Source organism: Pipistrellus kuhlii, unplaced genomic scaffold (genome assembly GCF_014108245.1).
Source record: "Pipistrellus kuhlii isolate mPipKuh1 unplaced genomic scaffold, mPipKuh1.p scaffold_m20_p_15, whole genome shotgun sequence".
NCBI lineage: Eukaryota > Metazoa > Chordata > Mammalia > Chiroptera > Vespertilionidae > Pipistrellus > Pipistrellus kuhlii.
In genome coordinates, this window is record NW_023425460.1 from 24,927,938 (window position 1) to 25,072,116 (window position 144,179).

A 144,179-nucleotide genomic window follows, 5' to 3' on the forward strand; every position below is an offset into this window, starting at 1 on the left:
TAAGAAGTTGGGGTTCGGACTGAAGGATCCTTGCTCCATTCTGGTCAAGGGCACATGCCTGGGTTGTGGGTTCGATCCCCAGTATGGGGCATGCAGGAGACAGCTGATCAATGATTCTCTCTCATTATTGATGTTTCTATCTCTCCCTCTCCCTTCCTCACTGAAATGTGTGTGTGTGTGTGTGTGTGTGTGTGTGTGTGTGTGTATATATATATATATATATATATATATATATATATTTTTCCCCCCCAAGTGAATGCTAGGTAGGAGGAAGGAACAAAACAAACAAAAATCAATTAACTAGCCTTGCCAGGAAGTACAGAAAGCCTCCACTGGAACCAGTTCCACAGCTTTGGCCGCCCCTGCAGGGGCCCCCCAAGAAGAGAGCTGCGGGCTGGCCAACCTGCCCAGCTGCCTGCCTTAGGGATCCCGCCCACTGCCCTCTCCTTGATTCTCCCGTGGCCCAGTCGCTTGATTCCTGCTTCCCTGTGCTTGAACGCATATACCAAAATACAGAAATTTTAAAAAGAAAAATGTTTTAAAATATATTTTTGTTGATTTCAGAGAGGAGAGGAGGAGGATAGAGAGATAGAGCCCGCAACCTGGCATGTACCCTGACCGGGAATCGAACTGTGACCTCCTGATTCATAGGTCAGGTCGATGCTCCACCACTGAACCACACGGGCCGGGCAATGTTCTTTTTTGATTGGGGTCCGCGCCCTTCCAGAGGAGGAGAACTGTGTTTGTCTTGCTCCCTGCTTTGTGCCGGGGGAGTCTGTGCCGTCTCTCACATGTCTGTCTCTCTGCTTCTCCCCACAGTGAGGAGGCCACCGAGAACTCCCTGGAGAGCAGCCTGCGGCGGCTGAAATGCCACTTCACCTGGAACTTGTTGGAGGGAGAAAACTCCTTGGATAATTTCGAAGACAGAGTGTGCCACCAGACCGAGCTGCAGAGCGGCGAGTTCAGAGCCACCACGTACAACCTGCTGGCCTTCATAAAGCACCAGCGGGGCCAGGGCGAGGAGGCGCTGCAGTGCCTGCAACGAGCGGAAGACCTGATCCAGCAGCAGTACCCTGGCCAAGCGGAACTCCGAAGCCTGGTCACCTGGGGCAACTACGCCTGGGTCTACCACGGCATGGGCAGGCTCTCCGAAGCCCAGGCCTACGTGGACAAGGTCCGAGAGGCCTGCAAGAAGTTCGCCAGCCCCTACCGAATGGAGAGTCCCGAGCTGGACTGCGAGGAGGGGTGGTCACGGCTCAAGTGCGGGAGGCAGCACGCCGGCAGGGCGAAGGCGTGCTTTGAGAAGTGTCTGGACAAGCGCCCGAAGCACCCGGAGTCCACCTCGGGGCTGGCGATCTGCAGCTTCCGGCTGGACGAGTGGTCACCGCTCAAGAATCCCGTGGAGGCGCTGAGGCGGGCCATTCGGCTCAACCCTGGCAACCAGTATATCAAGGTCCTCCTGGCTCTGAAACTGCAGAAGATGAACGAAGACGAGGAGGCGGAGAGGCTAGTAGAAGAAGCCGTGGGGAAAGCCCCCTGTGCCATCGACGTGCTTCGTGGGGCAGCGATGCTGTATCGGAAGAAAGACGACCTGGACAGCGCCATCGAGCTGCTCACCAGGGCCGTGGAATGCTCGCCGAACAACGCCTACCTGCACTGCCACCTGGGGGTGTGCTACCGGGCCAAAGTCCTCGAGTGCGAGAAGAGAGGCCTGCCGGGCAGGTATGGGGACAGGGAGGACTACCAGGAGCTGATCAGACACGCCGTGAAGCACCTGAAGAGAGCTGATGAGCTCAACGGGACTCTGGTCAACGTGGGCTCCTTCCTGGCCTGCCTCCACCTCCAGGCGGGCCAGTACGAGGATGCAGAGCATTACTTCCAGAGGGAATTCGGCAAAGAGCTCACGGCTGTGGAACGGCAGGTGCTCCACCTTCGATATGGCAACTTTCAGTGGTTCCAGAGGAAGTGTGAGAGCAAGGCCATCCACCACTTCATGGAGGGTGTGAAAATAAACCAGGACCCGAAGGCCACCGGGAAGATGGAGAACAAACTGCGAGGCATCGCCAAAGCCAGGCTTTCCAGGAATAGAGATGATCCCCAGGCTTTGCGCATCTTGGCATGTCTCCAGGAGCTGGAGGGGAAGAGGCAGCCGGCAGGTGAAAACTCTGAGAGGGGTGTGAACGGCCGCCTCAGCCCTTCCGCGTCTTTGGCGGATGAATGAGGAATCAGGATGTGGTACCCACAGGGCTACTCCTGGGAGGGAGGCAATACCCCTCCTCGCAGTTGGTACCAAAATACTTAACTACGAGTATGGCATAGGCATGGACTGAGAGAGTGCCCACAGGACTGGATTGGGTTGACTTGCTCAGGGAGTTCCGGAAGAGGGACTAAATTGATGGTGGTGGTATTGAAGGGGGAGAGGGGAGTAAGGTCTTGTGGCTTGGTAAAGGGGCCATATCCCAGTTGACATCAGAAACACTGGTCCATTTTTGCAATGCTTTTCCATCACTGGTGTCATTTGAGATCCGCTACTGGAATGTTCTATGTTCATCCAAAGGCTGGGGACCAATGCTTTAGATGGATGTTCGTTCTCTCTCTCTCTCTCTCTCTCCCTCTCTCTCTCGCCTTCTTTCTCCACTACCCTAGGTTGTCCTTAATCTAGATTGCCCTTCATGACAGCAGTTCAATCGTCCTATTAGCTGAGGTGGGACCATAGTTTGAGAACTAGAGAGCAGAGAATAAGTCCAATCCAGAAGGGACATGTCTCTGAGAAGTAATGGGGTCAGTCCATCACACTACAGCAGTTCAAGAGGCTCTTGGGGGAGATTTTGCCTTCACTCTGCTCTCTCTGTAATCGAAATACAACATGGGAAGAATTTTTTTTAAAAAAGGATTCTGGCCCTGGTCAGTATGGTATCATCCCATGCACTGAAAGTTGCCGGTTTGATTCCCCATCAGGACACTTGTCCAGGTTTCCAGCTTGATCCCTGGTGGGGGCATGCAAGAGGCAGCCAAATGATGTTACACTCTCACGTCGATGTTTCTCTCTCCCTCTCCATTCTTCTCCAAATAAATAAATAAACTACTCTTTTTTAAAAAGGATTCTTTACAGTATGCTAGAAACCAAAATAATACCTTTCTTTAAAAATAAGTGTCTCACCCATAGGGATAGGAACAGGGTAGGCAAAAGAGAGCACGAGAGAGGAATGCTGGTTTGCCATTGTAGATTATAATCATATGGAGAAATTTTCATTTCCTTAGCCACTATTAGGAAAATTTATTTGCTTTGTTGTTTTTTAAGTGCTTTGATGACCCCCCCCCCCCCCCCAGGAAAGCAGCAGAGCAGGGAATTATTTGGTGGCTAAGGAGTTAGTGAAAGGTCTTGGGAAATTACATCAGCAAAGGAAGGGTTTCCCACCATTAGACATGTAAATTTGGTGATATAAAAGTTTTCTTAACCCTGAAATTCTTTATGAAAACACCCAAATTAATGGTATGTTTGGAGCAATTGGAATTTTCTAGGTAGATACTGAATAGCCTGCAAAGTCAAGGTTTGTGTGACCCAAAACAGAGTCAGCTGACCCAGAACAAGACCATCAGTTATTCTCTCTGTTACAAAATGTTTGTCTCTTGGAATTCCTTCGAACTTAAAAGATGGTTATCTGGGGTTGGGGGGCGGGGATAGAAGAGATGGTGTTTAAGGGTACAAGCTTGCAACTAAAGAAGTTCTGGAAATCTAATGCACAGTGCAGTGAATATAGACAATAACATTGCGTTATAATCATCAGCCTTATTAAGACAGTAGATCTTAATTATTCCCACTGCAAAATATGTCAAACAATTGCAATCAAATTAAAATATAGAAATGTATCAAGTCAACATGCTGTACATCTTAAACTGACACAATGTTATATGTCAAATATGTCTCAATAAAATTAAGTCTATATTAACATGTTTATTCAGCAATTAAAACATTATATGTAAATCAAGGTTCTTTTTCTATTAAAATTTGCAACTACTGTAACAATGGCTTTTGTGTTATTTTCTGTATCAGAAATAATGCTGTGTGCCCTGAGACCATCTGTATGCACAGCATGGATTCCTGAAAAAAAAAAGTCATAGGTTTAATTAATTCGTAATATATATGTGATGGGACATAAAGGGGTGTTCTGGTTTTTCTGAAAGTTTGGTGTACCTTACCACTTCCAGACTTGGCTACAGATAAATGAAATGTCACACTGGGTATGTACTGGCTTCAATACGCTAAGCTGGTCTCACATCACAGCCACTGAAAACAATATTTTTCTACGCATGCATATAAGCATAACCAATGGATACAGGACCCGGGGGGTGGGGGGGAGCAAGTGAGGGCATGTACTGGGGGGTAGGAGAGGCCAGGAGGAGGTCAATGGGGAGAAAAAAAGGAGACATGTGTATCACTATTTGTAATACTTCAAACAATTTAAAAAAAGAACATTTTCCCCCTACAGCTTTCTTAAAAGAGTCCAGGACTTCAGCTTACGCCCTGACACCCATCACCATGCACCCCCGTGCACACAAACACCTGGTCCCACATTGACAGTGGGGGGTGGGGGGGAGTGCTGCCTTGCTCTCTGTTAAATATTTTTTTAAAAAAATATATTTTATTGATTTTTTTTTACGAGAGGAAGAGAGAGGGACAGAGAGTTAGAAACACCGATCAGCTGCCTCCTGCACACCCCCCACTAGGGATGTGCCCGCAACCAAGGTACACGCCCTTGACCAGAATAAAACCTGGGATCCTTCAGGCCTCAGGTCAACGGTCTATCCACTGAGCCACCGGTTTCGGCTCTCTGTTAAATCTTGTTAGCATCTGCTTCTGTCCACATTCTTTCTCCTTGTCTGACTCCATTGTGAGAAATGAGGAGGTGCCCCCGATGCCGTGTTCTGCCCCACTCTGGAGGCAGTCTCAAAGGCATAATAAGTAAAGAGTTTTTCTTGATAAGTAAAGAATACAAAGAAACCCAAAGCCCTGAGTCTCTCCTGTTTTTCAAGAGGTCATTCTGGTGGAAAACACAATTCCTACCAGCTGCCAAGGCAAACTCCTTCCATTGGACGGAATTGGACAGGTGTGTGTCCTAAGGGAAGGGTTAGCTCACTTTGCCTGAGGAACTAATTGCTGGATCTGGTGCCCAGGGAAGGAAACGGCATGTTCTGTTGACCTGGAGGGAAGCCCATTGGCACCTCGTGTGCTGAGGAAGGTACACCGGGTGTATGCATGTGTGCTGCTCAAGGATGTCATACCACCAGGAACAGAACCCTAAAAGGAATGAGGTGGGACGGGTAGGCAAGAGATGTGCGACATATTACACTTAATCTTAACTTGAGGTCTTAAAACTAACAGACACATTTGGAAGACAATAAAGAACATTTTGCATATAACTATGTTTCCTGAAATGTCACTATCCCGGGAGCAAATGGAGCCACGTTAGTTGGAATGGCTTGTAATTCCCTGGCTCTTCACTACATCACCCTCCCCCACCCCCGTGCAGGACCCTCCACTCTCCTCACATGCTCACCCTGGTCAATCACAGGCCCCCAAGAGGTGTCCCCTTAGTGTTGATGAACTAGTCGGTCAGAATCAGCTATTGGCATGCTTCCTTCACCCACAGCCCTCAATGTCTTCTCGAAAAAAGGGGCTCCAACACATCTTGTCATTCCCTGCATTGGATTGCCACCTGGGGAGCACCGATATCCCTGCCAAAGGGCATCACCCCCTCGAGGGAATGAGTAGAACCTCCCTCATCCTCATCTGGGTTCCAAGTCCCACTAATGGTTTCTCAGCCGCAGAGCCCTCAGTGAAAGGTTTGTGGTTCTCTTCCCGCAGAGCTCAGACACAGCCCGTGGAGGCAGCGGACCCGAGTCATCTTCCTTCCCACCTCACGTCAATTTGGTACGGGGGCGCATAATCTGATAGATAGAGCACCGGAGCTCACCTGGAAAATAATCACATTACTCTGAAATTCTAAAATACACATATGTATGGAAGCAGAGGGTTAAGTTGCTTACATGGGAACAGAGAGTTAAAGTTTTTGTTCTAAGTTTCATTTCTCAGGCCAGTGTGCCTGCTCAGTCTCATCCCAAACAAGTGATTGAGATGAGTCAACTGCAGACCATGTACACCGTACCCAGCATGCAAGCACAACTGCTAGGCATGATCAGGCCGACCCTACCAGGAGCCAAGCCATCCTCTCATCGCCTGACAACCAAGAGCAAGGGTTGACGTCTGCTGACCTTCAGGACTGCATGCGTTCGCCTTGTGCTCCCAGCCTCAGCCCAGTCCATTTTTCCTATGTAATCCTGCTGTAAGACAGTTTGGGGAAGTTTATAAGCCCCTTGTCTTCTTGGTTGGCTGGCCTTCTCAATAAACGCCTTCCATGATACAACCCTGCCTTCGTTATTGGACATTACGACAGGCAGCCTGAGCCCACCCAGGAGGTTTCCAGTAACAAACTGGCTTGCACAGTCTGTGTCTGGAAGTGAGACAGCATTAGAGTCCTGAAGATAAACACAAACAAGACTGTGTTAGGATCCAATCAGCCTTGAATTTCAACCTGGGAAATGTGGGTTCCAACTGGAGACAAGAAGCTCCTGTCTCCTCCTGCCCTGCCTCCACCATTTCCCCATCATTTGCTTTGGGGGAAAGGCAGTAAGTTTGTGATAGGCAGTTAGACAGACAGGAGCAGAGCAAGGACAATGGGCCAGGTACAGAAGGTCACCAGGGTAGAAAGACCTGGGTGCCTAGCAAAGGACAATGGGAGGGTGGGACTTTATCCCCAGGGAGATCTTTCCACCCTTAGCATATCGCTGGTCCTGCAGTTTGAACCCCCTGACCTTTCCTCTTCTAGTCCTTAGTCACATTTCAGCTCCAGGCCCAGATAAGCAACAAAACCAGTCACAGCTGACGTCAGGACCAGCTGCATTAAATAATGACCTCCTGCCCTGGTGCCAGCCAACCAATCAGTGGAGAGAGACCACACCCCTGAAAGGACACACGTGGAAAGCTTCTAAATATTCTATTAAGATCTTCCCCTGGGACCTCCCCTAAAATCTCCACCCTTAAAACCCTTAGGAAGGAAAACTCAGCACCCTCTCCCTTCTGGGAGCTGCCAGGAGGCTCTGCCTTGTCTCTTCCCTCTCCCCAGTGCCCCTCTGCTGGAAACCAAAACCGAACATTGTAGTAAAATATAAAGGGAGCTGGCCAACCTTGATGGCTCTGAATGGTCGGAGCTATTAACTCATCCTCTAGTTAAGATAGTGGTAGTTGAGGCAACTTTAATTTGTTAATCATATGTAAATTCTTGTTGATTTTCTGTTGGAATTTTCTGCTTAAGGAATGTCTTTGTCTCAGAATCTCAATAAAGGAAATGGCAAAAGGCCAGAGCAACAGGTAGTCCTCCCCCTAGAGGTGGACTCCCGCCTGGCCCTCATTTTCCCAAATTAACTTTTTCCCATTCTCTCTTCATTTTAGTGTGTGGCCTTCTCCAGAAACCGACCCTGAAGAGGAATCGTGTTAAGGGATCCCACACTCCTCTTCCTAGGTGCATTACCATTACCTCCCTCACTCCCAAGCTCCTAGGGCCCTTCCTTTGCCTCCATAACTCATCTCCTCAGCACACCTCTTCTATGAATTACTTCTTCCATCTCTGTAACTTTCTAAATAGATGTTCTCTTATCGTTGGAGTCTTGTCCAGTACTCAGGTACAGAGGTTGCTGACCTAGGTCCAGTCTGACCCCACGGGTCTACCCCAGTGCCATTCCCACTGTCTATAGCTACTTGGTTAGATGAATTAGAAATTTTCTTTATGATTGACAGGCTACTGTGTTATTGCTGGTAATCTACACCTTATTGGGAGGCTGCAGGGGTGGGGGGGAATCATTAATGACTAAAATCCTTAATGTAAAATGGTGCAGCAATTTTGGAAAACAATTTGGCACTTCCTCAAACTGTTAAACAATGCATCACCGTACAACCCAGCAATTCCATCCCTTGGTACATACCCAAGAGAAATGAAAACATATATTCACATAAACCTGTACCTGAATGCTCATAGCAGCATTATTCATAATAGCCAAGAAGTAGATCTATCAACCAAGGAACTGATAGATTAAAAAGGGATATCCTTATAAGGGAATGGTATTTAGCAATAAAAATAAATTAAATACTTACTGATACATGCTACAACATAGATGGACATTGAAAGCATTATGCTAAGTGAAAGAAGCCAGTCACAAAAGGTCACACACTGTATGATTCTTTTTATTTTAATTAATTAATTAATTAATTATTTTTAATCCTCACCAAGGATATTTTTCCATTGATTTTCAGAAAGAGAGTGGAAGAAAGAGGGAAAGGCAAAGAGAAACATCTATGTGACAGAAACTCATTGATTGGTTGCCTCCTGCATGGCCCTGACCAGGACTCAGGCCAGAGAGGAGCCTGCAATTGAGGTACATGCCCTTCACTGAAGCCAAACCTGGGACCCTTTGGTCCACAAATCCTCTATCCACTGAGCCAAGCCAGCCAGGGCTGTATAATTCTTTTTTTTTTTTTTAATGTATTTTTATTGATTTCAGAGAGTAAGGGAGAGAGAGAGATAGAAACATTAATGATGAAAGAAACTCATCGATTGGCTGCCTCCTGCATGCTCCCTCCTGGGGATTGAGCCCAGAACCCAGGCATGTGCCCTTTTAGACCACAAGCTGACGCACTATCCACTGAACCAAACTAGCTAGGGCTGTATGAATCTTTTTATATGAAATGTCCATAGTAAGCAAATAGAGAACCAGAAAGTAGATTAGTGGTTGCTGAGGACTGGGAGGAGAGTAGGATTGGAGGTAAAACAAATGGGATGTGGAGTTTCTTTGGGATTAATGAGAATATTCTAACATTTACTGTGCCCTGGCTGGGTAGCCCAGTTGGTTTGAATTTTGTCTCCATGCGCCAAGGGTTCTCATTCGATCCCAGGTCAGGTCAATAAAAATCGAACCAATGAATGTATAAGTGGAATAGCAAATCAATGTTTCTCTCTGTGTCTCAAATCAATAAGAAATTAAAAAATAATAAAATTTTTAAATGTATTGTGATAATGGTTGCACAGCACTGTGAAATGCTGAAACTATTGAATTCTATACTTTAAATGGGTGAGTTGAATGGTATGAGGATTACATTTCAATCAAACTTAAAAATGAGTACTCATTACAAATGTGTATAAAGAAAGCCATCTTTCCTTCAATCACCTTCTATTTTTAAGCTCTGGGTTTGCTTGCACTGTCTTGTTTCTTCTATCTAAATTCTTCTAGGGAGTTAAAGGAGAGGCCAAAGCTTTTCTTGAGTTTGCTGGGTCTTCATTGCCTTCAGCTTAAAACAGTCCATAGGCCAAAGCGGCACCTTTTGGGGTGGTTCATTCTGAACCCTTTCAGAAATTTTATAAAAATAAAAGAATATATGTGTCTTTAATATTCCTCCTTCAGAGCTCAAAGAATAAATACAGGCATGTAAATTTATCAGCTAACTAGCCAGCCACTACACACTATTGTGTTACTACTTCCCCATTTCACAACTGGGAAAACTAAACTGTTATCTTAGACTACCCAGAGATCTAAACCGCCCAAGGTTCTCTCCAGGGCGTGGCTTTTTATATTTATCCTGGGGCAAAGCAGATTAGGACGCAGTGGTGTGATTCATGGCTAACCCAAGTGCTAGTCAACTGAACAAACAGAACTAAATCCAGGTCTCCCAGTGCAAATCGTCTGTCACACATAAAGTGGATGAAGCTATGTTTTAGAAAATATTTCTGGAACAATTTTTCACATCATGTGGTCCCAGAAACCCCTGGGGTCTGCATCTCCTACAGACTATTAAAAATGCAGTTCCCTGGGACCCACCCCAGGGAGTGTGAGTGGAATTTAAACAATGTACTTGGACTGAGTCATAGCAGAAATCATCAAACTTGTTTTATTTTCCTCCTCGTGATGTGAAATCACTTTCACTTTCCAGTTCCTCTTCCCTCTCAATCTCTTGGAAAAGGGAAGCTAGCAACTGCTCACGCCTGCCTTCCCCTTTAAATAGCCCTTTCAGCATTTACTTGCCACAGACAAAGAAGATTTCGGAAGAGCCAATCAGCTTGGACCCACCTTTTGAGACGTGCAGAAAAGCGGTTTGCAGTCACGAGGTCAGTGAGATAATAAGACATAGATACTATTTTTTTAAAAATATATATATTTTATTGATTTTTTACAGAGAGGAGAAGAGAGGGATAGAGAGCTAGAAATGTCGATGAGAGAGAAACATCGACCAGCTGCCTCTTGCACACCCCCTACCAGGGATGTGCCCGCAGCCAATGTACATGCCCTTGACCGGAATCGTACCTGGGACCTTTCAGTCCACAGACCGATGCTCTACCACTGAGTCAAACCGGTTTCGGCAAGACATAGATACTATTGATCTTGAATGCAAAACAGCAGTTTCTCGGGTTCAGACCCAGGTTCTGAGTTGTCCTGTTACTTAGCGAATGAATGTGCCTTCATCGCACTTTTTATTTCCGTGGCTTTTTCTGGAAATAGAAAAAAAGTAGGAACTCAGCTCTCAAAACTTCTAGAACTGTTCCCTGGAACAGCTGGTGGAGCTGGGAGCTCGGTGAAAGAGGTTTGGCAGGAGTGGTTAGACCCACTCAGGCACCAAGTTTGCTGATTCAGTGTCAGAGCTAAAGAATTCCTCTTTATGGGGTTTTGTTGTTGTTCTCCTTTGAAGGACCGAAGGCCTTCTTCTTGTCATTTTCTTTTCAGCAGACCTTATTAAAGATGGAATTGGTAGTCCAAACCCAGCTCACATTGAGAGGAATTTCACCCTGAAAGTTTGATCACTTCAAGGTGGGAATTCTTAAAGATGGGCTTTTTTTTTTTTCCATTTCTTATATAAAAACAAACCAAAGGCTTAGAGTTGGTTTTTATTGCTGTGATGAGAGCTGAAAATCATTTCTCTTAAAAACATAATGAATGGTCTAACCTGTGGGATCCCTTAACACAACCCGTGTGGTTCAGGGCCCACTCAGAGTCCGGTTTCTGGAGAAAGCCGCACCCTAAAATGAAGAAGCTAGAAAGTAGTTAATTTGGGAAAATGGAGGCCAGGCGGGAAGTCCACCTCTAGTGGTAGGACTACTCCATTGCTCTGGCCTTTTATCATTCCTTTTATTGAAATTCTGAGACAAAGACATCTCTTAGGCGGGGGAAATTCCAACAACAGAAAATCAACAAGAATTTACATATGATCAACAAATTAAAGTTGCCTCTATCTACCACTATCTCAACTAGATGATGAGTTAATAGCTCCGACCATTCAGAGCCATCCAGGTGGCCAGCTCTTTTTAGATTTTATAATACTACCAGGGAACAATGTTTGGTTTCGGTTAGCTAGTTCTTTTTACATTTCACCACTAGTGACTCAATCTTGACAATGAGTTAATAGCTCTGGCCATTCAGAGCCATCAAGGTTGACCAGCTCCCTTTACATTTTATTACCAGTGACAATGTTAGGTTTCGGTTACTGGCACTAATCCTTGTCTAATACTGACCTAATTTCTAGTGGTAGAAAGCAGAGACATAGCTGCCAGGGCGTGGAGGGGGGTGGGGCTGGAACCCACTAGGAAGGCACATGGGAAACTGATGACCATGCCGATAGTCTACAAGGAGCTACTGCTGGTGGTCACTTGGGTATATCCATTGAGAAAAACACATCAAACTGTCCACTAAAAATGGGTGCATTTTATTGTAGGTAAGCTATAACCTTAGCACACGGTTTCAAAAAGTGCATACAGACCCTTTGGAGCTCTGCCATCACACAGAACTTCAGAAGAGAGCGGACAGAGAAAAAGAAGCCTTTCCCATCAAACAGCTCTGCGAGGGATTGGTTGTCTGGGGAGAAAGGATCCAAGGGACCACTCAGGCAGTGAGGGAAGGAAGACCCAAGGGCTCCCAAATCTTCTGTAGCGGGAGAGGAGTAAGAAGAATTCACTGCCAGGTGCCTCGGGTCACCTTTTTCTATAGAATGGGCTCCTGGCCATGAGTAATATTAACTGTACCTGCATGAGTAAGGATGACCAGAAAACATGGCGCTGCCCAGAGCCTCAGTCTGTCCAAGAGGTTTTGCAGCGGCCTGTGCTTGGGGCTGTCCGGAGCCCTGAACTGAGGAAGTCTGAGGGGGCATGCTGGAGTATGTGGGCCACTGGAGTTAGGCGCTCCTCCCCAGCAGTGCTAAACATTGTCAAAGGGAGAGCCACATGGGGAGCCCAGCACCTTGTTAGCTGGTTCATGGATGCCTCCTCTGTCCCATCCACTGAGAAACTCTGTGGCCCACTTCACCCCCTCAAAATCCACTTAAAACTGTGGCACTAATTTACCAGTAATCACAGTTGTACCAGTTTCCACGCAATCAGTCCTGCTAAGTGCTTTAAATGCATTATCGCCTATCATCTTCTGAAGAACTGTTTTTTTTTTTTATTAGCCTCATTTCCTAGATGAGAAAGACAGGGTTCAGAGGGCAAATTACTTGCCCAAGAATTTACATCCAGTTAGTCCATTACCCAGGTGCCCAAACCCAGTGCCAAGCATTTCGCAACTCTGGGCACCAAGGCCAACAGGGCAAAATGTCTTACTGCTGTCAGTTATGCTCCCGTTAGAGAGAAGGGGCAGGGACTGGGAGGACTAGGCTCTCAGGGTCCCTATTTGGAGGGTGAGGACCACTCTTTGATGGCGACTCACTCCTTAGGGCCACACCTTAGTCACACATGTCAAACACAAGGCCCGCGGGCCAAATCCTTGATAGCATGTGAGTTGGTTAACAGCACTAAGGAAAAGATTGTTCCACTCATTTTAAATTCACATTTCTGGTTAACATTGTCAGTTTATGACTGTTCAGTAAACCATTCGGCCCACGATTTAGGCTGGATTTTAGATTTTGGCCCCTTCTCTGATTGAGTTCGACACCCCTACCTAAGATGAAGGTAAGAATGGGTCTCCCCATGACATAGTTTCCTATAATTTGGGTGGAAGGAAAAAGCCAATTCATTCTAAGCCATTTTAAAAGTAAAGAAATGAGGCTCAAGAAATATCCCAGAGCTGACCAAAGACATAGCCCAAACCCAGGTGTCCCGTGTTTATTTTCCTCTCTTCTAGATTGTCTGCTTCACTACATTAACTGCTGCAAGCAAATCGGAAACTGCTTTTCCAAACACCTCTAGGACAGTGTTTCTGTACATGTGGTACAGGGACTCCTGCAACAGAACAGGAGTTTAATAGCACGGCACTCACAGAGCCAAACGCTGGACTCGGAGAACTGCAGGGGAGAAATGCTGGCTATTTTATGACGAATGGTGCCACCCAGGAGAACAGGAAGCTTTTGAGCAAAAGCCCTAACTCCCAGATGGTGTGTAGGTTACAGGTTATACAGGGCAAAATCACAATGGTTAGGAGCTCCTTGGTCGGAGTGAGGTAAGGGTAATGAATCTTTTCTTCAGGCCTTGAGGACAGTTCTGAGATTCCTGCTGGCATCCCTGTCTGGACTCCTGGGAAAGTAGTCAGAGGGCCATTCCATCTTAGGGCCCAGGAGCTGAAACATAACTAAGGTCAAGATACCAGAGGGCCCTAACCGGTTTGGCTCAGTGGCCTGCAGACTCAAGGGTCCCAGGTTCATTTCCAGTCAAGGGCATGTGCCTTGGTTGAGGGCACATCCCCAGTAGGGAGTGTGCAGGCGGCAGCTGATCGCGTTTCTCTCTCATCAGTGTTTCTAATTCTCTATCCCACTCCTTTCCTCTCTGTAAAAAATCAATAAAATATATATATTTTTAAAAAGGTGCCAGAGGTCCCCACACTGTGACCGTTAGACAGAATCCTGTATTCTGCTATGTCAGGGGATTACCTGGGGGACAGGCTCATTTCTGAGGAGTGTATCTACAAAGAGAGAGGTGATTTCTAGAATTAGGATTTAAATTTCAGCCGAAACCGGTTTGGCTCTGTGAATAGAGTGTCGATCTGCAGACTGAAGGGTCCCGGGTTTGATTCCGGTCAAAGGGCATGTACCTTGGTTGCGGGCACATCCCCGGTGGGGGATGTGCAGGAGGCAGCTGGTTGATGTTTCTAGCTCTCTGTCCCTTCTCTCTCATCGATGTTTCTAGCTCTCTGTCCCTTCTCCCTTCCTCTCTGTGAAAAATCAATAAAATATGTTTTTATTAAAAGTTAACTTTCATCAAAGTCATAAGGACCTGGGTGTCACCTCCTGCCACGCCAGGGGGCGTATAAAAATGCAGATTCCCGAGCCCCAGCCCACCCCCAGGTTGGATCAGGTCTCTGGGAGAAGGACCTGGAACCTGCAAGCCACCTCTATGCCCTTTCCAGTCGCTCACACACAGTTTCGGAACCGGAGAACAGTATTCCCGGGGGGCGAGAGTGAGCTCAGCGCTCAGACCTTAGTTTCATTTCTCCTCACCAGGAGTCCTGACATCAGTTTCAGTTTCCATTTCCTCTCCATAAAAGCACAGACCTCGCCGGGGCTCGGACACCTCATCAGCTCTTGCTTGCGATCCACAAGCAGAACGTGACACCAGCCTGGACTCGGCTTCTGGGAATTCCAGGGACATCGCCATCATGAGGTAAGGATGCCTGGCTCCTCTGCTCGCCGGTGGAGCGTTTCTCGCCAATCCCGCCCTGGCGTGAAGCTCCGAGAACCCTCCCGATTCGGTGTGTGCTTAGCGACGAAAGATGCGCAGCTCTTAACTTGACCAGGACCCTCTCTGGCCAGTTCGTGCCTTTTTATTTCCGTGGCTCGGTCTGTTTCTGAGTCAGGCGGCCGGAGGACACGGAGGGTGGTGCTCGCAGGAGCGCTGGCCGCTGGCAGCAGGTGGAGGACCGGAGTTTCTGGAGAGAGCCCCGGGGGGGGTAGCCTGCTCCCCGCCTTCCAGGCAAAATCTGGGCAACGGGGAGGGACAGCGGAGGTCCTAGTCCCTCTTTGGTGTCTTAGATTTTATCAGACTAAACCAGAGGTCTGTGAGCTCAATGATGGTAGTTTTTAAAGTATGCTTGCTTTTTTTTTTTTTTTTAATTTTTAAAAAAATATATTTTATTGACTTTTTACAGAAAAAAAGAGGGAGGGCTAGAGAGCTAGAAACATCAATAAGAGAAAATCATCAATCAGCTGCCTCCTGCACACCCCTCCCCCCTCCCCCCTCCCCCCTCCCCTCATGCAACTAACAATCTAGTGAGTGAGAGAGACAGTAAAACAAGTCAGTCATACGCTGACGGGGATAGTTCTGAGAGATGCCTGGTTGAGCGGGTTTCATCACCGTGCAAACGTTAGCGTGCACTTTCACAAACCTCGCTGGTAGAGCCTACCACACCTCTATACTATATGGCACAGCCATGGATCCTCGGCTACAAACCTGCACAGCATGATTCTGTACTGAATACTGTAGCAGCTGTAACTCAATGGTAAGTATTTGGATATCAAGACATATCTAAATATGAAAGGGATGCAGTCAAAATACAGAAAAAAAGACATATCTAAATATGAAAGGGATGCAGTCAAAATACAGAAAAAAAGATTAAAATAATATAAGGCCCTTGCCATGAATGGAGTTTGTAGGACTGGAAGTTGTCTGGGTGTGCCAGACAGTGAGTAGTAAACAAATATAAAGGCTTTAGGACATTACTGTATTCTACTGTAGACTTTATAAACACCATACACTTAGAAGACCCTATTTGGAAAAAAAATTTTTTTTTCAATAATAAATAAATCTTAGCTTGCTGCCACCTTTTTTATTTAACTATATAAACTTTTACTTTTTTTTAAACTTTTTGACTCTTGTAAGAAGACTTTGCTTAAAACTCAAACACTATACAAAAATACTCGTTCTTTATATCCTGATTCTATCAGGTTTTGCTATTATTATTATTATTATTTTTACTTTTTAAACTTTTTGTTAAAAACTAAGACACACATTTGCCTAGGACAGTGGTTGGCAAACTATGGCTCACGAGCCACATGCAGATCTTTGGCTCCTTGAGTTTTTAGCAAAAGCCAGCTTCAGAGTACCCTAATTAAGTTAATAACAATGTACCTACCTATATAGTTTAAGTTTAAAAAATTTGGTTCTCAAAAGAAATTTCAATAGTTGTGCTATTGATATTTGGCTCTGTTGACTAATGAGTTTGCCGACCACTGGCCTAGGACTACACAGAGTCATGATCATGAATATCACTGTCTTCTTCCTCCACATCTTGTCCCATTGGAAGGTCTTCACGGACAAGAGCAGGCAAGTTCTTCTGGAATACTTCCCCCAAAAAGGAGGCTCTTCCTGAGGAGATGGCAGCCTTTTCAGAAACATGTTCTCATGGAGGTTTGCTTGGTTTGTTTTTTTCCTTTTCACCACAGATTTGCTTGCAAGCTGATAATGCACCTTGAACATTCCTCTGTACAATAAATACCTTTTAGTGTGTGTGGGGGGTCTATGTTTTCAAACTCTTTTAGGGACTTGTTGAAGTTTGCAAAAGCTTCTGCTCAACCCTCCATTGTAAATTTCCCTGGGGGTTTCTTCTCTTTTCCTGCAGTTTCCTTTACTCTTGCTTCTTCAGCTCTGTGTTCCTCTTCCAGTCCCAACAACTCTTTAGTCCATTGTTCAGGAACCCCTCAATGTCCCTCTCATCCAAGTTGTTTTCCATCTCAACCACAGCCTTTTTGATTTTCCCAAGTTCTTCATCATAAGCAAGTCCATTGAATATATAAACTTTTTTAGTATCTTCTTCAGATGGCAATCATACTCCTTGGTTACCTCATCCCAAGTGTAAGCAGAACTCTTGAAGCGGGCATAGATGTTTTAATTCTTCCAACATTGCATCGGTGTCTTCCTCAATAGCAGCAATAGCTTGAGCAAAGCTCCTCCTGAAGTAGTAGGCCTTAAAAACTGCTATAACTCTTCAATTCATTGGTTGTCTCAAAGAAATGGTGTTTGAAGACAGAAATACTTGATATTGGATGAAGGTAACCAGTAAAGGTGGGTGTTTCAGAACATTATCAACAACAAGCAAAATCTCGAAAGGCCTGTTATTCTTCAAACAGTACTTCTCTACTTAGCCGGCAGAGTAATTCAGGAGGGCATCTTGGAAGAGCAGCTGGGTCATTCATGACTTCTATTGTTCCTGTAGAACACTGGCAGGTGTGCTGATTGATATCTTAAAGGCCCTGGAGTTCTCAATGTCAAATCACAAAGGGTTTCATTATATAACCTGCAACATTGGCCCCCAGCAAGACCATTATCCTGTCCTTAAAATCCTTGAAAGCTAGCATGGACTTGACATTGTCTTGACATTCCCAACTTCTCTTTTACTTTATGCAACTTTTCCTCTCCTACCTGAACTCCATTTGTTACCAGCTGTACTGTGAAAACTAATTTAAAAAAATAGGTATATATAGGGTGCCCCCCAAAATGTATATACTTAATAGTTGATAACCCACTAATTTTCACTCTCTTTCAGGTTTAACTTATTTGAAATAATGGATGAAGCCAGACAAAGCTTTGAACAAAGAAAATTTATTCTAAAGGGCCAGTAGATGTTTTTTTATGGGGATACATAAAAGATAAAGTTTATGGTACCAAATTGGTAACTGTTGACAAATTGAGGGCCCCCAAATTCCAAATGAATGATTCTTTATGCATATGATTCCCTTGCTTCATGCACTGCCTAGACCAGAACAGTCATCATTTTGAAAACAGACACTAACAACAATAACAACAACAACAAATCATTTCTGTAGATTCTTTTAAATATTGAAAATGAACTGTTTGTTAATAAACACTGACTTTATAATCATTCAAAGTGTGTATTCATTTTATTGGGATACCCTGTATATGAGAGTATTATTTGTATATATATATATAATTGATTTTTTACAAAGAGGAAGGGAGAGGGATAGAGAGTTAGAAACATCAATGAGAGAGAAACATCAACCAGTTGCCTCCTGCACACCCCCACTGGGGATGTGCCCGCAACCAAGGTACATGCCCTTGACCGGAATCGAACCTGGGACCCTTGGGGACGCAGGCTGGCGCTCTACCACTGAGCCAAAACAGCTTGGGCAACGCTTTTTTTTTTTTTTTTTTTTTTTAATATATTTTGTTGATTTTTTACAGAGAGGAAGGGAGAGAGAGAGAGAGCTAGAAACGTCGATGAGAGAGAAACAGTCGATGAGAGAGAAACATCGACCAGCTGCCTCTTGCACACCCCCTACCGGGGATGTGCCCGCAACCAAGGTACATGCCCTTGACCGGAATCGAACCCGGGACCTTTCAGTCCGCAGACCGACGCTCTACCACTGAGCCAAACCGGTTTTGGCTTTTTTTTTTTTTTTTTTTTTTTTTTTTAAATACATTCACATTTTAATAAAGAAAATGTTGAGCCAAAAACAAATATATTTTCCAAGTAAGTATATTTTATCTAACAAGCATTAAGTCCAAATAAGCACATTTAATAGGTGCCTAATTTTCTAATCCAAAGTGTGAAAAATACACCCCCCCCCCCCCTTTCCTATTTGTGGTCCTCATTCACACCAGAGCATTCAGAGAAATCATCCCAGTCATGTGAAAACTAAAGAATCTGGTTGGTGGCAAAAGAGCAAAGTATATAGATGTCTCTGCAAGAGAGATTCCGTAAATTTGCTTCACAGTATAGCCTAAACACAGAATATAATTGAAGCTTCTCACTGCCCCACCCCTGTTCTAGAAATCTGAGAATCATAAGATTCTACTTAGGGAGTAAAACTACTTGAGTTCAAACAGTTTAATCTTAAACTCCACTTTAATAATACCTCAGATATATAAGTATTACCTTCCATTACAAGTTATATTTATTATTCTGGAATCCAACTTAGCATTGTTTCATACAAAATTATAAAAATGTATCTAACAAATATAGAACTACAATATTTTTCTTTAAAAACCATCATTAAAAAACATGCATACACATTAAACTAGAACCAAGTAAAGTATTAGCAACCATGAGATGAAGCTTTTTCTTTTCTTTCTTAAATTTGTGGCTTTTTCACAAAAGAAGTTCACACTAGTTCTACAAGTAGGAAATAGTATGTCTTCATTTCTTAGTGTAGTACATATGGAATTAAATATCATTATATTTCAAAGACTCTGGCTTTACACCAATTAGCCAAATACACAGTGTTTTGTACAATCATAACACACTGTGGAAAAAACTAATCTGTTCTCTCCAGTTTATATTCTTTTGGCAAACCATGAATCTACTGCTTCTGTTAAGCATCTGATTGTCAGATTTGAACAAACTGAATATTCATGGTGATGATTAACCATTTAGTGTCTAAAACAGAAAACACAATTTGTCCTAACAATTCTTATAGGTGAGGCATGCATATCTAAAGAGGAACCTTTTTTTTTTTTTTCAATAGTAGTTTTAAAGATATTTTAAAATAAGTAGGGTCAGAAAAATTAACAAAACGTATGATCACATAGACAGATCAGCATTTCCCGGGCATTCAGCTCCTCTCTGCAAATGTGATTAAATTTTCTTTGTTTGCACTTAAATTGTCATCTCAAACAGAAGGCATGCTTTTATTTATTTAAATAAATAAATAGTGCTTAAATCATCTCAGGAAGTCGCATACAGTTATATAGGTCCCCCAGGTTAAACTAAAGGTTTTATGGTTTGGATTGGGAGGGAATTCAAGGAATAAAAAGTCAGGGGGCGAGGAGGGGGGGTTGGGGGAGGAAAGGGGTATGACTGAGGGGTATCAAACAGCAAGCCAAATAACAGGGGGGTTGGGGGGGAGATAGAGATTTACCTTTGTAGGATAATTTCAGCCTTGGCACATTGTTCTTCCCATTTTGGTAGTTGGCTCTGGCTCAAAGCAGCACTCCCCAGAAGAGAGAGGCGATCTCAGTGAGCAGCCCATGCTGCAGGCTCAGTAGGTCTTTATGCTGCTTCAGGCTTCCCTCTTGTATTGAGCAGCCAGAGAAATTCAAACAATCTGAAAACTTTAACAGGGGAGGTACTGAGCAGACTTCAACCTGTTTGTGTGCGTTGATGGATAATGAACAGCTTCTCTGCCTACATCTGTGTAGGGCTCTGTGAGGTCTGCGATAGCCTGCTTCTTCCAAGAAAAAAATTCTCAATATCTGAGGTATATTTGTGCAGTCCAACTGGTTATTTTAAGTATCTGGACACTTTAAGTACCCTCTCTCTGGGCTTTTACTTGGATGGTGACGATGTGGCGCTGGAGAGCGGGGGCACTTCTCACAGGAGTTGGCGGAGGAGAAGCGCGAGGATGCTGAGCATCTTAAAGATGCAAAACCATTGTGGTGGCCGCCTTCTCTTCCAGGACGTGCTGAAGCCTCCCCAAGGTGAGTGGGCAAACTCAGGATGCCATGAGAGCCATCATGGGAGCCACCTGATCTTGGAGAGGAACCTGACCAGGCCCTTGTGGAGATGCAGACCTTCAGTTCTATGACTCCCTGGAGAACCACTTCTGGGGTGAGGAGGTGAAACTCATCAAGAAGATGGGCGACACCTGACTAACATCTGCAGGCTGCCTGCCCCAGGCTGGGCTGGGCCAGTCTAAAGACACTTTTTAAAATATATATATTTTTATTGGTTTCAGAGAGAGGAAGGGAAAGAGAAATATCAATGATGAGAAAGAATCATTAATCAGCTGCCTCCTGCATGCCCCCTCTGGGGATGGAGCTTACAACCCAGGCATGTGCCCTGACTGGGAATTGAATCCTGACCTCCTGATTTATAAGTCAACGCTCAACCTCTGAGCCACCCCAGCCAGACTAAAGACACTATTTTTTGTTGTTGTTGCTTTTTTCAATATATTATTATTGATTTCAGAGCAGAAGAGAGAGGGAGAAAGAAACATCAATGATGAGAGTGAGTATTGAGTCTGCAACCGGGGCATATACCCTGACCAGGAATGGAATCATGACCTCCTGGTTCATAGGTTGACACTCAACCACTGAGCCATGCCGGCCAGGCAGAAAGACACTTTTGACTGTCAAAGAGTGCTGTTGATATCAAGTGGATATACACAGTGATGCTGGGTGAATATACTACAATACATGGAATAGGTTCCTACAACAGAATTATCCAACCCAAATGCCAATGGTACCAAGGGCAAGGAATTCTGATTTACAGCTATCTCCTGGAATAGTTCTTAGAAATAACTTGATGAGTCATACTGATTACTTAAGTTTCAGTTTCCCATGAAGATTTTAATCAGTTGTCATGTTTCACTTTATATTTCCCTTTTTCTCATGTTGACAGGAAGAAATTAAAAAACAATACACTAATGATTTTCCCAAGGATCCACCCAAACCAATAGTCTTTAAAAAAAAGTTTGATATTCAAGTTCCACCTAATAATTTCAGTATGTTCAACACCCACTCAACAGCCAGATCTTTCTTCTCAATCTTGAAAATTTATTTTTCTTTAAAAATTTTTATGGGGTTTTGTTTCTTTGAGTTTCTAAACAATATGCAGAGATATCCAGGAGGGTTTTTTTCTTCTAATTTTATCATTGATTGCTTACTTGTTATCCATTTAAACTTTAATAAGCAAAAACTATCTCTTGAACCAGATACAGATGAGAGAAAGGAAGGGAAAGAAGTAGAAACAAGGAAGAAGAAAAAAAAAAACATAATAAAGGCACTAGAAATGTTTTCAAACATTGGAGCTCTATTAAGTTTTTCTACATCTTTGGTGAGGAGAAAATCTGGATTTATTTTATTTATTTATGTTTATTTTTTAAAATATATTTTCTTTATTGATTTTGTACAGAGAGGAAGGGAGAGAGATAGAGAGTTAGAAACATCGATGAGAGAGAGTCATCGATCAGCTGCCTCTTGCATACCCCCTACTGGGGATATGCCCGCAACCAAGGTACATGCCCTTGACCAGAATCGAACCCGGGACCTTTCAGTCCCCAAGCCGACGCTCTATCCATTGAGCCAAACCGGTTTCAGCTGGATTTATTTTTTTCACCCCGAGTAAACTGTTCAGTACCTTTTCTAAAATGTCAGGGAATTTCAATCACACAGTAGACAACAGGGATCATCATAGGCCCAGTTCCAACCCTCATGTACTTCAAAATTACCTGAGGATTTATCTTTAATTTTAAAGTTGGGGGCCCTTTCCCAGAATCAATATGTCTGGGATGAGGCCTAGTTAGCATTACTCTTTTTAAAAATATACATTTTTTTATTGATTTCAGAGAGAAAGGGAGAGGAGAGAGAGATGGAAACATCAATGTTGAGAAAGAATCATTGATTTGCTGCCTCCTGCATGCCCCCCATCAGGGATCCAGCCTTCCACCCCAGCATGTGGCCCTGACTGGAATCAAACCTGAAACCCTTCAGTCCACAGGCTGACTATCCCCTGAGCCAAACCAGCTAGGGCTAGCAATACTCTTAAAACCTCCCTAGATAATTCTACTGTGCAGTAGGAGGTTGGGATCCAATAAGCTATTCCAAGTCAGCTATTTATCAGATATGAAAGGTGAGGCTCATAGAGGTGAAGTGGCTTATCATTATTAGTCATTATTAGTCAGTCATTCAGGGAGCGGATCCTAGCTAGACTGCTGGGAATGGAATCAGCCCAATGCTGAAAATTCATTTTCTGAAAGTTTCCTTTTCTACACACACACACACACACACACACACACACACACACTCTTCCTTGTCTTTTTCTCTCTCTTTAATACATGTCTGTCTTGCATCATTCATGCGTGTGCTTATGCCCATGTCCACTCCCCCTGGCCAGGCTGGCTGTACCCTACCCATACACAATTCACGCACCGGGCCTCTGATATATATACTGAGTGGCCTGATTATTATGCGTTCAGAGATCATAATAATCTGACCAATCAGTGTATATGTTACAGGCCCAATACTTCCCAATGTCAGCTTTCCAGTGAAGCTGGTCTAATTGTCTCCTCTCAGTAAACACTCCCCCCCATGGTTAAATTAACTGTGGTTAGAGATAAGTCTGCTTTGCCAATCTGCCAGGGAATCACCACTTTTCTCCAGGTATCAGGAGAGTGGAGAAATTTCCAAAGAAAAATCAGGAGAAACAGGTGCTTGGCAGACACCAGTAATGGGAGACTCATCCAGGATCCCAGCCTCCCTATTTTCTTCCACCTCTTTCCACGACACAGCGCAAGTACAGAAAATGACATGGGCCAGGTGCGGTAGACCAAGCCTGAATGCATGGGCACCAAGGGAATGGACAATGCTCTTGCATAGGTGTGACTATCAATGTCTGGTGAATAAGAACACTTTAGGTAATTACCATAGAGAGCATTTAAAATAAGAAAATCCTGTCATTCAGCATTAACAATATTTTTGTTGTTGTTAATCCTCACTGAAGGATATTTTTCCCATTGATTTTTTGAAAGAAAGGGAGGGAGGAGGAGGAAGAGGAGGAGAGAGAGCGAGAGCGAAACGCTGATATGAGGGAGACAGCTTGATTAGTTGCCTCCTACACGCTACAGGGCAGGGAATCAAACTTGCATCCCAGGTACATGTAGTAGGGAATTGAACCCATGGCACTTCAGTCAACAGGCTGACACTCTAACCACTGAACAAAACAGGCCAGGTTAGCATTATTTTGATTTGTTTTAAAGTCTCAAGATCATAGTATAATATATACAATTCCCCTGTTCCTGTGTCTAAAGAAGATGTTATAGGCCTCATACAGTCACTGACCATTCTCCAGAAGGGTATGCAAAGGCATAGAATAATTCGTAAGACAAGCTCTCAGAAAATAGGAGCAAAGTTGGGTTAAGACTCCAGTTTATCCCAGCCAGCTGGTGTGACTCAGTGGTTGAACCTATCAACCAGGAGGTCATGGTTCAATTCCCAGTCAGGGCACATGCCTGGGTTGTGGGCTCCATCCCTAGTAGGGTGGGTGCAATCCATAGATGATGCTCTCTCATCCTTCATGTTTCTCTCTCTCTCTCTCCTTCCTCTCTGAAATATAGGTATATCCATATCCATATCCATATCCATATACATATACCTCCAGTTTAGAGATTTGCAGAAGTGCATACCATAAAATGAGCCATTTCTGTTTCCAGATGAGCAAACAGGCAGCGGTCTGGGGCATGTCTTCGACAAGTTCACGCAGCCAATAGTCATAGGTGTCCCTGGCTCCAGATTCAGTGGACTTGACATAATTGGCATCTCCTGACGCGGCCAGGTTTCCGCAAGGCCAAGTAAAGACTCAGAGAGGAATTCACACATCACTGACTCTGTTCTTCACAACCTTCACCTCAATCCCTTTCCAAAACAAAACAAAGGAAGCACTTACCGTTTTAGTTTCATTTTCACTGGGAGGAACTCTGCTTCAGTTTCACTATCTAGTTTCAGTTTTCTCCTTGGTTTCCAAGTTATTCTTCAACAACACGCCCCACAGTTTACCTCATTAGTCAGCTGTTTATGTCCCTTAAATAGCCCTGCCCTGGGGCTGAAACTTACCTGCAAACCTACAAGGCAGGTTGGTCCGATCTCCGTGGAGCCCATCCAGCTAACCAAATCACTGCAAACTGCTGCCTGAACTCTTAGCAACCATGAGGTAAGGATTTCTCTGCTTCTCTCCCTTTTTGCTTGAAGTTTTTTTGGGAAATGTTAATCATCACTGTCTCGACAGACTTAATTTCAGTGCTGACAGTCTCCTCACTCTTCTGTTTGAGCATCTGCTTGTGGACTGGGTGTGTGAGTGTGTGTGTACATTCGTAGACAGATAAATGGTTTTATTCATTCAGGCATTTTCATTTCTGTTAGCATCGCCTTGGGGAAACTTACTCATGTTAAAAAGCCCAAAAAAGAGGAGGGAAACAGGAAAAGAATTCCACGGGGACAAGATGATCCCATTCTCTGAAACGAATTTCTGCCAAACTCACTTCTGTCTGCCTTAGGGAGGGGATGGACAGTTTGCCTGGATAGAGAGATTGCTTGTAGCGGGCTCCCTCCCGTGGAGGGGTGGAGGGAATGCAGGACCCACACAGCTGTGGGCTCTGTGCTCCTTCATTTCAACTGGATTTGAGATCAGCAGATTACCTCCCTCCTGGGGAAGCCTTGATAGCCTCCTGTCCCCGGGTGGTGGCTGGAGTTCTGCCCTGGAGAACACCCATGTCTTCTTTCAGTAAAGGGCCGAAGGTGAGAATTTATTTATTGTCCCAACAGAATCTAGATTCAAACAATCCCTGATAGTGGCAGATTGAAAGAAGACATAAATCAAAATCGATCTGTACATTTCCCCTCAGAGCTCCAATGGGTAAAATTTTGAAGGGGCAAAAAGTTCCAGAAAATGCACATTTACTGGCCCTGATCAATCTTCCACCCCTCCTTTGGTCCACAGAAAGAGTGGTTTGTCACTGGTGGTGGTTGTTGTTGTCCTTTGGTCCACAGAAAGAGTGGTTTATCACTGGTTGTTGTTGTTGATATTATTATACGTACTTTAAAAGTAGCCATCACTTCCTACATGTTTATTAAATGCCAGCTGGTTTCTAAAATGATTGTGTAAGTTATTGTATTTCACCCTCAAAAGAAACCATGAGGCAAGTACCCATACTGATGGTTCAATAATGGATCTTGGATTTTAAAATGTTGAGATCACACAGGTAGTAAGTGATAGAGCTGAGTCAGGAATCAGTCTCTATTCAATGACACCTTATTTAATCTTTAAACCAATGTTTCTCAAAGGGTACCAATGGGGGTTTATGAGACAGCCTGCTAATTAGTTTTTACATGTTAATGTTTTGGTGTTGGTTTTTTTTTTTTTTTAACATGTACATGTACTAGAAAAATATACATACATAATTTGAAGAATTTCTGTTCAGGTTAGTGATATGGTTTTGTTATTACAATAAAATACATGTAAGGTAAAATCTGCCATTTTAACTAATTTTGAGTATACAATTTTGTGGTGTTTAATACATTTGCAATGTTGTGCAACTATCACCAGTATCTACTTCAAGAAAAGTTTCATGCCCTATCTGGTTTGGCTCAGTGGATAGAGTGTCGGCCTATGGACTGAAGGAGCCCAGGTTAAATTCTGGTGAAGGGCACATACTTTGGATGCAGGCTCGATCCCCATTAGGGGGCATAAGGAGGCAGCCAATCAATGATTCTCTCTCATCATTGATGTTTCTCTCTCTCCCTCTCCCTAATCAATTATACATAAATATATATACAAATAGTGTGTGTGTATGTGTGTGTGTGTGTATATATATATATATATATATTTATATATATATATATATATATATATATATATATATATATATATATATAGAGAGAGAGAGAGAGAGAGAGAGAGAGAGAGAGAGAGAGAGAGAGATGGGGGGAGAAAGAGAGAGAGCGAGAGAGAGGAGAGAATTTTCTTCCTAACCGGTTTGGCTCAGTGGATAGAGCATCAGCCTGTGGACTGAAAGGTCCCAGATTCAATTCCAGTCAAGGGCATGTAGCTTGGTTGCGGGCACATCCCTAGTAGGAGGTGTGCAGGAGGCAGCTGATTGATGTTTCTAACTCTCTATCCCTCTCACTTCCTCTCTATAAAAAAAAATAAATAAAATATACATTTTTTTAAAAAGAAAATTTTCATCACTCTGAGGGGAAACTCCATAGCCATTAAGCAGTCACTCCCCACTCACCCTTTAACCCAGGCCCTGACAACCATTAATCTGCTTTCTGTCTCTATTGATTTGCCTGTTGTGGATATTTCCTATAAATGAAAACACATCATATGTGGTCTTTTGTGACCAGCGTATTTCAATTAGCAAAATGTCTTCAAGATTCATCCATGTTATATAGCATGCATCAGAATGTCTTTCCTTTTTTATTTTATTTTATTTTATTTTATTTTATTTTATTTTATTTTATTTTATTTTATTTTATTTTATTGTTTAAGGTATTACAAATGGTAGTACATATGTCTCTTCCCCCCGTCCCCCCAACCTCCCTCAGTCTCCTCTACTCCCCAGCACTTGCCCTCATCCCTGTCTTTCTTTTTCTTTTTTCTTTTTTTTAATATGTTTTTATTGATTTCAGAGAGGAAGGAAGAGGGAGAGAGAGATAAAAACATAAATGATAAGAGAGAATGATTGATCGGCTGCCTCTTGCATGCCTCCCACTGGGGATCAAGCCCGAAACCCAGACATGTGCCCTTGACTACAATCGAATTTGGGACCCTTCAGTCCCAGGTTGATGCTTTATCCCCTGAGTCAAACCACCTAGGGCTGTATTTCCTTTTTAAGGTGAAATAATATTCCATTGTATGCATGTACCACATTTTGTTTATCCATTCATATCTTGATGGACACTTGATTTGCTTCCACCTTTTGGCTATTGTGAGTAATGCTATGAAGACAAATGTGCAAATATCTGTCCCAGTTCCTGTTTTCACTTATTTTGAGTAGATGCCCAGAAGTGAAATTGCTGAATCATATGGTGATCCATGTGCTTAATTTTTTGAGCAATCATCACCATTTCCCACAGCAGCTGCCCCATTTTACATTTCCACTATACACAAGGGTTCTAATTTCTCCACATCCTCACCAACACTTGTTATTTTCTGGATTTTTAAAAATATAATAGTAATCTTAATAGGTGTCAAGTGGTATCTCATTATGCTTTTGATTTCATTTCACTAATGATTGATGTTGAGCATCTTTTCATGTGTTTATTGGCCATTTGTTTATCTTCTTTGGAGAAATTGCCTACTCTAATCCTTTTCCCATGTTTTAATCAGCTGTTTATTTTTGTTGTTGAATTGTAAGTCTTGTGTATATAATCTGCTTATTAATCCCTTATCAGATACGTGATTAGCAAATATATTTTCCCATTCTGTGAGTTTTCTTTTCACAGTATTGGGAATGTCCCTTGATGCACAAAAGTTTTAAATTTTGATGACATACAACTAACCTATTTTTACTTTTGTTGTCTGTGCTTTTGGTATCCTATCCAAGAAATTATTGCCAAATACAATGTCATGGAGTTTTTTCTCTATTTTTTTTTTCTAAGATCGTCATAGTTTTAAGTCTTACATTTAGGTCTTTGATCCCCTTTGAATTGTTTTTGTTTTTTCTTTTTTGTATAGGCTGTAAAGCAAGCATGTCAAACTCTCGGCCGGCAGGCCATTTAAATAAATGAGACCTGTGGCACACCAGTCACGAGTTTGACATGCTTGTTTTACAGCCCATTCGAAAAAGAAAGGAAGGGTTCAGTTTCATTCTTCTGCATGTGGATAATCAGTTTTCCCAACACATTTATTGAAATGCTGATCTTTCCCCATTAAATGATCTTGGCACATGTGTCAAAAATTATTTGACAATTGTTATGGACTGAATTGTGCCCTCACCCCCTAATTCATGTTTGAAGCCCTAACCCCCAATGTGACTATATTTGGAAATCGGGCCTGTACATGAAACCCCTAATAGGAAAAGCTGACTATATTGAAACAAATCTGGCTGTAACTGGGCCCTGCCAGTTCAAACCTGTGGTGCTCAAGGGTCAACAGTATAGGAACTCTAAAAGTAAATAAATAAACAAATAAATAAATAAAATGTAAGGCAGGTATGTCCTTTGCAAGGCTAAGTTATATAATACATGTGAAGTGTCTTACCTGGCTTCTTTCCATTGGCTGTTTCTCACCTAACAAAGAAAATCTGCTTTTATTTCTATAGTGTGAACGCTGACGAAGATCAGGTCCGAGCTAAGCTGGAACAGTTGAGATGTCACTTTACGTGGAACTTGCTCATTGAAGACACTGTACTGTCTGATTTAGAGAACAGGGTCTTTAATGAAATTGAGTTCCTAGACAACAACTTCAATGTGGGAATACACAACCTCCTGGCCTATGTGAAACACCTGAATGGCCACAATAAGGAAGCCTTGGAGAGCTTGAAAGAAGCTGAAGACTTGATGCAGGCAGAACATGCTGACCAGTCGGATGCGATAGAGCTGGTTACCTGGGGCAACTATGCCTGGCTGTATTACCACATGGACAGACTGGAGGATGCCCAGATTTACCTGGACAAGGTAGAGAACACTTGCAAAAAACGTGCCAGCCCCTCCTGCTACTCAATCGAATGCCCTGAGATGGACTGTAAGGAAGGATGGGCCTTGCTGAAATGTGGAGGAGAGAATTATGAGCGAGCAAAAGCCTGCTTTGAGAAGGCTCTGAAAGTGGACCCTGAAAACCCTGAATTCAGTACTGGGTATGCAATTGTTGTCTATCGTCTGGATGTCATTAACAAAACATCACATGTTGGGGAGGCATTTTGTTTGGAGCCCCTAAAACGGGCCATCAGGCTAAATCCAAAAGATGTGTATGTTAAGTGTCTCCTCGCCGTAAAACTTCAGAAAATACGACAAGAAGCTGAGGGAGAAAAGTACATTGAAGAAGCACTGGCCAACATGTCTTCGCAGGCCTATGTCTATCGATATGCAGCCATGTTTTATCGAAAAAAAGGCTCTATAGATAAAGCTCTTCAGCTGTTAAAAAAAGCTTTGCAGGCAACACCTTCCTCTGCCCTTGTGCATCACCAGATGGGGCTCTGCTACAGATCACAAGTCTATAAACTAAGCAAAGCTACAAAATGGCAGCCTAGAGGACAGGATAGAGAAAATATTGACAGGATAACAAAATTAGCCATATCTCATCTTGAATTTGCTGTGGAACAAAAGCCAACATTTGATATTGCTTATCTACACCTAGCAGAGATGTACATACAGGCAGGCAGCTATAGAAAAGCTGAAGATGCTTATCAAAAACTTCTCCGCGTGAAATCACTTGAAGAAGAAACTATGCAAGAGTTGTATTTTCGCTATGGTCGATTTCAGGAATTTCAAAGGAAATCTGAAGTCGATGCAATTATCTATTATTTAAAAGCGATCAAAATAGAAAAGCCATCATCTGTAAGAGACAGAAGTATCAGTTCCTTGGAGAAAGTGGTTTTAAGGAAACTTCAAAGAAACGCGGTAGACATAGAAAGCTTGAGCATCCTTGGGTTCACCTACAAATTGAAAGGAGAAATGAATAAAGCCCTGGAGTACTATGAGCGGGCCCTGAGGCTGGCTGCTAACTTTGAGAGCCCTGTGGGACATGCTCCTTAGGCGCTGAAATATGGACCACTTGGACATTTCCTTTGATTTTATGTTATGGCGTGTTAATAATCTTTTCTGCTTGCTGCTTTCAGAAACATGTAACTTTTGAACAGTCACTCAAGCCTGATAAAATGTGACTTGTATTCAAAAAAGAGTGAAGTAGAATATTTATGCCTTTGCGTGTGTAAGAGAGGAAGAGAGCCATAAGCCATCTTTCTGTTAATGTTATGTAACAGAAATAACAGTTTGTTAAGTAAATTTGTAGCAAATAAAACACATCACTTACATTAAATAAAATGACTCATTCATTTGATCAACAAATAGTTTTCAGATGCTAAACATACTATGGCAATGTAAGGAAAATTCTTTTCTTCCACCTCTTAGGGTTCTTGACTGGGGCCTCATAATTTAGACTGAGGAAAATAAGAAGAGAAAAACAAACAAAACTTCATAAATATGCGTCTTACATACACATGAGGGTGGTACCTGGTGAGAAGTAACTCAAAGAGGTGGTTAGATCTTGGGCTTAGGTAGCATCTTAACAAAAGAACAAGACATTTTCAGAGAAGTGACCAGACAAAGGAAAAGAACTTTTGAGTTTCTAGGGTGACCAGATGACCCCAAAGAAGCAGGAGCCTGCAACAGTGTAGGTAGCAATTAGCAAAAACCTAGGCTAGGGCCCCTATCACTTTTTTACAATTGTGGCAGGTGCCCTGGCCATCCATGTCTCCGTTCCCATGATACTGCTAGAGGTGAAACTGCATTGGAACTAAGGACCTCTAGCCATATCTTGCCTCAGTTTCGATTACCCACCATCCGTGTGAGTCCCCAGCCAGACCAAATGTGATACAGACACCTCAGCTGGAGTCCTGTGCTCAAGGGAATATGCCTTCTTTGGCATTCCCCTTCATCTCCATCCTTTCACCCATGCCTCTTCCTGAATTCCAACACTGATTAATCTGAATTCAACATTTCTTCTCCTACGTCCACCTCCTATCTCTTGAAGGCTGTACTGTGAAAACTAATTTTTAAGAAATAGGCGTTACTTGAAGCAGTGATTTTCAGCTCAGGTTGGAGAAAGATACTAGAGAAAAGAAGAATTCTACCCCTCAGGGCAAAAAGAATCTGGCCAACTTCTGTAGACAGTTTTGGTTGTCACAACTACAGGGTTTTACTGACATCTAGTGGGTATATACAAAGATGCTGGGTAAACATCCTGCAATGCCTGAGATAGCTTCCTACAACAAAGAATTATCCAGCCCAAATGTCAATAGTACCAGGGCCAAGAAACTGATTTACATTCATCTCTTGGAAAGAGTTATTGAAAATGAGTGTTTATTTTGAAACTTGAGTATTTATCTATTACTTAAGTTTCATTTTCCCAAGCAGATCTTAGATCAGTTGCCAGGTTTCGCTCATCATTTCCTTTTTTCTCTAGTTGCTGTTCTCTACATGTTCATAAGAGGAAATTAATTAAAAAATGCAATATACTATTGATTTTTTTCCTAAGAATCTACCCAATCCAACAGTCTGTGAAAAAAAAATATTGATATTAAAATTCCATCTAGTAATTTCAGCATGTTCAACACCCACTCAACAGTCAGGCTTTTGTTTCTTCTCAATCCTGAAAGTGTATTTTCCTTTAACATTTTTACAGATGGCTTTTGTCTCTCTGAATTTGAATTTCTAAAACATATAAGTAGGTAACCAGGAGGTTTTCTCCTTTGATTTTTACTAGTGGTTGCTTATTATTCATTCAAACCTTAATACGCAGAGACTGTCTCTTTGCCCGGAGACAGCTGAGAGAAAGGAAGGGAAAGAAGTAGGAACAAGGGGGGTGGGGGGTGGGGAAATGCATGATCAAGGCACTGGAAAATTTTCAAACATTGGAGCTTTATTAAATTTTTCTGCATCCTTAGTAAGAAGGAAATTCTAGGTTTATTTTTCTACTGAAACCATTCAGTACCCTTCTAAAATGTGTTTTCCCAGTTAACATAAATATTACAATAGCCTACAAGCCACCACCATACACATTACCTCTCTGATCTCATCATGTCTTAGACCTTTTCCCTGCTCTCTTCACTCCAATCACATCATCCGGGCTAGCCAACTATAGCCCTACCGCCAGGCCTTTATGCTTGCTATCTCCCTGCCCCGCACACACTTCCCCCTACCTGCATATCCACTCATTGCTCCATCGCCACTTTCTGTGAAATTTTCCCTCACCCATGTATCTACAACAGAAAAATACACTGAACTGCAACCCTCTCTATGCTTTTTTGCATAGAACTATCTTATATACAATGTTTTATTTGTTCTTTATCTTAATCTCATGCACTAGAAAATAACTCCATAAAGGATAGATCCTCTGTATATTTAATCCATTGCTGTTATCAATAGTGCCTGAACAACCTGTGGTTCTTAGCAGTTGCCCGATAAAATAAATGAATGAATGAATGAATGCTTGAAGTTGAAGGAGACTAAGATTTCAATGTGTGGATCGTTAGCCTTTTTTTTTTTTTTTGCTTAGATTGGCAGTACCACCCCCATCTTTATTGGGACCTTGGAAGCACTGTTGGCATGGGCACAGAAGGCAAACACTATACAATTGTAAGGTGTGTGTGTGTGTGTGTGCATCAACTTCTCTACAAAGCTATTCAGCAGTACCTACCAAAATTTAGAATACATATACATTTTGACCCCAACGTTTATCTAAATGTACCCAATGGAAATAATGGCACCGATGTGCGCACACCACTGCAATGCTGTGTATTGCTTTCGTTTCAGCTTAGGATGCACAAGGGCTGTCCAGAGTGTCACTGCCACTCTTACAACAAAAATAGCACTGAACTATCTGTCCCTTTATCAATATTAACATTTTTAAAAGGTTCATCTTGTGGCACGGGGACTTCAGGGAGACCAAGGTCCAGAGGCCCAGCTGCAAATTTCACTCCAAATGACTCTGAGCTCCGCAAAGGTCCCCCCCTAGGTTCGCGGGAAGGGGGCGTTGCGGGAGAAGGCGGCCCCCAGCCATCCCGTCCAGAAGTTTCCGTTTCCTAGGCCTGGACTCCGCCTCGTCAGGGATCAGATTCCCTTCCCAGTGGCCTTTTCCCCGCTCAGGCCCGGCCTGTAACAAAGACGAACGCGCCCGGGCCCCCGACCCAGCCCTGCGGACGCCTGGCGGGGAGCGCGCGCCCGCCGCGCACGCGCACAGGCACGCGCACAGGCACGCGCCCGCCCGCCGCCCGGCAGCGCAGCATCCCGGTGCCGCGGAGGGAGAAGCCGAGGCCACCGCCGCCCGCCTGGACGCCCCGCGGAGCCCGGCACCATGAGGTGAGGCTGCCCCGGCCTGTCCCCCTCGCCGTGCGCGGGCCTTTGTGTCTCTGTTCCGTTCCGTGTCCAGCGCAGCGGCCCGCGAAGAGGCCGGACCCCCATCCCCCTCCGGGCCCAGCAGCTCCCCGCGAACCTGGTCCGGGTCCCGGGCCTCTGGGATCGGGCCTGTCGGGGAGGGTGCCCGATCAGACTGGTCTCCTCCGGAGTCCCGATCCCCGCCAGGCGGCCCCGGTGGGGCCGTGCCCAGGCGATGCGCCCCGGAGGTTCGTCCCCTCCCCGCGCCTCCCCGGGGCGGCGCCGGCGGGGCCCGCGCGGGGGACCAGGGCCCTCCGGCCGGACCGCTACGTGGCGCGGGTCCGACCCGCAGGCCCGCCGCCGCCCTCCCCTCCCCCGGGCTGCAGCTGCCGTGCAGTTGTCTCCTCCTGCCTCGTCGCCTTTCTGGATTCGGGGTCTGATGAGGGCTTCCCTGCCCGCCCGTGAGCCGCCTGTGCACCGCGGACACGTTGGTTATTGTTCCGCCCAGTCCGCTATTTGCGGAGGATTCCTTTATCCAGGGCGGATGGATGGGGGCGGCGCCTACCCGTGCCCCTTGGGGCACCCCCAGGCCCTGCACCCCGCCCTGTGCGTGGTCCGGGAACCAGCCCTGTGTATAGGGCCGAGGAGGAAGGAAAGGTTCAGACCCTGGACGCCTGCAGCAGATAACCCTTTGTTCTGCTAGCGGGGTGACCCAAAGCGAAGTGGTGTAAGCTCCGTGAGCCTGTTTCTTATCTGTCGAAAATGAATGGCATCCATCTCATAAGACTCTTCATTAGAAGTAAAATAATAATAATAATAATAATAATAATTAAAAGTCCCCAACTTCTAGCATTTGTAAGGAGGGAGGGAGGGATCTGAAAGGGCCCGTAGGAACCAGGAGGAAAAGGGTGTGCCCTGGACATCTGTAGGGTGGGGTGGGGTAGGGTGGGAGAGGGGAGTACTCCATGGGGAGTGAGATGGGCTCCCAAGGACAGTGAAAGTCTGCTTCTCACTGGGGGGGGGGGGAATGCTGAAAGATAAATGTTGCCTCTTCAGGCACAATAGCCTCTCTTTTCCAGCTTCCCAGAGATAAAATATTAACTTGACACAAAGTTTAAGAAGTAAAACTTCTCATGGCCGGCCTGATGGGCAGAGCACTCAGGGGCAGGCTGAATGCCCCTTTCAGATCTCACACCCACACCCATAAGCCGCCCTCCGCATTGTCTTGGGCTGCGGAGGTAGAACCCTGGGAACAGAGCCAGGGTTCACGTTCCTCTGTGGCTGGGCAGGGAGCTGACAGGCTCCTATCGCAGTGAATCTGGGCAGGCTGGGAAGGCCCTGGCAAAACTTACCCATGATGGTGCAGTTACAGCAGAGAAAGGGACAAGTACTTATGGGGGAATCATACTAGGCTTCCCAGTGAGGACTAGCAGAAACAGTTCAAAACCTGTTTTCAAAACCCAAACATAGAGCCAGACAGGGAACATGCCAAGATATAAAGACAAATGGAGAGGGAAGGCTGAACTGGGAAAAGTTTGGAGCCATTAGCAGAAGGGAAGAATTAGAAGGGATTCCTTCATCTGATATTTAGGTGTTTTTTATGCTAAGCCTACATTTCTGGACGTGCCAGAAGCTGCCAATCTGTAAGTCCATTCACTCATTCATTCATTTATAAGTACTCATTTATTGAACTTCTATTATAGCTGGAATAATAGATGTTAGGGACACAGAAATAAAAAAAAATTAAAATTAAAACCAGGTCTCTATTCTCATGGGTCTTCCATTTAACTGAGGGAAATAGACAAATAGTATATAAATGAGTAGCCAACATAATCCAGAAAGTGGTAAGAGCGATAAGGAAAATAAGGCAGTGTAATGGCCAAAGAAAAGGATCTAGAATGGAGGAGGCTATTTTAGATAGTGAATATTTGAGCTGAGTTATGGGAGAGAGTCACTCAGAGATTTAGGACCAGAGCATTCTAAATGGAGTAAAAACAACAGGTGTAAAAGTCCTTGAACTTGGTATGTCACTACAGGAAGAAGGTCACTGTGAATGAGGAGGGAGAGTAGTAGAAGAGAAGGATGGATAAAACACAGCCAACTCCTCTAAGAACTTGTAGGATATGGCTGGATGAGTATCTAAGGGTGTTGGGAGTCATTTGGAGATTTTAAGACTGACATAATCTGGTTTATATTTCCAAAAGTTTACTACTTATTATATGGGGACCAAGAGTAAAAGCAGAGAGACTAATTTTTTCCCCCCAGCTCAAAGGAAAGGTAATTGTTGTTTATAGTAGATAAATAGCAGTGGGAATGGAGAAAAGTAGGTGGGTTTGAAATGTAGCTGGGTGGTAGAACTAACAGGACTTCCTATTGGATTTGTATGAAGATTGAGAGAAGAGGAACCAAAAATTATTCCTCAGTTTTGACCTGTGGAACTAAGAGGTGCCAAACAAGGTGAGGAAGACAGGGAAGAACAGACTCAGGGATCTAAATTTCTGTATTTTATTTGAACTAAAAATGAGATAAGTCTGGAATTCAGAGGAGAGATCAGAGATAGAGGAAATACTTTGGAAGGGCATCTGCTATACAACAGCAAGTCTCTAATTGGGTTGTGCAGAAAAGTTTTTTAAAAAAATATATATATATTTCTTTATTGATTTCAGAGAGGAAGGTAGGAGAGAGAGATAGAAACATCAATGATGAGAGAGAACCATTGATTGGCTGCCTCCTACATACCCCTCACTGGGGATCGAGCCCACAACCCAGACACGTGCCCTTGGCCGGAATCGAACCTGGGACCCTTCAGTCTGCAGGCCAACACTCTATCCACTGAACCAAACCGGCTAGGGCCGGGAAAGTATTTTAATTCACTTATCTTAACACGTTAGGCGCCCAGTTAGTCACTGGTGACTGATACTGTACTTTCTGTCCGGAAGACAAAACAGGCTGGGTGCTTAACATGTGAATAATGATACTTATATCTTTGTTAGCTAAGATTCTTGCACTTCCTTCAGATCACCTTTAACACATTTTTGCCCAGCTCTCTTGTTTGAGAGAGTCACTAATTGTCTTTAAATAAATATGTATCTCTGCCACTCCCTATCTGAAGCACTCGGTGAAGCACATCCTGGTGAGAAGTAGCCCATCTCAAAACAGTTTCAGCAAAGTAGAATGCTTCGACCTTTAGGGCTTATATATGAAATTGTTGTTTTCTTAGCCTGAGACTTTTATCTGGTCTGTTTTTTCCAATGGTCAGTCACACAAACCTCTTACCTGCTCTTTAAGCTTCTCTGAAATCCCTTCTTGTTTTCTCTTTAGGGACTCCTTCAACAAAGTGAATTTTATATACATTAGATATATCCTGTGTTTTAAAGAAAACTATTTTATGAAAAGCAACCCTCCAATTTGTATATGAGAAGTGGTATAATAATATGGTTGAGCCAAAACTGGTTTGGCTCAGTGGATAGAGCGTCGGCCTGTGAACAAGGTCCCAGGTTCGATTCCAGTCAAGGGCATGTATCTTGGTTGCAGGCACATCCCCAGTAGGGGGTGTGCAAGAGGCAGCTGATCAATGTCTCTCTCTCATCGATGTTTCTGACTCTATCCCTCTCTCTTGCTCTCTGTAAAAAAATCAATAAAATATATATTTTTAAAAATAATATGGTTGAAAGGCATAGCTTTTGGCTCAGCACTTTATAGCGGTATAACTTTAGACATGTAATTTAAACTCTCTGCCAGTACTCATCATAAAATTGTGAAAATATTATTGATATTAATGTGTTTTTATTGAGTTTTAGAGAGAAAAGAAGTGAGAAGGATAGAGAAATAGAAACATCATCAATTGGCTATCTCCTGCATGCCCCCCTCCCTACTGGGGATCAAGCCTGCAACCCAGGATTCGAACCATCAACCTCTTGGTTTATGAGTCGATGCTCAACCATTGAGCCACAACAGCCAGGCAAGAGGTTTTTATAAAAATTAATGTAATTTGCCGAAACCGGTTTGGCTCAGTGGTAGAGCATCGGTCTGCGGACTGAAAGGTCCCAGGTTCGATTCCGGTCAAGGGCATGTACATTGGTTGTGGGCACATCCCTGGTAAGGGGTATGCAAGAGGCAGCTGATCGGTGTTTCTCTCTCATCGACATTTCTAGCTCTCTATCCCTCTCTCCTCTCTGTAAAAAAATCAATAAAATATATTTTTAAAAAATTAATGTAATTTATATAAAATGCTTGGCACACTGGTTGGCATGTAGTAAACCTTCAGTGAATTATAGTTTTAGTTATTTGTTTTTTTGAGTACTCATATGATTTTAGACAGTATATTCTAAGTAGTATATATTTATACTGTTGAATTGAATGTACAGTAAACACGGTGATATGCATAAAGTTTTCAAATATATCCTTGTTTGTATTTGTATTTAATTTAGCTCTTCACCTTCAGTAAAATAGCAGAAATTTAAAGTGAATGAGAGCTCTAACCTGTTAGGCTTGAGGCCTTTTTACCCATTAAGCCCCAAGGTCCACTTTCTTAACTGTCCCAAACCATAGCCACCAGTCCTATGTGACAAGTTAAATAAAGTAAGTAAAACAAAAATCCAGTTTCTTCATTGTACAAGCTGCTGCATTTCAAATGACCAGTGGCCATGTGTGGCTAATGTTTACCATATTGTAGAACACAGATATGAATATTTCCATCAGGGCAAGAAGTTCTGTTGGAAAACTCTAGTCTAGACCGGTAGCCACTGAAATGTGGGACCTGTGTATATGGTATGTGTATATTTATATATACAAACAGAGAGAGAATAAATGTGGAAAATTATAAAAATGGAAATTAATAAGCTAATTTAAATGTCTAGTAGATAAATTCAATTTTAATATTTACATTTAGTATTTATAAAAATTGGAAAACATTTCTTGGAGAAGTATATTAGATTATGTGCCCAGACTGGAATCAACCCCACAACCTTTGGGGATGATACTTGAACAGACTGTGCTACCCATTAAATATTGGTTTTATTTTTTTCATAACTGCTACTAATTTTGCAGTTAATCCAGTTCTCTAATTTTTCTGTCACTTTTGGCTACTAGGATAGCCCCTTTCCAATTCCTACAAGCCAATTCATTTAAATCTCATATTTCCTCCTCTCCAACCCCAGCAAATAGTGTTATAAGTGCCACGAAGAACAGGAAAATGTGATTGACTAGACTTCAGGATGGACTAGCAAGGTGGGGTGTAGCTTTTCTCTAAGGTAGTCAGGTAGCTCTCTTCAGAGAGCTGAGATGTGAGCCAAAGACCAGAATTAACGAGAATAAGTAAGCCCTGAAACTCTCTTAGGAAGAATAAGGGAATAAAAAAGAAGGTACAAATGCCCTGTGATAGTACATATTTGGCATAAGAAATAATAAACAGTAAAGATTTTTTGAAGGCCAGTATGGCTGGAGAGCAGTGTGTGAAAGGAAAGTGGTACAAAATGAGGCTAGAGGAATAGACATGGGCTGGAGATGAAGGGCACAGCAACCAGGGTTAGGAGTTTGGGGCTGGAGATTAAAATTGGAGCATTAATAATTAAATTTAAAAAAATTGAATCACTTCTCTTTGTGGTCCATCTTTCTTGCAATTCAAGTGATAATAGACATCTTCGAATTAACACTGCCAAGTAGTCCTCTTGATTTATCCACTCAGCTCTTAAAGTCAGAAGCATAGCAATCATCCGTGCTTCCCTCATCACCCCATGGCCTTCCCCACACCCAGTTCACCAGAAAGATCTATCAGTTCTGCCTCCAAAATCTAACAATGCAGAGCTCAATAAACCTCTACTACAACCTGAGTGTACGCTTGCATAATCTCTCCTTGGATTACATCAACAGCTGCCTTCGTGTCTCTTTTAGGGAGATTTGCTTTGGCCATGCTACCCATTTCCTGCCAGGCACCCATTTCCTTCTCTTGCTTCATTTTTCTCCTTGGCATTCTTAGCATCTCACATATTCTATATTTTGTCTCTTTATGGCACATCCCATCCCCTGTTAGAATGTAAGCTACATGAAGTCAGAATTATTTTTTTTTCTGTTTTGTTCACTGCTGTATCCCCAACCTGAGCAGTGTCAGGCATATAGTAGGCTCTCGATAACTATTTGTTGAGTAAATAGCTGTTGCACTAGTTTCCCAACTTCCTCTCTTGACTCTCTATGGTCCATTCTCCACAGAGCATCCAGAACTTTTTAAAGCTTAGATCAAACATTTTCCTTTCCCTACTTAATTTTTCTCCAAAGGTTTCCCATTGCAGTTAGAGTACAGTTTAAGTCAGCTGCCCCTGCCTACTACTTCTCATCTACTCTCCTTTTTGTTTATGCTTCAGCCCCACTTCCTTGTGTCCCCTGAACACTGCCAAATTTATTCCCACATCAAGGCCTTTGCACTTGCTGGTACCTCAGCCCAAACCATCTGACACTTTGGACCAGATCATTCTTGGTGGTTGGGGCCGACCATTCCTTCTGTGGTGACAAACAAAATGGTCTCCACACATGACCAAAGGTCCCCTGAGAGTTAAAATCACCCTGGCTTCGAAGCACTGGCTTAGACCATTCTGCCCTCAGATCGTTTATGACAGCCTCCTTTTCATTGTTGAGATCATACTTCAGTTGCTCCTTTTCACAAGGGCTGTTCCTTAACAATCATAACTAAAGTATCCCCCACCAGCAGCAGCACTCAATCCCATTACTCTGATTTTTTTTCTTCTTCTTAGCACTGGTTACTGTCTGTATGTTGTCCACTGATTTGTATGCATGTTTATTTTCTGTCAACACCTTTTGTTCCTTTTCCAGAACAGAGTTACTGTGAAGTAAGGGCCTTTTCTTAGCTCGTAGTTTATGGGAATATAGTAGTTTTCTATCAATGGAAAATAACTGTACACATTAGAGATCTAGTATAAAGTTATAGTAGCCTATGATTTAACTCTAAGACCCAATAAAAGATAAAAGTTGCTATTAAGAATAGTACTGTGGTTTAAAAAGTGTTTCCTTTGTTCAGAAACTAAAACGAATTTTATCTTTGACAGTGAGCTTCCTGAGGACTCCCTGAAGACCGTTCTGTTGGAGTTAGAATGTCACTTCACCTGGAATCTACTCAAGGAGGACATTGATCTGTTTGACGTGGAAGACACAATTGGGCAACAGCTTGAATTTCTGACGACAAAATCCAGACTCACTCTCTATAACTTACTGGCCTACGTGAAACACCTAAAAGGCCAGAACAAGGATGCCCTGGAGTGCTTGGAACAAGCAGAACAGATAATCCAGCGGGAGCACTCTGACCAAGAAGAAGTGCGAAGCCTGGTCACGTGGGGGAATTACGCCTGGGTGTACCATCACATGGGCCAGCTGAAAGAAGCCCAGGAGTACGCAGACAAGGTAGGGGACGTCTGCAAGAAGATGTCCAGCCCTTTCAACTACAGGTTGGAGTGTCCCGAGATTGACTGTGAGAGAGGGTGGGCCCTTCTGAAATTTGGGGGAAAGTATTACCAAAAGGCTAAAGCGGCTTTTGAGAAGGCTCTGGAAGTGGAACCAGACAACCCAGAATTTAACATCGGTTATGCCATCACCGTGTATCGGCTGGATGATTCCGACCGGGAAGGGTCTGTGAAAAGCTTCTCTCTGGGCCCTCTGAGGAAGGCTGTCACCCTGAACCCGGATAACACCTACATCAAGGTCTTCCTGGCACTGAAGCTTCAAGATGTACACGCGGAAGCCGAAGGGGAAAAGTACATTGAAGAGATCCTGGACCAGATATCCTCCGAGCCTTATGTCCTCCGTTACGCGGCCAAATTCTACAGGAGGAAAAACTCCTGGGACAAAGCCCTTGAACTCCTGAAAAAGGCTTTGGAGGTGACCCCGACCTCCTCCTTCCTGCACCACCAGATGGGACTCTGTTACCGGGCCCAGATGATCCAAATCAAGAAAGCCACGCGCAACAGGCCCAAAGGCAAAGACAAACTGAAGGTGGACGGGCTGATTACGTCTGCTATCTCTCACTTCAAGGCAGCCGTGGAACGAGACTCCATGTTCGCCTTCGCCTACACCGACCTGGCCAACATGTATGCCGAGGGAGGCCAGTACAGCAACGCCGAAGACATTTTCCAGAAAGCCCTTCGCCTGGAGAACATCACGGATGACCACAAGCATCAGATCCACTACCACTACGGCCGCTTTCAAGAATTCCACCGTAAGTCAGAAAACACTGCCATCCACCATTACCTGGAAGCCCTCAAGGTCAAAGACCGGTCGTCCCTGCGTCCCAAACTGACGAGCGCGCTGAAGAAACTGGCTACCAAGAGGCTGGGGCACAACGCGGCAGACCTGCAGAGTCTGAGCGCCCTCGGGTTCGTGTACAAGCTGGAAGGGGAAAAAAGGCAGGCTGCCGAGTATTATGAGAGGGCCCAGAAGGTAGATCCAGAAAACGTGGAATTCCTCACGGCCCTCTGTGAGCTTCGGCTTTCCACTTAGCTATATTTTCTAGGAAACCGGTTTTAAAGCTCTTCTCTTTATTTGGGGTTCTTACACTTTGGTTGATTGTTTTTATCCGTTCAGTACAGAGTCAGTTTTTATTGAGTCATTATCGTGTACCAGGCATCCTGCTAAGTACTTTATGTACATGAGGATGAGTCACTTGTTTTCTACTTTGAAAATTAAAATACTATAACTCACTAAGAAACAGCAACGTTCCAGCTGTTTTCACTTAAAAATGACATGGCCATTATGATGACTTTATGCCCTTGATGGCTGCTGTTTATAAGGATATTTCGATTAAATTTTATCAAATTTCCCATATTACTCACTGAGGCGGTGAGTATAATCTTACATAAATCTCTGACACCAAGGTCAGGAACACTGTTTCAGGAGTGCAACATTTTAAGTTCTTAGTTATGTAGCTTACAAAAGGTAGAACCTTCCAGTTATGGATGTCCTGACTTCAATGAGGATATTTAACCATCAACCTAAAGATTCCTCTTCGTTGAAAGAAAAAAGTTCAAAATAAAAAATTGGTCATTTCTGATGACTCAATAAAAAAAAACAAAAAAAAAACTAGAACATGAGAAAAAAGTATTATCTCCTAGTATGTTCATTACGTAGCTAGAAACAGTGATGAGAAAATAATGGATAATGGAAAATCCACTAGTCTCAAGCTTCTCTTGTTCTTTAACTAGAAGAATATGCCTAAACTGAATCTAGATTAAATTAATTTTATTTTTCCCAATTAGAATTGCAGTGTTTTTAGGTTACAATCATTGAAATAGAAAGCAGACCAACAGAAAATTTGAAATAATGATATGCAAATTCCTAAAGAAGAAGTCCCTAACCTATATCTCTAGATTACTAAAATTTCAATGATTTAGTTTTGGGTCTGGACTGGGAAGAATTCTCATACCCCCAGTTTCTGGCTTTTGGTTAATTGTTTTAGAATTTCAACTTCTGTGAAGCTATTTCTTTTATCTGAAGTTTTCAGATTGCCATGCTTTCCTATAGATCATCCAGTAATAGGTAACCCCAGCTTTTAGTTTTAATATCCACCTTGAAGGGTCACTGTTTAAGGGCTCTGATCTCAAGGGATTTAAAAAAATATTGTTATTGTTGAAAGTATTACTGATGTCCCCCTTTTCCCTCCAATGACTTCTTCCCCCCGCCCCCTGCTCCTGCTCCCTCCCTAGGTTGGGATATTGCTAAAAGTGGCTTCTATAGGTATTTCTTTGATTATGTTTACTATCAGTATTAGTGGAAAAGTGTGCCATGTGATATAATTCTCTATACTGCCAATGTATCTTAAAACTAATGTGTATGTGTATGTGTTTTACTTTTTGTTGCTATTTTTATTTTTTATGGTTTTGTTGTAGTGAATTATCATTGTAAAATTTCCAACAATGCAGAAGTATATGACTTTAAGAGCACTCCCCTTACCCTACTCCAATCCTGCACCCTTAAGGTAAACTGTTAGAAATTTGATATGTATTCTTCCAGATGTTTTTTTTTTTTAATGCACATTCAAACATGCATATATACTGCAGTGTATCTCATGAATTAAATTCTTTTTAATGTTTGTTTTACTCAAATCCCTGCTGTTTTTATTTATTTCATTCATTTTGTTTATTCAAAAGGAAGAACAGGGAAGGGAATGATCTTTACTCAAATATTTTAGAAATTCGGGACTAGAATATTTTATTTTGCAGAAATCATTTTCCCTTATTGGGAATAATGTAATTACGTTGTGCTCCCAACTAGGCACTTGACATGTAATAAAATACAGTTATTGTATCATAACAAAGATAACTATAAGCCACTATATTTAAATATTAGGCATTCAGATCTATGAAATGATCTTAAAGCTCATTAGATAGTAAATATTGAAATATATAAGAAGTAATAACATGCTAAGAAAGTATAAAAAACAGTATGAATGAACTAAAATTAATATGTTTATAATAACTAAATTTTGTCAATAATTGTACATTTCTTCCTAAAATGTATAACTGTTTGGAAATTATTTCATAGGTTTAAAAAAGGCCCCAGAGTTCACTTTATTAATTAACCATAAAAACTTCAAGTTTTGATGACGAGTTATCTTCCCAAATGATAACTTCATCTTCAGATAGTCCTTATTCTTAGAAATGTATTCCTTCCGTTTAACTGAAGAGTATGGCCTGAAGTTCACACATTTTAGTCTGTCTTTATGGACTTCAGAGATCTTATCCGTTTTTTTTGTTTGTTTGTTTAGACCAAAAATATGCCCAGGGAAGTGGTTTTAATTGCCCTTTTGGGTGATTTGAGCCTTCGGGAAGAGAGAAGTCCCTCTTTCCAGATCTCCAAGTGATCTTGGAAACTATTTTATTGATCAGTAAAGCTATGCTACCAGTCTCTCAACAGATGAGAAAAAACCCTTCAACAAGAGAATCAGCTGGCAGGAAAACTGGCTTCAGAGTAATGGAGCTCGTAAACCTATTTTCTGTCCTGAGTGCAGAACTAGTCTTAGCAGTTGATCACATGCTATCTGCCAGAGTTTCAAGGACAGTATAAGCAGTCGCTGTTCCTTTCTAGATTGAGTCCTTGAAAATTATCTCAGTTCAAGAAGAACTGCATAGACCCACAGAACTTTTGAACCAGGAGGGCCATAAGAAAATGCCTGCTCTAGCCAACTTGATTGGTAAGAAAATTGGGCCATTGATTGGTGATGTGACTTTAAATTTCACAACTAATTCCTTCTTTCTAGTTCATCATTCTTCCCTATTTGACAGTTTCTACCTATCCTATGCAATAAAAGGCTTTAATGCAAAAAGACCAAACAGTAGAACAAACGGAACAGCCAGTTGCTATGATATGCACTGACCACCAGGGGGCGTGTACAGAACATGGCGGGCATTGGCCATGGTAGGATGGTGGAGCAGGGGAGCAGGGGTGCCAGACCAAGGTGGGGCCGGGCATCTGTCACTGTCATCAGGCAAGCCTCGTGGTTACTGAAGATTCTTTGCTCCCGCATGCCATGGTCCCTCCTGGCACTTGCACCTGCTGCCAGCGCCGGCCCCACTCGTACCCGCTGCCAGTACCAGAGCCACCATTCGCACCCACAGCCCTGTTTGCACCCACAACCAGCACCACGCCCGATCACTCGGCAACATCCGTGGGTGCAATGATCACTCCTGAGGGCTTTTCCACCTCCCCCTGCTCCTGAGGTGTAATCAGGGAAGCAGCCGCTGCTCGCACCCACTGCTGGTGCCAGCCCCAATTGCTCTTCGCTGTCAGTGGGTGCAAGTTGGGCTGGCACTGTCAGCAAGTGGGAGTGGGGCTGCAGCAGGAGGGGCCAGGTGGGGGCATGGAGGATGGGCCACAACCTGTCCCTGTGCCTACCATAGCCTCATGGCCCACAATTCCTTTCAAGGTGCACGAATTTGTGCACCAGGCCCTAGTAATAATATTTGTTATACCAATTAGACTTGAACTGGCAGTTTATTTGGTCATGATGTGATTATAACACAAGCAGGCCTACGGAGGGTTCTTTTATAGAATGTACTTATTGTTGAGATTAAAAAACATGACAGAAGTATAAAATGTGAAAATTTGGCATGCTTTTTTTTTTTTTTTTTATAACTGGTGGATTATAAGAAATGAGACTCCATTGGCCTGGATAGTTAGAATAGTCTCCTTTGAGTAGTTCAAGAAACCAAGGGACTCAATCTAAGGAAAAGGCTTGTCTCAAGAGTTGGATGTTGGAAATCAGAAATTTGGAATGTATTCATCAAACCTACTTTGGAAGGCCGAAGAACCAGCAAACAATTAGAAGCAAGGACACCAGGCCTTCTTCCTTGGGAGGTAGGATGCATCTGCCATACACACACCAACCAGAATCAGAATCTTGACCCCGTGTGGAGAGTGCTGTAGCACACGTAACAACCAGAGGTAGGTTGGGATCACCTTCCTCAGTATCCCCTGTGTTTGCCTTGAACTTCCAAGTCAGGGATTTTAGAGAGTGCCTCTGAGCCCTGGATTCCACTGAGTATTAATTTAGCCTAAGAGTAGCTTCACCTCTCTTTACATGCTTTCCCTCTTCCATCCCACATTAACACTTCAGTGGCACAAAACATAAAACAAAACACAAAATAAAAATCACAGCTCAGCTGGTATGGCTCAATGGTTGAGTGCTGACCTATGAACCAGGAGGGCATGTGCCCTGGTCTGAGACTCAATCTAAGGAAAAGGCTCAATTCCCAGTAGGGGTGGTGCAGGAGGCAGCTGATCAACAGTTGCCTCTCATCACTGATGTTTCTATCTCTCCCTCTCCCTTCCTCTGAAATCAATAAAAATATATATTTTTTAAAATCACAGGTAGTTTGTGTATAAAAACCTTGTATTAAGATTTCAGGAGAGAAGAGTCTACAACTTAATATTAGATAATTCCTGTTTCTCTTTTGAAAAAGAGAATGCTCATAGAAAGAGGGAGGCAGACAAAAGGCGGAGAAAGGAAGAGGAATGGAATGAGAAAGAAAGACCCTCAAACATTTTTTGATGTTCGTGTCTCTTTCCATGATTCTAGGCCTATTTCCTATCTCTACTCTTCTTCCTCTGAAATAAAAATCACATCCTTCATTTTCCTTAAATAGAGCAATTCAGTTCTAACTCTTACCCTCATACTCAGCCATGACCCACCTATGCATAACCAAATTCACCAAATTACTTAGTTCAACAAAAGGGTCCTTCATTTTAACATGGTACACTCTCCTTTAAACAAAATTGTTATAAATAAATAGCATCTCCTCATATTTTCACAGGAAATACACATATTAGAGTAAATTCAGCCCTGGTTTTGTTCAATGGATAGAGCATTGGCCTGCAGACTGAAGGGTCCCAGTTTGATGCTAGTCCAGAGCACATACCCAGGTTGCGGTCTCGATCCCCTGTAGGAGGCGTGCATGAGGCAGCCAATCAATAATTCTCTTATTATTGATGTTTCTATCATTCTCTCCCTTTCTCCTCCTCTCTGAAATATATTTTTAAAAAATAATAAAGTAAATTAATCACTAAATCTGTCATAATTTGTGTAAAGTATAATAAGGATGTGTTATGCTTCCAAATTGACACAGAATACACTTCCCTATATCATTTTTGTTTAAACATTTCTCAAAATTTGAATTCTGATATGTGTTTGAGTTCTTTGTGTTACACAAATATAGTCAATGACTGGTCTCTTTTTAATATATAATTTTATTGATTTTTTATAGAGAAGAAGGGAGAGGGATAGAGATTTAGAAACTTTGATGAGAGAGAAACATCGATCAGCTGCCTCCTGCAAATGATCGATGTTTCTCTCTCATCCCTATGTGCCCGCAACCAAGGTACATGCCCTTGATTGGAATTGAACCTGGATCTTTCAGTCTGCAAGCCGACCCTCTATCCTCTGAGCAAAACCGGTTAGGGCCTCTATGTTACACTTTAACTTAATCCTTTATCAACTCATATCAAATCAACTAGCACATTAGTTGGGGACCAAGAATATACTCCAAGATGGCAATATGGATTCCCAAGAAAGGCAGAGGTCTAAAAAATTTTACCGATGGTTATTCATAGACAAGTCAATCAAAATCATCATCATATTAACTTTGATATTCTATAAAGAGAAATAACCTGGGCAACCAAAGTACTGAAAAACACCACACAGCATCTTTATCCCTATATTTGTAGTTGCAAGAGGAAGAAGGTAAATGTGGGATGGGTAATGAGCAGGACTGGGGATAAGAAGAGCAGGAAACTACAAACTTTAATGCTTCTAAGGCTGACCTTGTCCAGTTGGAGGTATCACCACCTTCTGGTAGGTGGTCTCACTAATTCCAGCAGATGGCAGTGCCACACAACATGTCAATAAAGGAAAGGCTTGCTCAACATCATCAATCATCAGAGAAATGTAAATCAAAACCACAATGAGATATCACCTCACACCTGTCAGAATGGCTATTATTAAAAAGTCAATGAGCGTTGGTGAGGACGGGGAGAAATGCCTTATCAGTAATGCCCTATGATTTAGAGGCCAGCATAGGACTGAGCAAAAGACTCTAGTCAGGGACTTCTGCTCCTAGCCAAACCTTAGTTTCTGTGTGAAATAAAAACAGCTTGTGTGGTGCCTATACCTGTAACACCATCTTTTCTCAATGTTCAGGCCTCCAGTGAGCAGCATCCTACTCCCAGCCCTGGCACTCAATCGAATTAAGCCTGTCTGTCTGGTTGAACTCAGGCCTCAATCAAGTAGCAGCTTTGGCAATAGGTATAAAAATCTATTGTTTGGTAGAGGTTTTTTTTTTTGTTTGTTTTGTTTTTTAAACCCTCAAATTTTGAAATATGAGGAGAAAAACTCAGATTCACTCTACTTCATTTCAATACATAATTTCAGAATTACACCGATTGGGACCAGGAAGGTGAGAGTCAAGTTGACTACCATCTTTATTGTCACTGGGCAATGGTGCAGGCACTTCAGAAAGAGCTCAACTCCTGACTGTGGTAATGTGGAAGGCAGAACTCCCTTTTGTGACAAAGTGGGCTCCCCAACTGTCTTCCTAGTCCCCCCACACAAATGTTCCCAAAGAGAACCTGGATCAATAGACACCAATTACATCACTTAGCCTGGAAGAAGGGGTCTTGATGGAACCAGACTCTTGGGAAAACGCTTGGAAATTTTCAACCTAGAATCTCCCCATCTATATGAATGGGAAGATTCAAATATAATCCAAAGGATTTTATCTGCCCAAGGAAGGGCCTGTTTCCAAAGGGCTTCTTAAGTCCACACCAGAAAACGATCGGAGTGGGCAGGAGAGAAGGAGGCAGCCTCCAGCATCAGGAGAGAAGGAGGCAGCCTCCAGCATCAGCTTCCTAGTTTTGTAGGATTTCACGAGGTGCTGGGCCTGAGGCCTCAGTTTCCACTCCTATAGAACGGCAATGATTTAGGCTCTCGTGGGGATTAGATAAGACAATGTATAGGAAGTGCTTAGCACAGTAGCTAATACATTGGAAGTACTCATAAATGGTTTGGGGTTTTGTAAAATATTTGACTGCTACCACATCTTTATACCAGTTAAATCTTAGTGTGATTCAGACGAGGCCCACACACCATCCCATCCAAACCCCTTGTGTAGCGGGAAAATGTTTTTCCACACACAACTATAAATTCATTTTATTAAGCTTTTGAAGTAAGAAAATATTAGCATAAACTTCTGATCTATTAGAAACATCACAATTTGAAAAAGTATTGACATCACTTAATTTTCTTTGTTTTCCTACTCAGTCCATTTCAGAGTATAGCTTGCAGTGACATAAAAAAATATTTAAGACCTGGCATCATCTCACCAGAATTTTGTCCTTCATTCCACAAAACACATCATTTCCATGAATCCCTCCATTTGAAATAAACAATTGTGTGTAGATGACAATGGTAATCTCTAATATCTACATTTCCCGACAGGTTCTGTAAAAATACTATAAAATAAAAATTCATGCATGTAAAATCAAAATATCTCAAATATATTATACAAATTTTTAAAAGCTCTGATCTCTATGCTCATTTTTTGTGAATATTTATAATACTTTAGAGAAATTATATTTCAGGACCAGAGAAATAAAATTTTATTATGATCACTTATAGGAAATATATATATAATAATAATATTCATAATGTTTATATTTTAAAAAAACCTTTAGACTTGAAGGTTCAAGAAATGACATTTAGTGTAAAGTGCTATTCTGACCACATGTAACTTCATTTTTTTAACTTTGACTTTTTATAGATATTTTCCATATTGTTTTAAAATTACAGAGAAGAAAAAAAGGATAAAGAACTTATGGACACAGACAACAGTGCAGTGACTGTGGAGGAGGGGTGGGAGAGGGTTTATGGTGATAGAAAAATAAAATAAAGGAAAAACACCTTACTCAAAAAAAAGAACAGGTGACAAAGTTCACAACTAAATTCTCACACTAAGTAAAAAGATAACAAGTAACATTCAAATTTCTTTGAAAAACAACCATGAAATATTACAGTTTTCTCCCATCAAATCAAGTCAGTATTTCATTCTGAAAGCAACACATTAATATGTAGTTTTATTAAATAATCCAGTTATGTGCAAAGACTTGCTGAATGTGCATAGTTCATCTCTAAAATCTTCCTCATTGCTGTTTTTTGTTTGCTTGTTTGTTTGTTTTTGTTTTTGTTTTTTCTCTCAGTACCTCTGGCAGGGCATTTGTGAGGCCTCTTGGAAGATGGTGGATTAAATGGTCTTCAGCGTCAAAATATTTCCTTGAGGTTCAGACTGAAATGTGTTCAATGGTTAAAATCCACTTTCAATTGTATAATGTGCCCCTATTTAAAAGTGTAACATAATTTGGGGTTCAGGATTATCATCCCGTGTATTTAAAATGATTAGAGACAGGTTGGGAGCCATCTCTTCTCTCCCATGTCTTCCCTCTTTAATCTGGAGACTCAGAAATTATCCCAAACCATTGGAAAGTAGAGTACTTGGGAATTAGTAAACTATTCTAATCTGGTCAATTAAAGTGTTCTATGAATTATAAAATATCACACCAGTGGCTTTCTTAAACTTCTTCCTTTCCCCCATTCAAAGTTTTAATTTTTAAGAGTGCTATGCTGCTGAAGTTAACCCTTAAACATTCTCATTCAGCTGTAAATGTCCACTAAGTTTCCAATGAGTATCCATGAGGAGATAAAAAGTAGTGGACAACTGAGCAGGAAGTGACACGGAGAGAAAGGAATCTCGCCTTCAGAATATCTCTAGAATAATATTTCTCAGGCAAAACCCCCAAATCCTGTTTTGGGCAGTGATGAACCGACATGTCCAATCTGAAAAAAAAACTCTCACCAGAGACCTGCTGATTCCAAAGTTCAATTCTCGGCCAGTTGGAGTACTGCCAATATTTTTCCATTCCTAACAGGAATGTGTCAGCAATCCATAAACAAGCGCTTTTTTCCCAAGGAGAAAAAAAAGAAAAACACACCAAGAGTTGGTGTTAACATTAAAGGTAGAAATTGTCCTTGCAACTTGATTGTTTTGCTAAATTAAAATAAGTATTGTACATGATAGTAACGAAGGTAAGAGTCTGGGACACCAGTGGTTTTTTTTTGTGGTTTTTTTTTGGGGGGGAAAAAAAACACACACACACACACCTTTCAGTTTCCAGTGCACTATTTCAAAGAGAATACCAGCCACCTTTAAGATAATTTCTAACCACAGCATTCTATGATTCTTTGGATTCTCAAAGCCCATTGTTGTCAAAAGCAAGGGCTGGCTGAAGGAATAAGAAGGGTGGAAGGGGGGAGATAGTCACTTTCCTTCTGTATCAATCACTGTCTTAAAGAATCTAAAGTATCCTTTAACAATCCTGTTTAAAATGCTAATGAGAAGCTCCACTATGAAAAAGGTTTGGCACCTTCACCTTCCACTACCATGCCTAAGCCGATGCCTTTCTTCACACAGTATAAGGTAGACAGACCTACATGTCAATGCTTCTCTTCACCTTCTCACTGAAGGAAAGTGGAGGGCCAGAGAGTTTGAGACAAAGCTACTGTCCAGTGTCATCTTCTTTGTTCATGCCCTGAATTTACCCCTACTTGCAGCTAATTATATCAGCTATGTTCTAGCATTCTCTACTGGGTGATGCTCGCTTGCCTGAAAGATGTGAGTTCCATTGTGAGTGCAAATCCCAAATGAGGAAACTCTGAGCCAGTCCAGCTTGCTTTGTTACTTGCTATTTCCCCCTATAAATATGTTTTTTTTTAAAAACCAAACAATAATTATTTCCTTGGAAGGCAATGCTTCTGCCAAAATAAAATGCTTTAGAAACGTGTACATTCCAGGGGTCCCATCTCTCTTAGCCCTGCAGATTCCCAAGCTCAAGGCCACTGGTCAGGTGGGGTTGTAACCAGGCACAGCAATGGCCACAGATTCCCGGTCTTTCTGATCTAATTCATTTACTACAGAATAAGCCACCGATCCGTTGGTCCATAGCTGCAGTTTGGCATCAGACTCTTTGGCAAGGGTCCGCAGCTGGGGTTTTCTCATCTTCTTCACAAGTCTAGCAAAGCCGAGCAGCACGGAACTAAATATCATTGAAAATCCACAGAGAAGAAATGCTGCTGTGTAGCTGCCAGTCGTGTCTACTAGCCATCCTGTAACAAGCAACAGCAGAATCATATTGTTGAGTTGAAAATTCAATTACTCTGAAATCTAATAATTTTTAAGACTAATAACAACAGATTGCTAGCACCACCATTATAACCTTGACACAAAAAAGCAAACATCCTAAAAATATTGTGCAGCGGCTGAAAAATGCATTATATTTCCTAGGGAAACTTTGAAAATGGATTGTTATTATTATGTAAAGTGCCTGGGAGAGTGTCAGAGTCTTTGTACCCACAAAATAAATATTATTATTAATCCCATGAAAAATCGTAGAACGATAAAAGCAGCATCATTCAAATTATTGATGTTGGGGTCAATCATCTAGGGTATTAAAAGAAAAGAATCATATAAAATGCTATTAGTATTCACAGCACCAATAGTCCAACTGTCTTCAATACATGTGTCTGGATAAAGCAGAATCCAAATTGTCAATTGGATTCAGTCATTGTACCCCATTCAGTTTGAAAACCAAAGGTTTAGATCATTTTAGAAGTTGCAAATACAAATTTCAGAAAGCATAATTCTGTTACCACAGCTTTCCCCCCTCTTATCCCTTGTTTCAACAGGTTAAACTGAACACCTACTCCAGCTCTAGATTTTGAGGAGAACCAGGACATATGTTATGCAAAATATGGGCCACAATGATCAGAGAATCAATGGGGTAAAATTAGACTTGAGCGGGCAATCATTTTGTATTAAAAAGTTGAATTCCTCCAAACTTTACTTGTACACTAAGAAACTCCACCAGAGAAGCATACAGTGTCTCCTCGCACCCACTTCAAATCCATTAATTAAAAAAAGGCAGGTAAAATTAGTCGGCATGGCTCAGTGGTTGAACCAGGAGATCAGGATTCAATTCCAGTCAGGGCACATGCTTGGGTTGTGGGCTTGATCCCCAGTTTGGCTTGCAGGAGGCAGCCAACCGATGATTCTCTCTCATCATTGATGTTTCTATCTTTCTCTCTCCTATCCTTTCCTCTTTGAAATCAATAAAATAATATATATTTTTAAAAATAGCATGTAAAAATTGTTAATAGAGCCACAAACTTTCCTAGAGTCTCAAATATTCTAGTTATCTTGTGATTTGCTTGTGCCTTCGGTTCCAAACAGAAGAAACTGAGTGGAGAGTTGTCATTTTAAAGATAACTAAATAACAGAAGTATTACAATAAGGAAGGACTCACACCCTAACCCTCTAATGTCTGGCAATAAGTTCAATCTCTGATTTGCCAAATAAAGGCCCTAATTGACAAAAGGATCCAGGAATCCTAATTTCATTTCCTGTCCAATGACTTTTTAACAGAATCACACTGCTCCTAAAGGTTAGCAAACAAAAACTGGCTATAAAGGGAGGAGGCAGGAACATTTTGGGGGCCGTTTTCATACAGGAACCACTAAGCATATAGTCCTACATCACAGAGTTTAAACTGACCAGGAATTTTCATCTGCAGCCATCAAGCAGCCATAGTTTCCTCTCGTTTGATACTTTTAAGCACTTGCTGGGCTTTGAAAATAACCTTAAACTAGGGGTGTCGAACTCAATCAGAGAAGGGGCCAAAATCTAAAATCCAGCCTAAATCGCGGGCCAAATGGTTTACTGAACAGTCATAAACTGTCATTGTGATGGAAACGCAGCGGAGTGCAGTGATGACAGCGCGGTGCGGGCCACATTGCAAGGCCTGGCGGGACGGATTTGGCCCTTGTGTTTGACACATGTGCCTTAAACACTCTCTCTACTCACAACAGCAGCAAAAGCAGAAATCTTGCCTTCTTTTAAAAATCCCCCTATTTGCTTCTAGGCAAATGTTTGGCTCATTTCTTTTTGCCTATCTTCAGAGACCATTCTATTGGTTTTGTTTGTTTTTTTTTTTTTTATATTTTATTGATTTTTTTTTACAGAGAGGAAGGGAGAGGGATAGAGAGCTAAAAACAGTGATGAGAGAGAAACATCAACCAGCCGCCTCCTGAACACCTCCCACTGGGGATGTGCCCGTAACGGAGGAACATGCCCTTGCCGGGAATCGAACCTGGGACTTTTCAGTCCGCAGGCTGACACTGTATCCACTGAGCCAAACCAGTTTTGGCAATTCTCTTGGTTTTAATGTAGGCAGGTAATAATCTGGACGGGTTGGTCTCAATCAAGTGAGCTGGCTGAGAATTTAGATTCCTGAAACTCACCCCCAAAGATTCAGATCACGGAGGGAAGGTCAAGAAATCTGCATTTTTAACAAAGGCATCAGGGGATTCTAATGTAGGCGGTCCCAGGACCTCCACCTAAGAGAAATTGGTCCTGACCACATGCTCTAGGAAGGAGGGACAGATTCTGACACATTTGCTGCTATAGCAACAGCGCCGAGCACAAGGCTGGTGTCCACAAGCAACAAGTATTTATTGAATTCAGTATTTCAACATGCTTTAAATTTCTTTAGCATTTTAAAGTTTGCAAAACATTCTAGATGCTTTATCTGATGAGTCCCAAATCTGTATGTCAACGGTATCCTCCCTCTAAAGCTCAGATTTCATCCCTAACAAGTGCTAGTGGTCATTTTATTGGGTATTTCATATATCTCAATATGTCTAAACATTAAATTCATTATTGTTTTCTGGCAAAGCCATTTTCTCCAACTTCCTTATTACTTTTAATCATGCCATTGTTTTCTAAGTGATTTTGGATGTCTTTCTCTCCTTCACCCTCATATGCTTAATTTAGTTGACTTGGAATTTTTTCTTCTTCTTGTTTTGTTGTTATTGTTGTTGTTGTTGTTGTTGTTGTTTGTTTGTTTGTTTGTTTTACAAAACCTCCTTGCTCTCAGAGCTTATTTTTATTCTGCTGTATCAGCCATAGTTCAGGCCTTTGTCATTTTGCTCCTGAACTACTAGAATGGAATCCCAACTGCTTCTCTCCTGCATGACCAGATCAATTGCCAGATCACATTTTCTAAAATATACTCTTTACTATTATACCCCTTTGCACAAAAACTAATACTATGCATCGTCTCTAAAGAATATAGGGCTCCTTCAGCTGGCACTCAAAATACTTCTCTATGACATTTCAGCCTCACCACCCATCTCCTGTTAGAACCCTGTACTCCCACCAGACAGCCCCCTGAATGTGCCCAGCCTAATGTATAAGTCTGACTAGCTGCTCCATTCTATTGCTCTCACCATTAACATGGAATGGAACCAAGATCCTAATTTGGGATGTTGTCTTTCCAAGGAGACTAAGGTTAGAAGATTATAAAACAAGAATATAGGTGAGATCATGGTGTTTTGGTGGTTCTTACATCCCCTTCTCTTTCACTCTTCCCCAACTTACTTCCAACCCTCATTTTCTATGTGTGAGTTCCCATCAACACAACAAAGAGAAGAGGTATTCAGGGTTCTCTCTAGAAACTTACCTGAAATGGGTGGGCTCACCAAGTATGGCACTGCATGAAGAAAGTACACCACCCCGAGTGCTGATGACAAAGAGGCGGTCCCCACTAGTTCTGCAGTCACTACTGGGATCAAGGTCACATAGGCACCATCGAAGTAGCCAAAAGTACAAGAAAAAGGCACGAGCAGTGGGAGACTTTGAAGCATTGGTAGGCAGAGATAGCAGAGCCCATCTAGTCCCACGGCAAAGAGGTAGCAAACATACCGGTAGTTCTTCAGACACCTGTGGACGTGAAGAATAAGAATGAGTGCATAAGCACAGGTTCTATCAAAGAGCTTCAGAGCCAGGCCAGACAGCAGTAAGCATGGCAGTTACTTACAGAGATGATTTCCCCATTGTGTGTTATCTATGTTGTCTTCTTAACTTCCTCTTTTAAAAAATCTTATTTTTCAATTACAGTTGATATTCAATATTATTTTATCAGTTTGGGGCATATTCCTATTTTTCTTCTGGCATATGAAAATGTAAGAATTTACCTCTCTAGGGAGCATGGTGTGGTAGAATATAATATATGCTCTAATTAGAAAGAAGTCTGAATCCCGTCCTGTCACCTACTAACTACAAAACTCTAACCTCAATTATTTTAGCTATAAAAAAGGAAAGTTCTCTCATAAGATAACTCCATGGATAGCCATAAAATAACTTGTAGCATTTTAAGATACTAATATATTCTAGCAGACTACTATATTAGATGCTTTCAGATATGTTATTCATGGCTATCTGCCACACATACACTGAGTAGTCAGATTATGATCTTTGAACGCATAATAATCTGGCCACTCAGTGTGTGTGTGTGTGTGTGTGTGTTTGTGTGTGTGTGTATTAGAGGCCCAGTGCATGAATTCGTGCATGGGTGATGTATGGTCAGCCTGGCCAGGAGAAGGAGACATGGGCGGTTGGCTGGCCCGCCTGCTGGTTGAACTCCTGGTAGAAGGGCAATTTGCATATTAGCAGTTTATTATATAGGATATACAATGAGTGGCCAGATTATTATGTGTTCAGAGATCATACTAATCTGGCCACTCGGTGTATATGCTCAAAAAAATAATCCAAGTGGTTACACAAAAGAGAAAACCATAATATGAAGACATTAAAATGATTTGCCAGAGACTATCACTTGCCAGAGGCTATTGATACAGAAGACTAAAATGATTTGCCAGGTCTAAGTCTTATTTCAAGACTGCCTCAGTGGAGGTAATATTTTCTCTCTGTAGCTCCAAACCCATCCATGATACCAATTATTTCAAACACTATTCATAATATCACACCAGCAGTTTATGCTTTACAAATGTTGTTCCACCCATAGTCTCATTTGAGCCTCCAAAATGCTGTGAGGTTTACAGGCAAATATTGCACTGGCCTGTTTTACAGATGAAGACCTTGTGGACTTGAGGGCTAGGTGCTTCTCCCTAGGTCCCAGTGACAAAAGGGGCAGAGCCAGCACAAGAATTGAGGTGTGATGCGTCGCAGAAAAGAGACACCTCTGTCAGACCTATGTCAGGCTGCTTTCTTGTTGGGTTGATTAGAAAGACAGGTACTCCTTGCTCTCACCCTCTACCTTCACCATTAAACATGTGGAATCAATTCTAAATATTACATTAATAAGATTGCAGAATGCCAGCTGGATCCTGATTCATTACCAAAGACATAATGTGTAAGAAGCCACAGGATGAGAGCTCTCCAAGGTCATAGCTCCTGTGTGAAGAGTCCATCATGGAGGAGAATATGAGCAGCTTGCTGGCTTCAATCCAAACTGATAAGCATTAGATGAAAAAACTACTCCGTAGATTTCTTATTACTTTGTTTCCTAAGCCTACAATCATAATGTAAGCATTTGCTATGTGCACTGCCAAACAGAAGTGTGTGGCCGCAGATGAAGTGCACACACTTCCTAGCCTGAATGGTTTTGCTCCTCTCTTCACTGCCCCCGAGTCTCTGGAGTGGTCCAAAGGAAACTAAAATCACGACACCCAGCCATACATACGTTGTCTTACCTGTGGACTGGCTTGACTTAGGATGGAATTAAATCTATCACCAGAACTTACAGTTGCCCTAGTGTTCAGCAATTTAGAAATACCCACCATCCTAAACCATCTAGAACAGGGGTGGCAAACTATGGCCACATCCAGCTCACCACCTGCTTTTGCACTATCCATGAACAAAGAATGGTTTTCCCACTTTCCAATAGTTGGAGGGGAAAAAATCTAAACAATAATTTGTGACATATTAAAGTTATATAAAAAATTCAAAATGCAGTGTCCATAAATGAAGACTTATTGCAGCATAGCCACTTCCGTTTGTTCATGTATTGTCTATGGGGCTACAACAGCAGAGCTGGGTAGTTGAGATCATTCGGACCCACAAAGCCAAACATGTCTATTATCTGTCCCTTCACAGAAAACGTTTTGCCAACCTTTGACTAGGAGACCCTTCAGATATTGCCTCCAGACATCAAAAACTTGTTAACATTAGATATCCTACAGGGAAAGGCGATGAGGGAAAAATCACAACTTGGAGTCCCCTGATGGGGAACCAATTGTGCTTTCGTGAATTTTACCTTCTGTCGGTTACCCATCCGAATGTGACATTGCCAACGATGTCAATCACCCCAAGTATGGACATAAGGAAAGCAGCTTGCTGGTGACTCACTCCAACACTCAAAGCATAAGGCACCAAGTACACAAAGAGAGGGCTGCAGCCGTAAGCCATGAACAGAACAGAGACAGCTAATACGACGAAGTCTGGCATCAGTAAGAAACTGTACTCCTGCTGCAAAGAGCAACAGAGGCAGGTCTGCACCCATTTTTTTGTCCAAGTTGAACAAGGCGACGCCCGCTTAAAGTCTTGTTTTCGAGTTCTGCAGACATGGTTTGGCTCTTGACTTGTCTGGTACTCTTTAAGAGTAATTGGCCGCATCAAGGCACCGCAAACACAAAGATTCAAAACGAAGCCCCCAAGAATGAGCAGTGCTCCCCGCCAGGAAAACTGCTCAATAAGGATCTGGACCACAGGAGCCAGGATGAAGGTTCCAATGCCGCTTCCCGACATGGCGATCCCATAAGCAAGGGCTTTCCGTCTGTGGAAATACTTGCCAACCATGGCAATAGCTGGAGAGTAACTGAGTGCAAATCCAAGACCTGGGGATAGAGAGAGCTCTGTGAGTGCACCAAGAATAGCCCATGAAAGAAAATATCTCAGAATGAAGTTATTTACACTGAAGAGAATCTGACCTTCTGTTACCCCTTTAAAACTAAGCTAAAAAGGAGTCTCTCTCCCTTCACCAGTCATCCACAATTTGGAAAGTTTAGTATATAAGTGACTTTCTTTTGGGGAAGAAAAACCTTAAAAAAATGTGGCTTCTTTAAAAAATGAAATGAGCCTAAACTGGTTTGGCTCAGTGGATAGAGCATCGGCCTACAGACTGAAAGGTCCAGGTTTGATTCCAGTCAAGGGCATAAGCCTTTGTTGTGGGCACATCCCCAGTGTGGGGTGTGCAGGAGGCAGCTGATCGATGTTTCTCTCTCATCGATGATTCTGGCTCTCTGTCCCTCTCCCTTTCTCTCTGTGAAAAATCAATAAAATATATTTTTAAAAAATAATTCATTAAAAAAAAATGAAATGAGCCCTCGTTGGTTTGGCTCAGTGGATAGAGCATTGGCCTGCAGACCAAAGGGTTCTGGGTTCGATTCTATTCAAGAACACAAACGTTGGTTGCAGGCTTCTCCCCAGCCCAGGCCCTGGTCAGGGAGTGTGCAGGAGGCAACCAATCAATGTGTTTCTCGCACATCGATGTTTCTCTCTGTCTTTTCCTCTCTCTTCCTTCCACTCTCTTTAAAAGATCAATGAAAAAAATATTCTCAGGTGAGGATTAACAAAAACAAACAAAACAATAACAAAAATGAAGAACTTAAAAAACTATTATATAAATTGAATTTCGCCCGGCTGGCATGGCTCAGTGGTTGAATGTCAACCTATGAACCAGGTCATGGTTCGATTCCCGGTGAGGGCACATGCCCAGGTTGCCAGCTCATTCCCCAGTGTGGGGCATGCAGGAGGCAGCCGATCAATGATTCTCTCTTATCATTCATGTTTCCCTCTCTCTCCCTCTCCTTCCTCTCTGAAACCAATAAAATATATATATATATATATATAACTAAATTTCAATTAACTAACAAAATCAGGATAATGCTGACCTAAGAAACTTATTCTCCTCAACACCTCCTTTTCATTTAAATTACCCAGAAAACTGCCTCAAATATTCACTGCATATGCACACACAAGTCTGAGAGTCTGGGCTACTCTGGAATTTGGGGGTAAGTAGTACTTATGTCCCCACAGAAGTTCCAGGGTAATTTCACTTAATTGGAAAAACATCGTGCCAATATTCTACATGAACATCACATGGACCCACAGTAACCTGAAAATATCCCTTGAAATCAGCAGAAAGCCTTTTAAAGATTTTCAGCGTCTATTCCTTTCAAATCGAGAAAATCCGAAAGGTTTTAAACCTGGAATTCTTGGCATCTAATGTCAAAGAAGGAAAAGGAGAAGTCCCTTCTGCTCCTGCTCCTATCTGCAGTGCTGGGTGACCAGTGATCCCAACTAGCCCTGAGGGGTGTCCAGATGTGAGACTCAGTGCTAGGACCAGGACAGTTCCTGGGAAACTGGAATGACAGACACCCTAACAGCCAGGCCCTTTGAGTTACATAGGACAGATCCCTTTTTGAGCCCACAAAGCTAGATTTATAGCCTCTCTAGGAGTTACATCATTCATTTCCCTGATCATGCTACCACCTGTATTGCAGTGCCTGGACATGAGTCAGTGCTACTTCCCACAGTCCTCTGAGTGATGAGGCAAACTGCTACCCAGTCCTACCAACCAACCCCACCTTGACCCTACTCAGTCTCCTTATGGGATACATATGTTGCTTCTCTATGAGTTTCATTTTGATTCCCTAAAGTGTACTTCCAAAATGTGAAGAGAAAATAGTGAAGTATGAGAATTTTTAATTTAATTTTTTAAATTGGAAACTCTCACTTATTGGACAATCATATTCACTTTAAAGCAGGGGTGTCTCGAATCAACTGCAGATAGTGTTGTCTAAGATGTTTGGAGAATGATCACTGCTGGAAATGTATGTTGCCCTGGCTAATAGCTCATGGCTACTTAGAACAGAATCCCAGCCATACACCTCTGCCAAAGGGAAAGCCTGCAGCTACTTTTATCATGTGTCTAAATTAAAGTGGTGGTACATTTTCATTACAGTCGTACAATAAATTGCACCTCCAGCTCTTTTGTTTAACTTCCAGGTAGAAAAGACATAGGCTAGGTCAGCTAAATTATGCAACTAACAAAGTGAATAATTTACTAATCATTGCTCTGTGGATGTGGTTGACAAGCCCTGAATGGGGTGGGGTGAGACAAGTGGTACAGCTGTCCTTACCTGTAAGAACTCCCAGAGTGAGGTAGAGATGCTTCAGACTGGTGGCAAAGGAGCTCAGGATGAGACCAGTAGATGCAAGCAAGCCACCCAGCATGATTCCCACTTGACAGGATAAATGGTTACTGACAACACTCCCAAGCGGAGCTTCAAAAACAAAAATAAATACGGTCAGCAGAAAGGCCTTGAGGGCACAGTGAAAAGGCTGGGGTGTTACATTAGCAGAGTAGAGAACAACTGACCTTTAAAGCATCAAGCCTTCCTCCCACACCCCCCTCAACCTTGCATACTCATTCTACAGATTGGAACTGAGGAGAGAGAACCTGACTTGCCCACAGTCACGCAGGTAAAAGCCAGGGAGAGAGATGATAGACAAATGTCACAATCTGGCACTGTATTCAGGCTTTAAAAAATCGTATGGATGAGAAACTGACACTCAGAAAAATCTAAGAAAATGCTCACACCCATGGTGACATTTTGGTTGACCTCACTCTATTTGTGGTTTAACAAGGCATCAACATTGTGCCAATTTCTAGGTTTATAAAATGTTAATTAAAGCTGGGAGAGGCCGATGAGAAATTGCAGCCCAAGGAAATATGACATGATCACCATGAAGTATAGCTGAGAGCTCCTGATACCAAATTCAGGATTATATCACTTTTCCTCTGGCTCCTGATGGCAGGGAGGATTATGGGTAAGGAATGCATGTGAATTTCTTTCTAAGGAACAATTCATGCTGACACCAGTACTTCTAGTAACAACATCAAAAGAGTATCAGTGGGGTATAATTTTTGTATTGATCAGGTTGGAATTTAGGCCTGACTCAAATGCACATGATAGAATCAGTCATCAGCCTGACTGATATCATCTATCCAGTTAAAACAGTGGCTGGCTGTATATAGAACCTCTGGAAAACAGGAATGAGCGAATCTCCTAAAAGTATGTCTAATTTTCCAGACAGCTGCTGCTATGGTTATTGGAAAAGTGACATTTTAACCAAATTCAATGTAAAAATGTTAACTTCTCTGCTTATTATAGGGCAGTTATGTCCCCAATGAGTGTCTTAGATGTGATTCTGTAGCCTCTTGTTCATACTCTGTATTCAACTAATGTTGCCAGGTAAGCAATTGGGTACAACAGGCATTGAGTCCTTGTGTGGAATTCCAATATACTGCATATTTAAGGTCATGCTAACATGACCCTACTTTGGCTCAATGTCTCACATGGTCATTGTGAAAATATTGGTCACTGAAGTTAATTTATTTCTCTTTTGGGGATTATGAATAGTCTCCAAAAGATAACACTGAGGGAAATGAGTCACCTGTATCCTTTGAGAGAGACAAACATTGCTCTCTTGACTTGCTTATACAAACGCTGTGACTAATGTGACCCTGAAGACCTAGTGATCGTCTCACCGGTAAATAAAGAAATAAATAAAATATACACACAAGATAGAAAACCCAGAAATATTATATCTTTTTATCCCTTAAGACCTTCCAGTGTTATCGGTAGGAAGAGTCAATTTAGCTTTCTCCTGAAACCTGCCTTTCATGTTTGCTCTCAAATTCCTTCCAACCAAGCAAATGCATGTCAGAATAATTCAACTGACTCCTGAGTACGTACATTAGAAAAATAAATATGAACTAGTACCTAGAATGGAATCAGATGACATTTATAAGTTACTAAATAATATAATATTTCCCTTCACCACAAAGACATGGCCTGGAAAGAGCAGTTTTCTAAAATACTCAGGATTCATCTCAATAAAAGGATTAAATTAGTCTAGCCTGAAAATAGGTCATATCAATTTGACTCAATCTCAGAAACTCTCTAAGCCACTAATTGAACAACTTTGGTTTGAATTTAAAAAAAACAAAAAACATACCCTCCCTCGCCAGAGTTTTGTATTGGGGGGGGGGGGTGTCAATGTTAAAATATGTACACAGATGATAATTTAATAAAAAATATATTAAAAAATAAATAAATAAAAATAAAAAAAACACCTCAAAGTTAGCTTTCCATTTATTTTGAGAGCACTCTATTTACCCTATACATTGAATGAAATGACAGCTGTGATGAATGTATTTATCTCAAGGTTAGCGCCATCCTATCCTTCCCTATTCCTTCCTCTTAAGAATGAAGATTTATGCATGAAAAGTGATGAAATCTAAGAGACAAAGTTTGAAATCTCTGAGAAGAAAATGGAATGAAAACAAGACTTGAAAAACAATGTACATATTGTTTGTACTCATTTAAGGGGATTCTATAGAAATGGCTCAGGCACTATCCAAGGATTTACATGACTGGAGAATGAAGAGATCACGCATACACTGCATGGTTAGCTACTTCCAAAATCAGGATAAGTCCTATGATGCACAAGTCTTCTTCATATAGAAGAACCAAATGGTATGTGTCCTCTTAAGTTATTAACTACCTGTTCCATCTGCCACCAGCCAAGACCATTAATTCCAAGAGCACGTCTGGTTGGGTTTGGCTGAAGGTAGGATCAACTTTTTCTTTTCATCTTAGCCATTTTTTTTTTTTTACCATAGTCTTTCTACTAAGAAAAATTGGTAATCAAAGGCAAAAGAAGGTCATTGCCATGTACAATTTGACAGTAGCTAGTAGCTATCTATCCCTGGTAAGTGATACTTACCACAGAGCATGGTCATACAGTCTACAATGGAATGGATCCAAGCTGTTTGTGCATAATCCTGAGTGAAGTATGTTTGGAACTCCACAAAAAAAATTGAAATACATCTGAAAAATACAGTGCAAGCATGTTATACAGAAGAAGAAGAGGAAGAAGAAGAAGAAGAAGAAGAAGAAGAAGAAGAAGAAGAAGAAGAGAAGAAGAAGAAGAAGAAGAAGACGACGACGACATAAATTTGAATCAGAACTTAAAGTGTTGGTTCCATCAACTGTTCCACAGGTTTAATTTGGTTTTCAGTGGTACTGTGCTAGACCATAATAAGTAGGAAATCAGAAGCTGACCACTGGGCCATTCTAAAGGATAAGAACAAGTGCTCATTCACTGGAGGGGCTGCTGAAGCCACGTAGATATGAAGATCACTGCAGTAGAGAAGATCTTAAGAAAAAGATGGCAGGTCAAAAACATGTACTTTTATTCATCTTAATATTTAATTTACATCTGTAAGAGGTTGTTATATAAGTTAAAATCTATAATAATAAAAGTGTAATATGCTAATTAGACCAGACAAAGCCACAGCAGGCAGAGCCTGAAGTAGAGGTGGCCACAGTGGCGGCGAGGGCCAAGGTCCTTGCACAAATTTCATGCATCGGGCCTTTAGTTTAACAATAAAGAGTTATACATCACCCAGCAATTTCATTTCTAGGTTTTGGGGGATATTTTTAGCCTCACTTGTAAATACGCTTTTATTGATTTTAGAGGGAGAGAAAGAAACATGAATTGGTTGCTCTCAATACTGGGGATCAAACTCACAATCTGGGTATATGCCCTGATTGGGACTCAAACTAGTAACCTTTCTGTTAAAGAACAATGCTCCAGCCAACTGAATCACTCAGCCAGGGCTCATGTCTAGATTTTAACCAAAGGTAATAAACAGATGATGATGATGATGATATTAAATACAAATAAAAACATTCTGGAGAACTCTTTATAATAGTTAAATATTATAACCAACCTCTTTGTCCTTCAATAAGGGACTAGCTAAATAAAATTTGAAATACCAAAAAATGAAATATTGCCCTAGCTGGTTTGTCGCAGTAGTTAGAGTGTCAGCTGCAGATTGAATGGTTTCCGGTTCAATTCCAATCAAGGGCATGTACCTCAGTTGTAGACTAGTCAGGGGTGCGTGCAGGAAGCAACCAACCCAAGTGTCTCTCTTACATCAATGTTTCTCCCTCTCTTGCTCTCCCCCTCCCTTTCACTCTCTCACTCTCTCTAAAAATAATAACAATTATCTTATATAATAAAGATGTAATATGCAAATGGTCGTTATGCCATGAAGTGTAACGACCAACCGCATAATGACTGGATCATGGATAAACAGGGGGTGGGGCAGTGAGTTACAAGTGGGCGGCAGAGAGCTATTGCGGGGGGAGCGTGGTGGGGGCAGGGCAACAAGCTATAAGAGGGGGTAGGGGAGTAGCAGGGAGAGCTATAGGAAGACATGGCAGCCGTGGAGAGCTACTAGAGGGAGGCAGCAAGCTACTGGCGAGCTACTGGCGCACGGATTCATGCACAGGGCTACTGATAATAATAATAAAATACTATTAAGGATTAAAAACTCAATAGTAAAAAAACAAATAACCCCATTTCAAAATGGGCAAAGGACCTAAGTAGATATTTAACCAAAGAAGATATGTAAAAGGTGAACAGATACATGAAAACATGTTCAACATCACTGGTCATTAGGGAAATACAAATTTAAACCACAATGAGATATCACTCACACAGTTAAAATGGCCATCATCAAAATACAAGAGATAAAAAAAAAAAAATTCTGGAGAAAAGGGAACCCTTGTGCACTGTTGGTGGAATTATAAACTGATACAGCTGCTATGGAAAATAGTATGGAGGATCCTCACAATATTAAAAACAGAACTACCATGTGATCCAGCTATTCCCCTGCTGGGAATATATCCAAAGGAAATGAAAACACTGGCTTGAAGAGTTATCTGCAACCCCATATTCATAGCAGCATTTTTACAATAGCCAAGACATGCAACCAACCTAAGTGTCCATCAACAGATATATATATATGATAAAAGAACTAAGAAATCCTGTCATTTCTGACAACATGGATGGACCTTAAAGGCATATACTAAGTGAATCAAGTCAGAAAGAGAAAGACATATATTGTATGATCTCACTTATATGTGGAATCTTGAAAATAAATAAACAAAAACAAGTTAATATAGATACAGATGCAGTAAAGCATTTAACAGACTGTCAAATTACAGCAGGAAGGCTGGGGAGTGTTGGGATGAGGAGGGAGATTAACCGAAGGACTTGTATGCATGCATATAAGCACAACCAATGGACAAAAGACATTGGGGAGGGTGAGATGAGGGCATCTGACAGGGGGTAGCAGAGGGGGGAAAAAGGAGATATATGTACTATTATATTTAATACTTTAAATAATAAAAAACAAGCTAATAGAAAAAGGGATTAGCCTTGTAGTTACCAGAGGTGGAAAGTGGGAGAAGGGGTAGGTGGAGGATGGTGGTTAAAAGGTACAACAGTAATTAAGTACTAGGGATGCAATGTACAACATGATGACTATAGCTAACACTGCTGTATGATATAGAAAAGTAGTTAAAAAGTAAATCCAAAGAATTCTCATCACAAGGAGAAAATCTAATTTTCCTCTTTTTCCTTTTTTAAATTGTATTTCTATGAGAAGTGGTAGTAGCTGAAACTGTTGTCATCATTTCACAATATATGGAAATAAAACCATCATGCTGTATGCCTTAAACTTATACAGTAACATACATCAATTATTTCTCAGTAAAACTGGGAGGAAAAGAAAAATTTAATAGCCCAGCAGGCACTGATTCTCTGAACTGACAAATCACCCTGCAGGCTACTTTCCTTGTCCAGTGCTCTTGGCTGCTTCCTGGTTCATGACATTTAGATTCTGATTTGGCTGCGTCTTCACACTTTTCTTCCTCTGAGCTTATTCTGCTCAGGTATCCTCTCCTCAGCTTCTCTCAGGAACCTCGGATAGCAGGCCTTGGCTGCCAGCCACAATCCTCTCTCCTGGTTTTCAGCAGCCTTCTTATGAAGCACTGAGCTCACTTCCAGAACTTTCCCATCATAGAATGATGGGAGCTTCCACACGTAAGAGCCAAAATGAAAGAGATTCCTTTTAAATCTATGACTTCCTCACACCCAAAACACAAGATCCATAATACAAGCAATATCAAACTCAACACCAACTGTATAATTTTAAGCAAATCTACAGTGCGTTGAGACACATAATTAATCAGCCTTTATTGTGTCAAAAACCAACATCCTTCTTCTTTCCTGCATTATGTGTTTGTTATGAAGGTAACATCAATGCTTGTATTAATGACTAGAAGCCCAGTGCACGAGATTTGTGCACTGGTTGGCAGGTCTCTCAGCCCAGCCTGCTCCCTCTCGCAGTCTGGAACCCCTTGGGGGATGTCTGCCTGCTGGCTTAGACATCCCTCTTACAGTGAGTCATCCTTCTTGCAGTCCAGGACCCCTCACTCCTTACTATCTGCCTGCAGCAGAAGCGGGAGAGACTACCACCACCAGCCTGGCTTCTGGCTGAGCGGCACTCCACCTGTGGGAGTGCACTGACCACCAGGGGGCAGCTCCTGCGTTGAGCGTCTCTCCTCTTGTAGTCAGATCACGTCATGGCGATTGGTCATCCCACCATTCGGTCGATTTGCATATTATACTTTTATTATATAGGATGACATCAAATAAAGTTATTAGTGCAAACTGCTTTCTTTTGCTGCCAAGTGTGAGCTGCCAGAGGAGAACAGAGTGTGATTTGAATTGGAGCACCTGTAAAGAGCTGGCATCTGCAGATTTCAAGTATGTATTTGTTCCAATGAGTCTCAATGTGTAGACATTTAACTTAAGCCCTTTCAACACTATGTGCTGGGATAAAAGAAAAGGAGAGAGGTGCTCACTTTAGTGGCACAAATACTACAATAAGATTGGAACGATACAGAGGAGATTAGCATGGCCCCTGTGCAAGGATGACACGCAAATTCGTGAAGCAGTCCCTATTTTTTATGCTGTCCGCCTCAAACTAATACAACATAATATTGAATGTAAGCTATAATTACAAATAAAATTTAAAAACCAACAAAGGAACTTTCTCAGAATATAAACATGTGAAAAAGGAAAAGAAGGAGGCATGAGTAAATGAGAATGAGAGAATCCATGGACTTATGCCGCTGCTCTTGTCTTCAACCTAGACCTCAGCCTCCACCACCAAGCACCACAGCCAAATGCAATATGAAGCAAAAGAATTCAAATGAAGGTTTAAGCTTCTAAGGACTCAGTATCTAGTTAGTCAAGAGGTTTTCAAAGGACTATTTTAGCCTTATATGTTTTTCCTTTCTGGGATGAGCTGTGTATGAAGACAGATGGCTGAAATAGCCACAATATTTTGTTAAAAAATGTCCTAACACTTCAGGTTTATGTGTCAGATATTATAGAAGAGACCACAATGCAGAATTTTTTTTTAAGTGTCAGAAAATCACATTCCTCACAAAGAAAAAGATGTCTGAGCAATGAAAATACACACACACAAACACACACACACACACACACACTCACACATTTTCACAATGGTAGGTTCAGAAATAGAATGAAGCAGACTTAGAACAACAACAACAACAAAAGCCAGATCATCTTAAAAAGACAAGAAGAAAATGCCACTTACCTGGTGACTGCCCGGGTACAGATGGTGACGAGGAAACAGCCAGCCACAATCATCCAGCCCCAGCCTCCATCCGGGGGGGAGGAGGGCCGGGCTCTAGTTACTTTTGTCATGGTTTCGATTCTTTTTTCTTCTTTTCCAAGTTATTCCAACAGCCCAGTTATGATCTTGGAAGAGTTTATTGTCCTATGACTTCCTGCTGGCATTCAGGATTGGCATAGAATGCTACCTGGCACATCGGTTACTGTGGGCCATCTAAAACCAAAATCAGGACATACTTATAATTTACTGACATCTCCAATGGTTGATTTTTTTTTCAGTGGGTAAACATGATTAATACTTTCCTGTCACATACGATTATTTGCAACTAGGAATACTGGACTGGGGCAAAGAGCATTAGTTATCCTTGAAGCCCATCCACCTTCTCTTTCACCGTAGATCCTCTAGAATTTTAGCCAAACCACATACACCCAGTTTGATGCCATTTTCCCTAGCCTTCCCTGAAGGTAGGAGTGACAATGTTGTTTAAGTCTTGAGGAAAGGGATGCAAGAAAAAGTAATCTGTGCCACTTCCGGCTCATCAGATCAAAGACAAAGGCGCTTTCCCAGGACCTCCACAACCCCCTTCCCCACAGACTGGAACATGACATGGAGACAAGGGAATTTCAAACACACAGACCAGGACATCGCCCTGGGCCTGGCAGAACCTCAGGATAGAAGGAGCCTGGGTCCCCAGAAGACTGGAGAAGGCTGCCTCTCCAGCCCTGGGTTTCCCATACCTTTCACTGTTAGAAGAAAGAAATAAGCATCAGTTGTATTTTAGTCTCTGTATTTCTTATCCCTTTTTTTAATTAAATGTTTTTATTTATATTATAGTTTTAGAAAGAGAGGAAGAGAGAGGGAAAGAGATACATCGAGAGAGAAACATTGATTGGCTGCCTCCTGCACGCCCTCTGCTGGGGATCGAGCCCACAACCCGGATTATGTACTCTAATTAGGAAAGGAGTCAGTGATCTCTTGGAGCGTGGGACAGTGCTCAATCCGCTGAACCACAATGGCTGAACTGTTCCTATCTCTTTGTGTTTATGGTATGCTTTAGACCTAGCACTCTCTCTCACAATTCAACAGGAATAGCATTCAACCTTCTACTTACACCCGCACACAAAGGAATAACCCGATTAGACACAATTAGTTGTCAAGTGTCACAAAATGACAGAATTGATTATACAAGCAAAAAAGGCGAAGCTTAGAAATGTCTGTCTTGGTATAGTCCTAATCTTTTCATGAGTTTTTCCATTAAAACAACCCCCAAGGTTAAACTATTTTCCAACTTAAAATTCTAAATCCATCTGCTCATAAATGCCCAGTATGAGACCAGCCTGGCTCAGTGCTTCCAGTACTATGAAGACTGCTGAAACAGGCAGCACTGTGCAACGGCCCTTGGAACAGTGCGATGAGATAGAATTAGAAAGTTATTTATATTCTTTGACCAATAATCTCATTTCTAAGAAGTCATCCTAAGGAAATAATTTAAGAGCAGCTCAATGCTATAGACCAGACCAAAAAAAAAAAAAAAAAAAAAAGTTGTATTATGAATAATATATAAAATAGAAACAACCTAAGTGCTCGACAACTGGGAAGTGTTTAGAGAGTTATGGTGCATTAAATAAATGGAATAGTATTCAACTGTTTAAAAATTATACACAAGATAATATTATAATATGGAAAAATATTTATGATGCAATGGTAGAGCAAAACAGAAGTCTCTAACATTGTGTGTATCTTGTAAGAGAAGCTATGCAAAACCAGGTAAAAGTTGTAACTGTCACAAAGAATAGGCTGAATATGCAAAAAAAAAAATAAAAGAAAGAAAGAAATATAACTAGGTTGGTATAATTATGATTCACTCTCAAAACTATATTCAACCCCATTTTACACATAACTTTCTTTTTTTAATATATTTTATTGATTTTTCACAGAGAGGAAGAGAGAGGAATAGAGTCAGAAACATCGATGAGAGAGAATCATCGATCAGCTGCCTCTTGCACACCCCCCACTGGGAACGTGCCCGCAACCAAGGTACTGTACTTGCCCTTGACCGGAATCGAACCCGGGACCCTTCAATCCGCAGACAGACGCTCTACCACTGAGCCAAACCGGTTTCGGCAACACATAACTTTCTTAAACAGACATTTCAGTTCTATTCCTGCAGTGTAAATCTAAGCACACACGTCTTTCTACAGCTTCTTAAGGGCTAAAAATAACCACATCATTTATTAAGACTGCACAATGAAAGGTAGATAATTAACCCATAGAGGGCGCACTGTGGGTAAAAAACAAAAACAAACAAACAAACAAACAAACAACCGGCAAAGTAAAATGTTCTGTTTCTTTACAAAAATATTAAGCATCATTAATTTTTACTTTGCCTCGGCCATCTCCAGATTCCATTTTCATTTGTTTTAGTTGAGTGGCCTCTCTTGGGCGTTCCCAGATTTTGTAAGTTAAGAACCAATTTGTGAGGACTCTCAAAAAAAAAAAAAAAAATGCCATGGAGTAAGTCCAAATGAAAAATGTAAAACACCCCCAAGCATTGGTTGGCTGTGGTGACAGCATAAGGAACCAAGGTCTGTTGTGAGTTACAGTCAACCTGAGTTGTGCCACAGAACAAGGAACGTCTTCCCAGAATTCCAGGGTGGGGAGAGACGACTTCTCTGAAAGCATCTGTACGAAATAGCATTATTCATACTTCCTCATGAGTGGATGCCGTGGAGCCTCACAGGTCGCAGAGACGGGCACTGCTTTCCCCCTTTCACGATGACGAAGCTGAAGCTCAGAGAAGTGAAGGGACCTGCCTGGCATCGCTGCGTCTGAATCCGGACGGAGGCGAGCAGCTCTGGCTGGCCTTGGACAGTGCCCTGGCCCATCTGCCCTCCAGATTCCATAATGGCTATTGGGCCCATCAACAAGCCATCCAAGCACTGCCGGAGCTCACGCACCTATTCCTGTGATGGGGGACCCTCGCAAGATTAGCACAGGAGTTAAAACAACTCCTCTGAGTCTCTTTCAAGGCAGGTCCTTCAGCAGCTTTATGTCAGAAGAAAGGCAGGGGTGGGACAGCAGCCTGCAGTCCCCCTAGAGGGACAGCCTGAGCTTCCCTGTGAATAGTTAACCCGCCTGATGTTACACAAATACGCAAAAGCCTTTTATTGAGTTGATAGGATACCTAAAACTAAGTAAAGCAAGCATGCTACCATCATGCAATTCTTCATTTTACTAATCAGCCTCCAGTTCACTGGATTTCCACATCCAACCATTAAAATATAATTGAAGTCTGCTTCTCATTCTGGTGTGTGTATATATATATTTCTCAAATAAAGGAAGATGAGATGAGTGCTTCACTTTCTTAAAAACACTGCTTCTTTCTGCTTAGTCCTCTGACAGATCCTGGTAACGGGGGAGTCAACAATTACTGACTTCCAATGAATTTTTGGATGTCTGTCAGGGATCTTTGGGCACTAAACTGAAATGAAACATTGACCTTTGCTAACGAAGCTGCCAAGTGTCTACAGTGTGTAGGAGACTCTGGGGACACAAACACTTTGCATAAGGCCAGGACTAAGCGGCAGAGTGATTTATATATTAGGTCTACAGAAAGAGAGAAAAGGTGTGAGCCATGATTCACAGAAGAGGCAGAGGGAGTAGAAAGCAAGCTTCTTTCCCACCGGTAGGCCCCTTGTCCACAGAGCCACGGATCTAGGCAACGTCAGAACAATGCGTGCGTCTGAGTCTAATCGTCTGTTGACAGTACAATGCAGAGCCAGGAGCTTACCACCTGCTACCGTTCTCGGCAGTGATAGAGTACTTTTCTCTCTGAGTTGGAAGCACATGGGAAAGAAGCGGTAGACCTGAGCTAAAGTCCTCTTGGGGAAAAAAAAAAATACAGAATGTAGTCAGTGCCTAGCACAATGTCTGCTCTACAGCTGGTGCTCACAAAGTGGGGGGTGATGAATGTTTGTGTCTCACTCAGCGGCTTTGCACAACTCTAATTTTGCATTTTCATAGAATATGGAGCTCTTAGGTCCAACTGTGTTATAGTTGAGGTTTCTGGGCTGCAGAAGAGACATAGGGGGCCTGAGATGCATTTCACAGAGTCTTTTTATTCTTCAAGAGAGAGCCTTTTTTTGAAGAGCAGTGCCGCCTGTCTATGCCACAACATTTTCCTCACTGTGTAACCCGCCATGCTGTTGTGACGGGAGGATATAACAAGTCCAATATTTCTGTCCGGTGGTTCCAGTTAACCCCTCACACCACGGAGTGCTGTGCAGAATGTAGTCTGGGAGAAAGTGGAGGCAGAAGAGGGGGAGTCCCTTATGAGAGGGCACCATGATGATCCTAATTGGCACTCTGTCTCCAGTGCCTGTGACAGATCATGGGAAAGAACAGGCACCCCGTAAATATTTAGTGAATGAAACCTCCCATTCTCGAGTGCTGGACAATTTCCCAAATCACACAGGGCAGGGGAACAGGGAGCTTGAGGAGGAATGGAGGGAAGAAATTCCCCCTGGCCTTTCCTTGTTCCTTTTATTCACTGTCAAACCAGGTTAGCCAGCCTTCCCAGCACCTGAGCATCTAAGGGAAGGCATCTCACTAAGTACATGTATACCTGGCCAGACCCTGACCCAGGCCAGGCCAACCTGGGAACAGAGCTTCACTGCCAAGGTTGGCCCTCTCTCCTCCTGTTTGCAGGGTGGCTGAAAACGAGTGTGGCCTGCTGGAGGGCTCGCCTGCAGAGCCTGGCACACAGCCCGCTGTCGGCCCCACGTGCACAGGCCGTCAAATTCCACAGGCCCTTAGGGATGTTTACTTTCGCTCTCCACAGACTCTGCTCACTGCTGGAGCCGCACAGCAGGTCACACCAGGGACATGGTGTTGCCAAAGCTGACAACAAAGCTGGTGGGCTCTCTTGTGCAAGACCGAGGGCCTGAATTTCGTCCTGGAAACGAAAGAAGTTAGGAACATTTTATAAAAATTCTTTCAAGATGTGGGTGGTCATCTTTGTCTCTATCCTGACCGTTGAAATAGTTAGGACTGAACCAGTTCATTCCACACCCTTCTAGCTTGGGACCAAGGAAAAGGTGGCTGAACTTTTAGCAACAATGGCCTTGGAAGTAGTTCCTAACCATTTTCAGTGGCAGTTGACATTCAGTATTATTTTATGTTCGTTTCAGGTATAAAATGTGGTGGTCAGACAACTGTATAACTTACAAAATTATCTCCTGATAATTCTAGTACCCACCTGATACCATGCTAGTTATTACAAGGTTATTGACCATATTCCTTATGCTGTACTTGATATCCATGTGATTGCTGTGCAACTGTCAATTTGTACTTTTTAAAAAATATATTTTATTAAATTTTTATAGAGAGGAAGTGAGAGGGACAGAGAGCTAGAAACATCAATGAGAAAGAAACATTGACCAGCTGCCTCTTGCACATCCCGAACTGGGGATGTGCCCGCAACCAAGGTACATGGCCTTGACTGGAATCGAACCTGGGACCTTTCAGTCCGCAGGCCGAAGCTCTATCCACTGAGCAAAACTGGTTTCAGCAATTTGTACTTCTTAATCCCTTCATCTTTTTCACTCAGTTACCCAACCTCCCTCTCCTCTGCCAACCATCAGTCCGTTCTCTGTATCTATGAGTCTGTTTCATCAGTTCATATATTTTTTTCTTTACATTCCTCATATCACTGAAATCATATGTTTTTCTCTGTCTGATTTATTTCACTCAGCATAAACCCTCTACTGATATGTCCATCTATGTTGTCACAAATGGTAAGATTTCATTCTTTTTATGGCTGAGTAATATTCTCTTGTACATATACAGTATACTACATCTTCTTTATCAACTTGTCTATTGATGGGTACTTGGGAAGCTTCTATATATTAGATATTGTAAATAATGCTGCAATGAACATAGGGGTGCATAAAGTCTTTTGAATTAGTGTTTTTGAATTTCTTCAGTTACATATCCAGAAATGAAATTGCTGGGTCATAAGGCAGTTCCACTTTTAATTTTTTGAGGAACTTCCACACTGTTTTCCACAGTGGTTGCACCAATCTGCAATCCCATCAACAGAGCACGAGGGTTCCCTTTTCTCCACATTCTTGTCAACACTCGTTTGTTGATTTATTGATGATAGTCCTGGTTTTCGACCCCCTGTCTCATCTTTCACAGGTCTTTTACCACCTTTGTTAAATTTATTCCTAAACATTTTATTTTTTTGATGCAATTGTAAATGGTATCTTTTTCTTTGTGATAGTTCATTATCAGTGTATAAAAATGCAACTGATTTCTGAATATTAATTTTGCATCCTCCTACTCAACTGAATTCATTTATCAGTTCTAATAATTTTCTTGTGGTACCTTTAGGGTTCTCTATATATAATATCATGTCAACTGCAAATAATGACAGTTTTACTTCAATTTGGGTGCCTGTGACCAACCCAGGGCCACCTGGTAGGAGCTATACAGCGATCCACAGTCCGTAGCTGCCTGTGCAGCACCTTGAGTTACATGGGAGAGGCCACACTGCAAACCAAGTTCAGCTGCCACCAGCTCCGGGCCCGTGCAGCTCAGCTAACGGCACCAGGCACCTGGAGGCCTGCCGCTGCCTACACACTGCCCATAAGGCTCAACCACTAAAAGAGCCTCAGGGAATACGGGAACTGCGTGAGGCAGCACCGCAGGGAGTCACCAGGGTGGGGCGAGTGGGTTCACCAGGTTAATGCTGACGTATTTGGAACCAGTGCTGAGTCTGGGGCTACTAAAGTCACCAGGCACATCGAGGCCAACCACTACCTGCCTAGCAGTGTTTCCCAAAGTGTGGTACTCGTACACCCAGGGGTACGGGAAGAGTTTGGTGGGGGTACGTGTTGCACCGGAGTTTGGTGGGGATATGCACTGCACCTAATTCTACGTTCTCATGAGTACGAGGGGTACTCGAGTTACAAAAGTTATAGAAGGGGTACACATATGTCAAAAGTTTGGGAAACACTGGCCTAGAGCATGCGGACCTTTGAGAGTTTTGTTTTATTGAAAGTCTACAGCTTGAGCCAAGGCCAGCTACCTCACAGAGAAACAGTCCCTGGTGGTGTGTGAGTTGGGTGGGCAGGGTCTCTGGGAGTCAGCTGGGAGGGGTAAGTAAAGATCACTAGGTAAATTCAGATTCAGAATTGGCTGCGTGGGAGGAGGGCTCCACCCAGGGACAATGGCGGCTGTCCCTCCAGCCCTCACCCTGAAGCCACACAACTCAGTTTCTTCCTGTTTGTCTCGGGTGCCTCCCAAGCCTCTGCTCCTCTACCAGAGCTCAGGGTGAGTGCCTTTGAGCCAATGAGACTGTGCTTGACCCCAGAAGAGGTCATCTGGGTTCCAGCTGCCCTCCATCTCACCCAGATGTTGTGAGGGCTCCTCTTCCTCATACTGTGCTCCAGGCTGAAGGTTCTGGTGTGGGGCTGGCACCCCTCCCTTCTCAGCTGAGATGTCCCTCCTGATTCTCAACCACCACGCCTGAGTGTGGGGCCAGCCTGTTTCATGTCTCAACCCCTCCTACTAGACTTCATGTGGCCTCTTCTTTATATCCTCAGTTATAGGACTTCTGGTCAGCTTGTCTTCAGATGATTCTCCAGGTGGGCTGTTCTATAATTTAACTGCAATTTTTACGTGGTCCTGGGAGGAGGCAAGCACAGCACTTACCTACTCTGCCATCTTGATCCAGAACTCTACACATTTTAAATATTTCCTTAGCCAAACATGGCAATAGTTATATTTTTAATACAAGTTACCTGCTGATTTATATAAAGATACCAGTTAAAATTAATTTCATACCATTTTCAAATACACCTCTTTATTTTATGCATCAGTTGGGCACTTATAAAACATTTGAACAATCATAACTGTGTAAGATACTCTGTCCGCTGACAATGCTGCATGTGCTTGTGGATTTGCCCCCCTGTACTAATTCTGTCGTCTCCTTCCGGGTCTGAGACTTCCAGATTTGAAGACCCCTCTGTTTATTAAGGGTAGGGCTAGTGCCTTGGCAAACATAAGTTCCTTCTGGTCTACTAAGTATATTAATTATTCCCGGTCCCAGTAGGAACTAGAACACTTGAGAGACTTCAACAAATACACTACTTATAAAGGCAAGGACTGTATTAATAAAATCTAACAAGGTCAGCAGAGTTCCTGAAACTACTACCACCTCTAGGCCTGAGGGGCTATGCGAAAGAGCAGCTACTGGAACTTTCTACAGAATAACTATAGAGAGTCTTGGGTTAAGGAGAGCAGCTAGTCCACAGGATCTAACCATAAAGGAAGCAAGGAAATAAATCAAACCTCACACTCCTCCTGCCTTCCAGGTCCCATCAAGTCTAAACCCAAGGGAGCCTAGTTGATGAAGCCCATGCAATGGATCGACTGGGCTGAGAACAAAGTGGGAATGGGATGAACAGTGACCTTGGAGGGCCAAACAGGAACTGTCCTGCATACCAGTGTAACTTGTGAGCTTGCCCTCTATTGCACTAGGGCAGTGTTTTCCAAACTTTTGACATATGTGTACCCCTTCTATAACTTTCGTAACGCTGAGTACCCCTCGTCAAAAAAAAAAAAAAAAAAAAAAAAAAAAAGATTATTAGGCGCAGCTAAGCACGGTGCAGTGCATATCCCCACCAAACTCCGGTGCAATGCATACCCCCACCAAACTCTTCCCGTTCCCCTGGGAGTACGCGTACCACACTTTGGGAAACACTGCACTAGGGCTATGGTTGAAAGATGACCAAGTTGCTCAAGGTTACCAACTCCAATCTTTGAGCATATTCCAAGCACAAAACTCAATTATAAAACCAACCTCCTCTTTTTGTAGTCTCACCTTTAAATGGCCAACTCCAAAATCTGCATCTGTGCTTCTAAGTTGCAGACTCAAATTTCCAACAGCCTCAAGGTACCTCAAACTCATATGCCCAAGAGAGCATGGATCATTGGGGAACGAGGCTTAGATTTACCAGCCAAGTAGGAATGCAGTACTTTCCCCATAAAAAAGACAGACAGCCAGTCGCAGTCCCTCATGGCCCCCAAACAATCACAGACAGACTTGCAAGGGTGCCTGCCCCTATTTCATCTCTGGCATGGAAGAACTGGCTATTCTCTCCCAGAAACAAGTTTAAAAAAAAAATAATTTTGCTATTTCCAAACTAGGCATGCTAGAACACTTTGAGTCCTTTTGACAACTCCCCAACTTTCATAACCAGTGAACCCAACTTTCATCACTTCTGCTTGTATCCCTTTCACACCCGCCCTCCCTTTTAAATGTCCCATTGCTCTGTATGTGAACTAAGCCAGAGCCTGTCTTAGCTGGCCTGATTCCATCCTGACTCTGCCACGTAGACAGTGGCCCTAGACTCCTCAGCCACTTACTCATTGCGAGCTCTTAAGTAGTGTCTCAGTGGTTTCCTTAACCGTAGGACAGATCCATTGTAGAACCTACAATGGGAGACAAAGACCTCCTTTCCATGGGTTCCACGTGGCAGGAACTTCAGTAGAGTTAGCATCATGGCCTTTCTCTGCCGCCTCACCTTTTTCCATAGGAAGCAGAGTTTGCTTTCTGACTCATGAGTTTGGGAGCAACACCTGCACAGGGTTGGCTCAGCCCTTCTCGTCCTTTTTTTCCACTTGGGATCATCTGTTAAAGAGCGTTCATCCTTCCCGGTTCTTCCATGCCAGAGATGAAGTAGGGGCAGGCGCCCTTGCAAGTTGGTCTGTGATTACTCCACTCCTACGTGGCTGGTAGTTCTAGGCCTCCTTCCCCGTATCATCATCATATTAGCACGTAAGGTGGCAGTGCGATACTTATTTCTACCTCTAAATGGATTTTTGAACTGAGAGAGACAAAGAGTGCTTTTATTGATCTTTCCAAATCTCAATTGCTCCCCTCATGAATTTATCAAGAAAATGAAATGAGACCTAGCTGGATTTGGCTCATGGGATAGAGAACATCAGCATGTGGAATGAAGGGTCCCGAGTTCGATTATGATCAAGAGCATGTATTGAGATTGGTGCCTGCGGGAGGCAACCAGTCGATGTGTCTCTCTCACTTAGATGTTTCTCTCTCTGTCTCTTCTCCTCCCTTTCACACTACCTAAAAATCAATAGAAAAATATTCCAGAGTGAGGATTCACAAAGCACAAAAAAGAAAGAAAATGAAATGAAGGAATCCATATTATATCACAAAGTATAAAATCTGCCCACATTAAGCATTTACATAAATGTTAGCTACTGGTGTGGTTGTGGTTGTTAAAGACTGCCTCCATGAGCCTTAAGGAAGGGATAAGGCATTTAAATTTGCAATATCTTATCATCATTATAATATTTTACATCAAGAAAGTGTGGGAGTCGGACCTGCATTACCACCATTCAGAACTGAAATATCATTGCTGACATATACACATAAGGAACTGTTTGACATTGAAATTGGGACTCAAAAGAATTGTTGGCCCAGAAAGAAACTCACTACAGACTGATTCATTTGCCTCTCGGCATAACCATTATTGCTTGTCTCATTTTCGGTTCTTATAAGTGTATTTCTAGTAGGACATGATCTCACTCATCTAGGGGAAATGGTGAACAACATAGACTGATGATCAAGAACAGACCCAGAGACAAGGAGCCATGGGTCAGACTGTTGGACCTCAGAGGGAAGGTGGGAATAAAAGGGAGAGATCAGCCAAAGGACTTCTGTGCATACATATGAGCCTAACCAGTGGTCAAGGACAATAGAGGGGAAGGGGGCATGAGTGGGGAGGGTTGGGGATTGGAATGGGGGGATGAGGACAAATATGTGATACCTTAATCAATAAAGAAATTTTTAAAAATAAAATAAAAAGGAAGTGTGGGAGAATAACAGTACATCAGGTGGAACCTCATAAGCTGCAAAAGAAGGCCCATCCCTATTTCCTCTCTGAAGACCTCACATACAGGCATTTTACACCTGTTCCCAGGCGGACTGCAAACAACGTTCTAAAAGCACATTTCTCAGAGGGAGATGCTGACAAGAGGCCCTTAGGCCATGACGCAGCTCTGTTTAGTAACACAACACAGCTCAGAAAAAAAAAGTTAAAAATAAAAAAGAAACTCACATTCCTCTGACAGGATACTCCTCTCTGAAGAATTATTGGGGCTCCCCAACACCCTTCCATTATACTACTGCTCTTTGAGGCCTCTAAAACTGCTACCCACATGAATTCCCATTACATTTTTAAGCACATAGAACAGTGAGTGCACTTGGCATGGGGTCAGGCATATCTGGCTTTAAAATCCAGCTCAGGCCATGAAGCGCTGTGTGACCTTGACATGTGACATCTCACAGCCTCTTGCTATATACGCTGGGGTTCACAGGGCACCTGGTACCTATTAAAATACTCATGTGAACAGATAATCATTTCCTGCCCTCTGCTATAGAAAATACATTTTCCTCTGCATTGTTTCCATAACTTTCCAAGTGAAAAAGTAAAGTGATTGCACACTTTGATACCTATCCGGTGGCATACAGTGGGCACTCAAGAAAAGATTCAAGAAGTTAAACTTATAGCAGTTTCTAGTTCAAATAACCCAAATACTAGCAATTATTAGTATTTCTAATACTGTGATTCTTAATCACAGCTGAGAGTACCCATACTTATCTCCTTATAGTATCAAAAGAAAAAAAAAGTCCAGAAGAGACCCAGCAACTGTGCCTCAATGGCAATTTTCCTTTATGATATGAAGGCGATACACAAGTGTTAAATAATTAAATGGGAAGAATGGCCAAGAGAAAATGACATGGAAGCCGAAACCGGTTTGGCTCAATGGATAGAGCTTCAGCCTGCCGAATGAAAGGTCCCGGGTTCAATTACGTTCAAGGGCATGTACCTTGGTTGTGCAAGAGACAGCTGATAAATGATTCTCTTTCATCGATGTTTCTAACTCTCTGTCCCTCTTTGTAAAAAATCAATAAAATATATATTTTTTTAAAAGAAAAAAGAAAAGAAAATGACATGGAAAACAACCCAAGAATACCTTGCTCCTTGAACACAAACTAATTTTTATTTCTCTGCAGTACTTAGCTGCTTCTTGCTTTTGAATGATGCGCTAACATTCTCTACGGGCAAATAACCATCTACCCAACATCCGTGTCCATTTTCTCTCCTCTCTTGGTTGATGTTTCCTAAATTGTACACAGATGGCACACCGATGGCTCATTACAAAGCCTTTACATATGAAGGTATGAAAACTATAGCAGCACCAAAAAGTGCCTGTCATGAGGTTAACATACTCAGACCACAGAACGTGTGTGCCCGGAGTGCAACACAGAAAGGACACATGGGCCCCAGGCGTGGCCCTGAGTGTTGGAATCACGGGGCAAGAGGAGTTCTATTTCTGTTGGGATGACATCAGCCTGAGACTGTTGGTGGCCATCTTGCCTTCATAGAGAGCCCAACTAGAAAGCTGATGAGCACGCAGGGAGGTGAGCAAAGCTGAGAGCCGAAGCGAGATGAGTCCTGCTGACCGCCCCGAGACCCAGGAAGGAAAACCTCTCCCAGCGTCCTCTGCCTCCTGATGGACCCGGCAGCTTCCCTGTGTGACCCTGCACGGTATGGCATGTCCCTTCCTCTGGGAACTTAACGGCCCACCGCCTTCATTGCTATTGGGAGTTCCTGTGAAAACGCTCTCATCATTTCTCCACTAGTTTGTTCAGATTGAGTCCATGTACTGCCACTACATGCTTCTCAAACTGGAAGGTGGACAGTCCCAATTCTGTGCAGGGAGAATATGAAAGAGGTATCGGATACATCTCCCTGGAGTATCCAGTGTATGCCAAGATTCGGAAGAACCCAGGACTTGAATCACAACTGTCCCCCTACCCCACAAACATGGAAGAAGAGAAGAGCGGGGATAGGGAGAAAGAAAGGCCTCAGGAAAAACATCTCTGAAGTTTCAGCCACGTGGGGGCTGAAGGGTGGGCCTCTAGCAACAGTGGCCTCTCCTCTTGTCCCCCAGGGGCCTCCAGGCATCCTCCAAACTTGGGGGATTTGGGGAGAATGCATCTGAAGGCCACAGAGGTGCCGGGGACCCTCCTGATTTGAACTGTGAGCAGAGAATGCTGAGGCAGTTAGTGTGCCTCCATCATCTTTGGACCTTTCTCCTGGGGACTCCCACCCACAGCTGTTGGTGCCCAGCCTCTGGCCGACCTCCTGCATCACGTTGCCCGCCTCCTAGAGCTCAACATCACCGCGTTCATGTTTAAAATGCAGAGAGTGTGCAGACTGCCCTTCTGGGAGTCTTTGTGGCCCTGCCTTGCCATCCACAATTGAAGACATAACTCTGGGGTCCATTTGTCATGCTGTTTCTTAGTGGACAGCATACAGCATTTATGTCTTCATACGAAGTGGAAGACTGTCCTGCCCACCCCTGGCTGTGGCCGCCCAGTGTTGAAGGAGTTTTCATTGTTGGCTCACTCTGGACCTTCACCACTTCCAAAATTGCTGGTGCCTGGGGGGGAGGAAAAGAGGGGGGTGTAAGGTACTGGGGCCACGCTGGGGGGGACTGGGCTGGGAGTGGTAGCTCCTGATTACAGGATGATTGGGGGAGGGACTGGCAGGCTCTCTGCCCTGATGATTGAACCTTTGGCTGTTGAAGTCTGGGGAAGGGAAGGGAAGGAAAGGGATCACATGTGATGGCACAGTCGTCCACTTAGGGTTCAGCTCTTGGTGTTAGGTATGCGGCCATTGCTCTGTCATACCTTCTGTCTATTGAGTCCTGGATCTGGTCCCACTCAAATCCCAGGTTCATCATTCCCTTGGTCACCTGGGGGTCCATGATGTCACAGGGTGATTCACTGTAAGGTCTCAGTTAAAGGCCCATGTTTAACCATGGATTCCTTATGAAATTATCCATAATTCCTCCATCACTGAGGTCAAGGTTTATTAATCTTTGTAACAGTCTATGGCATTCATAAGAGATGAAATAGGGGACGTGGCAGTGCCTACTCAGTATCTGTTGCTGTAGTCCCAGAAGTCATCTCCCATGAAAAGCAAGGTTCCCAGGGACCATCTTATACAGAATTCCCCACCACCACCACCCCCTTGGCTACTGCAGGGCCATTCTAGTTGTGGCCCATGAAGGCATTAGGGAAGGCTCTGGGAGGGCATCAGCGGGGCTGCGAGGCTTAGCTTGAGGGTGGTAAAGTCAGTGCTGAGGCCCAGCTCTGCAAGTTTGATATTCAGTTCTCTGGCTTCAGGTCCCTGTGGACAACGCCCCTCTGGTGGCAGTCCTACACAGTGGACACCAACTACTGGAAAATGCCTTGGGCGGCCTCCTCAGAAATGCGGCCACAGTCCCGTAGATAATCGAAACATGTCCCCTTTGCTCACATGCTCCATGAGGATGTACACTTCCTCGGTGTCAGTCACCTCGCCTAACTTTACAATATTCAGGTGGTTTAAGCTTTTTATCCAGCGCACATCTCAGAAAAAGTCGGAGGAGCCCTGTTGATTACAATGACTTTCACAGCCACCTCTGTTCCAGCCAGAATGTGCCCACCCAACCTCACCTTTGCATAAGTTCCCTTTCCAATGGGCGTACAGGAGCTCCTGGTGGCCAATGTGATCCTCCCTTGAAGTTATCCTTGAAGGCCGGAGCGAAGGCAATTTAGGACAGAACAACAGAGAAGGATTCTAATTACCTTGGGTTTGTTAGTCTCCTGTCAGGCATCCGTGCCCTTTCCTTTAGGCAACGGCATCTCAGTTTCCCTTTGGGCATCTTACTTATTCTCACTACATGGGCCGTGGGAGCCTCCATGCTCCTGGAGAGGCCTGGTCAATGAGAGCCACAAGTACTCATTCAGACTTGTGAACCATGCTAGACTAAAACAAGTCAGTCCTGGGACAATGGCTGGCCCCGTGGAGAAGTTCCCAAGTCCTAGAAAGGACGCAGAGAGCTGCTGGTGGCCATCTGTTTCTCCACCTGCAGAGACTTCACCTAAACTGACATTAACTCAGGAAGAAAAAGGAGTGCGGGGAAGAGAAACCCATATTCCTGAAACTGTGTAAACATCTGAATTCGGCTGTTATCTAAACTCCATCCCTGAGCCGAAACGGGTTTGGCTCAATGGATAGAGCGTCGGCTTGGGGACTGAAGGGTCCCGGGTTCGATTCCAGTCAAGGGCATGTACCTTGGTTGTGGGCATATCCCTAGTAGGGGGTGTGCAAGAGGCAGCTGATTGATGACTCTCTCTCATCGATGTTTCTAGCTCTCTATCTCTCTCCCTTCCTCTCTGTACAAAAATCAATAAAATAAATAAATAAATAAATAAATAAATAAATAAATAAATAAAAGCATTATTATTCTTATTCACATGGCTCAGAGCTTAAATGAATGTCTAAGATAATATAGCAATAAGTGGCTGAGCCAGGATGCAAACTCTAAACTATCAAACTCCCCATCCGTGGCTCTTCCCCATTCCTCAGCTTGGCTCTCCATGTAGGTATACTCTTGGTGTTTTACAGACCTAAATAAATTTTCCTCTTACAGACCTAAATAAATTTTCCTCTCTCCTTGCACAAACTCAATCAGATGGGCCAGCAGCCAAGTCAGAAGCAGGAGGATAGGGAGAATGAGTTTGTAACATAAAGTAAATGAAGGGTTCTCACTATTAATCATTTGAACAAAGAAATAGAATATAGCAATGAAAAATGAAAGAATTACAGCTATAGCAGCCACACTGATGAAAGACGTCCCAAAATTATACGAACAGTGGTGCTCCATGCTCATAAGTTTCATAAGTAGTTTAAACTGTATGATTTATGTATGTACACATAATTAGTAAATGTATAAAGAAAAGGAAGTGGAGTCCACAAAACATAAGATAGTGATTATCTACTTGGGACAGGGGGGACGTGATCAGAGAGACGCACACAGGAAGGGGGGCATCTACTAAAATACTGGCAATGCTCTATTTCTTAATCAGAGTGGGAGTCACATAGAAGAAAGAAAAGGAAAAAAAAGGGAAAGCAAACTCTTTGGAAGTGTAACTAGCCTCTCTGGCTACTTAACTACTGTTCGGTCATCTGCACTCTCCAGACCAGGCATTCTCACTGCAGCCAACTTTGAGCATCAATAAGCAAAGTTTGGGGCCCAGACGGACCTGCCCCCCTCACGTGCTTTCCCAGAACTTGTGTGAAATGTCACTCTCCACTCCATACGGGGCCGGAGGAGCGCGCTCTGCTTGAATCAACTTTGTCAAGTGAGGGGAGTCGGCAACAATGATGAAAAGACCCCAAGACTGACAAACTCTGTTAAAAGCAAAGCGATACGTTTGGTTCTAAGCAGGTGTTTCCTTAGTGATTTCAGTATTTATCATGCCAGTAGCAAGACATTTAGGAACGGCATCTAGCTTGATTGGTGACATTGGGATATTTGAAGAAAAAAATATAGATACCGGAAAAAGAGTGGTATTAAGGATGGGTAAATGGACAAAAGAAATAACATTTTTTAAAAAGTAAATAACAAAATACAATAAAAGAGGGACTGTGCATAGACCCATTTTGATAGTATACCAGAAACTAGGGGCTACAATCAATGCAATTCAAAGAAAAAGAAGTGTTTTGAAATAAAAATTATAAAACATAACTCTACCGCCCCCACCACAGCATTAAAAAAATGTTTCTGATGGACTCATAGATGCAGAGAACAGAATGATGATTGCCTGGGGGGAGGGGGGGAGCTGGGTGAAAAAGGTAAAGGGATTAAGAAATGCAAATTGTAATAAAGAACATTATAAACTGATGAACCAAAAGATAGATCTAGAGACAGTAAAGCAACAAGCAGACTGTCAAATTACAGCGGGGAGGGGTGGGAGATCTGGGGGAGATAAGAGATCAACCGAAGGAGTTGTATACATGCATATAAGTATAACCAATGGACACAAAACTCTGGGGAGGGTGGGTATGTATGGGAGGGGGGGCAATGGTAAAATATGTACACAGATGATAATTTAATTAAAAAAAAAAGTGAAAAAAAAGGAATGCAAATTGGCAGTTACGGAATAGTCAGGGGGATGGAAAGTGCAGCATAGGAACCACAGGCAATAATATTGTAATAACCATGCATGGTGCCCACTGGGTACTGGAAATAACAGGGGGATCACTTTGTAAATCATATAACTGTCTAACCCCTAACCTGTACTCCTGAAACTAAGGTAAAATATTGAATATCAACTGTAATAGGAACATTTTTTTCAGAAGAACGTTTTTGATTGATTCTTATCTCTTCAATAGTGAACATGCAGTCCCTGGGGCTAAGGACATTTAGAGGAGCATGGTTTATTTCTCTCCTTCCTAACTCCACAAGAGAATGAGTCACTCTCCTACGCAAGCTGTGTACACAGCTGCACAGAGAAATCTACACAAAGCCTCCTTGGCCCAACTATGCACACTCTCAATGCCACCGGGTACAGGACGATCCCACGTAGGCCCACTCTGATCCCACCTCTTCCCCATTCCCTCTGGAGTTTGGGTTCTAGACGCCAGTCCATCAGTGTAAACCTGCCTCCAAACATGTGTAGATAAGAACCAGGGGTTTATGGAGCACTAGAAGAGACCCTAGGAATCAACCAGGGCATGAGTGCATGGGCAACTGGCACCTACTGGCCACTTAGTAGTCAACACAGCTTACCAGCAGATTTTGTTTGGACCTCCAGGGAGAATTTTTTTATTTTATTTTATTTTAGAAATTAGAATCAGTTTCCAATATTTCAAAACCAGATAACTTCATATTAAAAAATCCAGATTGCTTCCTTTGCTTTAAAAATCTGGAGATTCTGCCAACCCAATCCTGCCTAGCAGCAATACTTGGCCTCTACACTTACTTCCTCACTGGCCCCCAATATCGTTCAAGGCCCTCAACAAAGTGACTCACAGAGGCGACCCAGCAAGTTGAACCAGCAGTGAGATGAGAACAGAGACTAGTGGGCCCTTTGCCACACAACCCTGGTGACACAAAGTTTGGCCATTCTCCAGAGGCAGTCCCACGTGCCAACACCTTCATGCCTAATGCTCAGAGCAGTCTAGTCATATAGGCTGCAGAGCAGTATTTTTGACACGGAGCCTGGCCCACCTGCATGGAGCCCAGGCATTCAGATCCGTGGGGGGTGGAGGGGTGGAGAGGGAGATCCCTCGTGGTTCTAAGCTTACAACCACCTCAACTCACTGGACAGGAAGTAACTTTCATGGCTGTAGCTGAATGTCAGGGAGCTCTAGCACGGGATCCCTAGGAGGTCCTGAGCCTCTGTGAGCTGCGGAGGGAGAAGAAGTAATTTTATTAAGAGCATGTGGTTCTCTATCAAAGAGGACCTTTTCTAACAAGATGTAAACTCACATCTTCCTATTGAGGTCAGAATTATATTTTATGCATGCATGGGAACTATGTAGTTATTTCCCCAAATTTGTATAAGGGCACACAGACTACCCAGGATAAAGATAGATGTAGGTACAATTTTTATGTTATCTACTTCTGTACTATTTGAAATGTTCAAAAGGAATAAGTATTACCGTTATAACCAGTTAAAAAAAAAAAGTAACATTTCTAGTTCAAGTGATTGAATTTATTACAGTAGCTCTGACCTCTCATTTATATATTATTGGATAAAGTATAATTACTGACAAGGGAAGTTGTATCAGATATATAGTTATGTGAACAAATTAAGTTGTACAAGTATTATGGTCTACCTCTATCAAACATATGTAATATGCCGAAACCGGTTTGGCTCAGTGGTAGAGCATCAGTCTGTGGACTGAAGGGTCCTGGGTTCGATTCTGGTCAAGGGCATGTATCTTGGTTGCGGGCACATCTCCAGTAGGGGGTGTGCAAGAGGCAACTGATCGATGACTCTCTCTCATCAATGTTTCTCTCTGTCCCTCCTCTCTTCCTCTCTGTAAAAAAATCAATAATATATATATATTTTTTTTAAAAAACAACAACATATATAATATGTAAAATATCCTCAAAACATCTGGAACATTATATTTTTAAAAGGTTAAGATATAAAAATGAAAGACCAAGGCAAAGGTATAAAATGGAACTACAAAGGATGTTAACACGGATAAAATTTATCCACTTCCTATTGGGGAGGGACCCACAAAGGTTGGCTTTAGAATTATAGCACATACACTACAAAGGGAACCCCAGCTGATTGCATAATCTGTAATGCCTGAAGGCAGACAATTTTTCCTAACAATAATAACAGCAAGCACTTACATAGTGCATGCCATTGGCACCATTCATTAAATCTCCTCAGCAGTGATCCCAGTGTGTGCTCGAAACTATGAGCAGAAAATGGGGGCACAGAGGCACATTGGAGTTAATGACTCAGAAGGTCACACAGGTATTTAAACCCTGTCTGGAAGGCTGGCTCCAGGGTCTCTACAAATTCAGTTTGAGACCGGAACTCAGAGTAACTTCTAACTGCTACAGTTCCTCCTCAGTCCATCAGAGGGAGAACTGTGGTGTAAGACTCACATCCTCAAACGCATTCTTACAGCAGGCACAGTGACACATTTTGGAGGGCTTTTTAGAAGGCACTGCAGATGTAAAGTTAGATGAATGCAGCACTGTTGGCGGGACCACATCACTCCACTGCTTAAAATACTCCAATGGTTTCCTCATCGTCCTGAGAATGCCACCTAACCTCCTTACCGTCGACAAGGCCTTGAATGATCTGATCCTCTTCAAATATTCAAATGTCAGCCTCTTACCACTCTTCTCTCTCTTCAGTCATGATAGACAGTTCCCAAGCCTTCTTCCTGTTCTCTAGGTAAACATGCCAAACTTTGTTCGGCCTCAGGGCCTTTGTGCTGGTTCTAGGAATGCCCTCCCCTCCGCCATCTTCACACAGCTGGCTCCTTCTTGTCTCTCAGACTTGGGGTCAACTGTTTCTTCCTAAGAGCTTCCTTCCCCACCATAATCATTTATGATGTCCCCTGCCCTTTAGTAACTCTCTATTAAATTAGGCTATTTCACTTTCTTCGTAGCACATTTGTCACTATTTGAAGTTGTCTCATTTCTTATTTGATAATGGTCTGTCTTCACCACAAAGCTGTGGGCTCCATGTGAGAGGGAATCTAGCCTCTCTCTTCTTTGCCACTGGATTCCTAGCACCTAGAACATGCCTCACCTACAGCAGGCCCCCAATAAATAGTCACTGAAACTGAAGAAATAACTGTTTCATAAACTGCAGACCATTTGATCCTCACCATGTTGCTTTGAATGCCAGTTCTGTAGGTTAGTTACTCACCGGGCCCAGACTCAAAACTGCTGGAAAGCCCTGCCTCAGTCTAGGGAGCATTCAGCCTGCACAAGCACCAGTTGATGCTGGAATTCTGTCAAGAGGGATGCCCACAGAAATATTTCTGATGCCCTGCACTTTAGCTCCCATATACACTCTCCAGCCAAAAGGTACTGCTCCTGAGCAGAATTCAGCCGCTTGCCCAGGAGTTTGCAGCATTTCAGAGCTGTGCACTAGAAGGCCATCAAAAATGTGTCAAGTGTCTCGAGCCCTTGGGATGACAGGAGCAGATAAATATCAGTCATCTTGGCTGAAGATTTGCCAGGCATCAATAAAGCCAATGCTCCTTCCATCAGGAGCGTGCAAAGGTTTCCAGCCGCCATATCTGGTTGTCATAGACCACATGTGTCAAACACAAGGCCCGCGGGCCAAATCCGTCCCGCCAGGCCTTGCAATGTGGCCCGCACCGCGCTGTCATCACTGCACTCCGCTGCGTTTCCATCACAATGACAGTTTATGACTGTTCAGTAAACCATTCGGCCCGCGATTTAGGCTGGATTTTAGATTTTGGCCCCTTCTCTGATTGAGTTCGACACCCCTATCATAGACTGAGGCCAACATGATACTTATAACTATTAATCTGGCAGAGGATCAAGAATTCCTGCCAAAACCGGTTTGGCTCAGTGGATAGAGCGTCGGTCTTCGGACTGAAAGGTCCCAGGTTTGATTCCAGTCAAGGGCATGTATCTTGGTTGTGGGCACATCCCCAGTGGGGGGTGTGCAGGAGGCAGCTGATCAATGTTTCTCTCTCATCGATGTTTCTAGCTTTCTGTCCCTATCTCTTCCTCTCTGTAAAAAAATCAATAAAATATATTTTGAAAAAAGAAAAAAGACAATACGCTTTAAAAAAAAAAATTCCCTAACTTCCTATTAACTAGGCTCCATCTGTTCATAGAAGCCATCTGTCAGCTTTCTCTTATGTTTTATCAAAGACTGAACAGATGAGGAGCAACAGTGCAGGGCAAAGCATGTAGGAAACCTGTGCTCTACCTACAATCAAAACTGCAATCTGGCCGAAGCCGGTTTGGCTCAGTGGTAGAGCGTCGGTCTGCAGACTGAAGGGTCCCGGGTTCGATTCCGGTCAAGGGCATGTGCATTGGTTGCGGGCACATCCCTGGTGGGAGGTGTGCAAGAGGCAACTGGTCGATGTTTCTCTCTCATCGGCATTTCTAGCTCTCTATCTCTCTCCTTTCCTCTCTGTAAAAATTCAATAAAATATATTTTAAAAAAAAGAATAAAAAAAAAAACTGCAATCTGAGGTCAAGGGCAGGGGCTCCTATTTGGTAATAAGCACCTCGTCAACAAACACTTAGTTCATTTCTCTCTGGTGAAATGTCTTCAAAAGCAGCCCTGTGTTGTTCAAAACATCAGGCAGCAAAGAAGATAAGGCAAACTACTCTTCGTATAACAAATCTTACTAAATTTAAATACATCAAACTTATACATAACATACTTTTTTACTTTTAAAAAAATATAGTTTTACTGATTTCAGAGAGGAAGGAGATCAGAGAGTATAGAAATATCAATGATGAGAGAGAATCGTTGATCAGCTGCCTCCTGCATGCCCTCTATTGGGGATCAAGCCCACAACCCAGGCATGTGCCCTTGACCGAAATTGAACCCAGGACCTTTCAGTCCGCCAGACTTTTACTTTTTTAATATTACTTTTCTTTCACATGAAATATGCCATATGAGATTGGTAGGTTCTTGATTCATCTCATTATGTAAATGTAGACTTGCTTGATTTGAAAAATATTTTAAAAATAAGGTGGTGACCTGCTTGGGCAAAAAAACCAACAACTGACAACTAGCATAATGCTATGTAATCCATAATTGCTATCCCAGTCCTGCTAAGAATTCTATAAAGTCCCTGTAAAATTCATTAGCCTGTGAAGGACTCTCTTAATGGCTTGCTGCCTTCCTCTGTGCCCAGATTCAGAATGATGAAGTGGAGTGAGCACACATCATGGGGACAGAGAGGAGGGACTGTCCATGTGCCTAAAAAAAACAGAGATACAAACAGGTAAATCATAAACAGTGACCTGAAAATGACCACAGGGCCAGGTGGGTCAGGAGGGGTGGGTGTATACAGAGAGATTGTAGAAGGCAAGCCCACGATCAGATTGAGAAGGAGGATGGGAAGGAAAAGTGTTTGCAGTGGAGTCTGCAATTGTCCCCATACTATTTGGGCTACTAAACACTGCTCTGACTAGGGGCTACAGCGATGGAAACGATGGCAGGTCCCAACGAGGCTGTGGAGGATGACAAGACAACATGCTACAAGGCTGGGACTCAGGGAGGAAGGTGACAAAAAGCCAGAACCCCAAGTTATCCACTGCTGCTTTTTTTTTTTTTTTTTTTCTGAGAGGAAGAGAGAGGGAGAGAGAGATAAAAACATCAATGATGAGAGAGAATCACTGATGGGCTGCCTCCCGAATGTCTCCCACTGGAGATCAAGCCTGCAACCCAGACATGTGATGTGCTCTGACTAGGAATCAAACCATGACCTCCTGATTCATAGGTTGACGCTCAACCACCAAGCCACAGGGGCCAGGCTACCCACTGCTTCTTTTGTGAGAGGTCTGTGTGAGAAAACTGAGCACCAAAAAGAAGTGTTGAGATGGAATGAACGACAGTGTCTCGTCAGATATAATATGATTAAGATGTGGAATTACTCTTGTGCCTCCCCAGTAATAATCTGTCCTCAGCTTCAACTCCTTCCATTTCTGAGGACCTCAAATTTAGTCATCAGATCTTTCTCACATCAGCATAAAATCTGCACAAGTCCTAACAACTCGAGCCCAGATTGTTCCAACCATCTCTTTGACTTTACTTCAAATTCTTGGCTTTCGAAATAGGCAGCCAAAATCATCATGTCAAAACAAAACAAAAAGAGCTCTCACAAAAGGTCACTGATCATTGATTAAAAGAGTCAATCACATATAAAAAGATCCTTAACTAATGCCTTTCCTTATCACCTGTTCACTTTCTTTACCCTTTAAAGCAAACATATTATACAAGACACTGGGGGTGGGGGTGAGGGGGCAGGTAAAGGCATATGCTGAGGGGTAGGGGAGGCTGGGGGGAGTCATTGAGGGGGGGAAAGGAGACATATGTACTACTATTTATAATGCTTCAAACAATAAAAAAAAAAAAGAAATACAAAAAAAGTGCATTATATTATTGTAAACTGGGCAACCTTGTTTTCATAAAGGCAGTACTTTGCTCCATGAAAGGACTTCTCTCAGCTCTTTCTGCATCGGGATATATGCAATCCTGACTGCTTTTAACCTGGCATCGATACTTGTTGTGAGCCTTAACACTCTGGAAAATTACAGAATTTACACCGAGTGGCCAGAATATTATGACTACCCCATCAGTACTTTGCTGGGCCACCTTTTGCCTTCAATACTGCGGCGATTCTTCTTGGCGATTGACTCTACGAGATGTTGAAAGGTGATGAGAGAAATCTGACATCATGCCTGATGAATAGTGTTGGAAGCTGCCCATTGCCTTCACTAGCAGAAAGAGGTGGACAAGGAGTCCAGAAGGCTGGTCAACCCTGAGGCTCTGGCAAGGGTCAGAGCCATACACACACAGTTTAGTTGAGATAATGGTAGCTGACGCAACTTCCACCTTTTGGTCTTATGTAATTCCTTGCTGATGGGTTATCATCCAGCTGTTCCTGGAAATTGCCTGCCTAAGGGCTATGGGTGGATCCCAAACCTGAATAAAAGGGATCCCCAGGCCACAGCAAAGCATATTCCTCTCTTGGGCTTCCCCCGGCCCCCAATTCCCAAATTAATATTTTCTTGTCTAGTCTCCTTCTCTTATGTGCGGCCTCCTCCAGAGCCTGAACCCTGAACCTGAACCCTGAACCCCACACGGGATGTGGGGAAGGGTACACTCGCAACTGGCAGCCCAACTTGGGACACTCGCAACTGGAGCCCAAGGTGGGGGGATCATACTTGCAGAATAGCACTGTCCAGTTCTCTGAGATTTGATGGTTGTGGAACCAGCTGCCAGATGGCTCTTTTAACTTCATCCCACAAATGCTCAATTGGGTTGAGATCTGGTGATTGTGGGGGCCATCTATGCAAGGTAAAGTCTCCCTCATGTTCTTGAAACAACTCCTGCACAATACGAGCTCCGTGGCATGGCGCATTGTCTTGTTGGAAGAAGCCATCTCCATTAGGATACACCATCAACATGATAGGATGAACTTGATCAGCAACAATACTTAGGTATGTTGTGCTCTTCAGATGTTGTTCCACATGAATTAAAGGGCCCAGATCATGCCAGGAAAACATGCCCCAAACCTTATCACTGCCTCCCACCAGCTTGAAGAGTTGTACTCATGCATGTGGGGCTCATGCTTTTATGCAGTTTCTGCAAATTTCTCACTCTGCCATCTGCATGATGCAATTGGAAACGTGATTCCTTGGACCACATGACTTTTTTCCAATGCTCGACTGTACAATCCTTGTGTTCCTGTGCGAATTGGAGACGTTTTTATCTTGGTAACTGCAGACAGCAAAGGTGTTCAAACAGACCTTTGGCTTCCATATCCCATATGATGCAATGCACGGCTAATTTGCCTACAAACGTCAGGTGGTCATAATAATCTGGCTACTCAGTGTATAAGTTTATAGAATAGGAAGAAAGTACTCTTCCCTTTCCTTTGTAATCAACTAAGATGACCAGCCATAATCTTATAGAATAAACAGATCCAAAGAGGAGACTTCTTTGTGCTAAAAATCAAAATAGAAGAGGAAAGCCGACAAATTCACCAAAAAAGCCGCATGTTGATTATAACAGTCACTGCAGTCTAATCCACTGCCAAGGAGCCCTGAGTCTGCTTCCCTGGGCATTGGCAGCTGGGCCTCAAACGCTGCAGCACCCATGGACAGCCTGAGCTGGAATGTGACAACGTGACGAGGGCAGCATCAAGTCCAAAATCAACAGCCAGGGGCAAAGAGGAGGTACCCTCAACCTCAGAACTGATAGAGCTTGATTTTGAAATTCAAATCTTTTTAATTACACATATTACACATGCTGAATGAAGAAGAAAAAAAAGAGAGAATAGAGCAAAAAGACAATTAAAAAATCATGTACAGCCTGTCACTCAATAAGCACTCTTTTTATTTGTAGCCAAACCTTTTTAGACGATCTTTTCTATATTGTATGTATTTAGAAATGCATCTTTGAAGAAACAAAACTGAGACTTCACACTCTTTCCAATGGCTATTATAAAAAATAAAAGAAAATAAGTGTTAGCAAGGATGCAAAGGAATTGGAATGCTTGTACATTGCTGGTAGGAAAGTAAAACAGTGCAGCCTCTACAGAAAACAGTATGGCAGTTCCTCAAAAAATAAAATTATTATATGATCCAGTAATTCCACTTCTTGGTTTATACCCCAAAGAAGTGAAAACCAGATCTTGAACAGACATTTGCAAATCCATGGTCATAGCAGCATTATATACAAGAGCCAAAAACGTAGAAGCAACTCAAGTGTCCAGGTGAATGGATAAACAAAATGTGGTATTACATAATGGAATAGACAGCCTTTAAAAAGTAAGGAAATTATGACACATTACAACATGGATGAACCTCGAAGACATAATGTTAAGTGAAATAATACAGTCATAAAGGGGAAAATATTGTATAATTCCACTTGGGTGAGGTGCCTAGAGTAGTCAAGTTCATAGGAACAGAAAGTAGACTGATGGTTGCCAGGGGCTAGGGGGAGGGAGAATGGGGACTCATTGCTTAGTGAGTGTGGAATTTCAGTTTGAGAAGATTAAAAAGTTTTGGAGATAGATGGTGGTGATGTTTGTACAACAAGGTGAATAGACTTAATGTCACAGGACTGTACTCTTAAAAATGGTTAGAATGGTGAATTTTACGTTATATATATTTTGCCACAATTTAAAAAACAAAAGTGTAATCACTCTCTCTGTAATGTATTCTTTTCACTTAATTTGATACTACACATATTAATAAATGTACTTTGATAATTCTAATGGCTGCAAAGTATTTGACTGTAGGAAGTACTGTAATAGATTTTACAAATCCTCTGTCGTTGGACAGTTAGGTTGCCTCTGAGTCAATCATGTGACATGTCAGGCGAGACTACATTCCTGATGATCCTTCGTTTGGACTCTCTAATGTTCATTGGCAAATGTTCTGAAAATCTTGCACTGAATATTCTGCAGTCAGAGAACTTCTAGTTCCTCACCGTTAAAAAATATTTATTAACCACTGTCATATATTAATAATTAATGACAAATGTAATGATTAATACTTAATGTAAAATATTTATTAAATATTTCTACACTGTTGAACCTACTTTGGGAGAAAGAAGTTTAGAAATGTTACACATTGAACATGACACCGTGGGCAGTATTCAAATTATTTGACAAGCGGCTGATAGAGGCACCAATCACTCAGCGGGGAGACCGGCTCAACAGATTCATTCTGACAACCCAAGGCCAGCTCTTTAGTACTTACAACCTGTGAGGACTTCAAGTCCCTCCAATGGGACGGGCTAGGAATTCTGAGACCCTGGGTTGGCCTGTTGTCTCCTGTCTCAATGCAGCACCTTGATACACAGGAGAAGGCAGGAGCTCCTGGCACAAGCAAAGAAGCTCCAGGGATCCCATCCTTAATACCTATTAATTTTGTTAATGATTTGAGAAAGAGAGGGGAATGTTGATTTGTTGTTCCACTTACTAGTGTTTATGCATTCATGTGCCCTGTCCAGGGATTGAACCCACAACCTTGGCATATGGGGACAATGCTTTAACCAATGGCACTACCTGGGCAGGGCCCTTAATACTCATTAATTTGCTAAAAAATAAAAAAATAAAAAATAAAAATAAAAAACAGTCATCAGGGCACCGAAGAATGAACAGAATAGTAAGAATCAGAAGGCTCTCTTCCCTGCCAGCAGCCTACATTTTCTCTCTCCAAATTATCGGTTTTGCCTCCCTTTGCAGGCCTAGCAAAGTTCTGGTTGTTGACATTGCAGATAAGGGCAGTCACAAATGTTTCTTATCCCCACTTTTCCCCACATGGTTTCCCAGGTCCCAGCTCCTAGGCTTGTTATTCTAGTGACCTCATCAGAGTCACACTGCAGAAAGGCAGCCTGTGAGGACTGCTCCCTGCGGACGGAGGGCCTCCTGGGGAGCTCCCAGCTCTACACCCCACTGTGGAATCCACTCGCCCAGGTGGGGGGTCGCACACCACACTAAGTCGTAGTAACTGCAGAAAGTCATCACCATCAGTACAAGGGCGGACAGGATTTTTCACAATGCTTTATTTTCCATTAAACAGCAAACTAGAATAAAGTAAACCAGGTGCTACCTCAGAGAACCAATCATATTTGGTATAAGTGAGGTTATTGGGCAAATTAAGGCAACAGACGAAGCAGAATGCCAGAAATAAGATCCCTCTACTCTACTTACAAATACAGTATTCTCACTTACCCAGAAATCACGTACCCAGAAACATCAACTAACACAATTGGAGTTTTGTGCAATTAATTCACAGGAACAGAGCAATGGGTCTGATGTGTTTACTTTTACTTTAGAGATCATTCTAATTGGCTTAGTTATTACTGGTTTCTTAACTAATGTGAACTCCGGGATTTTTGTTCACTGATGTCTCCTGCAACAAGGACAGAACCTGAGTATCTGTTGAAGGTGAGAGAATGAGCCTTTACACGTTCTCTCGATTGGGTTATGGCCCAGCCCCCTCTATTAAGTCACAACTCAGCACCTAAGGCCCCAAATACAAAAGATATTTGACTTAGCGACTCTCTTTTAAATGCTATGGCAGACCATTTACTTGTAAATGGATGCTCTAAATAACTGGAAAGATGCCTTGTAGGGATATCAATATTCTCTCTGTGATCTTGTGTCCACTGGGAATCTACTTAGCAAACACCGATTTTCCCCTGCCAAGATAATCATCTTGTTTCCTACTAGATTGTCAACTTCTTGGACTTATTAGGGCAAAATTTGAATTGAGCTGGAAAAAAAGACATTTTAGCTCCTTGCCTAAGGCTCACCGATGTGAACTCCACCTGGAGAGAAGTACTCTGAGTAATTGTTTTTGAGCTCCTCCCATTACAGGGCATGTTGTAGGAACTAAGTGACCTTGTCATTTCCCATTGGAACTGCAGCACTTCTTTTGGATTAACATCCTGTTCAAGTTACAACAGCTTTGTGGCCAATCTGATATTTCTAATAAGGGCTGCTAAGGCGGGGAGTGTCCTAGTCCCCAGAGCTCAGCATGCTATGAACCTCACCCAGGTGGGTCCCGGAGAGAACAGCACATCCCTGACCCCAGCCTTTGCCCTCACAGCTGTCGGGTCTGGCGGGAGACAGGCATTCCTGAGGTTTCCTCCGGCGAGTTTTACATGCAGAGAAGGTGGTCTGAGAACACACTCATCAAACTGTTAGCCGTGTAAGCCTGGAGTATGGGGGCAGATGGAGGGGGGGGGGGGCGCGGGGCTTGGAGAATGCCCTTTATTCCCTCCGCAATCTGAATTAGTTTAGAGATAATTTTGAAAATTCAAACCTGGAAAAAGAAACCAAATAAAGATCATGTATTTGAATGTAGAGAGATTCGGGTTGAAGTCTAGGCTTTCCCGTTGGCTGGTTGTGTGAGCAGGCAGAAGTAGCCTCCCAGGCCTCCATATTCTACTTTCTTCACAGGAGCTGTTCTGAGCCTCCCCCTCACCCCCAATAATTTAGTTCCTGCCACAGCACTCTCTCCACCTTCCTCACAGTCCTGGTCACACTGTGGGGTCTGTCCATGGGCCCCTCCAAGGAAGGGGTGGTCACCCTCTTTGGCTTTTACCTATTCCCATACCTGACACATTAGTGTTTTCTGGAGGGGAAAAAATAAATACATCGCAGGGGAACACACTGAGATGCAATGTGGCTCCAGTAGCAAATGCCTCTGGGAAATGTTGAACTCAACTCTCTGTAGCCTCAGGCTTGGTGGACTATAACCATCATGCCCTGGGAAGGAGGTTCATGAAAGTACAGAGTGTGACAACTGCCTGATGTTATCTGCTAGGTTGGGAATGCATTGTTCTTTCTGGTAGTCCAACTGACGGCCCACCATTGGTTTTACTATTAACCCTTTACGGAAAGAAACTCTGTCCTGGAAGGGCTCTGGATACTTCCTGCCGGTCACCACTGCCAGCTGCTACATTGCCCGTGTATGTAAGTTTCTCCTATCAAAACTCTTATGGCCCACCCGGCCTGGCTGAGTGGTTGAGCGTGGACCTATGAACCAGAAGGTCATGGTTTGATTCCTGGTCAGGGAACATCCCAGGTTTCAGGCTCTATCCCCAGTAGGGGTCATGCAGGAGGCAGCTGATCATTGATTCTCTCTCATCATTGATGTTTCTCTTTTCCCTCTCCCTCTCTGAAATCAGTAAAAAAAAAATATATCAACAAAAAAATAAAACTCTTACAAATTTGAATAAGCTATCTGTCAGTACTCCCGAATGGGTCCTGCATTTAGACTTTTGGGGCTTTTCCCCAACATAAATATAAAAATGAAAATAAATAAAATAATCTGGAAAGGTATATAAGCAGAGAACATAAATATAAATAAACACCATTTAGTATATCATATACATTATGGTCACGACTAAGATCTTTTTAAAATCTGTTTCAGAATAGTGGCAGTTTCTTCCTCTTACTTTTCACTGCTACATAGCTGCATCCACCAATATGTTATGTGAGGGGGTGGGAAGAGACGGGAGAAGTATTTTAGGAATTGTTGAGAAAATTACATGAGAAGTGGAGTCACATGAATGAATGAAAGTCTTCCTATCTCCATCTTATGCCAAAACAAATACTCCAGATTCATCCTTCCTCAGAAAAAAAAAAAAGCAAAAGCAAAAAAAAAACACCTCCCACTTTATTTTCCCATCAATTTACACAAAGCTTGTCTTAGGAGTATAGCAGAGGCCCCCGTGTGAGGACCAGAACTATGAATAAAAAGCAGATGTGTCTGAAAGATGGTTCATCCGGGATCTATCTGCATACAGACTGAGAGCCCTAACTCACCCTACAGGGAGATGAATCAAAATACAGTTTCATTTCTCCCCAGGACTGTAGGCGCTAATGGGGAATAACAGACATGGACTGGATTTCCTCAAATTCCAGGTCAGGATGAGCATAGAAACACTGCTTTTATTACGATTGCGAGGGGGCCTGGGAAAAGTAAATTGCATCAGAACAGTTCAGATGGAAATATTTTATGACCCCAAGCATATGAAACACCAGAGAACAGGAAAACGCATCATCTCAAAGGAACACTCCAAGTGTGTTGTCACCACTCAAAAACCTTTCATGAACACACCAGTCAATACCATGTACAAAGTTCAATACCTAGCTTTTCTCCTTCTCAAAAACGATCATAAGGGTAGAACCCAAAATATGGAAGAAGTTCCCTTCACAATGATGTTCATAGCAGGGAGATTTACAACTTGGTGACTTCATTGCCTGATAGGTCTCTTGACCACTAAACCTCAAGGCAATACAAACCCAGGCTGGACTTCTACATTAAGTAGAAACAATATATTCAGGAACCTTTACATTGGTAGACCCCTCTACAATTTCAAAAGCACAAATATGCAAAGAAAACACCCTTATAGTTGAAGAAATAGAGGAATAGTGGGAAGAAAATCATCGTGTTGTAAAAGTACATATATACCTGTGTTTTGTAACTCCTTCCTGCAGTGAGCCCTGAACTAGTTAAAGATAATCTGTGGCAAATAACAGAGCAACTGTCAGAGGCCCCATAGCCAGCTACCGCTACTCAGTCACACAGGCCAACAAAATGGAACCCTTGGGTGAAACTGAGCCCACTCCTGATCTCTGTCCCTACCCTTGAGCCTTACTGTTCCAGATCTCAGCTTACTTGAGATCAGAAATAAAGTATTTACTTTAATAGGATATGTTTTTAGTGAGCAATAAAGAGAATGCATTTAAGCCTGTGCAAGTGGCCAAGAACTGGTAAATCTTCATTAACTAGAAGTTGTTACTCTTATTATTATAGTTGTTGTTAAAATTATTATTTCTAAGAGAATAACTGCCGTTTGTATAGCTCCTTAAAGTGTTTTTCAAGTCCCACAACGATTCTATAACAGAAAACGGAGGCTCACAGAAATGGGTAATTTATCCAAGTCCGTACTGCCAGCAAATGCTGAAGTCTAGGACTTGACCACTAACCGAGGAACTTTTCCCTTGACAAGGCTACAATCTCCTCATAATGGCCTCAGCCTTCTCTTGGAAATCAGCCTTCAGTCCATCCCCAATATCAATCAAGGATTACAAAATTCCTGTCCCCCTGCCAGTCATGGACTGAGTTAAGGAAAAGCCAGTGGCCCAATCCTTGCCAACAACTTGAGGGAAAGAATTTTGGGAGTTCTTGGAAACGTTTCCTCACTATTGAGGAGACATGAAGACGTAGTTTTGCCCCTCTCAATGGGTGTTGCCTTTCTCCGTGTGACCTGATCCGGCAGTCATCTTGGAACCATGATGTGAATCAGGTAGAGCATAAAACCAACTCATGGCAGGGACAGTCAAGAGAATCACAGAGAAGCAAAGTCAGAGCCCAGACCTCCTGCTCCTGAACTTTCTACCACATCAAGGAATTCTTCTCCTGACTAGGGAAGCCTTTCCAGGTTGGAGTTTCTGTTCCTTACACCCCACTGATACATGATCGACACAGGCTACTTACCTGTCACACCCAGAGTCATACTTTGCCCCTATGCAGGAGCGCCATGTCTTCATGTGTGAGGCTTTCCAAGCTAATATCAGATCTAAATTTTATTTCCTGCCTGGCCAGTGTGGCTCAGTGGTTGAGCATTGACCCATGAACCAGGAGGTCCCAGGTTCACTTCCCGGTCAGGGCACATGCCCGGGTTGTAGGCTCCATCCCCAGTAGGGGAGAATGCAGGAAGCAGCCGATCCATGATTCTCTCTCCTCATTGATATTCCTCTCTCTCTCTCTCTCTCTCTCTCTCTCTCTCTCTCCCTCCCTCCCTCCCTCCCTCCCTCCCCCCCTCTCTCCCTCTCCCTCTCTTTCCCTCTCCTCTCTCCCTCTCCTTCTCTCTCCCTCTCTCCCTCTCTCCTCTCTCCTCTCTCTGCCTTTCTCTCTGAAATCAATAAATAAATAAGTTTGATTTCCTGAAATCCAAAAGAGGCAGGAGAGAAAAGGAGACACTGGTATGCACAGCTGTACAAAAGGAACACATACTGCTGGTTCCCATCACATGGCTAACTATAGAAGCAAAGACACCACAGTGATTCCCACTGATGTTTCCAGCCCCTCTCCCACGACCCCCACCTCCACAAATGACAACAAACTCTACATCCAAAAGCCTGATGACCTTCAGCTGCCTCTCTCTACCCAGACAATGTTGTACTGTGAACTACCTGGAGAAAAAAAAGAGGAGGGAGAAGGAAGAGGAAGAGGAGATTTCATCAGAGTATGTAGTCTTTTCTTCCCAGGATAAAGCATCCAAAGTTACTGGTGAAATATGTTGTTTTGCAATAGATACCTTATGCTTTTTTCCCCCCTCAAAAGTGACAGTACAAAATATAAGCTATTCAACTGTTCTTTAACAATGACAATGAGTGATTTTTATTGCATGCCAGATATCAGCTAATCTTTTGCATCTCTCCCTAAGCCAGGAGCAGGAAACCTTTTTTCTGCCAAGGTCCATTTGAAGATTTATAACATCACTCAAGGTTATACAAAATTATCAACTTAAAAGTTAGCCTGCTATATTTGGCCAAACATTTAATTAACTCACACCTAATGCCTTGACAGGGCTAGTTTAATGACTTCTTGGGCCTTATACAGCCCACAGGCTAGATATTCCCAACCCCTGATTAAGCCCATTACACATTTGAGTTTGCAGCTTTCTAAAGTCCAAACCAGGCCTTAGGGCTCCTGGCACCATTCCAATGAGTTTAGTCAACACCTATACAACATCTCTGCTGATCTAAGCCTCAACTTTGACCTTGTCACGTCCCATAATCTTCACCTCCAATCCATTTCAGTCACGTATTCCCAAAGTCACACCATCAACCTATCATCACTGATGCCAGCATTCACTTCTAAAATCTAGGATTGTTGTGAGAATTAAGTATCCTTTTCTCCTCCCCCCCGCCAAATTTAATAAATCTTTATTGTTCATATTATTACAATAGTTTATTCTTTTTCTCCTCATAGCTCCCCTCCACCTGGTTTCCACCCCACCCTCTGCACTTACCTTCCCCCCGCCACTGTCCTCATCCATAGGTATACGATTTTTGTCCGGTCTCTTCCCACACCCCCCATACCCCTTTCCCCCTGAGAATTATCAGTCCACTCCCTTTCTATTCCCCTGATTCTATTATATTCATCAGTTTATCCTGTTCCTCAGATTTTTAATTCACTTGATTTTTAAGTTCACTTGTTGATAGATATGTATTTGTTGTTCATGATTTTTATCTTTATTTTTTTCTTCTTCCTCTTCTTAAAGAATACCTTTCATCATTTCATATAATACTGGTTTGGTGATGATGAACTCCTTTGCTTTTTCTTATCTATGAAGCTCTTTATCTGACCTTCCAATCTGAATAATAACTTTGATGGGTAATCTTGATTGTAGGTTCTTGCTAGTCATCACTTTGAATATTTCTTACCACTTCCATCTGGCCTGCATAGTTTCTGTTGAGAAATCAGCTGCCAATCATATGGGTGCTCCCTTGTAGGTAATTAACTGTTTTTCTCTTGTTGCTTTTAATATTCTCTCTTTGTCTTTTGCCCTTGGAATTTTAATTATGACGTGTTTTGGTGTGGTCCTCTTTGGATTCCTTTTGTTTGGAGTTCTGTGCACTTCCTGGAGTTGTAAGTCTATTTCTTTTACCAGGTGGGAGAAGTTTTCAGTCATTATTTCTTCAAATAAGTTTTCAGTAGCTTGCTCTCTCTCTTCTTCTGGCACCCCTATAATTTGGATGTTGGTATGCTTAAAGTTGTCCCAGAGGCTTCTTATACTATCTTCAACTTTCTGGATTCTTTTTGCTTTACCGGTTGAGTGTTTTTTACTTCTTTGTATTTCAAATTTTTGACTTGATTCTTGCATTCCTCTAGTCTGCTGTTGGATCTCTGTGTAATATTTTTTATTTCAGTCACTGTATATTTAATTTCTAGTTGGTCCTTTCTCATATCCTTGAGGGTCTGGCTAAATTTATCAGCCTTTTCTAGGAAATTCTTAAAAAGCCTTATAACCATGGTTTTGAATTCCATAGCCAGTCATTTTTTTCCCTTCCATTTCTTTCATTTGTGATCTGTTACTTTGTCTCCACGTTTTTTGCTGCTTCCCTGAGTTGGTAGGGTAGCTTTGTGCACTAGGTTTCCTATATGGCCCAGTGATTTGGCCTTTCAGTCACCTGAGGTGGACACTCTTGGTGCACCCCTTTGTGGTCTGTGTGTACAACCCTGTTGTAGTTAAGTCTTGATTGTTGTTGTCCTTTGCAGCTTTTCTGATTTTCTGTGAGCTTTTTTCTTTCCTTCTAGTTATAGAATTTCCACTCAGCCAACTTTCCTGCAGTTCTGGTGTCCTTTCTGTCTTTTAGTTGTATTTTGAAATTGTTGTGCAAGGCAGCAGTTCAGGGGTTTACCTATGCCACCATCTTGGTTTCTCTTAAGTATCCCTTTCTAATCTCAACTTTCTATCTCTGCAAGTCTCCAACTTTTCAACTAGTTTTCAATCTCCTTGAGCTCTTAGGCTCCTTGCTCCTACATTTTCTCTCATATCATCAACTTTTCTTTTTTTTCCCATTGACCCCTTATAGCTCACCTCCTCCCCCTACCCCAGGCCTCCACCACCCTAATGTCTGTGTCCATGGGTTATGCATATAGGCATACAAGTTCTTTGGTTAACCTCTTCCTATGCTCGCACCCACCCCCATATCATCAACTTTTCCTGCTCTCATTTCTTCTTCTTAGAGGCTAGAGTTCATGATCCAACACATCAATTTCTCTTTTTCTGGCATCCCACTCCTTCCAAGTCACCAATCCCCAACTCCCCATCAATACAAATTTTTAAACATTTCCACTCCTATAACTGGTAAGGCAAGTTTTGCTAGAGGAAATCTCTCAACCTTGCAGATTAATGATGGAACATGATTATCATTTCCAACACAGACTAAGATCTTGAGTGACTCAGCAATTCTATGTTGTACCTTTCCTAGGCACACAATGGTTACTCAAAATCCTAAGTGACCTATGTACCCTTCATTTCCAGCAGTACAGCATAATGGTAAACAGCTTTGCATCCTAGTTTTGCCTCTTAGTCACTGTATAACCTCAGGCAAGATGCTTATTTCCTTAATGTTTCAGCTGTCTCATTTGTAAAGTTAGAATAATAATTTCATTTTCCCAGAGTTCTTTTTTTGTTTAAGAAATTCATGTGTTGGCATATTTAAAGTAATTTTAATAATGCTTAAAACATAGAAAGTGTCCAAAATATGTTGGTTGCTATTTTATAGAGAGAATGGGCTGTTGTATGGGTTTTCCTCCATTTTCTTTCCTTCCACTATTTCTACAGTTTATTCCTATCTACATGTATCCTCATCTCTTTTCTGCCTATCTCAATGATAGATATGCCCTCTGTATTTAATTTCCTTATAAACATCCCCTCTCCTCTTTTCTATATTTTGAACCTAGACCTTTTCACTGACTAAAGAGAACCCAAACCTCCCATCTTGAAAGCAGAAAGAAAGTGAGATAGAAAAGAAGGGAAGAGAAGGAAAGGCAAGGGATACCACCAATTACTTTCTTCTTCCTTGTAAAGCCAGCCTTTTAAGGACCTGTGCTCACTGACTAGCCCCTCATCCTGTTTCTCATTTCCCACCTCTGTGGAAGGGAATTTGCCTCCTGCCTCTCTTTCATACCATTCAAGCTGGTTGATGGTGCACAATGACTCCTAACTCTGCCATTCTTAAGTAGCTGACCTCTTAACACGGTTGGACTCTCATCACTGAACTTCTCCCTGGAATTTTCATAACAGGAGTCTCTCCTGTTTATGAGTCTTTAAGTTAAGTTACTACACTGTTGCCTTGTAACTAAATTTGCCAAACAGCTGGCCAGCATTGAGGGCAGACTCTGTGTCAAAGAAAAAAAAGTTAAGTTTTCAGACCCATATGGAATGGAACTTGTCCCTGGGCCTCACCTAGACCACACCTAGAATATAGCAGCCACTGTTCTAAATTCCAAAAGGAAGAACCAAGACATGGAGGAAATATCTGGATTTTAAAAAGTCACAGAATCGCCGAAACCGGTTTGGCTCAGTGGATAGAGCGTCGGCTTGGGGACAGAAAGGTCCCGGGTTTGATACCGGTCAAGGGCATGTACCTTGGTTGTGGGCATATCCCCAGTGGGGGGTGTGCAAGAGGCAGCTGATCGATGACTCTCTCTCATCGATGCTTCTAACTTTCTATCTCTCTCCCTTCCTCTCTGTACAAAATCAATAAAATATATATTTTTTTAAAAAGTCACGGAATCACAATACTTCTTAACAAATCAGTTTATGCCAAAAAAATATTACAATGGCTGTCGGCACTGCGAATCCACTAACTAAACACTCAAGTTTAACTTCTCATTCGGTGCCTAAATATTCATGTAGAAGGAGCCCCATAGTTTTGTGCAGGATGCAGGGTTTTCAAAGAAAAGGAAAACTTCCTTGGCTGGCTTCCATGGCCTGTGCTCTGACCCTACGCCACCCCCACCACACATACATGCGGTCATGCTCCAACACTCTTGACAGTTATGCACAAGCATATGTCGGGAAATAGCAAATTAATATATAAAAAAGGAAACTGAAGAGGGCACCTGACCCCATATAGCTCTTCCTCAGGATTTTATCTTTGACCCATCTCATGTCTCTTTATAAACACTCTCCTTTTATAATTACTTCCCCATAAACCTCTTAAACAGAGTTCTCTATGTTGATAGCTCCCAATCTATATTTCTTGTCCAGAACATCTAACTGCTTATTCTATAAGCATGGAGAATATAAAGTTAATGAGTCCAGGCCTGCCAGCATGTCTCAGTGGTTGAGCATCGGCCTATTAACCAGGAGGTCGCAGTTTGATTCCCTGTCAGGGCACATGCCCGGGTTGCAGGCTCAATCCCCAGTGTGGGACATATAGGAGGCAGCTGATCAATGATTCTCTTTTTTATCATTGACTAGAGAGAGGCCCAGTACATGAAATTCATGCACTGGTAAGGTCCCTAGCAGCTGCTGGCTGAATACTCCCTCCCTTTCCCTGACTGCTTGCCACCACCAGCCGAGTTCGATTCCGGTCAAGGGCATGTGCCTTGGTTGCGGGCATATCCCCAGTGGGGGATGTGCAAGAGGCAGCTGATTGATGACTCTCTCTCATCAATGTTTCTAACTCTCTATCTCTCTCCCTTCCTCTCTGTACAAAATCAATAAAATATATTTTAAAAAAAAGATTTTATGTTACAACTTTGTTCACATGCATAAGCCAGGGAGCCATAGGCAGATGTGGGTGGAGGGAGGGTTGTGATTTTTATGGTAATTTGGAACTTGAACACTAGGATCAGGTCTCCTCTATAGTCTTAAGTGACTCATCTTACATCCATCAGAGAGACTCAGAACATAGAATTTATCTCCAGACACAGAGAGATGAGCTATTTTCAAGACACACTTGGTACCCTAAGAAAATGAACATGAAGTTTTCTTCATCAAAGCAACCAGAAAGCAGTAAAAGATGAGTCAAAAAGTTGATATATTATATTCAAATATTTTCTTTCAACTTTAGTCAAACAAATAAAAGTAAAATCATTCACTATCTATGGCCATCAGGTTACGATTGGAACTCTGTGTTGTCTTTCTTGGGTAAACCACTCCCAGATTTCCTGTTCCCATTTCCGTTCCTTTGTTTGTTCATTTGTTTGTTTTAAGATGAACACTTGTTAAAATTTTTATTGAACTCGTGAGATCCAGGACAGATGTATGCTCTCCAGAGGAATATTGGTTTTACCAAGGAGAGGAGGGTTGCCAATGGAAAGGTGGCCATTTGCACGTCTACAGAGAAGAGTGGTTACAATTTACAACTTACAGAGCTGTAAAATCTTTCCAAGTAAATGTTACTGCTATGCATTAGATAGCCCAGGAGAGTGTGTTGCAGAGAGATGATGCATTGGGTGATAGTAACCGAATCACTGAAATGCAAAATTTTATTGGCAGAAACCCATCCTTCATTCAACAAACACCTGCAGAGGTCTGAGCATGGAGGCACGGGCTGCATCCTTAGAAAGGAGTTTTGGTGGAGAAGGAAGGTGCCTGCCTCCTTCTTCGTGGGGCAAAAGATAACACAGCCTCCCTTCCTCCAGCCTAGTTCTCGGTAAGACCAACGCTGGGCCTGGAGCTTGCATTGCCCATGTGCCATAATCCAGCATGTCTCCTGCTTCCATTTCTTTTTTTTAATTTATCTTTATTGTTGAGAGTATTACAGATGTCCCCCCTTTTTTCCCTCATTGACCTCCTCCACCCCACTTCCACCCCCTCCCCAGGCCTTATCACACTATTGTCTGTGTCCATGGATTAGGCATATAATTTCTTTGATCAATCTCTTCCCACCCCCATCCCTTTCTTTTGAAATTTTTCAGTGTGTTGCATGCTTTCATTTCATTCTTTCTTTAAAAAAATATATTTTTATTGATTTCAGAGAGGACAGGAGAGGGAGAGATAGAAACATCGATGATGAGAGAGAATCACTGATTGACTGCCTCCTGTATGCCCCCTATTGGGGATCGAGCCCACAACCTGGACATGTGCCCCTGACCGAAATCGAACCCAGAACCTTTCAGTCCACAGGCCCGATGCTCTGTCCACTGAGCCAAACCTGCCAGGGCTCTGCTTTCATTTCTTAAAAGTACTTGTAACTTAAAGACCCTTGTGAAAAAAACCTAATTGCAAAATCTTTCTATATTTTTACTATAGTTTTCCAATCTTTTACAGCTGTCTATTCCATACCAAAGTAGTATTAGCTTGTTTATTGACGTTGTTCTTAACTTTAGTAGGGTTTTTTTTAAAGATAAAATTCACTATTTTAATGATTTTAAAGTGTACAATTCAGTGGTTTTTAGAACATTCAGAATATTGTAAAACCATTGCCACTATCTAATTCTAGAACATAGCCATTGCCCCCTAAAGAAACCATGTACCCATTATCAGTCACTCTCAATTCTCCCTAGGCCCATACCCTGACAACCACTAACATACTTTTTGTCACTATAAATTTACTTATTGTGGACATTTCATATAAATGCAATTTATATGGCCCTTTATATCTGACTTCTCTCACTGCATAATGTTTTCATGGCTTACCCATGTTGTAGGCATATGTCAATATTTTTTTAAAATATGACTTACTTTTATGAACTTATATAGCAATCAACTTAGTTTTCATAGAAATAGCATTTTCTGTTTGCCATTCACATGGCATCAGTAGTATTTAATGAAATTGCACAATTACGATACAAGTACTATTAGAATAAGTAGGACTATGGCCAAGCACTAGTGTCAGTGTGCACCTGAACTGATAAAAAGCAAAGCACACCATTGTATTACGATGATAGTTATTTGCCACAGAGGTCTATGCTCTGAGCAAAGACAAGGATGTGTTCAGAGGGAAAGGAGAGGGTTGGATAACCCAATGAGTCGTTTTAGTGTTGGTCAATACTCCATTACCCAGGATGGAAGGGTATGCATGCTGAAGCTGTAGAGGTGACAAGTGTCTGTTATACAACCCTACACATCCTCAACTGGTCTCCACAAGGAGGACTTCTATGTCTTCAAAAAAGGAGCACCGATGTGTTCCCATACAGACAGCTGGAGCCTTCTGCCTCCATAAAAGCTGTACCATCCTCCCCATCTTTCAAGGAGAGCTCAGAAAGTCTTCCCTAAGCCTTGACTCCTCCTTGCAGTGCCTACATGCTCTCTCTCCTTCCTTTTAACTTCCAAAGCTCTTGTCTAGCTCTGGTGGCTTTAACAAGCATTATGGCTGGTTACAGAATATCTTTTCTTTCTACCAGGGTATTGGTTGATACAGAGGCAGGTCTGTGCCCTGATATTCCACCAACATAGGAAAAGAGGCGCTCACAGCACAATCTTAACACGAATCTTTAATAAGAAGTTCAATCAATATTTCATAAGTAGATAATGAACGAGCACATTAGTTAAGTACTTAATTGATGGTACATAACTTTCTACAGCAACTTCATTCATCAACAAGTTGTAAAAGAACTGGGGATGCGGATCCCAGAGCAAAGTGGGAGGCAAATGAAGAAAATCAACTGCTTTAGGTACCCCGCATCCATCACAAATCATGACGCCCCTCCAGGGGCTTAACTGAGATCACTTTCTAATGAGATGCTGTGATAATGACACTTTCTGATGTCCTTTGATGTAGAACCAATTGAGAACAGAGAGACAGTCCTTGTCCTCAAAACCTCTCTACATCTTCAAAGGTGGATTTGTTTTTTTCTCAATTAAATCAGGATCCCACTTTCATGGATGAGCTTTTCGATAAACTAGAAAGGTATTCCTAAGCATAGCTTCCAAACAGGCGATTTTTTAAAAGCAAAGCAACTGGTTAGGTAAGGAATGCATCAACAACCCCCAAAGCTGCACTGCGTGCTTTTTTTTGGCTGTATACAACCGAAAAACTGCCAAGCTCATTTTGATAAGCCTTTGTTAAAAACAATAAACATGCCTGAGCTTGCAAACCATGCCGTTTTGAAGAAAAAGCAATTGAGAGAATTGGAAAAGCCGTAACACTGCAAAGGCTGATTAAAAAGAAGAGCCTCTGTGGTAACGGAATTACCAGTAAGTCACAAGGGTAACCTGGAGGGGAATGGAAGACAGGGTACGGTGAGGCCAAAAAAAGCAGAACGCCGCCTTCCTAAATAAATAAGCTACATCTCACAATTACAATTACCATCCACAACACGAAGGCGGGGGCACAACTAAGAAAACCAATCTCCTCATGCTTCATTAAGTGTAACGTCACCACAGCAATGTCCCTGCACTGAAGGAAACAAAATCTCAGGGGCTTTATGAATGAATACTCATCAAATAACCAAATGTGGAGATTGGTATTCTTAATGCAGTAGAATGTCCATTCAGAAAAGTCAATTTCACTTCATCTGAATTTGCTTCTTTGTTTTCAGTGATTATAAAACCAGCAGAAGCATAGGATTGGATGTAAGATCATTTGGAACATTTATGTTTGTCTCCCTATGTTAGCCAAAACTGACATTCCCTTCCATCAGCCAAATAAAATCCTGGGGAAATTCCAATAAATGAATGGTAACTGGAGCTCCCCAGGGTCTACGTTTTTCGTTTCGATCGTGACATATCCCAAATGCCCAGAACAGTTACTAGGCACAGAGTAGGCACTGAAGGAATATCTGTTCAATGGAACTATGAAAACATGAGAAAATGAGCGATACAACGCTAAATGTAAGTCCCTTTAAAATTCCTTTATCGGCTGTGTTATAGGTCCTGGTGTTCATCACAACACACAAATGGTCTGCATACAAACCGCTTTTCTAAAGTCGGCTCCGAAGTCAAATCACACCTTTAACTAACCAATCGTCACCATCGGGAGCTGAGAATCAGACCATGGGGAGAATGGGGTAACTTTAGTCCCCCTGTTGTGATTACGTTACTTCTCTTCTTCTGAAAGTATCAGCATATTCATCTTCATATAAGGAGAATGTAAATATTATTTAAAATTAAGGGTTTCTGCCCCACCAGCGTGGCTCAATGGTTGAGCACTGACCCATGAACCAAGAGGTCACTGGTTGGATCCCAGTAGGGGACACACAGGGGCAGCCTATTGATGATGTTTCTCTCTCATCGATGTTTCTATCTCTCACTTCCTCTCTCTCTCTAAAGACCAATAAAAACAATTTTTTTAAAAAAATTAAGGGTTTTCTAGATAGCTCAGCGGATAGGACATCAACCTACAGACCGAAGGGGCTCAAGTTTGGTTTCAGTCAAGGGCAAGTATCTCAGTTGCAGGCTCCTGCCATGGGGTCCTGGACTGGGCACATGCAATAGATGTGTTTCTCTCACGTCGATGTTTTTCTGTCTTTCCCCTCCCACTCTCTCTAAAAATCAATGGGAACATAACCTCGGTTGAGGATTAAAATAATAATAATAATAAGGGTTTTTTATTTTTTATAATTGTATTCCAAAGGTGGTTTGGCTAAATCAATTTCTCTCATCTATTTCAGAAGCTCACCAGTTAAGAAAAGATAGATAAATAAAAAGAGGAAAATGATATGATTAGGTGATTCTAGTCAGGTAATTTTTTTGTTGTTGTTCAAAAGGCCTGTTAGCAATATGCTGTGAAAACTGAACTCAGTAGGAAGAAGGAGGCCTGGATTCTGGTGCTGGTCCCACCACCATTTCACTGTATGAGCTCAGCCAGTCCTTGCCCACGGGAATCTGAACTTCCTGGGGCTGTAAGGCGAAGATTTGAATAGATAATCTCTAAAAGCCTTTCCCACCTTCAAGATCCTGTGATTATAAGGGACCGAAAGGTAGCACTTAATCTCTGCTCCTCATTTCCGTCCTTGATTTCTTCAACCGGCATATGTTGGGTACCTTGAAAGGGTCAGACCTTAGTTTGTACAACCTTTATGTGTGTGTGAGGCGGGGAGGGGAGGTGGGAGATGGAGAGACACACTATGCAGGGGCAGTTGTGGACTTTGAAAGCTAGTGGTCTGGGAAACCTGCGGAGATCTGTTTCTGAAGTTGGCAAGCCTGAAGACTTCCCTCCTGGGGTAAGCTGGCTGTGCCACCAGAATGCCCAAGTCTCGGCAAAGGAATAATAGGGTGAAGTAATTAGAGCCCCTTCGGAATGGAAGGGTTTATCCAGTGTGCTGGCAGTCCCATTGACTGAACATTAAAAAAAAAAAAAAAAAAAAAAAGTTATAAGAAGTTCAGAATGCTGAGCTGTGAAAACCAATAGCCCCAGGACTAGATTCGTGCCCCACAATTTGGCCACGAACACTTTTCTCCCCGAATCCGCACTAGACGTATCTTTGCTTTTTTCCAGCCGCTGAAAGATTAACTTCAGACCCTTCAAGACGTGGAAGGCCTCTGTGCTTTTAGTGCACCGCGCACGAGAAATAAGCATGATCAGCCGAGGCAGAAGGGAGATATTTAAACACACACACACACACACACACACACACACACACACACACACACACACTGAACATGCAATCCCGAGGAAAGGCGGTTTCTATCGCCCGGAGAAGTCTGCAGGGAGCCGCGGGGGACGGGATCAAAGCCGCCCCGGGTCCCCCGCCCGCCGCGCGGACACGCCGGGCGCCGGCCAGACCCGACGGGCGGGCGGCACGCGCCTCCCCGGACCAGCGGGCGCGCCGAGGGGCCCGGGGAGGGCTGGTGGGTGCCCGGCGCTGGGACAGCGGGGAGCGAACCGAGCGCCCCCCACCCGCTCCCCCAAACCCCGCCACCAGCCACCCGCCACCCAGGATGTCTGCCTCGCCGGAGCCACCGCGCCCCCAGCACAGCCAGGGAGCGGGGGCCACCGGCGGCTCCCAGGCCCTCGCGCTGGGGGCTGCGTCCGGGGCGCCCGAGCCCCCCACACCCCCGAGCGCGAAGATCCCTCGCCCCCTTCCCCGAACCGCGACCTTTAGCCCGGCCTCGCCGCGTCCTCACCTCGCGTGGACCGCTGCAGCCCCGGCGGCGGCGCTCGGACATGCCTCCGGGATGCACCCACCGCGCCGCGTCCCTGAGCGGCGGCCCCTTCCCGGGCCCCGGGCGCCGCGGGCCGCGCTTCCGAGGGGCGGGGAGCGCGGGGCGGAGGCGCCTGCGGGGCTGGTGTCCGGGCGGCGGGCAGCGCCGGGGAGGAGGGCGCGGCGGGGGACCCCGGTGCTCAGCCCCCCGCTCCGCCCTGGACTCTCCGCCGGGCGGGAGAATGGGGTTGCTCCCTGGGATCCGCGCTCCGCCGTGCGGCTGGGCGAGGGGAGAGGGGCGCGGGGAGGAGGGGCGCTCGCGGTTATGTAATGAATGGGCTCGCGGTGTCCCCGGGCCGGCTCCCTCCGGGACGGCCGGACCCTCCCCACGAACAGTCATTCGTGCCCCTGACCTAAGCGAGCGGAGGGGACCTGGCGTTCTCGGGAAGCACTTTTCCCTCCAGAGTCAGGGAGCACCCTCTGGAGAGAGAATTCTAGGGCTCCCTTAGAAGTGCGTGCGTCTGGACTTTGCCAGCCAGCCCTTCCCACTTCACAGCACAGGAAACCGAGGCCTCAACGTGTTCCTAAAAGCACTGTCTCTTCGGTGTTTGAGCTTGGACCAATGAACCAGGAGGTTAGGGTTGGATTCCTGGTCAGTGCTCGCATTCAATCAATCAATGAATCTTATCACTGATATTTCTCTCTCTCTCCCTCTTCCTTCCTCTTTGAAATTAATTTACACACACACACACTCATTGCCTTTAATTCCGCTGTTTCTTAAGTCTGCTGTCTCATTGGCCTGAACAAGGAGCTGTCTGAGTCTGCCAACTGGTGCCCCATAGAAGACAGGCGCCAGACTCACCTTCAGGTCTCCATCCTTGCTACCCAACAGCACCGCCATCCTTGGGGAGCTTGCTGGAATGCAGTATCTCAGGCCCAATCTCAGAATCTCTAGCCCATAATTTGCCTTGTAACAAGAACCTCTAGGTTATTTAGTTGGTCACCCATCAAAGTATCAAAATGAGTTCGACTTTCTGGAAAATCTGATAAGGGAACTAGAAAGGTAACTGTGCAAGAGGCCACACAATACTTTAGGCCCTAAAGTTTAGGGTATTTTGATTGATTTCACAGAGGAAGGGAGAGAGAGAGATAGAAACATCAATAATGAGAGAGAATCATTGATCCGCTGCCTCCTGCACATCCCACACTGAGGATCCAGTCCATAACCCTGACCTGGAATCAAACTGTGATCAGGGAGCCACACCTGGAGGGCCTGGAGGGTATTTTTTATTATTATTTTTTAAATATATTTTTTATTGATTTTTTACAGAGAGGAAGAGAGAGGGATAGAGAGTTAGAAACATCGATGAGAGAGAATCATCGATCAGCTGCCTCTTGCACACTCCCCACTGGGGATGTGCCCGCAACCAAGGTACATGCCCTTGACCGGAATCAAACCTGGGACCTTTCAGTCTGCAGTCCATCCACTGAGCCAAACCTGTTTTGGCTGGAGGGTATTTTTTAAATAGGCGAATGCAGTGCGATCCTTCTTCACTTTACCCTCTGGCTATTTTATCTTTCCTCCTCCACCAGGTTTCCTGCTCTTTATAAATCTGGATTTAAGTCCCATTTTGCACTTACAGAAACACTTTGGGCTCCATCTAACGAATGATTAATGAATCTATGTCTAAAACACACAAAAGAAGGAGCACGTACAGCTTGTAAAAGAATTCACTAGCATTGAAAACGGACTTATAAACGTAGAGGCAGGGGTGAGCCCTGAGCCCTCATCTGTGAAGGTCTTTAGGTTAAAGGCTTGAATACTTTTTCGGTTCAGAAAACACTTCTCTTAGTTAAACGTTGTTTGGGGTGGCAAATAAGCCCTATTCTCCATTTAAATAATGTGGGACAACCAGTTCCTTTAAAACGTTTAGGATAATAGAAACCTTACAGTCTTCCTTCCGAATCACCACTTACAGAGACTAGTGAAGCCCAAAGCGAGTATTTTGTTTATCTCATTAAATGCTGTGTGTTTGGGGTTTGTGTTTGTGTTTTATTCCTGGAGTGTTCAGAGTTAGTTTGTCTGCTTCTGTTTCTGGCACAATGATTCTCACCTTTTGAGAGTTAAGTAATTGTGGATTGCTGAGCAGGAGGAGGAGGAGGAGAAGGAGGATAATGCTGATAGACTGTGCCTGGGTCACTTCCACTTACTTACCCTTTGGGGTTTCCCCTCCAGGCTGTTGAACAAGCTGATACCATGGGGGTGAGCAGTGTGGGGTGGAGGAAGGGAAGATGGAAAGAGAAAAGGAATCTCCTTTCTCTGAAGTCGGAGGGTTGAAGAAGCTGGAAAGGGGAGGAGAAAGCCCTTCTGCTTGCCCTAAATTTCAACAGGGAGGAAAAGAAAAATGCAGACTTTCTCCTACACACGGCTACCCAATAGATTTGCTACAAGGGTGGAAATGTTGCATCTTTTCAATGCTGTTTATAGTTAGTTATCTTTAGAATAATTATTTGCGACATCCAAAAGGGCTATGAAAGGTAGCTATTTACATTTAAATTTTAATTAAAATTCAGTTTGTGCTTGTTTTTCAGTGCCCATCTGTTAAATTAACCACATTTCCAGTGTTCTGCACCAACATGTGGCTAGCTAGCGTCTACCATTGCTAGATAGCATATAAAAACATTTCTCTCATCACAGAAAGTTCTATTGGACAGCAGTCCTGAGAGGCGAGGATTTTGGTGAGAAGCTGAGCCCAGATATTCCAGTTTTTCTAAATCCTATTAAGAGTCTCATCTGTCCTATGGCAGGCAGAGGAATTGATCATTAAACCTAGATCTTTCATTCCTTATGAGAATTAAACCTGCATAATCTATAGAAAGTGCTGGATGCAATGCCCTGCACAAAGTGAGCGCACAAAAACCTTAACCAGTATGAGTATTAATAGTCATCTTCCATTTAAAAAGTAGTTGGGGGACATGGCATACCGTGCATCCTTATTAGTTAATAGCCCTTTGATGATGTGGTCAGCTGCTCTGGTACATTCACACCATTCAGCTGTGCTCCAACCTCCTCCCCGAGGCTCTTCCTCCTTCTCTCAGACCTGGGCACCCCCTGTACTAGCCTGGAGGTACAGCACACTCCATCAAATCCCTACCATTTTTATCCAATAAGTAATAAACACGCTAATTGAAATAACATTGCGACATGGTACAGGGGGATCCATTTTCAGATGCAATTCTCAGAAGCATGACGCCATAGGGTACATCTACTGTGGAAGGAATTGTTTGTTCCTATTATTTGGTCAAACAGAGAAAAATGAGAACATTGGCTTCAAATAAGTAATATTTGGGGTGTGCCTGTTAGCCTGGGGACAGAATATTTGTTGACAGGATAATTGCCTAAATAGAACCTAAAGTTTATTTTTGTGATGAGTAAAAATTTTAAGGATAACTACAAACAGCATTAAAAAGATGTATTTTATTTTGCTAATTATGTAAATTAGGGCAATACATAGAATGGGAAATAGTGAAAATTTCCCCTGTGCGAGCACTTTTTGTTTAATCTTCTCAAACTCCCATTCTTCTGACTTTTTAAATAAGATCACATCATGTGGACACTTTCCTTAATAGTCTTTCTTGGTCTCTTTTTCATCAGTTATTTTCTTATGAACATTTTTGTAGAATGTTCTCTGCTCTCCTTTCTTAACCCATATCCTGGTCCCCCATTGTCTGTGGCTAACACCTGCCTGTCAAAGGCTGTGTATTTCTGGTTCTGGCTTCTCTTTGAACTCAAATTCTTATCACCAGATCCCCAGTGGATATTGCTGCTGAGATTCTCCATACCCCTTCACTTCAAATGTTAACCCATCAGGAACTAAAGCTATCATTACAATCTACTCTTAGCTCCCCCAAAACTTTCTAGTTTCTCCTCTCTGATACCTTTAGCTTGGTTTTTGGTGCTAAAATTCTATTCTTCTATTTAATATGACTTAAAACCATGGAATCCTTCTAAATTATTTTAAACCATTTTTCTTCTTCATGATATAATTGAAACACGTAGAATTTAGAACTAAAAGATCTCAGTAAAAAAAACCACTTTTGCCATTTCTTAGCAGCATGAACCCTTTGCAGCAATGTCTTAACCTTCCTAATTAAGCCTTGAGTTTCCATCTAAAAAATAAGATGAAGAGTACCATTCAAAAAATATGACGTGTGCAGCTACTCATCCCAGCCTCTGTACTAATTAGGTTAGACGCTCACCCTCCACACTAATGACATTTTGGTCCTGATAATTATTTGTTGTGTGGCCGCCCTGTGCTTTGTGGAATGTTTAGCAGCATCCCTAGTCTTTACCCTTAGATGCCAGTAGTAACCCTTCTAGGCATGACAATCGCAATCGTCTTCAGACGTTGCCAAATGTCTCCACCTCTTGCTGGCTGAATAACCTTGGATGAGGTACATAACTCAACATAAGTTTCTTCACTTGCAAAATGAGCATAATAACAACACATTCCTTGTAGGTCCATTGTGAGATTAGGTAAGAAATACACTTCTGAAGTGCCTAGCACAGTAGCTAACTCATAGTAAGTACTTAATACATTTTAGCAGAATTAGTCACAATAGCCAAGATATGGAAACAACCTAGTGTCCATTGACAGGTGAATGGATAAAGAAAAGAAAAGAAAAAAAAAATATATATATATATATATGAAGAAAAAAATACATAAAGAACATATACGTATTGAGAGAGAGAGAGAGAGAGAGAGAGAGAGAGAGAGAGAGAGAGAGAGAGAGAGGGAGAGAGAGAGAGAAAGTAAAATGATGATTGCCAGAGGCTGAATGATGAAGGAAATGGGAAGATGTTGGTCAAAGCTTATAAACTTTTGATTATAAGATAAATAAGTTCTAGGGATCTAACAGCATGGTGACTATAGTTAATACCCTATTGCATACTGAAATTTGCTAAGTGGATAGATCTTAAAGAGTTCTCACCACACACACACACAAGAAAAGGTAACTATGGGAGATTAAGGATATTTTAATTAGCTAGATAGTGGTAATAATTTTGCAGTGCATATACAAATCATCATACAGTTCACCTTAAATATATTCAGGTTTTATTTCCTCAGTAACGCTGGGAAGAAAAAAAACACACAAGTAAATGTTAGCTAAAATAAACCAAATATAAACACTCTCCCCTTGAACACATAGAATGTAAACTATTGATGGCAGGAAACTTCTCTGTCTTGTGTACTATTCCCCCAGTGCCGACCGAGTAGACACTTCCATAAAGCTTCGAGAACGAGTGAATATTAGTTATGCATCACTTTTGCTGTTCACCACTATTGTTCTTCCTCTTCAGGTTCATTCAGTTAGTGTTTATGAAGCATTTATTCTGAACAAACTCGGCAACCTTGGGTAGGGCCGTGATAGCCCCACACCCGATGCAATATATAATCCCCGCTATCAACAGTCTCGTCCATCAAAGAGGCTGTGAAGCTTGAGAATTTTCTAGCTTAGAAAACATCTGGACTAGAAATGCATCTGGAAAGAGAGAAAAGCTACTGGTTAACTAGATGTGAAATATTAAAAAAGTGAAAGAGAGAAATTTTCCATTTTCTGATTCCATCGAATAAGCACACAGGCCCTACTGATTTTAATAAAATTGGGCTTCATTTCCCAGTTAATTTTTACAAATTTTTTCAAATTATTGTTAAAACTTTTATGTCTTTTTTCCCCCCTGAGGAATATGTTTGATTTTAGCACTTTGTTTCTCCAAATTACATTTAAATAAATTATTTCCATAATGTTAAGAGCTGGTGTATACCTGTTTCCCTTCTCTGAATACCTGGAGGGAGAGTTGTAAGGAATTTATTGATGTTCATTGAGTTCTTGTGATGTCCCAGGCCCTGTGCCTACATTTCTTTGATTCTCACAGTACTTATTTTCTGATTGAGGAAAGAGTGGTTAAATGAATTGGCCAATATTGGTCAACTATGAAACAGTGCTAGCCTAGGAAGCAAGGTCTGTCTAATTCTGGGATAGATTGATTACAAAAACAGCGAGGTTTCTGTCCACCTCTGTTTCCATATCTTTTGCAATGTGAATTTGTAGCTCATTCCATCAAGAAGAGGGGCCTGTTTCCTCACTTCTTTTTTCTTTTTTTCTTTTTTTCTTTTTTTAATATGTTTTATTGATTTTTTTACTGAGAGGAAGGGAGAGGGATAGAGAGTAAGAAACATTGATCAGCTGCCTCCTGCACACCTCCTACTGGGGATGTGCTCACAACCAAGGTACATACCCTTGACCGATTTGAACCTGGGACCTTTCAGTCCTCAGGTCTACGCTCTATCCACTGAGCCAAACTGGTTAGGGCTGTTTTCCCACTTCTTAAATCAGGACTAGTCTAGTGACTATTTTAGCCAGTGGGGAGAAATGTAATTGTGGGCCTATTCTGAGTCTAAGACTTTAAGGAGCCATGCCCTCATCTGGCTCTCTGGCTCAGAACCCTACCTCACCATGAGAACCAGCCTGGGGTAGCCTGGAAGATGAGAGAACACATGGAGCAGCGCTCAGGCAGCTCAGTCACCCCAGTGAAGGTCCCAGATACCAGGAGAGCCAAGCCAAGATCAACTGGCTACTATCCCCATAGCAGGCTTCAGTGCTAGAGTGAGCCCAGCAAGGCCAATTCAGATAAGCAGAACTGACTACTCATGCACAAAAATAAAGCTGGGTTGTTGTAGCCATTGAGATGTTGTGGTTGCTTATCATATGGCAATATTTAAGCAAAAAGTAATTAATATAAATTCACAATGCCTTCAGATCTTATATATGCCTTATTATAATATAAAGGAAAAATTTGCTCTAGCCGGCTTGGCTTAGTGGATAGAGCATCAGCCTGCAGACTAAAAGGTCCCAGGTTTGATTCCGGTCAAGGGTACCTGCCTGGGTTTCGTGGCATGTAGTAGGCAGCCAATCAATGATTTTCATCATTGATGTTTCTCTCTCTCTCTCTTTCTCTTACTCCCTTCTCCTTCTCCCTTCCTCTCTGAAATCAGTAAAAATATATTTTTTTAAAAGTTGTTGCAACCACATCTATCCAAAGTCATTTTTCCAGTTTTTATCATGCTACTATGTTCTTCTCAATTACTCAGGAGGGGGAAAAACATGTTGTGAGCAAGATATTAGAAGAGAAACTAAATTATTTGTGTTTAATGGGCCAATTTAATGAGCAACTAAATTGCAGACTGAGCTATAATGCACGTCTCTCCTTCTATGCTATCATCAGACAAATCCAGTGCAAACAATTCAACTAATATTTTTTTAGTATCGTGTCTATATAAGATAGACAATGCTACAGTACAATGGTGTTTTAAGGCACGGTTCCTGTCTTCAAGGTCCTTATAACCTGATTGAAACCTAAGTAGCCATGCAAATGAGAGAAGTTAAATAACAAGGAAATATAATATTTCAAGAACACCTTCATCACAACTGATGTTTCAAAAAGAAAATATGCACCATCACTTGGATAAAGCAAATTAATTTTACACTTGATAGGAGAATACAGAATAAAGTATACAGAAGAAAAGTAAAGTGCTTGGGAGAGAAGCAGCCCAGGTGAAGACTGACTTGATAGGTAGAACTGGAACTCCTTCTTAGAGCGTACCAATAAGCAGATGAGAAGGCTCCCCTGGCAGGTAAAACTGCAGGTAATATTAGCAGTGGAAAAGAGCAAGGTGTATTTGGCAGTAAGCAAATAATATGAGAACAGAGGAAATCAATAGAACAAAGTGACTGATTAGATATGGAGTAGAAAAGACTGGAGAAGCCCGTATGCCTCCAGCCAGGAGGATGGTGATCATTAACAGACAAAAAAAAGTTAAGAGGTGGCCGCTGATGAACTCTTCAATATTAGGTATCTGGAACTCTGGGTAGGAGTGAAATATCCAACAGGCTGTTAGAAATTTAGGTCAGGGGCCAAGGGGGAAAGGTCAAAATTAGAGATATGGCTTGAAAATCTTCAGTGCAAGAGAGCTGATATGAAACCAGAGCAGAAGGGCGGACTGGACCTCAGGGAATGCCCGAAATGTCTAGTAAGAGAGATAAGAAAGATGCCCTGCTGACTGCTAAGCAGGAAGTAGCAAGTGCCATGAGTCACATTAAGTGTGATAACCATTCAGAGAAGGGAGAGGTGTACACCAGCAGAGCGGAAACATTTTCAAGAGAGAATTGATGATAATGAGCAGTACAGGCTCACAGCGGAACCAGATGCTTCTGTACGTCATTTGAAGGGATGCATGGTTCTGGCTAGATGGCTCACCTGTTAACAACAGAAACACTGGGGAGACTGAATAAGCTCATTTGCAAAACGAACAAAATCAGCCGTCTTTGTTTGGGGCTGATTTACTCTGTTTGATTCTGTATTGATCTCAATGGCCTGAATTTGCAAGTTTCTGCTTCACCTTTATTCATTTTGATAAATTCAGAGAGTGCACATTGAAGAAAATATTTGATGAGGGTGAAGCCAGCTCAAATAAGTAAAGAAATCAAGTTACGTGAACAATGGCCAGTTCCCCTTTTACTATTGATGCAATAAATACATGTTACGTTCCATACACATTACACATACAGGGTACTCTTGTTCCTGCTTCTTTAACATATTTACATACCTAAACGGTATCCAGCAGGGCCAATGGTGAACCTGAGGAGGGGCAATAAGAATTAAAGAAAATAAACAAGAGAATATAGTTGGGGCCAGATGGATCACTGCCCCTGGATGAGGACACAGTTGACACAGTCTGTGAGCCAAACCTTTATTTTATAGTCACATCACACAAAGCAAGACAGGTAGTGGTCAAGATGTTTACAATGTTCTTGTCAGTTTCAAATCTACTTCTTTCCTGCTGTTGCAATTCTCTGAACTCTATCAAGCTTTGTTTTGGCAGCACTCGCTGCACCTCCTGCAGCCCACATCCCTCAGCTATCTAGGACATCAAGATTGGACTATAGGTCAAGCTTACATACAACCATAGCCTTTGACTATAATTGTGCTTGGAGGGCTTTGCCTTCCAAGCTGGGACTTGTACGTGGCTTTGCCACAAGAGGACCGTGCCGTCTCATCAGCCTGAGTCTTGTACCTGTCCAAACGCTGTAGCCGCTTTCCACACATACCAACATTAATTAGTTCTCATGTCACAAATGATGCCATCATGACGTCACTAAGAAAGCACAATTCATTCCAACCACTGGAAGAACCAAATAGCTCTAGCAATGTAAATAATAGTCATTGGTTATATTTCATTTCAATAGAGTGTGAAGAATAGAAAAGCATATAGGTTTCTAAAAAGCTAGCTGGCTTTTTTATTATTGACTTTTAGAGAGGGGAGGGGGAGAGAGAGAGGAAAAAAAAAAAAGACATCAATGTGAGAGAAACATTGATCTGTTGCCTCCCATACTCACCCGACTAGGGCTTGAACCCACAACCTAGGTATGTGCCCTGACCTGGAATCAAACTGGCAACCTTTTGGTGTTCAGGACAATGCTCCAACCAACTTAGCCACCCAGCCAGGGCTACCTTGCTTTTTATTTTGTTTTTAAAGTTTATAAAAGAAGCCACAAGTCCTTAGTCACCAGGACACACATTAACTATCTTGACCTATATATACTCCAAGTGCTGTGCTCTAGGAATACTATGTGTAGCAACTGCTATTTTAACTAGCTTTTCAAGTGGCTCAAAACCTAAAATTTAAGAACCATGACCTAGGTGTTCTCAAGAGACACAAGGGTAGTTGAAAGAGAGCAGACACTCCAGTGAACAGGACCCAGGCCTTCCCTTTGCCTTTCCTCCCTCTTAAGTAGAGAAGCTCTGCTGTATGGTCTAGTGGCATTGGGCTGTCATTCTTTCCATCCATTGGGCCAGAAATCTGGGAGTCACCCCTTCCCTTCCTCATCAATCCACCAGAAAATCCTGTCAATCATCTTATCAAAATATATATCCAAATCTGCCTCCCCACCTTAATCAAGTCTGCCATCTTCTCTTGCCTACTCCTGCAAAATCCTTCTAAGCCATCTCCTTGTTTCTGCTCTTAGCCTCCTCCAGTCCATTCTTCTTGGGACACCAATATATTTTTTTTAAACTTAAATTAGCCTTAACCTATTTGGCTCAGTGGATAGAGCATCGGTCTACAGACTCAAGGGTCCCCGTTTCAATTCCGGTCAAGGGAATGTACCTTGGTTGCAGGCACATCATCCCCTATTACTATTGGGCAAAAGCTTATATTGTAAAAATGAGATTATCTTAAATTAATATGCTTTTAATATAAACATAATATTATGGAGGTAGCTGATTGATGTTTCTCTCTCATCGATGTTTCTAACTCTCTCTCTCCCTCTTTCTTCCTCTCTATAAATAGTCAATAAAATATATTTAAAAAACCAAAACTTAAATTAGATCACATTGCCTCACAACTTAAAAGCTTTCTATGCCCCCAAAGCATTCAAACAAAACCTGGGCTCTTCTGACCATGGATTGTAAGTGTGCCATACCCCTGCCTGTCTCTGTATCATCTTGTGCCACACTCCCCATGTCTCAGTGCTATTCTAGTCACATGTTTGCTTTTCTGTTTCCTCAGCACCAAGCCAAGGAGGCAGAGGACTTTGCATTTGCTCTTCTTTTTGCAAACACCTCAGCATAAATGTCACCTCCCAGAGATCTTCCAAGACCATTCTATTTAAATTTTAAAAAAAAATTCAATTTCCCTCTCTCCATTGTTCTCTATCTTAGCACTTTTTGTTTTCTTCAGAACACTTATTACAACTTAAATTTTTTGTTTGCTTTCATTTTGTTTGGCTCTAAACTAAAAGCTCCATGAGTGTAGGAACCATGTCCATTGTGTTCACCTCTATGTCTCTGGTACCTACTATGAAGCCTGGAATACATTAGGAACTCCATTATTGGAAAAATGGATGAAATCATCCAAAGTTATCGCTGAAACTGGTTTGGCTCAATAGATAGAGCATCCGTCTTCGGACTGAAGGGTCTCGGGTTCGATTCTGGTCAAGGGAATGTACTTTGGTTGCAGGTACATCCCTGGTAGAAGATGTGCAGGAGGCAGCTGATCGATGATTTTCTCTCATCGATGTTTCTAGCTATCTATCCTTCTCCCTTCCTCTCTGTGAAAAATCAATAAAATATATATATATTTTTAAAGTTATCAAGGTGTGGAAATCCCTAATACAAAAAAGTTAGAAACTTCCATTTTGGGTGAGTGACAGTGAAATTAAATTCCATTCCAGAATTATATCCATGGCTGCTGACCTAAAATTCCCAAGCATGTTTTCTTCCAACCCAGTGGAGCTAGGTCACAGTATTGTTGGAAAAGTTCTATGAAGCTGACAGGTTGTTTTTACCCTTTTGAAGAGGAATTTATTAACCTTCATCTGTAGGCACAAAGATATCACAGTCAGAAATAAGAGTTTGAGCTCTTTGGGAGATTACATTGCAAACATTATTAATATTTGTTATGTTTATATTAAAAGCATATTTATTTAAGATAATCTCACTTTTACAATATAGGCTTTTGCCCAAGAACATTATGACAATCTCATCTGGAGAAGGTTGGGGCAGTTACTGAATTAGATTTGACTGCTTGCCAACTATGGCACAACATTGGATTCCCCACCACTAATGGAAGTGGATGTGTGAGAAGAGGGGTCAGAGAGGGTGACAACGAAGAGGACTAGTTCTAAGGTCCTTACAGTTGCTTCTGATTCTTCACTGTCAGCTCAGCCAATTCAGCCCGACTAAACAGATACTCAGGGCCTTCCGAGTGCCAGACACTGAGCTGGGAATATGACAATGAACAATTTAGACACTCATTCTGCTCCAACAGAATCTGGAGATGGTAAATGGGGGGTAAAGAAGACTTAGCAAAATCAGGTGGTGACATCAGCACTTGGAGCTTCTCTCAGGATGTCACTTTGCCACAAGAATTAGCCACTTGTAGTCAACAAAGAAATAGTACTTTTCTGAATGGTGCCCAAATATGTTTAGTCCTTGGTTCCATGAAATGATCATTGGGTGTATTTGAAATGGCCCCAGAATTGAAGCCCCAACAGCCTTCACTCGACTTTTCCTTAATCTCCTTATTCGACCTCCTTAATCTCCTTATTCGAGCTCCTTATACCCATGTGTTTATTGTGTTTTCCTGTGTGATACTGAGTCACTTTTTCTGAATTTAATAGTAAAATCCATATATACTTCTTTTATTAGGTTTATGGAATAATAGAAAGTCTGGCTTGCCCAGACTTTCTTCAGATGTTATTCTGAAGCTATTTTCTAAAACACTGCTGTGTACCCAACTGGCATGGCTTGGTGGTTGAGTGTCAACCTATGAATCAGGAGGTCATGGTTCGATTCCCAGTCTGGGTTGCAGGCTTGATCTCTAGTAGGGGTGTGTAGGAGACAGCTGATCAATGATTCTCTCTCATCATTAATGTTTCTCTCTCTCCTTTTCCTTTCCTCTCTGAAATCAATAAAAAAAAATATATGTAAAACACTGTTGTGCCCCCAGTTACCCACATTTTACAGACCATCATGATGCTTATTTGTAACCGATGGCAGCTGGGGTGGTGCATCTATGTTTTCTCACTAGTCCCATTCTTTAGATTCGGTGCTAACCATTCATTATTAATATAAATCACACACTTTAAAAAAAAATTTATTGACTTTTAGAGAGATGGGGAGAGAACAAAATTTCGGGTGGCTGTCTCTTACATGCTCCCCACCTTGGATCAAGCCTGAAACCCAGGCATGTGTCCTCACCAGGAACCCAACCGGGAATCCAACTGACAATCTTTGGTGCATGAGACAACGTTCAACCAACTGAGCCACATTGGCCAGAGCTAAATCACTCTCTTTTGAATTGTCTCAGCACCAACATTGCCAAGTAGTATGGCTCACTTCAAGCCTAACTGTAAACTTGACAGTGGTTGCCTCACTCATTATCAGACATTTATTCCATTTTTCCCCAGCTATTTTATGACTGAATGGAAAGAATATGAATTATGTGCTAACGTGAGCAAGTCTTTAACTTCCCTGAGTCTGTCATAAAATTAGAGGATTAGATTAGGTTGGAGGTTAAGCTACTGAACAATGATGCAAATTTAGCTCTCAGATGAGCTTAGATTGGCCCTCACGGCATTTTCAATATTCTCATTCATTGGCAACCTTATAAAATTGGGAGGTTTCCCGTAAAACTCCATATTTCCTTCTTCTCTTGAAAGAAATCTGAATTCTCTTGAAAAATCTGGCTTCAGAGACTCCCATTCTTCTCACATTCACAAATAACAAGGGAAGTAGATATGACTGACCGACCTCATTTCTCTTCACTGGCAGCTGAAGACGGTTAGCCCCTGCCCTTTTTCTGGTGAAATCCAAGAGACTTAAAAGAATCAAACTTAGAAAAGGAAGTTCTCTTACTGGCCTAGAAAATTCTTTTAGGAACGAGAAACAGTGACCTCATCTCTACCATAGCCTTGGGTCAAGGTTCATGTTGTGGTCTCACATTTTTCAATATTTTTCACAGTTTGTTTGCTGGTTGTTTTTTTCTCTGGTTCACTGTTCCCGGAAGAACTGAAATACCAGGTTGATGCGTGGCGTAGACAGAGCAAAGTCCTATTTCATCTCCCCTAAAAATCCACTTCACGAAATGTCCTCAGCTAGAGGACACACCAGATGTTAAACTGATAAGAACATATACTACACTTGATCTGAGCCAAAAAGCTGAAAAACAATCAACAGGTTTGTTTTTTTAAAATAACTGCAAGAGCCCTAACTAGTTTGGCTCAGTGGATAGAGCATCAGCCTGCGGACTGAAGGGTCCTGGGTTTGATTCACATGCCTGAGTTGCGGACACCATCCCCAGTAGGGGGTGTGCAGGAAGCAGCCGATCAATGATCTCTCTTATTATTGATGTTTCTCTCTCTCTTCCTCTTCCTTCCTCTCTAAAATCAATAGAAATAAAAAATAAAAATAAAGTAAAATAATTGGGAGAGGCCTGGCCAGTGTGACCCAGTTGGATGGGTATCACCCCTGCACCAGAAGGTTGCTGGGGCTCCATCCCAGGTAGGGGGACATGTCTCTCTCTCTCTCCCCCTCCTTTCCTCTCTCTCTAAAATCAATAAAAACATATTTTTAAAAAATATAATTTCTATAAAAATAATGATCATTGGGAGGAGTGAAATTGAGAACAAGGTAGTTTATTTTTTGCCCCAACAACCTTCCTGGTTCTCTGAATCCACCTTTCCCAGAGCAGTTCTTGCCATTTGATGACTTAGGAGAAGGAGTGTTTGTAGGGAGGAGAGTGGGTTGTAAAAAAGGAAAGAAGAAAATTCTACCTGAACCAATTGAAAGTCAGAAGTCTTTTAACTAGACTCCTGCTCTTCCTGAAATGGCAATTCCCACCTGGCCCCATTTGTTTATTTATATTATCTGTCTGGCCCTTTGGGTCACCTGTAAGATTACTAGATAATCTGTAAGTCCTCTTCCATCTTAATAAATCTAAACATTTCTAAAATATTTCGACAGTGCTGAGCCCCACACGCAGGTATTCCCTCCTCCCCTGGAAAAATATCACCAGACTAAACACAAAGACGCAACCCTTGTTCTTCAGTGAAATTCCCAGCAACTATAAAAATCCCCAACACCTACAAGGCACGCAGTAAGTATTTGTGGAATGAAGTATTCAGGGTTAGCAATTACCTTTGGAAAGGGTCCATGGAGATTAACAAAGCAAATGAGTGTTTAAGAGGGCACAGAATCACCTTAATTGCGGTATCATTATGTTTTATGTTGCCCAACAGAGAGGGATAGCCAACTTTAAATGTTTTGGATTAAATATTTTGTAGCTTAACAAGATCTGAGTACAAATACAGCTTTTATAATGTATTTTTACTTCTATTGAAGGCTAGGTATATATTCTGGGCAGTAATGAAACAAAAAAGAGTAAGCCTGAGACTCAAAGGAATAAAGAGTTTACTTCTTTGATTGAGATTAGGCTTAAATATTGCACTTTTCTGAAAATCGGGTTTCTGAATGGGGCCAGCGTGGTGATAGGTGACAGAACAGTACCCCCTTGTGTTTAGTGTTGGGACTTACATCACCTTTCTTAGCTGACAGCTCCTGGGTGTTAATCCATACATGCTCCAGGCACCTTGATAGAAGCCAGGGGGCGTCACTGAGCAAAACACCCCCAGCTCCTGCCACCTTGTGAAAGGCTCCTCAATGATATAATCATTCAAATACATATTGAATTTTAAGTTGCAGTAACTGTTTTTGGAGACAAGGGCATGGTACTTGGAGAATGATTCAGCTTTATTCTCTGCCTCGCAAGATAATTGGCATACTAACATAGACTAATTTATTGAAAACCCTATATACTCAGGCAGTAAGTATGCTACGCATTTCTCCTGCATTATCTCATTTAATGTTCACAAACAGTATAGGCAGGTAAAGTGTAGATAAATGATTTTCACCAGGTCACACAGCAAGAAAATGGTCAGACTAAGATTTTTAACTCCCATATTGCTTACTAACTGGGGGGTGAGGGTGTAAGCAGCTCAAGATACTAGAAGTTTCTTAAATATGAGGAATGTGTGAACCCATCTTAAAGTTCTCACGGATGTCCCCATCACTATATCCAGGGTCAACTTGTAAAATAGGCTGTTAATAATTTATTTTTTTAAAATATATTTTATTGTTTTTGTACAGAGAGGAAGGGAGAGAGATAGAGAGCTAGAAACATGGATGAGAGAGAGTCATCGATCAGCTGCCTCTTGCACACCCCCCACTGGGGATATGCCCGCAACCAAGGTACATGCCCTTGACTGGAATCGAACCCGGGTCCCTTCAGTCCCCAAGCCGACGCTCTATCCATTGAGCCAAACCGGTTTCGGCTAGGCTGTTAATAATTTAAAAACATAACTTAAAGTGTCCTAACACTATACTTTCTGTATATTTAGTAGTAACATATTTATCTATCCATGTTATTAACTTATACACCAACATATACTTCTGGTATTTTCTTTTTGAGGGCCAGGCATTATTAGAGAGTGAGAATTCAGGAAACCCTGTAGCTGGTGTTATCTTAAAGAAACTCTTAGTCAGATAAGGGAAGAATATACAAAATGGAACTCATGCATTTGTTTATCATTATATACCTAAAGCCCAGCATATATCAAACTGTATTGGGTACAAAAGGTACAAAGAAGCTCTGAACTATTATCAGCAGACAGGACAAACGCTTTTCATACTAATATTTACTTTGTCAAGTCAAAGTTACTTCATGTAAACAAATGAAACAAACTAGGAATTTTGGGTACAGAGGCCACTTACTTAAAAATGCTCTAATTTCTCCACAGAATCTTCTCAAACCTTCAATAATAGTCTCAGAGAAATGCTCAAAATTGAATTGCTTTTTAAATAGTTAAAATTCTGCCGAAACCAGTTTGGCTCAGTGGATGGAGCATCGGCCTGCAGACTAAAAGTTCCCAGGTTTGATTCCATTTAAGGGCATGTACCTTGGTTGTGGGGGGCTGTGCAGGAGGCAGCTGATTGATGATTCTCTCTCATCAATATTTCTAACTCTCTATCCCTCTTCCTCTCTGTAAAAAAATCAATAAAATATATATTTTTTAAATCTTGATAAACTCTAAGCGTAATTATACTGACCACTTCAAAGATAATAACATTTTAATGCATGATACAAATACCTATGAGTCACTGTTTTGGAGACAAAGGTATAGTACTATGAGTGTGAATTTTTAAATCCTCAAAATTGGTCACAATGAGCATAGGTTAAAAGGCATTTCCACAAACACATTTCATTTTTGTGCTCATAAAGCCCCAGAAGAAAGGTGTTATTTACTTTCATCCCTTTCCAGAGGAGTAAGCAAGCCCAGTGGAGTTTGCCCCTGGCCCTTTAATTAATTGATGGAGCCCAGCCTCTAAACTACACCATTTTATGTGGACTTCACAACGACATTACAAAATCCCCTGTACTGTTTCATTATTTTGGCTTTGACAGGGATAGTATTATCAATTGACAAATTACTTTAAAAATTTATGTTTAAGATAACTGTTCTGATATGAAAGGGACTGTTGTTTTGAAACAGTCTGAAAAGTATTATCTACTGTCCCAGGAGCAACTGTCGCCTGTAAGAACGGCGAGGTCCACGACCTATTGTAGACGGTATCGGCAAAGCTCGCAACACGGCTCACTTGTTAGGCATCGCTTGGTTTCACAGTGGAAACAAGTCCCCAGGCTGGCAGAATTGCACACTAGTTCATTTCACTATGAGCAATGACCAGGCAATTTCTTTGAAAGTAATGCCATCTAGTGGTAAAATCATGCCAATGTATTTTACCCACACTAAATTGCAAACAAAATATATAAAGTAATTATTCAGCCGTAACAGGTACATGCTACATCGCTGATGAATCTTGGTAACAAGCTAAATGAAAGATGCCAGCCCCAAAAGGTCACAAATTGTATGACTCCATCCATATGAAGTACCCATGGGAGGTAAACCCATGGAGACAGGAAGCTCCTTAGTGCGGGCAAGGGGCTGGGCGAGAGGAAAGTAGGGGAACAGCTTAATGGGCAGGGGATTTTCTTTTGGGGTGCTGCACGTGTTTGCACAACGCTGTGAATATACTAAATGCCACTGAATTCCTTGCTTTAAAACGGTTAATTTTATGCTATGTGAATTTAGGCTCAGTAAGACAAATTTTTAGTAAAATACATATATATAGAACATATTAATGTATAATATCGCACTTACACAAAGCATAGGATAAACCCTATCTTTCCTGTCATTTGTTGACTCGGGTAGTGTTCTAGTTGCTACGAGCATATGAAGATGTATAACCCAGTTTCTCTCTATAAAAGTTACAAGTCAATGGTGAAGAGTCATACCTTCAAATACCAACACTAGAAGGTAGAATGTGATAGTGCCACAGGGAGATAAAAGACAACGACTCTAGTCAACTGGATAGGAGCGGGCCACTCTTCACAGTGGGGGCCCAGGCAGGTGGCAGTGTGGGAAAGGCACCTGGAGAAGGTGACTTTGGAGCTAGAATTGGATGAACCAACACACTGTGGAGAACCTGAGCTTAACTTTAAATATGGTGCCAACAAGCTCAACAAACAGTGGTGTGCATCTCTCTGATGCCTGTTCTAGCCCTGAGATCCAGGCGCTGACATTCTGAAAGGCAGCTCAGAACTAGCGGGCACTAGACAAATAGCTAGAGGAGAATGTTCACCACCCGCCACATTTTTAAGTTTCAAATTTCTGTGAATGTAGCTATCCATATTTCTTTGTTTATTTATTTTTCTTCATTTCATTTTATTTTTTTTCCATCACCATTTATCCCCCCATGCCATCTCTCACCTCCATCCACTCTCCTCCTCCCTGACCATCATGCACTGCTTTGGCTGAGAGCTAGGGGCAGTGGAGTCCTGGCCACCCAAAGCTGGGAAGGTGATGGGAAAGGGTGGTGGTTTTAGAGAGTTTGCCCCATTGTTTCAGAGCCCAGATCAAGGCAGGCTGACTTGGCCAATCAGATCAGAAGTGAGTGAGAAAAACCTAGATCCAGATGTCAGCATACAATGCTCATTCTTTCTTCCTGCCTAGCATTTTTCCTGCCTTGCTACCTTTGGGCAGTCATCTCATTTATTCATCATTATCATCATGCAGCAAATATTTACTAAGTACCAGAAACCATCTAGATCTTGGAAATATAAAAATAAAGAACCATTCTTGCCCACAAGTGCTCATAGTCTACAAAGAACTGATCTGTTAACAATGACCATACAATCACATAACTACTTTAATGATGATATACACAGGGTACAATGGTATATTGTACCCTGTGTATATCATCTAATTGGGAGAAAGAGGAGGGCCAGTGTTGCCCAATCTTATCAAATCCAACACCCCTTCTGTTTGACTATCCTGAAGTAAAATTCCTGGATATCATTTACCTACTACAGAATTTTAAAAGAACCAACATAACACCATAAAAATTCATGAAAAGGAACAAAAAGAGAGTAATTTATAATGTAAAATGTTTCAATAGGTAAATAGTCATAAAGACATTAAAAGATAGATTATATCGTTTATGCCATAGGTAGAATTACCATGAGTGTGACAGCCGGATTGCAGAATGATGCAGCTATATAGTGTTGGTACCTTAAATGCACAGCTATTCAGAAAATCCTGTACAAGAATGTTCACATCAGAATTATTCATAATAGCCAAAAGTGAAAACAATCCAGATGTTCATCAAATACCATATGAACTCACTTATATGTGGAATCTAAGGGACAAAATAAACTGACAGACAAAATAGAAACAGAGGCATGAATACATGGAACAGTCTGACAGCTGTCAGAGGGGAGGGGGCGGGGACCTGGATAAAAGAAGGTGAAGGGATTAGCCAAAGAACATATGTGCATAATCCATGGACACAGACAACAGTGTCTGGCCAGAGGGAAGGGGGTTGGGGGCTGGGTGGGAGAGTGGAGGAAGACATCTGCAATAGTGTCGACAATAAAAATAAAGGAAAAAAGTTATAGTAAGCTATGACTAATGTATCATTAAAAAGTAAAACTTTTAAATATGGTTAGTGTAGCTTATAAAGTCTACTAGAGGCCCATTGCAGGAAGATTCCTGCAAGAATAGGGCTTCCTGTGGCCATCTCTGCATTCCAGCCTGCTTCCCTTCCATCTCCATCGCCCCTCTTGCTTCTCTGCAGCACTTGGATCCCTTTTATAGCACTTGGCTTCCTTCTATGGTGTCTTCAGTCTCCCCTCTGTGCCTGTATATGCAAAATAACTGCCATCTTGGTTGGGATAATTTGCATACTCACTCCTGATTGGTGAAGGTATGGTCAATTTACATGTTTCTCTTTTATTAGATAGGCTAGTAGGGTATAGTACTATCCTAACGTCTTTCACATTCATTCATCACTCACTCACTGACTCACCCAGAGAAACTTCCAGTCCTGCAAGCTCCATTCATGGTGAAGTACCCTATTTAGGTGTGCCATTTTAAAATCTTTTGTACCATATTTTACTGTACTTTTTCTATGTTTAGATATACAAATACTTACCATTGTGTAACAGTTGCCTACCATTTGAAGTACAGGAACATATTGTACAGGTTTGTAGTGTAGACAGGTTTGTATACCATATAGTCTAGGGGTATAGTAGGGTATTCTGTTTGGTTTGTGTAAGTGCACTATGGTGTTCACACAATGACAAAATAGCCCTAACAACATATTTATCAAAACATAGCCCCGTAGTTACATGACATGACTATTCCCAAAATCCATCTTATTTCTCAACATAGGAAGCTATCTTATGATCACCTCTTATCTCTCTCTTCTCCCCTCATAGCCTTATCTTGAACTTCATGTTTATTATTCCCATGCATTTTTATATTTCTAATTTATAACATGTAAGTATGTATCCAAAACCAACCTATATATTAAAATTATATATTTTCCTAAATACCTATAAGTGTAAGTGAATAGATAAAAAATTGGAAATGCATACACCAAACTGACATCAGTGTTTACTCTGAGGGAGTCAGGGAGAACGGAATAGGGTAAGAGTAAAGTGAGATTCTCATTCATGTGTCATTGAATCATTATAAGGAGGTTGTATAACTATTATAATATTTTTTAATTGCCAAGAAAACAACTACAAACTGATCAGCCTTCTGAACAGAAAAACTTCCACTAGTTTCCTTCATCTCATTACCTTCAGCCAGAAGCCCTCATTAAGAGTTGTTGGTGCTAAAATATTATAAATGCTTGCCTTTTGTAATCTTTGCTGCCCATAACCTGGTGATTCTCCACCTGATTAGAAAGATTGGGGAGGGGGAGGGGGTTTAAAATGCTGACCTGACCCCATTTCCCAACAAATTAATTGAAAATCTCTGAAGATAGAGCAAAGGAATTTCTATTGCTCCAAGCTCCTCAGAGATAGTTCTCTGCTCGTTAATGGTTTTACTACAGACCATACATGTAAGCAGACTTAACCTAACTGAAAACATCTAGATGGCTCTTGACCTCATTAGCAAAACAAATATCTTGTGCTGTGAGAAAACTGCTGGATACCAAATAGAAAGAATGCTTAAAAAATTAAGCCATGTTTATCTTTGTAATAAAATCGTGTGGATGGAAATCCAATGTCTATGTAAACACTACGTGTTGCTTTAGCAACAGCTACAGCATCAAAGCGCATTACTGGTGGAGCTTTACAGTCCGCAAAGCTTACTGGGTAAGGAGAGAACAGCTTTTATGTACTGTCTTCGTAAAAGCCATCTCAGAGCCGTCGATACCAGTCAATCTTACTATCTGTCGCTTCAGACAAAGTAGAGCTAAGCCTGCTCCGGGGTTTCCTCATCATTGATTATCGGGCCAGCTGTGGATGGTTTGCATTAATTGTATATTATGGATTCTGTTTGTGTTGAAATTTTTAATCATTGTGCACAGAAGCATCATTGGTAGCTTTTATATGCAAATGGTCATTTCAGATGTACGTTGTTCTCACACTACAAAGAACTCCCTTATTTGGATATTTCTTATACTATCAATAATTGTGTCATAAAGCTGTTTATTCTTTCTTGTAAGAATTCTTTACTATAAATATGGGTTAAAGTATAATGTACTAGACAGTAAAATGTTTTTAATAAATGTTTCTCTTGTTCTATATTAAAAAAAAAGAGGAAGAAATCCAGTGTCTAGGTAAAATATTAATCAAAGTCTTTGCATTGTAGTGGGTTACTTAGTAGGCTTTCAAAAAAATATCTATGGGTTAAAAGGATGAATAAATAAGTGAACAAATAAAAACTACCAGTGAGTCCAAATAACCCAAGGAAAGTCTAACTTGAGGAAACATTCATTTGTTCCAGATTTTTCTATGCCAGGCTCTGTGCTAAACACACTAAGATTCTACCAAAATAAGGACTTTGAGGTCTCTAATAGCTGAGGTCTGGAGAGAAATGCTGACGACATGCATTTTGCCGCCACACACTCTATTCTTCTCTTAATCTTTTCTTTTCTTTTCTCAAAGATTTTTCGTTTATTTTTAGAAAGAGAGGAAGGGAGAAGAACATTGATGTGAGAGGGAAACATCAATTGGATGCCTCCTGCACGCCCTCAACCAGGGATCAAGCCGCAACATGGGCATGTGCTCTGACCAGGAATCCAACTGGCAAACCCTAGGTGTGCAACCGACTGAGCAACACGGCCAGGGCCTTACTCTTTTCTGATGAGGAAAATGAATTGACTTAGCTCCAGGACTAAGTCTCCAAAGACCCAGAAAATGAAGTAAATATCCGTACAAGAGGACAGAGTAAGTGAGCTGGAAGGGGGTGGGAGGCCAGGGTCCTGCAGTTGCCAGTCCCTTACACTCACTCTTCCCAAAACGCTAAACACATACATCTTCAGAATCACTGTTTCTGAGTTAGCATTCCAAATCTTCTCTGTGCTTCCCTGAGGACAGGGTCGAAGAGGGTAAATTACGTCCCCTCAAACTTCAAAGCAGTGACATGTTAAGAAAATTCAAATGGACTACCTTGCTGGTAGTGCAGAATGCCCTTGCAATCCTGCCATCTGTGTCCAATTATGTGTGCCACCACTGCTAGAGTCTCAAATAAACATTCGAACCAGCTGCCAAGATGAAATTTGGTTAATAGCACATTTTTGAAGCATGTATAATTATTCCAAGTGTGATTTATAACAGAAGTTTTTAAAAGGCTAGAGAGCCTTTTGCAAGTAGAATGGGATGTAAAGATCAATTATATGCTTATTTTGTTTTCCCCACTAAAACCAGAAAAGTTCACTTCACAATCACGCCAGTTGACTTTTTTTTACTCCGTGTGTGTTATTAATCACCATTATAGCCCTGACTTGATTTAAACACAAAAATGTGGAGTGATCATATGGTTAGAATGTTCTTTATAGTCCCTGCCTTTGGATGATTAAAATACCAACTTTAACTTTTTTTTTAAAAGAGTGGTCTCTGGCTCTGGCCTGTATTGCTAAGTTGGTTGGGAGTCATCTCATGCGCCAAGAGGTCACCAGTTCGATTCCCGATCTTGGCACATGCCGAGGCTGTGAGCTTAATCCCCAATAGGGGTCGTGAGGAGGCAGCCAATCGATATTTCTCCCTCTCCTCTCTCTCTCTAAAATCAATAAATGCATTTTTCTCAAGTATTGCTTTAAAAAAAAAAAAAAGAGTTGTCTCTTTCCCCTACCTCATATCAATAACTTCAGGAAGGTGAGGATTATTGAAAGTAAAATAAAGTAATTATTTGACAAACAAAAAAGAGAGAGAAAATAATCACTATGCAGTGTTGATTCTGGAATCAGACTATGTGTCTCAAAAAGTTTTAACAAACACGCCTTCTCTGTGGCCCAGGGGGTTGCCAGCTGTTAGGACAGCCGGCTGCATTTATTATAAAAACAATGAATCTTGCCGAAACCGGTTTGGCTCAGTGGTAGAGCGTCGGTCTGCGGAATGAAAGGTCCCAGGTCAGATTCCGGTCAAGGGCATGTACATTGGTTGCAGGCACATCCCCAGTAGGGGGTGTGCAAGAGGCAGCTGGTCGATGTTTCTCTCTCATCTACCTTTCTAACTCTCTCTTCCTCTCTGTAAAAAATCAATAAAATATATATATATATATTTTTAAAAATGAATCTTGCCTGGCCAGGCAGCCCCAGTTGGTTGGAGCATCGTCCCCATATGCCAAGATTGTAGGTTCGATCCTGGTCGGGGCACATACAAGAATAAACCAATCAATGTATGTGGATTAGTGGAATAACAAATGGACAAATGGATGTTTCCCTTTCTCTCTCTCTCTCTCTCTCTCTCTCTCTCTCTCTCTCTCTCTCTCTCATCAATTAAAAAAAATTAAGTACAATTTAACAAAACAATTTTGGCTCAAGCGATGTGATTTGTTCACATGTCAAAATCATGTGGGAATTTTGAATACCCCTTATTAACTCTTTGTTTTAAGTGCCACAAGGAAGCCCTAGGAGGTCATAATTGTATGAAATGTAACAATAAAATTTTACTTTAAATAGTTTTTAATATAATATGAATCTTATTAATGATACGATATAATAATAATCTATGAACATACTTTGTAAGTCCATGAAACAACTATGTAGATATAAATGTAGATATGTCCATATATTTTTGCAGTGAAATGACTCATCTAGCTTAAGTTTTCAAGAAGAGAGATCTTACATTTCCAAAATAATATAGTATATACAGAGCAAAAACAAAAAGTAGGCTTTTAAAAAATGTTTCTTCACTTCCTTATCACTTCATCAAGTGGTTGGCGGGGACATGTCTATGGTCCTACATAAATTAAATGACTCGGGGAAGAAATATTTTAGCAATTTTAAATTTAATATAATTAAAAAAATTTTAATTTAATATAATTCAGGTTTTCAAAGAACGTGGTTTCAGGATATACTGGGAATTGATAGAGAGCTTGGTAAAATACCTAAGTACCTAGATGAACAAGTGGTTTGCAGTCATTTGGGAATTATAACATTTCAGAGAATTGAAAATTTAAAACAACCTCTTTCTTCTTTCTAATTCATGGGAACACTATTTATTTTTAAAAAAAATTAAAATAAGAGGAAGAAAAGTGAGTTTCAATTAGTTTTATGTTGAAATCTGGGGAAAATAGAAAGACATCATTTCAAGACAACGAGAGGGCTCTGGCAATTTAGACGTGGGATTTGGATTAGACCTGTGCTGGGCTCACGAGAGGTGATTAATACAGACTAGTACTTGTTGAATTTAGTCAGCCTTTTATAGAGTGGAGATTGATAAGCAGGGCTTAGCTTAACTTCTGTCCTGGAGACCTTTACAAACATGTTCTGTATTAGAAAATTGAGGGGGGCCGGGACCGGTTTGGCTCAATGGATAGAGCGTCGGCTTGGGGACTGAAAGGTCCCGGGTTCGATTCCGGTCAAGGGCATGTACCTTGGTTGCGGGCATATCCCCGGTAGGGGGTGTGCAAGAGGCAGCTGATCGATGACTCTCTCTCATCGATGTTTCTAACTCTCTATCTCTCCCTTCCTCTCTGTACAAAATCAATAAAATATATTAAAAAAAAAAAAAAAAAAAAGAAAAGAAAATTGAGGGGGTTTTGTCATAGATTTTTGTTGCTGTTTTTGGGGAAAAAATTGAAATACCTCTCAGTGAAGGAGCACTACATGATTGTAAGGTGTGGTTGTTGTTTCCCATGGCCCCAAATAATTCTACCACAACACTGCCTCCACTGTGCAGTATATTGGTCTTTGGGAAGAAATGGAGTCTTTACATTTCCTTGCAAATTGTCCTTAAAGTTTTTAGTGTGTTTGCAGATCACTTCAAAAATGCCATTTGTGAATAATCAGAGATGACAGCAAAAGTATGCACAGGCTGACCTTACGAAGATGTCTTTTATCACTTCCATACTTGGAGAGAGGATACTGGCTTACCCAAGATGACCTTCAGACAATCGCAAGCAGAGCAACTGCCCAGATAAGAGATTCCTTCTCCCCAGCGAACTAATCTCAGAACATTCCCTTCTTATGCCACCGGGGGTATTAGGAAAACATGGAGTGGAACAGGAACTGAAAACTAGACTACAGAACTGGACTGGCAAAGCGAGATCCAACACAACGAAGGGGGCACATTTGTGTCTATTTTTTAAGGGGTGCCAGGCATCATGCAGTAGCCATGGTTGTTTGCCATCTATGGGGTACCATAATTTTGAATCTAAGGACAGAAATTAGGATTATTTAATGAGTAGCTGATCATGAAACAATGCTGCTTTCCTGCAAATGGGTGTGACTTGCCAGAGAATCCGGGTGGGTATGTGTGTGTTTTTGTTTTGTTTTGTTTTTAGTATATTTTATCGATTTTTTTTACAGAAAGGAAGAGAAAGGGATAGAGAGTTAGAAACATCCATGACAGAGAATCATGGATCAGCTGCCTCTTGCACACCCCCTACTGGGGATGTGCCCGCAACCAAGGTACATCCCCTTGACCGGAATCCAACATGGGAAATTCAGTCTGCAGGTCGATGCTCTATCCATTGAGCCAAACTGGTTTCGGCGGTATGGGTGTTTTTGTGAGTATACAATTCTATAATTTTTATAACTTATTGCAAGTGTGTTCACTGCCCAGTCTAGTCTCTTTGCATCACCATATATTTGATCCCCTTTACCAACTTCATTCTCCCCTACCATACCCTTTCCCTCCATACTATTGTCTATGATTTTTTCTATTGTTTGTTCATTTGCTGCTGTTTTATGTCCTTCATATGAGTGAAATCACATCGTTTTCATTCTTGTTTGTCTGATTTATTTCGCTTAGCATGATACTCTCAAGGTTCACCCATGCTGTCACAAATGGCAGTGTTTCATCCTTTTTCATATGGCTGAGCAGTATTCCATTGTATATATGTACCATATCTTCTTTATGTAATCATCCATCAAAGGACACTTAGGTTATTTCCATCTCCTGGCTACTATAAGTAATGCTACAGTGAAGATAGGAGTGATATCATTGCAATAACCTGGTCATTACTTAACAAGAAAAAGAGGAAAACTAGATATAGATATGCCATTTATAGGTATGCCAAAAAGCTACATTTAACATTCTCAAGTCTGTTCTTTTGATCATTGATGGGGAAAGGGACAAGACAAAGGCAGTTTATATGCATATCCCATAAGGTCTGAGGGACATGGAAAGGTCCTTATTCATCAATCATACCTGAAAGCCAGACAGTGGTGAGAATGGGCATGGCCACTGGGAGCTGGCAAAACCTGAATATTTAAAATTTCCAAACAAAGGAAGTTCTCTCTCTCTCTCTCTCTCTCTCTCTCTCTCTCTCTCTCTCTCTCTCTCTCTCTCTTTAGGGCCTGGCCCTTCTGGGACTCCTGTTGCAGGGGGCTTCCCTCCCCTGTGCCCACATGATGCACAGCCAGGTTGGACTCCACACATGGACTAATAGACTTTAATCTGTCCTGAATGCTGAGCTTCACCAGCCTGCTACATGGCATTGAAGCTCTGGACACGGGCCTTGTTTCTGGCTCTGCTGAAATCCCAGCTGACTTCTCCAGGACTGGCTTAAGGGACAGGGGACTTTGGAAACCAAAATATATTTTTAGATGCATTCTGGGCTTGGCAGTGTGGTTTGAGTGTTGACCGATGAACCAAGATGTCACTGGTTCAATTCCTGGTCAGGACACATGCCCAGGTTGTGTGCTCAATCCCCAGTAGGGGGCATACAGGAGGCAGCCAATCAATGATTCTTTGTCATCACTGATGTTTCTCTCCCTCCCTCTTCCTTCCTCTCTCTGAAATCAGTGTGTGTGTGTGTGTGTGTGTGTGTGTGTGTGTAATGCATTCTGGGACCTCACTCCCAGAGATTCTGATTCTGAAGGTCTGGACCCCCAAATAAATATTTTAATAAAACTTATTCTGAGGCATGTTGGCCTGCATCACCATATTGTACACCTGAAATGAATATAATAGTGTTGGTAAACTATGATTTAAAAATAATTTTGAAAAAAGTTTTTTTTTTAAAGGTAACTGTATTATAAGCATTTTCTTCAATAAAAGCCATCTGACATCTGAAATGCTATGATTATTTAAGCAATTGTGCTGGGCTAAGTTATTGAGAACATAGGATTCTATTTAAAAAAGAAAACTGGCTGGGTTGGATCAATTGATTGAGTGTCATTCCATGCACTAAGAGGTCATCAGTTAGATTCCCAGTCAGGGCACATACCCGCATTTCAGGCTTGATCCCCAGTAGGGGGCATTAGGAGACAGCTAATCAATGATTCTTTCTCATCAAAGTAATGCATCTCTCCCTCTCCCTTCCTCTCTTTCTCTCTCTCTAAAATCAATAAAAACATTTAAAAAAAAAAACTATCTTTGATCTATATCATTTCTAGGGAAAAGGAAATTGAACAGAAATAAAAAAATAATAATAAATTCCTTTTAACCATCTTCAAAGAGGGCAATGGATTTAGAAGACAAGCTCTTAATATCATAAATTGTAATCAAGCAAAATAATAGGTCATTTAAAAAATTAATTAGCTATTGAAAAGAGGTTTACTTGCTGCAATTAAACATTGCATCACCACTAAAAAATTTAAACCCAATAAGACTGAAAGCCAAGTACCATAATTTCTATATATATCTCCCTCAAAATTTAATAATTGAAAGATTAGTAAAAAAAAAAATCAAGATAAACTATTATAGTTTCATAAGTATAAAATTTCAAAAGTAACATCAGAAATAAGAAATGTAAGTTATTGAGTAAAATAGAAAATATTTATTGTAATTCATAATAGAGAAAATTGATATAGAAATCAGTAAATGTTCCATTTTTCAAAAATAATTTTGGCATGGGTTTTCAGTGACAAATCAGTGTTTTGTAGGCCAGTATTTTTTCCTGGGAAAAATGAAATATATATTGTTTTAACCAAATAGAGGTTTAGTCAATTAGAGTTTTGTGTATTCTTTTCTTGTTTTACAGATACCCCGGTATATACAGGTCTAGCATCAATGTTTGTGAAGAGTGCGGCGGAAGTATGATGAAGGTAAAAAGAGAAAAGGCCAAATGGAGGAATAACATTAAGTGAATAACAAAGAAGGAAGACATTTTAGCTGGGAGTTCAGACCAGTATGAAATTTTGATCCTGGGCATGAAGAAATTTCAACGCCACAAATGCTAGTAGTGACAGTCAGACATTGCCTCTCTACACAATCCCTTTTGGGAAATGGAAGCCAATATTCGGATCATTGGACCCAAAGCTTTGATTTTCCAAAAAGACTATTTCAGGTGTCTTAATTTTAGATAGGTGATAGTGAGCATTGTCCCTTTACCTCTCCAAGCCTCAGTCTTTTCTCCTGTAAAATGGAGATAGGAATTCCACCTTATTCATTGTATGGTAGATTAAAGGAGATTAGGGATAGTCTGGCTAGGCTCAATCCCCAGTGCGCAGCATGCAGAAGGCAGCCAATCAAAGATCCTCTCTCGCTGAGACCGGTGTGGCTCAATGGATAGATGTTTCTGGCTCTCAGTCTCTCTCCCTTCTTCTCTGTACAAAATCAATAAAATATATTTAAAAAATAATAAAATAAAATAAAATATAAAAAAAAAGATTCTCTCTCATCATTGATGTTTCCATCTCTATCTCCCTCTCCCATCCTCTTGGAAAACAATAAAATTATATTTTTATTTTATTTTATTTTATTTTATTAAATAAAGGAGTTTAGGTACATGGAGTACCAAGTACAAGAAGTCTTAATCTGACATTGTTATGAATTCTTTTTTGTGTAAACACCCTTTATTCCCTTGTGGTATTTTGTAAAAGGAAGGCTCCATGCCTAGTCATTAGAATCACAGAAGTGCAGGTTTGGAAGAATGTCAAAGGCCATGTCTGCTCCGAGCTCTCTCGTCATCCAGTGCCAGGTCAAAACTGTGAGAGTTCAAAGCAAGCTAGTAATTTGGCACCTCCCTAGCTGATAATCCCTACACAGTGATTCAGTATTTATTTAGAAATTTAAAAATTAGATTTTAAAATGCATTGCGCCCTTCTCATACTTGGTAACCTTGCTAAAGGGCTTGCCCAAAGTTTTGCAACTACCACTTGAGTGATCAAAATTAACACCCCCGGAGTTGAAATATAGCTCTGTTGTTTCCAAGGTCTCTTTTGCAGCCCTGGATCAATGAGTAAAAGTTGACATTAAAACATGAGTATTAGCTGAAACCGGGAGCGTTGGCCTGCGGACTGAAAGGTCCCGGGTTCGATTCCGGTCATGGGCACGTACCTTGGTTGCGGGCACATCCCCAGTAGGGGGTGTGCAAGAGGCAGCTGATTGATGATTCTCTTTCATCGATGTTTCTAACTCTCTATCCCTCTCTCTTCCTCTCTGTAAAAAATCAATAAGATATATATATTTTTTTAAAAAACATGAGTATTAGTTCATCAATAATTAACATGTGATGAATTAAGAAATCTCTACATCTTAATATTTGCATACCAGTGTATTTAGAATTGCGTGGCATTCAAAAACTAGGCAGAGTTTAGTGATTTCTTTTTAAAACAAATCTTTTTTTTTTTTCTAAATTTTTTTAATATATATATTTTATTGATTTTTTACAGAGAGGAAGGGAGAAGGATAGAGAGAAACATCGATGAGAGAGAGACATCGATCAGCTACTTCCTGCACACCCCCTACTGGGGATGTGCCCGCAACCAATGTATATGCCCTTGACCGGAATCCAACCGGGACCTTTCAGTCCGCAGACCAACACTCTATCCACTGAGCCAAACCGGTTTCGGCTTTAAAACAAATCTTAGTGTCCTATAACCTTTCATAAAGGTAAATTTCTTATATCCGAATGAAGTTATATCTCGGTAATGACCTTCTCTGTGGCCAATAAAACAGATGAAATGATCCTCAAGGTTCTCTAAGACCAAGCTCTATAATGGTCAGGCATCCAGACAGTCGTCATAGTTAATAACCACAGCTGTGACAGCCACGACAGCTGAAGTCAGACATGAACTTTAGAAGCACAGGCTAAAGTGAGGGAAGAACTGTGGAATTAACTAAATGTTCAGGGTAGAGCTAACAAAACTCAGCCAAACCATTTTCACCGCCATTGCTGGAAGTCGTTTGGGTAGACTCCCCAGTTGATGGCCTCCCTCCTCCTTTTCATTTGGCCTGTCTAAACATTGCCTAAATAACCACTTGATAAACTCAGTGTTGATGCTGGCCCATGAACAGACAGATAAGAGTGACTGCTCATTTTAACTTTATAAATCCAATATAAATAGTAAGCAAACCCCAAAGAAGAATGCTTAAAGATGTTGCTGTTTAAAATTCACAATCGCTTTTAACTTCCCTAATTTCTTTTATTTATTTATTTATTTTAATTTTTTTATTGATTAAGGTATTGCATATTTGTCCTCATCCCCCCATTCCCATCCCACACTCCTCCCCACGTATGCCCCCACCCCCCTGTTGTCCTTGGCCACTGATTAGGCTCATATGTATGCATACAAGTCCTTTGGTTGATCTCTCTCTTTTATCCTCCCCCTCCTCTTATCTCCCTCTGATAACTTGCCTAATTTCAACCCACATGCTTATGAAGCTTCATATTAAAAACACTCTTGGCCTCTATTTAAAATAAAGTGACATATGACAAATCATTCCAGTATTAAATTTACAAATATATTCTACCTAA

At 42.1% G+C, this 144,179-nt stretch overlaps 4 protein-coding genes, 2 long non-coding RNA genes and 2 other non-coding genes across 11 annotated transcripts in view; 5 read left to right on the forward strand and 3 right to left on the reverse strand.

The window, feature by feature from the left end:
* LOC118719017 (interferon-induced protein with tetratricopeptide repeats 2) overlaps positions 1-2,883 on the forward strand; it is a 5,541-nt gene extending 2,658 nt beyond the window's left edge. The window contains exon 2 of the mRNA XM_045581891.1: positions 820-2,883. Coding sequence (XP_045437847.1) covers positions 820-2,221 — 1,402 coding nt within the window. The 3' untranslated portion in view covers positions 2,222-2,883. The remainder of the gene's footprint in view (positions 1-819) is intronic.
* Positions 2,884-9,253: 6,370 nt separating this feature from the next.
* LOC118719275 lies at positions 9,254-15,089 on the forward strand. Its single transcript, XR_004988081.2, has 3 exons — positions 9,254-10,214; positions 10,828-10,911; positions 14,525-15,089. It is a non-coding gene; the product is annotated as an uncharacterized LOC118719275 (long non-coding RNA).
* Positions 15,090-20,965: 5,876 nt separating this feature from the next.
* LOC123652379 lies at positions 20,966-28,840 on the reverse strand. 2 transcript variants are annotated; one of them, XR_006741691.1, is made up of 3 exons: positions 28,732-28,840; positions 24,158-24,386; positions 20,966-21,434 (listed from the first exon to the last, which is right to left on the reverse strand). It is a non-coding gene; the product is annotated as an uncharacterized LOC123652379 (long non-coding RNA). The 2 variants fall into 2 exon arrangements; XR_006741692.1 differs by lacking the exon at positions 28,732-28,840 and adding an exon at positions 24,418-24,512 and having other exon boundaries at positions 24,158-24,329.
* LOC118719273 (interferon-induced protein with tetratricopeptide repeats 1) lies at positions 24,542-30,517 on the forward strand. The gene is made up of 2 exons (XM_036438510.2): positions 24,542-24,681; positions 28,793-30,517. Exons 1-2 carry the CDS (start codon positions 24,677-24,679, stop codon positions 30,222-30,224), a joined length of 1,437 nt encoding a protein of 478 aa, XP_036294403.1. The 5' UTR covers positions 24,542-24,676; the 3' UTR covers positions 30,225-30,517.
* Positions 24,597-42,652, forward strand: LOC118719272 (interferon-induced protein with tetratricopeptide repeats 5). 2 transcript variants are annotated; one of them, XM_036438508.2, is made up of 2 exons: positions 24,597-24,681; positions 40,622-42,652. In XM_036438508.2, exons 1-2 carry the CDS (start codon positions 24,677-24,679, stop codon positions 42,063-42,065), a joined length of 1,449 nt encoding a protein of 482 aa, XP_036294401.1. In that variant the 5' UTR covers positions 24,597-24,676; the 3' UTR covers positions 42,066-42,652. The 2 variants fall into 2 exon arrangements, with proteins under 2 accessions (XP_036294401.1, XP_036294400.1); XM_036438507.2 differs by lacking the exon at positions 24,597-24,681 and adding an exon at positions 33,313-33,548.
* An 8,764-nt stretch (positions 42,653-51,416) lies between these two features.
* On the reverse strand, positions 51,417-113,228 carry SLC16A12 (solute carrier family 16 member 12). 2 transcript variants are annotated; one of them, XM_036438513.2, is made up of 7 exons: positions 112,816-113,228; positions 68,571-68,822; positions 63,815-63,918; positions 61,162-61,305; positions 58,275-58,854; positions 55,680-55,939; positions 51,417-52,269 (listed from the first exon to the last, which is right to left on the reverse strand). In XM_036438513.2, the coding sequence occupies exons 2-7, from the start codon at positions 68,678-68,680 to the stop codon at positions 52,007-52,009; spliced, it is 1,461 nt and encodes a 486-aa protein (XP_036294406.1). In that variant the 5' UTR covers positions 68,681-68,822; positions 112,816-113,228; the 3' UTR covers positions 51,417-52,006. The 2 variants fall into 2 exon arrangements, with proteins under 2 accessions (XP_036294406.1, XP_045437845.1); XM_045581889.1 differs by lacking the exon at positions 112,816-113,228 and adding an exon at positions 70,992-71,103.
* LOC118719643 lies at positions 67,807-67,913 on the forward strand. The gene has a single exon (XR_004988208.1). It is a non-coding gene; the product is annotated as a U6 spliceosomal RNA (small nuclear RNA).
* Positions 113,229-126,440: 13,212 nt separating the features above from the next.
* LOC118719629 lies at positions 126,441-126,627 on the reverse strand. The gene has a single exon (XR_004988199.1). It is a non-coding gene; the product is annotated as a U2 spliceosomal RNA (small nuclear RNA).
* Positions 126,628-144,179: the final 17,552 nt, after the last annotated feature.

Bases quoted from the DNA above. Each gene is read 5' to 3' on its own strand.
- SLC16A12 (XM_036438513.2), bottom strand. From the start codon at position 68,680: ATGACAAAAGTAACTAGAGCCCGGCCCTCCTCCCCCCCGGATGGAGGC. The intron at 61,306-63,814 runs GTAAGTATCACT...TTGTTTTTGAAG, and splicing joins CTGTATGACCATGCTCTGTG to CTCCGCTTGGGAGTGTTGTC. The intron at 52,270-55,679 runs GTAAGTTTCTAG...TGCTTGTTACAG, and splicing joins GGTGAGCCCACCCATTTCAG to GATGGCTAGTAGACACGACT.